Raw genomic sequence first — 121,233 nt, 5'->3', positions numbered from 1 at the left:
ATTTTGATATTCAATTTTTATGGTGCTTCCTCCCATGTGTACATGTCAGTAAATCTGTGTTGATTATATAACCTAATACTCATACCTTAAAGTAGTTACATAATTGCAATTGAGGGTTAATGAAGGCATTTGGAGGAGATATAATTGGAAAGGAGGCAATTGATATGAAATGTTGAAGTTTCTTTATACATTTGCATGCATTTATGTGGAATCTGTCAGTGTCCATATGTGTGGCTACATGGAGAATATTACTCCTATAAGGATGTTTTCTATTTTGGTTTTGTATATAAGTGGGTATGTCTATGCAGGAAAGATGGAAAGAGTGAAAGAGGGAGAGAGAAACATGAATATGTGCTAGCTATGTCTTGCTGAATGTTAGTTGTGTCCTGATGTGTGTATATGTTACAACTGATGTCATTGACTGTACCTTTACCTTGTTCATGAGATGCATGTCAGTTCGTATGTTGATACACATCTATGTAAGACTGCTGTTTTGTGTATCTTTATGGTGGGAAGTATATTTATGGATGCCTGGTACCTGTAATCCTTTGCTCATATCTGTAGAATGTGACACACCCATCTATGGGTGTGTAGTACTGGAATGGCTGGCCCTTCAACATGTGTGCTTTTTGTCTTTTAGCATGTATCTATACTATGTCTATGTCTATAGTGCATTGTATTTTTGATATGAATGTGATTATTGACGTGTGTGTGTGTGTGTGTGTGTGTGTGTGTGTGTGTGTGTGTGTGTGTGTCTGTGCTTTGCTGTGATAATTCATTTTGGGGCATATTCCCATCACATATGCCTCAGACACATTTTCCTTTTGTATTGAGTATGGATTATGTGGCTCACGACTCAGTATAGACTTGATATTTCTGGATTGATAAGTGGTTTTAGTGTGGAGCGTTGGGTGGAGATAGAAGATTGATGAAATCTGGTTCCAAGCAGCAGGAATAATTTCTGGGATTGAGACACAAATCTCTAAAACATCTGGATCCTCAGTCAAACTCAGGCTTTGGTTATGACTCTGGGAACATAACTAATCATGCTGTTTTTCTCAAAGGCCTCTTTTTTTCCCCTCAAAGGCCAGGCCATACCTTTTCCATCTTACTCACAACCTCTTCTCATCTTCCTGCTTCTTCATCTGGGCATTGGCTTCCTTGAAGTCCCTCTCTGTCTTCCTTTCTCAGTGGCAGCTCATCGTTTTCTTATCTCCCCCTTTCATTTCCTGATGGTTTACCAAGCATGTTTAAAAGTCCTTGACTGTAGATCTGTTGATCTCACTGGGGAATCAAAGAGCAGAAGAAAGTACGAACATGTCTGTGAGTATGTCTTCTGATGTCGTGAAGGCCCCGATGTCTGTGAGGGTACGGTACATCTTATCAATGTCTGTGAGGGTATGGTACATCTTACTGAAGGCACACTCACGCTGCTTACAGATCTTGGCATCAGGTAAAAAAGATGAACATTGAAGAAGTACAGATAGAAACTAATGTAGATTATGACAGAGGAAAGAATATCAAAATACAATGTAAATGGTAAAAATTTGGAAATACCATTAGGTGGTATATTTTATAATCTCTCTTGATTTCATTTCCTCATGTGTACAATGACCAACTACGATGTCAGCAATGAAACAGATTTTTGACATCTTTTTAAAATGTTAATTAAGTGTTATCAGCATGCAGTAGATGATCATATGTATGCTGTTTCATTATATAAGTCTAAAAAGCACCATTCATGTTATGGGCTATATGAACAACCCTAGAATTTTTGAAAAATTGCAGAATTGTGGCCAATGATGCTATCCTGATATATTGTTATACCCAATTTAAAAAATCAATCAACCAATCAAACCTTTTTATCTCTTAATAAATAAATTATTTTACAAATTTTCAGAGAAGTTGAAATTTATTTCTCTGCCAAGAACCTTCTTCCTCTGTCATCATCAGAAAAGGAGGCATTGTGGGGTTGGAATCATATGGATTCAGATTAAGATTAATGACTTTTATTTGGAGACCAGTTAATTAACTCATTAAAACACAGCAATTTGTAAACTATTAACACTATGACATATTAATGCAACATGTGTCTTATCAAATGATTGTGGGATTAAATGAGATAATGAATATGAACATGGGAAAAATCAAAAGCAATCAATAAATGCCGACGATAATGGTTTTAAATAATAAAAATGACAGTCATGTATGTGACTCACACCTTGGAAGATAGGTTTCTAAGTACATCAGTTCCCAGTTTTCATAACCAAGTTCCATGCTAGGTCTGAAGGCTGCTCCCTTGTCTAGATTAAATTATTACTACTTGGTTTTCTTCTTAGGAGAGCTTCAGAATCTCTGAATTCTCTAAATCTCCTTGATTGTATGACTGATGGTGATGAGAGTCATTGTGGCTCTGCTGGGAGATTTGCCTAGACAAAGTACTTCCGTTAAATTCCCATGGTCTCTGTGTTTCCTCCATAGTGAAGTACCAACTGCTATAATCCATCTGGATGCTTATTCCTCTGGTACAGATCTCATGGAGTTATATAGCAACTTTCTGCTTATTCTCTACCATAAATATTTAAATGCTCCTATGAGACTCTCCTGTTCCCTCTAATGGCAGGACTCAGGCCTTGTCTAGCTCCATACTTCTAGACCTGGCAACAATGAGCTCTCTGACTATGTGGCTCAGCTGCTTAGTGATATGAAGAGGGAGAGTGCATTTTGTTGTTTCATTTTAAATAAAAATTTACTCTTGTTCCCTTATCCAATCTCACCTCGTACTTCTTTCTCTAACTGTATTCCTTGACTGTTCTTGCATTATCCTATGAAGTCCCCAAAGTGCTTTCTCTAACTAGTAATGGTCAAGTTATGAGCTATAATATAGCAGCATTATATTTTAGGTATTGCTTTTTTTCCTTTTCACAAATGAGGAAATCAAGGCTCTGACAGGCTTATGACTCTTCTTATCACACATTTGTGGCTCAACTCTACACACCTTCTTCCAATGTTACACACTTGCACTGCAGACCTGACTGTTAGATTAATACACAGTAAAGGGTCCAAAGGAGGAGTAATGGTAGAGGAATGATCTGCAGTGTGTGCTCCATGCTGGAAGAATCATTGGATAGTTATCCCATGTCAAAGTTCTCTTGTTTAGAAGACAAGTGATATGTTCCTTGAGAACCCCTTTATCTACTGAACTGTCTCAGCAGCCAAGCTAAGAGTTTCAAATATGCTTTGCATACAATTTTTTGTCAGTTATGCATTTTGCATCCTCCCCCACTGTGTGACTTACTTTGTGCTTGCTTTCACATATTTCAAAAGTTAGAAGTTTTTATTTTGATGAAGTTTGATTTGTAGAGTTCTATTCCTTTTGTGGTTGCATCTAAAAACTCATTTGCAAACTGGAAGTCACATAAATGGCTTTTCTGTAGAAGCTTTACACTCTTAAGTTTTACATTTAGTTCTAGATCCATTTTGAGTTGTTTGAATGTACAGTGTGAAGTTCAAATTAAAGTTAACTTATTCCCACATTGACACCTGATCTAATCAACACTGGCTTATCTATGAATAACTATATATAACTATCCTACCATTGTGTTACTATGTCCAATTATGCTGCCTTTGCAAAAAATTGATTATCTGCACATATATATGTTCAACTCTAGACTATTCTGCTTCATGACATATTTGTCTATGTTTATACCAAGATCACCTTGTTTTGATTAGTGTAGCATTGTAAGAAATCTACAGAAAATTAAATATTTTGAATACTCCAACTTTGCTTCAGATTTTCAAAGTTGATCAGTTTTTATTTCCATGTAAATTTTATCAGCAATTTAAAATTTATAGCAGCATAATTATAAAGTAGAACAAAATTCTTTTGAAATTTTGTTTTGGGCTTCATTGAAACTATTGATCCAGTTTGAGAGAATTAGTGTGATTGAGTCTTCCAACTTACCAACAGGATGTTTTCCTCTTTTTAAAACTTCTTTTAACTTCTTTCAGAAAAGATCATAGATTCCATTCAGTACTTAAAGTGTTTTACCAGAGTTATCTCTAAATATTTTATAGTTTTGATCCTAATATAAGTGGTATTCTCTATTTAATTAAAATGAAAACTTACACATTGTTAGTACAGAGAACTATGATTTATCTTTATTAATCTTGAATATTAAAAGTTACTATTCCCAAATTATATATAATTTTATTTATACATAAACTTTCTTGACAAATTTTACCAAAATTTCTTCATGGATGATCATGATCTGTGAATGAAGATAGTTTTATTTTTTGCTTTCCAAATGATTTCCAAAATGGTGTCATTTGAGTAGGTACAAACGAACAGTATGAACTTCCTATACCGTCTTAAAGGGAAAATACTCACTCTTTTATTATTAAGTATGTCTTAATCAGGATTATGTTAATCAGTTCTTGAGTGGATTATTGAAACATTTGACCACACTTCTAGATTTCTTTCTTTCTGTATTTTTATCACTGTTCTGAGTTTGTGGAAGTTTGTTTTGCTATGAAATATGTGTTGTCTATTGGGAGTAAAGCCACTTTGGCCTTCTTATGACTACTCTAGTCATGACACATCTTTTTCTGCTTGTTAATTTTCCCTTTTGTCAATTTTGTGCAGTGTACAACATATTGTGATGATCTTCATCCCCATCACCCTCTCTTATCTCCTTCCACTCCCACAGGCTCCTTCTTCCCAACTACTTCTCCTCCTACTTTCACGGTTTTTAATATTTTGTTAATTTACTTTTATTTGTGCAAAGCTTTTGTGAATAGCCGTAGCTGCCGCATATTCTCTACTGTAACAGCTGGAAGACAGCTGTTCACAGCCCTCCTTATCCTCCGGCTCTTCCAATCTTTCTGCCTCTTCTTCCATGATGTCTCCTTACCAGAGACACTCTTAAGCTTTGTTCCCAGGAGGCCTCTTGATAACGTGGAACTAGTTTGATCATTTATTGCGTTATGCTTTGAAGGTTTGCCAATCAGAACTTGCCCATATTGTGGGCTTCTGTACCCCCAATAAAGAGGTGAACTGTGAAACCCTCCAGTCTGATGGTCAGGGAGCCACCAGTCTTTGTCCGGCGTGATCACTGTACAGTGTTATTTCTAACTTTTTAAATGGTTCTCCCCGTAGTTTTAGTTAACTTGCTCATATAATTAGTACTCTGCTGAATTCTTGAGGAAGACTCTCTGCCCTCAAGGGTTGTCTTTGGGGCAGATTTGTCCGTCTCTAATACTTTGCCTTTGCATTTTGATTGACTTGGGCATCCTGAACCCCCAGTCCAACTTCACAACTGAGGGAAACCTCTAGACTCTGCCTGGATTCCCTTTCCCACGCTGCAGCATGGAAAGGAGGCAATGAACTAGAAGCTGCAGACATTATCTCAGCTGTTTATTTTGTCTCATGTTGTGCTGCCCCCATGGCCTGAGTCCAGCGTGGCACATACCACTGCTCACTTTCTCACTGTTTCATGTGGTTATTACTTCATGCTGCCCCATCTTAGATGGAAATAAATTGCGTGCGCGCGCGTGTGTGCGTGTGCGTGTGCGTGTGCGTGTGCGTGTGTGTGTGTGTGTGTGTGTGTGTGATGCCTATGGGCTAAAGGAAGCAGCCACAGTGGCTCTAGGGTAGTGGCAGAGCACCAGGTTGAGAGTTCTGCAGGTACCAAAAGCTCTTATATTTAGTAGTTTTGATGTGAGTTATAATGATTAGGCTTGGCATTGTCTATTTTTGTATGGCATGGGTTAATGTGCCTTGTGCTTTGATGTAAAACTTCTAATTGTAGACTGAATAGTGAAATAAAGTGAAAAACCAATTAAAATCACATTTGTTCAAGTACAAATGTAGTTTCAAGTTATTTCAAAAGTTAGGTCACTTAGTTTCACACAGAAATTATTCTCTAACTTTGTAAATGTTCTCTTACTCTTTTTACCCTTAACAGAAACCCATGATCTTATGTGGCTGGTCAGGAGTAGAGAGAGGGTTAAAGAAACTGCATTACCTTCTCTTTCCTTGGCCTGGATTTCATTCAGTACACCATGGAGGAGAAGGCAGGGCGTTATCCCCGGGGACCATGTTTTGTGTTAGCTAGCCATAGAAGCCAGAGCTGAGAGAGAATGAGGTCTTTAGAGGATGGAACCACTGGGTCCCAGGCTCAACAAGGACTTATCAACATCCGCAAAAGGAAAGTTGGGGGATAAAGTATGTACTTTAGGGAGGAGACAGGCTCTCTCAGTTGTGGAGTCTCTGAAAATGAACTTTGTCTTTCCCCTGGCTGTTTGATGGCTTTGTGAAGAAACTGTGAAAGAACCTCTCACACAGCACAGGTGCAAAATGAAGTTTCTTCTGGCCTTTTCTTACTCTCAGCTGTACATTTGGGATTGGTCTAAATATCCCAGCTGGCAAAAGTCTATTTTCAAAGGACTCTAGAGACCATCTATCTAATGCCTCTCCTCCCTTCCCCACTGCTTGGGCTTATCCTTTTAGGGCATGGAAGCTTAGAAGTGAACCAGAACCGTAGTAGGCTGATGGGGCATATCTGCTGATGGACTCCATGGACACAGCCTGCACTCCCAACAATGAGGAGCAGAAAGAGGGAGGCGGGAAATCCAAGAATAAAGAGCCCTGAGCGGACCGCAGAAGGAGGTGGAGACTGAAGGGGCTGGGCTTCTTTGCAGCCTGCCAGATCTCCCTCAGAAGGAGTGCTGGGGGAAGGGGACACAGGATCTCTCAGGACAGCTGAGGTGAGTATAGCAGGCATGCATTGGGTTAGGGTTACTTGTAACTGAGGACCTTCCATGACATCTTATGAAAGGATGAGAAGCCTGGCTGTAAAGAACCAGATGTCACACTGGGTGGTGTTGGTGGTGTGGAGGAAGCCTCTCACCCGAAGGACAGGCAATCTTAGTATAATGTGGGGAAAGGAGTGAGGATGTTAAATGTTTTAAAAGTAGTTTTCAAGTGCCTGTTTTCCAGTGACTGGTTTACTGGGGACTAAGAAGAGGCTGCCAGAGAACATGAGCTGATGTGAATGGAGACAGGAATACATTAGGTTTGAGTTGGACTGGGGTAGATTGGGATTGGATTGAGTTTCAGTGTATGGACAGAGATGGCCTAGGTTATTACTGTGGTTGAAGCCTGTCTCTGATGGGAGGTCAGACTACAGCTATGGTTTTGTTGGGGTGCTCTGGGTGGAGTCAGGGCTCAATCAACATTCTATCAAGAGTATGATTGGTCCTCTTGCCAAGGCTGCCATTCTGAGCTTGACTCAGATCTCGACTCAATCCTAGGACTGAGGTCAAGTCTTTAGCTCATTTAAAAAGTAGCTTAATGTCTATAGAGCCAACTCCCTTGCCTTGTGTTCTGTGCCTTTAGATGCACCCAAATCATTGTAACTTTCTAAATGAGGTTTATTCTCTCTCACTTTGGGCCTTTGCCTTTGCCAGAATGCACTTAAAACACACACACACACACACACACACACACACACACACACACACACACACACACACACACAAATCTGTTGTTTATGGCAAAGTTCTTGGGCATAGTCAATATAGTGCTACATGACCTGGCCCTTAGCCCCATCTTTGAGCTTTCTGCTCACAAACTCATAGGCTCATTCTTGCCTTAAGATCTTTTCCTCTTGTGGTCTCCCAAACCTAAAACGTTCTTCCCTTAGGTCTTAGAATGGCTGGCCGATTCTTACCACAGGCTGCTTAGCTTGTTTGTCATCTCTTAAGATGTCATCTCCTCTGACCCCTGTGTGGACCACATCTATATTTTACCACTCCAACTCATCTTTAGTGCACTTACCTTTGCTTGCAATTTTCTTATCTGTGTCATTACTTTTTGCCATTCCCAGCTCAGTGTACGGGCTTGCAAGAAAGCTGTGATATTGTCTGTTAACCCACTGACTGATAGCCAGTGTGACACTACCTGTCTAACTGAATCTTTCTGTCTACTCACCTCACTGAATCCCCTGATGAACAGCAACTGGTCCTGCAAACTTCACTTGGCAACAGCATGGTAGGGAACCCTCTGAGCCCAAAGACCTTGTGGCGAGCTGCTGTTATCTTTGCTTCTGAGAGGCTTCAGCTCAGCCTTGCCCTCACAGGCATCACAATACACTGTGAGGACAACATGCTTGTCTGGTGCTTAATTCAGAGCTTGGCAGGCAGGAGCCAGCCAGGCAGTAACTTGGATAAAAATGAGTGCATTGAGCAAAGTCCTCCATCGGGCATTTATGGCACTCCACACCTGCCGGCAGCAATCACATGCCAGACCAGCTGCACAGGCTACCAATAACCACCCCCAGCATTGCCAGTTTGTAGAGCACTAACCTGGCCTGCGCAGGAAGTGGAGGAGTAAGGACCTGAGCCCTGGGTGCTCTTTCTAGGGTGACTCTAGGGGACCAGACTGATTTAAGTGAGTGGGATAGGATGAAAACTTCACTCTAATTCTTGAAAATTCCATCTTTCAAGAATTATCTTGGGAATTAAAGTCAAGAATGACCAACATCCTTCAAGGTTCACTTGCTTTGCCAAATGTAAGCAGGTTTTAGGGCACAATGGGTATTGATAATCTGGTTAAATTTGGTCCTGGGGAAACTATTCATACAAAGTGCTGAGAAAAGCTCAGCCTCCTCAAGCGTCAAGGCTCCTCCAGGCTGCAGCCCCAGGTTATTGTCCATGAGGCCACCCTACCTCTCTTGGCCTGGAAGTAGAAGCCAGAGGCTCCCACCTCCATTTGGGCTCCACTTTAAGAACATTCTCTTCCAAACATTCTAACAAAGGCTGGAAGCAGAGGGCCTCACATCATTGCTCTGGGTAACAGACACTCCATTTTTACCCCAGATAAGGACAAAGACCACAAATCCCATCCTCATTCCCTCTTGCCCCACCTCCTTTCCCAATTTCCCTAAGTATGGAAACCTGCTTAGGTGTCCTGATCCCTAAAGAGGCTCCTGGACTCAGGCCCTTCATTTTGCCTCCCTTAGGTAGAATATGGAAATTGTTCCTACAAAGCATCTATTATTAAGAAGACTGTGAGCACAGGATAGGTTTGGCATATTGAAAGCGTATAGGTTGGTCACTTAGAGCTTTATTCTTTACACTGCCACCTGTCAAGTGGTTATCACTACCTGTCTGACAAGCTGGTGAAAGGCTCTGGTTAGACTAGGAAATAGTCAGTAGAGAACAGAAGCCTTCCTCTTCACTTCTCTACTGTGGGGCCTGACCATGGTGCAGTCAGGAGACTAGGCCTGGAAGAGAAGAGTGACCCATAGCCTCATCCAGGAGAGTTCTCTTTATTATTCTCTTACTTTCTTGTCTAAGATTATACCTGGGAAAGTGTTCCATTTGTCAGACCCTCATCTTGCCTTACCTTTGGTCAGATTTTAACAGCTTCTAAAAGGTGTAGTGCAACCAAGGATAGCCCAAGATAAGAGAATAGGAGGTAGCCTCAGCCGTTTCTACTGTACTCATTGATTGTTAGGCCCCAGAAATGTCATTTAACCTCTTGGAGCCCTAGTTTTCTCATCTGTCATAAGTAAAGGATTCAGAGAACTCCATCTATCCTGAAGAACTATTCTCAGTCGAGGATAATATTTATATGCCTGGTATTTTGTAGGCATTCAGTAAGCTCTATTAATATCACAAAACAGCAAGTCAGGGCTGGGAGAGCGCTTCATTGTTCTCGGGTCAGAAGAGAGGGCACAGAGCCCTTGTTTTCCTTCTTCCAACTTTCCCATGGGTCTAGAAGAGTGGCAGCGGCTCTGGTGAAGAACGCGGGGTGGGCTGGTGAGAAGCGCTGAGCTGGTATTGGAGGGAGTGCTTTGAAGGCCAGGAGAAAGACTGAGACCCCAAAGTGCATTTAAACTCTGTACATGTGGGTTCTGCTGCTCTCTTCCTGAGAAAAGGCTAAGATGCCCAAATAGTTCCCGGAGAAACACTCCTAGGACTCACTAAGCTAATTTGACATTCTAGGGAAAAATTAAGAACAGGGTTACTCCTTTGGGATTAGGATGGTGTGTGAGAGTGAGTGAGTGAGAGAGGGAGGGAGGGAGAGAGAGAAGGAGTGAGTGCAAATTTCTTTGTTTATTTTTCCTTGGTTTTCTTTCATTTTCAAAACAGAATGATTTTGTTCCAACTTGCTTGGAAGCTCCCAACCATCTCTTGAGAGAGTGTGAGTGCTTGTAATTGTGAACTGGTGCTGGGTCCACAGGGCCTCCTGAAGTTGTCCATTCTGTTATCCTTTGGAGAGCTGTAGGAGACTGGCAGGGCTGTGCCATCTGAAGGGTGATACCTGGGCTGTCTGGGCCCCTTTCCATCCCTTCATTTCTCATCTCCACAGATTCTGAGATCCAGATCTTGTTTTGTGCTGCCAAGGTACCTTCCTTCCAGGATGGCTGACTCTTCCCTTTTCATTTCGGACACCTCTATACCAGGGTCCATTCTTGCACCTTGAGAAACTGAGTATATTTATACATATGTATATGGGTGTATGCATAGAATGAATACATTCTTCATTGAGTGAAGATGAAAGCAAACTGGAAAAAAGAAAATTTCATTTTATATATTTTCACTTGATCTTAGCCAAAAGGCCGAGAAGCGATTCATTTTATATATTTTCAATGTTATGTGCTCTTTGATAGTTTTATAATGCATTTTGACACAGCTGATAAATTCACAGTAGCCCTATGAAGTTGTTATTATCTGAGATAATAATAATAATAATAATAATAATAATAATAATAATAAATTTACTACCCCAAGAGTTGAGGCCAAGACTCATGTTTCTACCCCAAAGGATCCTACTCACAGCCCCAGTCTGCTCACAGAGGCCATAAAATTTCACACATGGACCCATGGCTTTTCCCAGTTTGCTTCCTAGTGCAGTATATTTTAATCTTAGCAATGTGCCAAGTTTCCCATGTCTGTTCATACAAACTGCTGGATGGCATGGATAGCTAGCTGGCCCTCTGGAGTGCTGGAGTCTCTTCTGGTTAATGCCTCCAGGTGAAGAATCCTAGGTGATGTCTGTCTTCAGATGAAGATGGTGCTGCATGTCCTCTTTGTACTTATTAAAGCCAAGACATTGCTTTGTGCTTCTTTCCTTCTCTTTTTGTCTCCCCCTCTCTTTCTCTGTCTCTCTTTCTTCCTCCCTCCCTCCCTCCCTCCCTCCCTCCCTCCCTCCCTCCTTCCTTCCTTCCTCCTCCTCCTGCTCCTCCTTCTTTTTGCATTTTCTCACATGCCCTTTGGATCCCTGCCTGTTTTGTTGTCCCTAATGATTTCTGTCTTTCCCTTTAGGACTACACTGTACTGACTTTGTGTATGTTCTTTCCTGCAGTTCTTTCCTGCCTCTGCAGTTTCTAAAGTTCAGGTATCTGACAGTTCTACCTACCCCCTGCCTGTGTGATCTTCATCAGATGCTCACCAAGGGATTCTGCTATTAGTAAAACTCATTTCATTTTTGAATGAGCATAATTTGATGCTGATTAATAAATGAAGTAGTGTTATTGTGTTAAGGAATTTATGATTAGGGGAAAAATAAGTAGTTCTTATAATCAGGAGAGTCAATGCATAAAAGGAGACCCAAACACAATTACTTGGGAATGCAGAACAGGAAATGGTCAATTATCCAGGAAAGGATCTTAGGAAAAGTAACACAAGAGAGAAAAAAATAAGTGAAGGCATGAGGATCACACATGGGATCAAATCCAGGGTTTCCTACATGCTAGACAAGCATGCCTCCAGCCCTTCCCTGGGTAGCACAGGCAATGGCCTGATACCATCTGGTCAGTACTGTGGTGTACAGGTGGAGATGCTTACACCAGACATGGCAGCTAGCTCCATGGCATCTAGCTTGTATAACTAGCAATCAACATCAAGGCAAAAAGAAACATTACAATTTTGTGCACACTGTATGTGAGGTATAGTTTAAATACTTAGCAGTCATCATCTCATTCCATCCTCACAGCGGTTTCGTTAGGCAGGAGCTGGTATTAATATCATTTTGGAGATGAGGCGATGGAGACACAGAAGTGATAAATAGCCGGTTGTGGTGGCACGCACTGGTAGGATTTGCTGAAGGAGGCAGAGGCAGGCGGATCTCTGTGAGTTAGAGGCCAGCCTGGGCTACCAAGTGAGTTCCAGGAAAGGCTCAAAGCTACACAGAGAAACCCTGTCTTGAAAAACAAAACAAAACAAAAAAAAGTGATAAATAATTTGCCCTAGTTAACACTGCTCCCAACTGGGATTTATGCAGGACAGATTCTGAGACTCAGTGTATTGATAATTACATGGTACTAACTCTGAGATTTTAGTCTATGGACAAGAAGAACTTATGTGCTTGAGAGACAACCAGGTAGTCTCTTTTAGAATTATATGATTGATTGGGTTCCAGAAAGAGTATCAATATATTTGGGGGTCAAGAGTTTATAGATAGAAAAGTAGATTTACTATTAAAGAGATTGGATAGTCTGAGAAGAGAATATAGACAAAGAACACCAAAGAAAATTTTGCATAGTGTTGCCATTTAAAGGTATTGCTAAGAATGAAGCCGAGGAGGGTGAAGATGGAGACGGGATAACAGGAACTGGTGAATGGAGAGAGATGAGGAGCATCAGGCAGGAGAAGGAGCAGTTTTAAGAAGCAGGGAGCTATGCCACTACAAATGCAATTCAGAAGAGTGAGCGGTATTGGTGACTTCGCCTGTTTGCCTGAAGTAGATTAACTACAGTTCTTTGCTTTAACTTTTTTCCTTCTAACAGATTGAATCAAACTCTATTATAAAAGCCCCCATCCCAGTTCTCATAGGCCAAATATATGTTTACATGTATATATATGAATTCAGTGCCCACACACTTATGTATGCACATATATTGAATCAGACCCCAGCAGATTCTGCATCTGCAGATTCAACCAACCATGGATTGAAATTAATTGAAAAAATATTGTGCTTTGGGGGTACTACTAAATAAAATAAGCATATCTTGAAAATAAGCACTGTAATAGATCGACAGTAGATCTACTAACTAAAGAGGCTACTGGGTGGCTATCAGGGGCTATCAGTGTGGTTAGACTAAGTAAGTAAAAGGATAATTTACATCTCAGGTAGGGCAGAGTTAGAAGCTACATTTTACCCACCCACCCAGTGTGACATACAGTTTAAAGTGTGTGAACTGTTTGTTTTTTGAATTTCTATTTAATGGTTTCAGACTTCAGGTGAATACAGTTGATTGGAATAAAATAAACCGGCAGTGAAAGTATGGCTAAGGGGAGATGTCTGCACTGAAAGGATGCTCCCATGAGAAGCACGAGGCAGCAGTGCAGGACAGGGCAGACAGAGGAGGCCGAGCATGGATCCGTCTCCACTGGAGATCAGCATCAGCATCCTTGAGAGATTCTCAAGTTACGTCACAGTGCTGGCGTGGTGGCTGTAAGGCTACGTTGTTTAAAAACTCTTTCGGTGCTTGGCATTGTAAATGGGATCTAGATGGGACAGCGATGGATCCACTAAAGCTGTCACTCTTTTCCTGATATGAGCTGTGTAGGGGAGTGTAAACTCTTGATTAGATAGCTGGGAAAAATGGAAATTCAGACTTCTAGTTCAGGATAAAATCAGTCATGCTTTTATTGGAATAGGTTTTATCACAATAAAATAGATGCTATTAAATTAATATTGAAATGTCTTCTCTGTATTGGGCTAATGTTAAAGTTAGGATTACGACTAAAATTAGACCATTAGATTAGTGATCAAGTTAGGTTTCAATGTCAGCTTATCTTACTACTCCCACTGATGCATTTGCATGAGAATCACCTTCGAATGGACTGATGAAATTGGCCATAATTACAGTAAATATTAAAAATTTTAATTTAGTATTTCTCCATCCATAGTTTCATTTTCTAGGATCTGAAAATGGCTTAGATGATTAATACGATCAATATTAAGCATAGGGAGTATAAGATACCACAGAGGATGTAATTTGTTTTTAGTTTGAGAACTAAGTGATTAATAATATCAGAATGTTGTCTTATTATTTCACTTAATATATACATAAGATTAGCAAGAAGAATTAAGTGAATTTTCATCTTGCACTTGAGTTATGGTTAGAAGAAATTTAGTGTAGGTTTAGAGTTTGGATAAGCAATGGAATTAGAGTTTTGTTAGAGAATATGACAGTAAGATCAAGGGCTGTATGGCATTGAGATTCTAGAGGACCTGACAATGACTTGTCTTTGTATTTCAGCTTCAACCTGCCTGGTACTGGCCACATCTTAGTTTCTTCACTATGGTGGGCATCAACAGCAATGAATCCAGTGCCACGTACTTCATCTTAATAGGCCTCCCAGGGTTAGAAGAGGCTCAGTTCTGGTTGGCTTTCCCATTGTGCTCCCTCTACCTTATTGCTGTGCTAGGAAACTTGACAATCATCTACATTGTGAGGACGGAGCACAGCCTACACGAGCCCATGTATATCTTTCTTTGCATGCTTTCTGGCCTAGACATCCTCATTTCCACCTCATCCATGCCAAAAATGATGGCCATTTTCTGGTTCAATTCCACTACCATCCAGTTTGATGCTTGTCTGGTACAGATGTTTGCCATCCACTCCTTATCTGGCATGGAGTCCACAGTGCTGCTGGCCATGGCCTTTGATCGGTATGTGGCCATCTGCCATCCTCTACGCCATGCCACTGTACTTACATTGCCTCGTGTTGCCAAGATTGGCATGGCTGCTGTGATCAGGGGTGCTGCACTAATGGCACCCTTACCTGTCTTCATCAAAAGGCTACCCTTCTGTCAATCCAATATTCTTTCTCATTCCTATTGCCTACACCAAGATGTCATGAAGCTGGCCTGTGCTGACATCCGTGTTAATGTCATCTATGGCCTCATTGTCATCATCTCTGCCATTGGTTTGGATTCACTTCTCATCTCCTTCTCATATTTGCTCATCCTTAAGACTGTGTTGGGCTTGACACGAGAAGCCCAGGCAAAAGCATTTGGCACGTGTGTCTCTCATGTGTGCGCTGTTTTCATATTCTATGTGCCTTTCATTGGATTATCAATGGTTCACCGTTTTAGCAAGAGGCGTGACTCTCTCCTTCCTGTCATTATGGCTAACACCTATCTGCTCATTCCTCCTGTACTCAACCCCATTGTCTATGGAGTCAAGACAAAGGAGATCCGGCAGCGCATTCTACGGCTTTTTCTCACAACCCCACATACTTCAGATCACTAGGAATCTGTGATGAAACCTCCCTCCATTTAAAGTTCTCTAATTCATAATTTACTATTAGCATCCTGGAAGACATTATTAAGAAAACAAATCTTTCTTAATCAAAGCACAGCTCGAATCTTTCAAAGATGAAACTGGCTGTGGAATTTCCATGGGAATAGAATAAAACCTGCAATCTCCATTTTCCAACACCAGATTCCATTTTGTTTTTTCTCTATATGATTGTTAAGACCAACACTTGTGTTTTGAAGGTTATTATCTCCCATTTTATCACCACTTACAAATGTCAATTCATTTTACTGATGATGGTTCATAGCATTCAGAGATGGAGCAACACATCAAAAATGTTCATCAAAGGAAGGACAAAAGGAAGATAAACACAAGACTATAATAAAATTATATAAGATAGATTAAAACTCCAATTTCCTCATCAGAATTCACAATGACTTTGGATTTCTAAGAAGTTATAACTGGATTTATTTTTCAAAACAATTTCCAAAGAAATCATTGTTTTTCTTTTGGGTCCCAGGCCAGAAAAAACTACATTTGCCTACAATATGATGAAGTGACACACTTTGTTATGACAGTTGTCACAGCTATGAAGACATTTTTTTACCTATTTAAGTTTATCAGCTTTTTATTTGTACCCTGATTGCACCAATGTGGAAACAGATATTTCCCGGGAACCAGTGAATTACATACAATCATGGAAGCTCAAAAACAGAAGAAACTAATGAAACTTTCATGTCATGTATAAGAATTGCTAGATAGACTTGTGGGATGTTGAGTTGGGAATCTCCAGAGTCTTATGTTGTTTTTGGAGGAGGCATTTTCACTTACCTAGGGCTGCTTTGGGGAACTTCCTATTAATAGAAGGCTTTAATCATGTCACTAGACATTGCTCTGTGTTCTAGCCCAATCACCACTGTACCTGTCCAATGGAGTGTTCCCAGATGGATTTATTTGAGAAACAGTGTGAATAGTTGCAGATTCCCTGGGTGTCTGAGGGATGCTTTAAGAGAAGCAGTTGAGAATATCCATCAGCTTGTGGTATAAAGAGAGGAGGATAGTCACCACAGAATAGAGAGTCAAGAACAAGAGACATGAGACTGAGTAGGGCCATTAGCTCACGTGACTGAGCAGGAAGTAAGACTAGGGGAAAGGAAGGTCTGTAGAAAATGGGGATCACATATATAAGCAAACACCACAGACACCCAGGGCTTTAAGCTGTGTTGCAATGAGGGAAATAAGGACTGCATTTCTGCCAATTGCACATACCATGGATATAGCCTTGAGGTCTACCTAGGAATCCTACACACTCGCTAGAGTATTTCCAGGAGTGGGATGGCCATTGTGGGAATTGTAGGAGTGGAGATGGAGTATACTGGTCAAGGATTAGGATCATCACCCACAGAAAAGCCATAGTCAGATCCAGTGTGTAGTTGGTGAACATGAGAGACAGGCAGCAAAGTAGGGGCAGGGGAGAATTTCCTGGCCATGGCTAGCAGCACAGAGACCCACTTGTACATTCAACTTCTTCGACTATACTCCCGAATATAAGAATTGTGGATATGATAGAATTGACTAGGCCAAGGTGAGGGGTGGCTAAAGGAAATAGCATGAAATGTACTCAGTGCAAGATTTGGTCACTTTGAACTGAGCAGGAGTGGGAGAGGATGGGAGGATGGGTACTTGTCCATTTCCACTGCCCAGAAGGGCTCTGACACTGCAGTTGAGAGAAAGACAATGAAAAGGATTAGAAAGATATGCTTTCCTTACTTGCAAGGTGAAATGTGATCACTGAAAACAAAAATCACAGGCATTCTGAAAATATAAAGAAATTAAAATATAATAAAAAATCTTCAGTTTGTTACTCAAAAGAATCTAAAAACCATTCATGTTTATTCTTCCAAGGTTTTGGTGTGTACTGGCATGCATGCTTTGCTTGGACATATGATAAGTTTGTGTGTGTGTTGTGTGTGTGTGTGTGTGTGTGTGTGTGTATGTGTGTGTGTGTGTGTGTATGTGTGTGTGTGTGTGTGTGTGTGTGTGTGTGTGTATTGTTGGAGGACATTTGTGTATGTGTATTCATTTTGGTGATTTTTTTTTGAGAGAATCTCATATAGTTCAGGGTGGCCTCATACTGTGTAGCTAAGAATGACCTTGAACTGATGATTCTCTTGCAGTCACATCTTAAGTACTGGAATCACAGGTGTATGCCTCTATTCAACCCCATTGTATATCTGCTTTATACTTGTAGTCCCTTTGGAGTCATTCATATAATGCTTGATGAATGGATTAATTACATTGACCAATTAATTTTTTTCTTTTAGGGACAGAGTTAGTACTTTAGATTGCAGAAATGTTTCTGGTTCACTCCAGTCTGAAGCATGTACCCAACATACCTTCTATCTGTAATTCATACTAGTAGCTACTATAATGACATCATGAAATTTGTAGGCAAGTTGATGAAACTAGAAAAACTCATCCAGAGTGAGCTAACCCAGACCCACAAAGACAAACATAGTATGTACTCACTTATAAGTGGATATTAGCTATAAACTAATGTGACAGTACACAGACCCATAGAGGCTACATAACAAGGAGGACTTGGGGGGTGGTGGTGCAAGGATCTCCATGGGAAGGGGCAATAAAATACAAAATGTTTCATGTATTTATCACGCTTTAATCCTCAAAGTAAACGATAAGCAGATTTGTAACAGGAATAAGGCAGGTGGTCTTTTCACAATCTCAGTATAACTAGAGATTTCCAGTGCTTCCTATGGCTTTCTTTTATTTTGCCCAAATTGTGATATATTTTAAGTTTATTAGCCTTGGCTTTTCCTACTTAACACTCTGAACATGGCCCCCCTGATGGGCTTGGACTTGACACTGTAGATGATGGGGTTGAGCACAGGAGGCACCACAAGGTACACATATGCTACAAGGGCATGAACAATGTGGGGCAGGTGCTTACCAAAACGATGGATCATGGACACACCTATGACTGGAATGTAAAAGACCAAGACTGCCAAGATATGGGAAACACATGTGTTGAGGGTCCGAACGCGCTCCCTGGGAGAGGCTAGCCCCATTACTGTGTGAAGAATCAGTGCATAGGACATAACAATAAGCAAAGAGTCTACACCCACTGTGGATAGAACCACATAGAGTCCATATAAGATGTTGACAGTAATGTCAGCACAGGCCAGCTTCATGACATCAGCATGGAAGCAGAATGAGTGAGACAGGAGGATCTTGCCAGGGCAGTAGTTTAGTCGCTTCAACAAGAAAGGAAGAGGTAAGAGGGACAAAGTAGCTCGGGTCGTAATGGCCGCACCAATCCTTATGATGACATTATTAGTGAGGACAGATGCATAGCGCAGTGGGTTGGAGATAGCCACAAAGCGGTCAAATGACATGGCCAAGAGTACTGAAGACTCCACTACAGAGAAGAAATGCAGAAAGAACATCTGGATCAGACAGGCATGGAAGCCAATGAATCGATAGTCAAACCAGAGCACACCCAGAGTGGAAGGCAGTGTGGACAAGCTGAGGCCCACATCGCTTAGGGCCAGCATGGACAGGAAGTAGTACATGGGCTGGTGTAAGCTATGGGTCCTCTTCACAGCCAGAAGGATGAGGCAGTTTCCAGTGAGTGCCACAGTGTACATGGAGGAGAAGGGGATGGAGATCCAGCCATGGATGGCCTCTAGCCCTGGGATGCCAGTCATGAGGAAAGACTGTGGCTGGAAGAAGGAGATGTTGATGAAGGACTGTGAAGAGAACATAGTTCCCAGGAGATGTGATATCCTCAATCTGGACAGACAATGACCATATCTAGAATGAGAGGAAATAGTAAGGAAGTATTGCGTCAAAAGTCTTAGACTCAAATTTCATTAGTTCACCATTTACTTCTAGGTATAAAGGAATGATATTGATAACAACATCAATGTAGACTCTATATGTTGTATTCTACTTAGTATCATAATGTCTTGCCTATACTTTTCTCATATCTTTAAGAAAACCATAGGTACTTTTGAGGATCTGGCTTCTTTCAAACACAGAGTTGATCAGGTTGGGGTTATGAATTCTACACAAACTTATTGAAAAGCTTCTTATCCCTAATGCTGACACCCAGTCTGAGCTGGTGGACTGAGACTCCAAAGACTGTGAAACAGTATACTGGTCTTACCAGTATCTATTTTTTGTACAAATTGAGGACATGTTATATCTCTATGCCTAGAAGAGTGTGAAAATTCCTGTTTGGTAAGAGATAAAGAAAATTAAACCAGGCATATGGAACAAAGGGAGTTTATTTTTATAGCATTCAAGGAAACCTGCAAAGAGTCTGATTGCATGAGAAATTACTGTTTTTCTTACAATTTTGTCATTTTTAAATTGAGTTATTAGAAAGCTTCTGTTTATGTTGCCCTTGGCTTTTCTATGACACACTTTTGACATATGCAAAAAAATTCTGTCATTCATACTTAACATTTTGGGTTCAATTTATTTATACAAAGAACCAAGAAACTTTGGAAAAGGCCACATTTCCTCACCCATTGTATAGATGAGAAACCCAAGGGTGGAGAGCTGTAAGTGGCCTACCTCTAATGGATGGCCTATGTATTGTTGTCTTGGAGTTTGAATCCTTGTACATCTGATTCCAAAACCAATACTGTCTCCTGTGGCCTGCCATGGTGACACAAAGTGTTTGAACATTGGTCTGCAATAGATAATACTATTGTGATTATTGTGTTACTAACACATTGCAATCCTCATTAGTTGTGACTCATTTGATTCCCACAGATACTGTGAAATATAGACTTCAGGGGGCTGTTTTTCCTACATTGTGGATGGTAACTGATGTTCAGGGATGTGACTTGCTCATGTTACTCCTCCTTTAAAAATCTTTCAGTGGTTCCCTGTGCAGTCTTGTAGAATATGGCTTGGGTAGTCCTGTGATGAAGCACATTCCCAAACTCTCCATTCATTGCATGGTAGACTTTGTACTGTTCAGGATTCTTCAGCCAAGGACATTGTATTTCAATTTCTAAAAAAGTCTGTGCTATTTATTTTGGGGATTTTGTGTTCTGCCTGTATTTTTCCTTTGATTTTTCACATGGCTCAGATCCTCATTCCTTTAGATAGTAAACACCATTTTCTCAACGAGCCATTTGGATGACTCTTGCCTCAATGATGCCTTGACCTATAATCCCCTCCTTCATTATCCTCACATGACATGCTCTTTTTTCCTGTATGCCACTGAATTGACTTTTACATGTCATGATTACTTCTTTCCTTGATGATCTTCTGTCTCTTTTACTAGATTACAAATTCTATGGATGTGTCAACCATAAGGTTTTGTCTGTTTACAGGTAAATCTTACCTAATGTGTGCAGTTCCTGGTATGGAGTAAAGTCACAGTAAACATTTATTTGAATGAATGAATAATGAAATGATAACCAAGTCTTGTACACATGAAAGAAAAACAAGTAAAATATAAGTTGTGTTCCCCCAGGCATCAGATAGTAGAACTGATGGTAGGTTTTGAAGAAGAGGGGATTGGAACCCTATCTCAAGAAATCAGTCCGGGCGGTGGTGGTGCATGCCTTTAATCCCGGCACTTGGGAGGTAGAGCCAGGTGGATCTTTGTGAGTTTGAGGCCAGCCTGGTCTACAGAGTGAGATCCAGGAAAGGCGCAAAGCTACAGAGAAATCCTATCTCGAAAAACAAAAAAAAACACCAACCAACCAAACAAACAAACAAAAAGAAATCATGCATTGCACCCATGGGATGGACATAACATGTTTGATTTATTGTTGATTGTACAGAGAAGAAATCTCCAAGAAAAGTTTGGCTAATTTTCTGAACTCTGGATGGTTTTCATATCAACTAGATTCTCAAATATTTTATCTGTGTCCTATTTTAAGAAGCCCAATGAGGTTACCAACAATATATGTATATATACATATATGTACATATATTTGTAAGTGACATTATAGTATACCTTCAGACAATCTCCCCAGAGTTAGGTTTATTAGACATCTTCTCATTTTCTTAGCTCACTGCATCTTCCGTCTGTGCTCTCCTTCCCATCAATCAACCCAAAGGAAATTGCTCATATTTTTTTTTTAAGTTACAATCTTGATTCCTTATTTATTTTGTAGGAAGTTATCTTCCTCCCTATGATGTATAGACAAATATGAATTGACAAAATGCAACATTATGTTGTTTACTACAAAAAATACATGGCTAAATCTAATAATTCAAACAAAGAAATATGTAGATTTCAATGACACATACCCATGCATTATTTTCAGATGTTTCTTTTGAAGGGAAATTGCTCATAACCTTATTTGCTTTTCTTACGGTTGTTTTAGGGAAACTGCTGGTCCTGTTATTGGCACATTCTACCACCTCTCTTTCTCTCTAACTTTCCTTATAGATTTCTCAAGTTGTCTCAACCAACCAATTCTCCTAAGTCATCATGTTTAAATTGGTGATGAACTTTTAATCCTGATAAACTGAGTTTCATTATCAATTTCTCTATCTGTCCATCAGTGCTTTAGCTGGAGTACAATATTGACATTTATGTACAAGCCTCTGGAACTGGAATATGTGAGATAACTTCAGCTACATATGTCTTCCACTTGTTGAAGTAACAGCAATTCATAGGTTTGAGTATGTGAAAGTAATTTTAACAATTTTTCAAATGGAGAGAATTAGAGAACAGTTTTTGGGTTTCACCCATTCTGCTGTATTATTTATTATACTGGGTGTGTTAGAAGTTTAGTTAGCTTTGAATGAAAAATGAATTCAACAGTGCTACCCTTATTTACAAAGTCAAATGTCTATTGAGTTGAAAGAAATACTCAATCACAGTGTTGTTTAGCATGAAACACCCTCCTTTTTTTCCCAAGTAAGCTGTCCTACTTCACAGGTTGTGTTAGATCCCAGCCTCATTTTCTCCCCCTTCTCCCTAATCATCTTCTTTATAAAACACAGAGGTATAAGCCATATTGTCTGCTGTTTGAACTCAGGCATTTGGTGGTTGTAAACCTACTATTCTTAAAATTAATTCAGTCAATGAATGAATGAATGAATCAGTCAATCAATCAATCAATCATCAATCAATCTTTTTTCTTTCCCATCTTTTTACATTGCTCTTATTTTATTCCTCTGAATTTCCTTTTTACATTGCTCTTATTTTATTCCTCTGAATTTCCTTCCTTAAGATTTCCTTATTTCAATTTTTTTCTGTACTAACTCCTAAGCATTTCTTCTTCCAATTACTAATTCATGCCTATAAAATTGCCACACACCCACTTACATAGCAGTTTCTGATCTCAACCAGTTTGACTGGTTACCAAAACTGGAGGTCTTTTAATAAACTTCATTTCACAGTGTGTGGTACACATGATGATTAATTCCCTGTGCTAACTTGGCTAAATTATAGTGACAGTTTTTGGTCAAGCAGTGTTCTAGATATTTTTATGAATAAGTGTTTTTTTTTATAAACAATTAACTTTTGGATTTTCAGACTTTGAAAAAGATCATCACTCTATTCTGTGTGTGGCTTCATTTAATCAGAAGAGAGGGTAAACTGAAGTCTCCCTAGGAAATGGGGATTCTGTTCCAGATGGCGTTGAGATACAAAGTGTATATCAACTCTTCCTTGGGTTTCCATCCTGTCCTGAATAATTCACATATAAGTGCTCACAACTGCAAGAGCCAATTTCTTGCCTCTGCACCACTTCTGTTTCTCTTTGAAACATTGACTAAAACATATATTAGAAATTCAGTCACTCTGATGAATGAATGAAAAATTCACTAGAGGAGTGTAGGGACCATGTTGGTGTGTTCCCAAGCACAAATATTAACATTTAAAAATATTTAATTATAGACAGAACTTGAGTGGTTTCTTTAAGCATCACTATTGTGGACCAATTGCATAGAGATTTGTTTTGGAACTCAGCAGGAATTTCTCTTTTTAAACCCAATACCCAGGTCTCTTTCTGACCTCTACCTTTTGGTATTTATTTTCCTTGAGCCTTTGCTTGGGAAGACAGTAAAAGGACCCTCTTTGTACTCTAAAAATAGAGGAAAGCCCAATTGTGAGCCTTGATTACTCACTTTGTTTGTGGTGATGGTTGAATCTGCTGTACCACATCTCGTAGAACACAGAAGCTTCTTCAGTTAAGATATTCTTCTTTTATTTTGATTCAGGAAAACGCAGCCAGGCTCAAGGGAAAATGGGATTTGAGTCACAGAGAAACTTCTCTGTGTTCAGCTCCACCCCTGGGATGGGAATGTTTGTTGAGAGGTTCAGTTGGTTGGTTGGGGGAATCTCAGAGAGATTATAGATATGACCAATTGGATCATACCTCTAGCCCAGCTGTCTTTAAGGCATGCTTTCCTTAAGTTCTAATGCATCAGTGACCCAGACACCCTGGTTCCCTCAGTTTTAGAAAGTGCTTTTCCTGTTTCCCAGAAGGGGGACTCAGCCAACACTGAGGTCGGAGTCTTTAAATATTTTTTTATTGTTTTCATACAATTCCTTCAGAGCACAGTTTCCCCTCCCTCCACTCCTCCCAGTACCCTTCTTCCCTAGATCCTCTCCTACTCCAATTCCTTTCAGAAAAGAGGAGACCTCCAGGGAATATCAACTGAACATGGCATAACAAGATACAATAAGACTAGGTACAAACCCTTATATATCAAGGATGGGCAAGGCAACCCAGTAGGAGGAAAAGGGTCCCAAGAGCAATTTAAAGAGTCAGAGACACCCTCACTCTCACTATTAGGAGTTCCACAAAACACCAAGCTAATAATCATAACATATTTGCAGAGGATTTAGCACAGACACATTCAGGCTCTGATTGCTGCCTCAGTCTCTGTGAATTCCTATGAGCCCTGCTTAGTTGATTCTGTGGGCTGTGCTCTCCTGGTGTCCTTGACCCCTCTGACTCCTAGAATTTTTCCTCCATCTCTTCTGCAGGACTCCTCAAGCTCCAAAGGAACTTGGACTAACAGGACAATAATTCTGTAGGGCATGAGTAAAGGAAAGTAGATATATTTTAGAAAGATAGGTTCAAAAACTGAAGAAACATGAAATTTAAAGATGAACACTGTGATTGCTCATCCACGTGTTGGAAATCAGAAAAATGCCATGTTCTGAATTCCCTATTGTAACACATTTTGAGGAACTCACAAATTCAGCAACCTGCCACTTAAGTGATGTTCTCACCTATTCAATGCTTTTTGTCCTGTCTCCATTTTCTCAAAAGTAAAGACAGTTTATTGGATCCTGCCCTTCTTACCACCAATAAATTGCTATAGTACTTGTTAGTCTTCCTTGAACTTCAGATATGACACATAATATATGTAAGAAAAGTTACTTAATCCATTCACCATGTAACGTGGCAGAGCACCAGTTATGCCAGGGGCCCCGACCAGGAGGAAGACTTGCCTCTGAATCAGTGTGCACTATAGCATTTTTGCATGTGTACCATGTAACATGTAAAACTTTTGATGCCAATTGTAACAGGGATGTGTGGAGTCCCTATCAAGCCCTAACGTAATACCTGCTTGGTACATAGACACAAATCAAAAAATCAACCTCACTGACTTGGAATTGGTTAAAGAGTGGTCACTATTATAATATAAAGCAGATGATATGAAATTCTGTATGAATGGGCCAAGATATTTTTAGAATCCTGTTTTAATTTCAGAATGGAGCTTGACCTGGGGGCAGACCATAGTTTATGCTTAAAAACTGGTACACATGCTTGAGACAGACTGAGAGTTCTACTTATATGAGCCCTGCTTCTAGTTCTACCTTCCGCCCCTTGACTCTTCTCTAGTCATATTTAACCACTTGCTCTACTGTGTAGACAGAGGACTTTCCCTTTAAGTCTCCTCCCACTTCCATTTCTCTACTTATCCAAGCGAGTTCAAATTCATCATCTACCAAATATACCTTTTTCTTTTTTCAGGAGCCCAGTTAGAGCTCAGAAAATTCCAAAAGTTCAAAAATATACTATTTCCATCCTTCCCAACCAGAGCTACTATCACTAGCCCTTTGCTTGCTCCCCATTTCCTGGCTTATTCTCCCCATCTATTCCAATGGACTGTGAGATTCTCAAAGGCAAAAATGAGTTCTTTTTCACATCTGAGACCTTAGAAACTTAAAAATAGGCATAAATAAAACTTTTGCTTTAAGCCTAACTTTTTAATATGTGGGTCAGGACCCCATATGGGTTGATATAACCAAGTGTTGGGATGTGGAAAATTCAGTGACAGTAGTTAAGTTTCTGAATTATCAGTGAACAAAAAAAAATTCACAATGAAACAAATAACAAATTTGAGGAGTTCCTGAAAGCAGCAGCCCATGCTGCAGCACATGACTTCATGGCTGGCTTGGTTCTGAACACACACATGTGCACCTTTTATTGCACATGCTGTCATACAACACATCCTAATGAAATGGTTTGGCTTAGTTTCGAGTCTACCTTTTTTTTTTTTGCTGTACACACAAAATTTTTTCTCTTACAGAAACACAATGCTTCTATTACAGAAAAGAAAGCTCTTAAATATTTTTCTACCATCATTATTCATCGTGACAATATAATATTAGCACATCTTTGGATTGTATAATGATAGAATTATTTATAATACTTCTGAGTTACTGACTTCAGTTTAGTGAAAACTGTACAATGCTGTCTTGGAGTGAGGACCAAATTTTCAACAACTTCTAAACGACTGTAAGTATACTTACTGCCATTTTATTCTATGTATTTATAAAGCAATGTTCTCAGCAGTGGTCTTACAAAATAGAGATGTCACTCAACTCTGAAATTTTTTTTTTCCAGACAGGGTTTCTCTGCGTAGCTTTGGCGCCTTTCCTGGAATTCATTCTGTAACCTAGGCTGGCCTTGAACTCACAGAGATCTGCCTGCCTCTGCCTCCTAAGTGCTGGGATTAAAGGTGTGCTCCACCACTCCTGATTTCAATTCTGAAAAAATTTGAAGATACTTTACAGCCTGCAGTATGAAATACTCAGTTTAAACTTAATTATATGAAAATATCATTAATATGCAAATTTGCTGTCATGTTTAATTATTGAAAAATTAAACATAAAAATTTTATGCTTAACATAGAATGTTTTAAAATAAAAATTTTCACAATTTATTTCCAATAAACATTTAGTTTCAATACTTACTTTGTATACATGCATGCCCAAGATTGTGTAAAGATTTCTCAAGTGAAAAAGGGTCAGTATAGAAAAAATTCAGAGAAGATTGTTGTAATAAATAAATCAATGATTATTTGCAGTTATTAGAATGGAAAATCTTTATTGTCATTTACAACATATTGTGATGCATATTATTTAGTGTATAATAATCCTAGTAATATTGTATAATATAATTATTTACGTTTAACCACAGAAAGGACACAGCAATAAACAGATAAAAAACTTATTCTTCTGCTTACCCAGGACTCTGTACATACTTTAAATAATGTACCCATTATATCACATTTAATAGACTGTTTTTCTATTTAGACATTTTGGATATGTACTGATATTTAAGGTCTACAAAGCAAAGGCAACATGTCTTTTTTTTTCTGTTCCTGGAATCTAAAGTAGGGCTAGAAAACATTGACTTTAAGAAAATATGTGTGACATAAATGAGGTAACAAATGGACAAAACATTTTTTTCAGATCAGAGAATGTAACTCAGTGGTAGAGGGCCTGCATAACATGTTAGAGGCATTAGAAATGATCCCTAGCACCATAGAAAACAATTATAGAAATAATTTTACCACAGTCTTACACTTTTTATTCTTGATGTTCATAACAAAGCCATTGGTATGACTTGATCCACCAAGTATGCTGTTTTTGTTTCCCAACCACTTTGCAGGCTCCAAGTCCCATAAACATCCAGTGCCATCATGTCTGATCTTTTCTTCTTAGTACACTGAACATGGCCCCCCTGATGGGCTTGGACTTGACACTGTAGATGATGGGGTTGAGCACAGGAGGCACCACAAGGTACACATATGCTACAAGGGCATGAACAATGTGGGGCAGGTGCTTTCCAAAACGATGGATCATGGACACACCTATGACTGGAATGTAAAAGACCAAGACTGCCAAGATATGAGAAATACATGTATTGAGGGCTCGGGCACGCTCCCTGGGAGAGGCTAGCCCCATTACTGTGTGAAGAATCAGTGCATAGGACATAACAATAAGCAAAGAGTCTACACCCACTGTGGATAGAACCACATAGAGTCCATATAGGATATTGACAGTAATGTCAGCACAGGCCAGCTTCATGACATCAGCATGGAAGCAGAATGAGTGAGACAGGAGCATCTTGCCAGGACAATAGTTCAGTCGCTTCAGCAAGAAGGGCACTGGGAATAATGACAGAGTGGCTCGAGCTACAATGATAGCCCCAATCCTGATGATGACATTATTAGTGAGGACAGATGCATAGCGCAGTGGGTTGGAGATAGCCACAAAGCAGTCAAATGACATGGCCAAGAGTACTGAGGATTCCACCACGGAGAAGGAGTGTAGGAAGAACATTTGTATAAGACAGGTGTGGAAACTGATCAAACGATAGTCAAACCAGAGCACAGCCAGGGTGGAAGGCATAGTGGACAAGGTAAGGCCCACATCACTTAGGGCTAGCATGGACAGGAAGTAGTACATGGGCTGGTGTAAGCTATGGGTCCTCTTCACAGCCAGGAGGATGAGGCAGTTTCCAGTGAGTGCCACAGTGTACATGGAGGAGAAGGGGATGGAGATCCAGCCATGGATGGCTTCTAGCCCTTGGATGCCAGTCATGAGGAAATACTGTGGCTGGAAGAAGGAGATGTTGATGAAGGACTGGGAAGAGAGCATCCCTGGAGACAGTTAAGGGCTCTAGGAAGATGTCATCTGTTCAATCTCTGAAGAAACCTAAGTAGAATGATGAAGTTAATGCAAACACTTCTGGTGTAATATCTATTGATATGGGTTCAAGCATGAACACGACAGATAGGAAGCAGATTAAGAAATGTAGTGCATCTAAAAGAAAAAAAAATTCCAAAGAAGGAAAATAGGACTGGTAAGATGGCTCAGTGAGTAAAGATGCTTGTTGCCAAGCCTGATGACCTTGTCCCCAGATCCAATCTGGTGGAAGTAGAGACTAACACTGTCAATCTGACCTCTGATCTCACATCTACTCTATGGTCTACCTTTCTCACACTAAGTAAATTAATAATGTCAAATTTAAGGAAAGTATAAATTCAACCCAGTGAGTACCAGAGTAATAGTTAAATGTGAGAAGCAATATTCTCTTCACAATTGAACCTGGCAATGAAAATTGTAAGGGCCAGAATATCAGGCAGTCTGCTGTTAAAGTCTCTCTTAGAAATAGCTGCATAAATAGGACAGGAACAATGGTGACAACAATGGACATGTACATGAGGAAGGGGGAAATTTCATGGGGCCCCACCTCCAGGCCAAGAACTCCAGGCAACTAGTGATTACTAGGAGAGGAAGAATGATCACCTCCATGGATGAGCCCCCTTACTGGTTGTTCAATATGAAGTGGTCAACTCTGAAACCACATGCACACAAATAATAAAAACAGACTCAGCCATTTGTATTTAAATACTTTTGCATACTTATACACACATGAATACACGTATGTGAGCATTGCGGGGGATGGGTAGGATTCAAGGGAAGGTACTTGGGAGGGGCTGGAGGGAGGAAAGTGAGGGATGGAAGTCATGCAATTCTATTGTAATTAAAATCTATCAAAATTAAAAAGAAAAAGCCATTATTCATAGGAAGTGCAAAAAATATGAAAGAGAATTCTGTATCACATTTTACTAAATAGTTTGAAAGCAAAAGAGTGGATCACATCTGACAGAGGGCTGATCTCCAAAATATATAAAAAACTCAAGAAACTAGACATCAATATAACGAACAATCCAATTAAAAAATGGGATATAGAGCTAAACAGAGAATTCTCAAAGGGAGAATTTCAAATGGCTGAGAAATATTTAAGGAATTGCTCAGCATCCTTAGTCATCAGGGAGATGCAAATCAAAATGTCTCTGAGATATCATCTTACACCTGTCAGAATGGCTAAGATCAAAAGCACTGCAGACAGCTTATGTTGGAGAGGATGTGGAGCAAGGGGAGCACTCCTCCACTGTTGGTACCCAGTCACTTTGGAAATCAGTGTGCCGGTTTCTCAGAAAATTGGGAATCAATCTTCCTCAAGACCCAGCTATACCACTCTTAGGCACATATCCAAGGAATGCTCAATCATACCACAAAGGCACATGCTCAACTATGTTCATATCAGTATTATTCATAATATCCAGAACCTGGAAACAACTTAGATGCCCTTCAACTAAAGAATGGATTAAGAAAATGTCTATATACACAATGGAGTACTACTCAGCAGAGTAAAACAATGACATCATGAAATTTGCAGGCAAATGGATGGAACTAGAAAGTATCATCCTGAGTGAGGTAACCCGGACTCAGAAGGACAAACATGGTATGTACCCAGTCATAAGTGGATACTAGATGTAAAGCAAAGGATAACCAGACAACATCCCACAACTTCAGAGAAGCTAGCTAACAAGGAAGACCCAAAGAGAGACACACGAACTGCCCTGGGAATGGGAAATAGATGAGATCTCCATGAGTAAAATTGGGAGGATGGGTGGGCAATGGAGGATAGGGGATAGAGAATGAGAACATAAGGGAATGGTATTGTTGAGCTGGAACAGGGATGGAGTGGGAGAATAATGAAAGAAATACCATTATAGAGGGAGATGTCATGGGGATAGAGAGAAACCCAGTGCTAGGGAAGTTCTCAGGAATCCCTAAGGATGACCCCAGCTTGGACTACTAGAAATAGTGGAGAAGGAGCCTGAACTGAACTGGTTTACCCCAGTGACCAGATCGGCGAATACCCTAACTGTTATTACAGAGCTTTTCTCTAGTGACTGATGGAAGCAGATGCAGAGATCCACAGTCAAACACCAGGCAGAGCTCCAGGAAGCCAGTTAAAGAAGAGGGATTCTATGAGCAAGTGCATCAAGATCGTGATGGGGAAACCTGCAGAGATGACCAACCAAACTAGTGGGAACTCATAAAAGTTGGATCAGTGGTTGTGGAGCCTGCTTAGGACTGGACTAGGCCCTCTGCATGGCGAGACAAGTGTGTAGCTTGATCTGGTGGGGGGCCGCCTGGCGGTAGGATCAGAATCCATCCCTGGTGCATGAGCAGGCTTTTTGGAGCCCACTACCTATGATGGGACACCTCATGCAGCTTTGAGGCAGGGGGAGGGCTTGGACTTGCCTCTATTGGATGTGCCTCCCAATGAGAGGCCTTGTCTTCTTGTTGGGGGGACAGGGGGGTGGGTTGTGAGGGGAAGGCTGGGGGGGTGGGCAGGAGGAGGGAAAAGGGGAATCTTTGATTTGTGTGTGATGAATGAAAAAATTTTCTTAATAAAGAAAAGATTAAGACAATTGTCAAAACAAAAAGAGAATGGATCAGTCTGAGCTAGTAGAGTGTAAAAATAATTTGATGTTAAAGAAATTTTAAAATCGAAATGGCAGATCAAAGAAAAGAGTGATATAAATAGCAAAGTTGTATGAGGCCAAAAACACTTTCTGTTAAAAAAAAGCATACAGTTAAAAGAATTAATTAAAAAAGAATAATTAAAGTTAAATTGAAATAATTAACCTGGAGAATATACGATGCATTAAACAATGGAATTGTAAATACAATCTTTTGTACAGAATTAAGTAAAAATGGAAAAAGGAAGTGTATTTCAATGCATAATAAAATATTTTATGAAAAACTAAAAAGGATATATGAAAGTACTTATCATGTGCCAGGAAATAAATACCAATGGAAAGGCCGATGTAGATTATACTAGGTGTGATAGATTATGTTAGAAGAATAAGAAAAAATTCTAGAGGTACCTTCTTAGTACCGGCAATCCTCCAAATAGGAAAATGTCAGACCTGAATGAGAACCCTCTCACGTCTCCTAGACCACATGCACCAAAGACCACTGTGCACAGAGATCTGTGAAAGTGAATGCATGCTACACATTTTAATGCATGTATAATGTTGCTCAGGTAGGAAAGGGAGGAAAACATGTTGAAATAAGACAGTGTTTGTTATTTCTAACATGAGCTAAAATTATAGGATACACATTTTTGGATTTGTCCAAGCCTTTGAGAGCCAAGATTTTGGAGGTAAGAAAAAATGATAACTGAAATGAAACAATTTATTCCAAGTATTATCTTAACCAGGAATGATAGAATAAATTAATGAATAGAAAACAAAGGCAGGCAAACAAGACTGACCCAGTAGTGAGGAACATCCTGATGGCTGGATGCATGCTTTGAAAACTGGTTGGCTTTGGAGCTTATGATGAAAATATGACAAGTGAATCTGGACATTGTTCAGTACTAGACAACATAGAACTAGAGAAAAAAGCAACGGGGGTCATTTAATAAGGACAAAAGCAAACCAGTCGTTTGCCACATAGTATGAACTGGGTATCAGTGAGACTGGGAGCTGTAATGTGTTAAATCACATTCTATGTGTGTTTTCTAGGTTTCCTCACTATGGTACTGTTGCTTATTCTGTGTCTTGTGTCCTAAAACAAAAACAATGCTTCCTCTTTATGAATGTTTCAAAACAATAGAGCTAAAGAGATTTTCTTTTTTTTATAAACATAGTAAAATGATGGGAAACCACCAAGGGCTAACAAAATAAAAGAAAGTGATATTTTGTAAAAATATTAATTCTGATTCATAATTAATTTTGAAGAGAAAATAAAGGAAAGAGCAGGAAATCAGGTTTGCTGAGACAACATTAGACACAGAAAATTTCAATTATGGCTGAACAATGACAGGACTAAATTTCACTCACAAATTAATGATAAGAAAACAGAGAAAGAATAGATAACATCTCTTCCTTTTAATTCTATTTGTAAAGCCTGTAGAATGAAAGCAGCACGTTTTGTATAGTCAGCTAAGTGGAATGTGTGGACTGCCCTAAGATTTTGTTTTGAGGAAACCAAACACAACAAATGAACAAACACATATACTTTTAAAGCAAACTTGAATCTACCAGGCTGAGCCGAATCCCCAGGGGAGTCCTTGCCCTGGAGGAGATGGGAATGGGGGGTGGATTCGTGGGAGGGCGGGGGTGGGTGGGAAGAGGGAGGACAGGGGAATCTGTGGCTGATATGTAAAATTAAATTAATTATTAAAAAAATTAAAAAAAGCAAACTTGGGGTGGTGTAAATCAATCCTAGTTACATTTTTATGGGGATGCTCTATTTTGGCATGATTATAATAGTGCAGCTATGCTTTAATATAAGTAGATATTTTAAAATATAAATTGATTCCAAAATAATTGGAGGGTGAAGAGTAGCCTGAGCTTATAAATATGGTAACTGGATGCAGGTTTGAAGATACCCGGGGTCTCTTTCCTTAATTTAGAGTTATTTATGAACTTCCATTATACACATTACAAAACTAAATACAGTTCTGTAATTTTAAATAAAAAATGAAATGTGGAAATTTATATAAAATATTCATCTCACTTTCTCCAAAATTTCAATTAAGTAGCAATAAACTATGAGGTTATCACAGTGACAGAAGAGCAGGATGGTCTATATGGACCATGAAAATTGTTGTTTATGTTAAAAATAGGAAGAGACTTAGAAAATGGCAGAGACAGTTTGATTTTTTTTTTGAAAAAATTCACCAGGTTGAAGAGAACTAAGAAGTTAGCATAGATAAAAAGAAAAGTGAGGAGATTGGCAATAGAGCGACTATATAGGAATATTTGCAGTCTGTGTCTTAGGTACGCCACCTTCCCTTGCAGGTAGTTCTGCAAAGAAGGTTCAGAAGACCCAGAGGGGACGGAGAAACGAGAGGACAACACTGAAAACTGACAAGTTGAGAAGAGCTGAGATTGTCTAGCTCCTTTCCCTCCTTGATCAGAGAGTCCTAGCAGCTAGTTTGATTCTGCACCAACCGCTAGGCATGCTGGAGGCCTTCCCAGCTGGAAGAGTATAAGCAGGAATGTCTATGGAAAAAAGCCAATGCTGACAAGGACAGTGGAGAGGATGGATGGTAAGTGCTCAGATGGGAAGAGAATCAGACACACTTGTCATCCACTCCTCTCTTCAGATAATCCTGGAACTATAGTGTGAGTTTCCAATTCACATCTGAATTATAAACTCCAAGACTTTGGCTAATCAGTCTACCAGTTTCTACTGTTTCTAGTTCCAGAAGATTTCTCTTTCCTTGTTAACAACCCCATTTGCACTCATACCATCATCTGAGGTTGAGATACAGCAGCCATCAATGTGGGAAGTGAAGAAAAAGCCACCCTGGGGCCCAGGTACTCACCCTGGCTGTTGTTCCAGGCTGTTCTGTGTACAGCGGAGAGACTGAGATTTATCTTCATGCAGAGGCAGTTGTGGCAGCAGCCTCTGTCTCCAGGGAAGATGAGAGCCACAGAGGAGTCCTTCCACTCAGGTCCTCGGGGAGTGGGAAAGCTGGAGTTTGCATTGACATCCAGAGAAAGGGAGGGAGTTCAAGGTCATAGACTTCACAACAACCCATGAATCTGAGTTGATTTCAGAGACTAGTAGTATCCATGACCCATTTGAATTTGAAATCCTTCCAGGATAAAATTCTTGAAGCATCCTTTGGGCCAGTGCACAGGGTGAGTCCTGTAGGATTTCCCTGACTTTGCATAGAGTAGGGATAAGGAACAATGGGATTGGAGCCCAGTGGTGGCCAAACCAAGGGTAAGGGCATCTGGGAAAGTTTAGAGGAAGTAGACATGGACCGATTTCTAAACAGCCCAGACTGTCTGAGCTCTCAGCTCTTATTCTAAAAGGACTAGGAGTGAGATTTTGAATCTCCTAAGTGATTCTGCTGACATTCTTGTCTGAGGACTGACCTAATTGATAAGGGAAGTACAACAATGGCAAAATTTGGGCAATGCAAAAAGCATGACTTGAAAGCCAGTCAGGCTTGGATTTAAATGCTTCCATTTCTCACCACATATGGGCTCTCTCCCCAGTCTGTCTCAGTTGTTAGAGAACTCTATGCCAGCATTACTCTAAGGTATTTTGTAAAGCACATGGGGCTGTGAACTACTTCATATAGGAATATTGGGTATGTTCAGTCTTTAAAAATTTAATCCTCACAAACCATAACAAGCCAAGTTAAAAAAAAAAAAACAATGGATAAGAGTCTTGACTAGACATTCCCAGAACCCTGCAAATGGGCAATGAGTACATGAGAGGGTGCTCAGTATCACTGATCATCAGGGAAATTTAAACAACAATGAGATGATACCTCCTACCTGTAATTATAAAAATAATAAAATGATAAATTAAAGAGATGGCAAGTGTCAGTGAGGATTCAGAAAGAAAGGGATTGTTGTATCTATTGGTGCAAATGTAAAATGATGCATTCATTATCGAAAAAAGCATGGTGTTTCCTCCACAAATTAAAAAAAAATCCAGCTAGTGTATGAACCACCAATCCCACTACTTGACACATATCCAAAGGGAATAAAGTCAGTTCCAGAAGGGTTATCTGCATGGCCATGTTCTTTACAGGGTCACTCACAATAGACATGACACTGTATGTGTCCATCAGCAGATGAATGGATTACAAAAATGTAATGTTCTTTCTCTCTCTGGAATATTATTCAGCTTTAAAGTGAGAAAATGTAGCCATTGGAATAGCATGGGTGATCACAGAGTGTGACATAAACAAGACATAGAAAAAACAGACACTAAAAGATCTCATTTATATGTACAATATAAAAACATTAAACTCATAGAAGTGTATGAAACTGACAACAAAATAGCAAATTCACACCTCCAGGACACTGAGGGTGGGAGGTGAGAGTTCAAAGGGTAATGTTTAGACTATGTAGGATCCATAAACTCTGTAAATGTCATGTACAATATGGTGACCATAGTTAACTATTATGTTTCATCCTCTTGAAATTGCTGGAGAGTAGACATAAATGTCCTTTTCACAAAAATGGCAACTATGTGAGAAGACTGATGTGTCGATTGGCTCCTGCCAACCATTTCCCAATAGATCCATATATCAGAACATGGATTTTTCACCATACATACATATAGTTTTTGTCAGTTATTTCCCAATAAAGCTGGAAAGTACTGTTTTGTAAGCCTTATCACCTGATTTATTTTTAAACCACTTAAAATCTTGGCAATTTTCTTTCTTATTCCAGTCATTTCTGTGGGGACCAATTCTGAGCAGGCTCTGGTCACCTTAATTCACTCTTACAAGGCACCATCCCCTGTACCTCATGATTTCCACCTGTCTTCTCCTTTACTAATACAGCATGAGTGGCCCATGGAGAGTCACTGGATATGCAGGCATAGACTACTTACCAGGGCTTGGAGCTAATGTTTAGTAGGACCCAAAAGGGAAAACTATCCTCTTCCATCCACAAAGCATCATATTCTGAACCAAACTTTAGGGAGTTCTGCAAGACCTAACAATTCTTGTCTATGGAGTGAAGAACTCCAGATCGCATTTTATTTAGTTCTTTCTTTTCTCTGATTTAGTCTTGCTGTGGCTCATCCTTGGTCACTGGAATGGACTGATGCCTGTAGTGTGTCAGCTTTGGCTTTGGAGAAACAGCTTGTGCTCTGGCAATGAAGCCTCTCTCAGTGGCAGAATTATGTATTGTTTTATGGCTCTCTGGTCTCCCTCTGGTTTCTCTATTTGCTTTCTCTAACCTTAATCTGGCCTCAGCTTAAATATCACTGTCTCTCCACCCTCCAAACTGTTTTCCCTTTCCCTGGCATGGCCACTGACCTTTTAAAAGCTCATTTTAGACTCTTATATTATGGGCTTAGTGTTCATAACTTTCATTTATACCTGATATTTACATGGTTCATTTTCACATTTCATGTTTTGGGCCATGGGATGCTATATAAACGATTTCTGAATATTTATCTTTAATGTCATTCAAGATGCATGTAAAAATATATCATATGTGCTTGAAAATGTTTTAATGAAACACATTATTATGTATACTGAGCATATGCTATTTTTAAAAAAGAAAAAATGAGAAATGAGTTCTGGGTATGAACTATGCACAAGCTGTAAGAATTGGTGATATTGTCAGAAATAATTCCAGATATGTGATAGGAAGCTTGAATGTTATGTGTAAAACCTCTCCTCCCACAACACTAAAAATAACCCAGGGAATTCTATTCCCAGTAAGAAACACATTATTTTCACTCATTTCTAGTCAAGCCTGTCTAGGATAAATGATACAACTCAGAGATGGGGATTACATAAAATCACAGAAGGATGCGAGCTTCTCTGTCCTAAGGCAAACTTGTGTTATGGCTCTCAAGGGGACTGGCTACCTAAATGAGTGCCCTCCACTGTCAGGCCAACATAAACATGGCTGGGAACAGGGCAGTGCTTTTATGGTTATCTGTCCCTGGAGACCCTGCTTGCTGGGAAAGACACTCTCACTATAGTGACTGTTTGCTTGAGAGTCCTGGCTTCAGTGGCCTCTCACAGGAGGAGCAGCCTGGGGCCACATGCCAGCAGACCAGGCTCCTCAAATGCAGAAGCCTTTCCAGGTAATGGGAACAGAAAGACAAACACTCTCCCAGGATCCTGATTGTGCGGCTGAGCTATAGCAGTGGCCATTGTCCCTGCCTTTAATTTGCCATCTTTTGAACTGCAACCACAATTTCCTGGGACAGCTTTGGAAGCCGGCCTGCTAGCCCATCTCCAGTGAGCATGTCGGGCCCTTCGACTCCTTCTCTAGCCCGTTGAAATCCCATCCCCCTCACTCAGTGTGCTCTCTTCCATTTCCCATCCTCCACCTAGTGTTTGTATGGCGGGGGAGGGGATTGGAAAAAAAAGTGGGGAACGGAGAGAGGAGGAGTGAGAACCAGAACCAGAAGAGAGATGGAGAACTTGCAAGTCTGTTTTTTTTTAAACTTTTATAATTTGTGTGTATGAGGGTTTTGCTTATGTACCTCGGTACTTGTTGCCTGCAGAGGGCAGCAAAGAGCATTAGATTCTTTGGCACTGAAATTACACCCTTTTGAGGGGCTGTGGAGGTGCCAGGAATTGAACCTGAGTCCCTGGAAGAGCAGCCAGTGCTCTTAACTGCTCAGCCACCTCTCTCCCTCAACAAGTCCTGTTTTTAAATCTGAAGCTTTCAGGCTAATATCAGCAAGTGAGTGGCACTTTGGGGGCTGAGACAGGAGGTTGGTTACGTACATAGAACTTTGCTTGCTGTGGCTCCAATGTGCGTTCTTATTCCTTTACTTCATTGTTATGCAATGAAATTTTTTTACCTGTTCTCTTCCTATTATAATATGACAAGTACTGAATACCGTGTTGTGTTGGCCAAGGATTATTGTATTTAATTCTCACGAAAGCACTACAAGGTGAGTATGATCATCAACTCTGGACAAAAGAAAGGAGCCAGTGCAAAGACTGATTGACCTGACAAATCACACAGCAGTTGCTCTTTCTATTGGGATCAACGTCCACTTAGAGAGCCTTTCAATGTTTCCTGTGGTGGAAAAATTCTGTTGCTGGGAGCAGTTTTGAATTTTTAGAAAGAGCCATAATTGGTAGGAACAGAATGCAGGAGATTAAGTTGAGAAATGCCATGTTTGGGCAAAGAACAGGTGCAGGGAAGGGGTTGGCCTCTCATGTAGGCCAGAATGCAACTTCTACAAGTGTCCTGCATTGGTGCTGGGCCCTCAGGAATTCTCTAAGGCTTGTTAATGATACTAATAGAATAGCATGTTTGAAATGTGGCAGGAATTTAGAGATTATCCTATTCAGTCTCAGTCCTTCACTGAAGAGATACATGAATTAGGGAAGATCATCCATTTAGTGTCAGAATGCAAAGTACAGCTCAGAGCCCCCAAATTCCTACCCATGGTTCTCTAGTACCTTTGGGGTTCAGTAAGGCTATCTTTCTGCCTTTTACCAAATTCTTCTTGTTCATCCTCTGAGGGAACAAAATAAGAGAAAGAAAAGCAGGAAGTTCTTTTTTCTGCTCTCTGTCTCTGTCTCTGTCTCTCTCTCTTTTTCATACTGTGTCCCATATAATTTGTAGATTCATACTCAGTGTGTAATGGAGGATGACATTGGTCTCTGGGTGCTTCATCTTCCATCTCCAAAGTACTGGGATTACAGTGGGCACCACCATGTCCACCTGAGTATAATTCTTCAAAACACCCCAAAGTCTTTGATTGACAATACTGTAATGCATATTTACAAGTGTCCCAGTGGTAGCTCTTATGTCAAATGCTCTTACCACAACAGGAAAACAACAGCAACAGGGAGAGCTGGGAGAAAAGTCTTGGAGGTAATGGATACATTAGTTGCATTTGTGATGACAATGTCTAGAATGTGGACTGACATAAAGTTGTGTACATTATTGTTCCTCTTTATGTTTTAATCATACATAAATGAATTAGGTAAAAGAAGGCATCTTATGTCACCATCCCTGGAAAATAGATGAAACAAAGGAGCCCTGAAGAGAGTGGGTTGACCGAGTAACCTCAGGTTAGACTGACATCACCTTCTTAACCCCTTCCTTCCAGAAGAGACACAGAATCTTTAAAAACCAATGAGCTTGCACTTGTGTCTGAATCCTCATTGAGGTCTGTAAGGCAGGTGTTATCCTGTCATGTTTCCAATGGAAAAGCAGGGGTCTGGAAGGGAAATGGCTTAACTAAAACATTTCTAGAAGAAGTCATCTCTCAGGACCCTTTATCACACACATAGGTCAGTCTATGCCTGCCTGGTCAGGCTACGGTCCTCCAGTGCAGGGCCGGGAAGTGTAGAAGGGGAAGCAGGGACTTCAGAAGGATCTTGCTTCAAGCCTGGACTCCACCTTTTATTACAGTGTGACTTGAGGAAGTTTGAGTCACTAGCCCCTTATTTTCTATTGGAAAAATGGTCCTCTTAATTACTCTTGGATTTATTATAGTAGAGGATCATAGTAAGTCCCCAGAAAGTGCTACTTTTAAATATAATATAAAAAACCCAACTCACAGGCTTCTCAAACCTTTACCTTCTTTCCTTGACTCAGTCCTATGTGTCCCATATCACACCTTGGTCCACCTCTTACTTCATCTGTACTTTCATTCATTCAATTTCTAATCTCAACTAGGCATCTTTTGGTGCTTTTCTACTTTAAGGATTCCCTCAAAGTACACACTGAAAATACCAGGGTCAGCCTTCAATAAAATAGGCATTTCCTCAAGGCATATTCTAAAAGAGAGTCAAACGCCCGTTACCCATAACAGTGATCTTGGTAATAACTATATGGAATATTCTGCCTCCACTGTCACTCTTTGCTCTCTCTTCTTGTTTTCTAGGACCACATCTGACTCTACTTCACTTGAGTCTATGTTTCAGATTGTTCTTTGCATACCCAGCTCAAGATACCAGGTATTTCTTACGTAAGACACTGCCTCATGTTTATGTGATTCTCATATGCTTGTAGATTTTGCTGAAGACCCCAGCTAAAGACTACCAGAGTATACCCATCACACAAAGCTGGAGTCACTCACTTGTGGTAGCTAAGGAGAACACATCAATGTTTTAAAAGGAGAGAGGTGATAGCATTTATAGTGTGTGGGTTCCTATCTGTTATTCATATGGTGCTTTTAAAGGCAGAGCTTGTTCAGGAGTCACATCCTTAGAATATGTGAGTCCATGCAGCTAGAGATCAGTCTGGTAACACATGCATGGAAGGAACTAGTTTTTACAAAACTTTGAGCTTAGATAGATTGAATGCCTTTTAAAAAATTAAGCTGCTACAGTTAATTTCCTTTTATATTTCACATGCTAACATGTTTACAGTTTTGCTTTCAGTTTTTGGCTTTCCCTTCAGTTTAACTGCCCACAGGAATACTTTGCTTTGTACCAGCTTTTCAGGTCTCCATTAGGTAAGATTCTCTAGATGGGGGCTGGAGAGAGGGCTCAGCAGTAAAGAGCATTGACTACTCTTCCAGAGAACTGGGGTTCAATAACTGATACCCACATGTATCTTATCTGCAACTCCTGTTCCAGGGGATCAGACGTCCTCTTCTGGTCTCCGAAGGCATTGAATATATGTGGTGCATAGACATATATGAAGGCAAAATATCCATACACATAAAATAAAGAAATGAAAAAATCTTCAGAGATGATAATGGATGAATAGATAAAGAAAGACTGATAGACATAGACATGGAATAATGGAAAGACATAATGGAAAGAGAAAAATGGGATTTATATTAGGGAATTGGCTTGTGTGATTATGGGGGCTTGTCAATCCAAAATCTACAGGGTGGGCTTCTAGACTGGAAGTTCAAGAACGAGTCAACATCACAGTTCAGGGCTGTGTATGCTACAGAGTTCCTTCTTGCCCAGGGGAGTTTAGTCTTTTTTTATTATTTCAAAGTTCATTGATTTAAATGTTAATATCACTTGAAAACACACCATCATGGAGATATCCAGAAAAATGTATGTTCAAATATCTGGAGGTCATATCTCAGCCAAGCTGGCATAAAATGTCAGTCATAACAATGTCAAATGATTGCCCCTCATCCACATAATTGCCATTTTATTACTGTAATCAGAAAGATCTTGTCAAACTATTACATGATATTCACAGAAAGAACAACCAAGTTCTCTTAGAATTTTTTGTTTCTGCCTTTTGGCCTTGGAAATGAAGTCTATTGCAAAGTTATAGGTAGAAAAAATGCAAAGAAAGTACATAACTTACCCAAGGGTGTGCAATGACAGAAAAATTTTGCTGTCCCTGCTGTTGGCTTCTCTTTAGGTTATCTGACCAGTTACAAGCTCAGCTACCAGCCTTCCTGAGAGCTCTGAAAGGCTGTAACATGGGCCTGTTATCACCACAGCAAACTACTGGAGTTTTGGTCTTTTGGTACTTCAAACCCAATATCATCCCTTTAGAGCTATTTTTTTTTTAAAAAACCTTAATAATATATTTTCTTTAACCTAACATAGCCAAACTTTTTTAAAATTACATTAATGGTATATAATTGACAACAAAATACTTTACAGCAATTTAAATGATTGTTTATTGTGGTAGATACATATTACATAAATTTCACCATTTTAAGCATTAAGTGTACACTGAATATATTACCATTATTCTGTAGGTATCATTACTTTTTCTAGAACCTTTTCATCATCCCACTCAATACAAAGGGAACATTCTACGTGAGATAAGTTCATTCAACATCTTTTCAGTTGTGCAAGCCATACCTGGCAGGTCCTTTGCACCGAAGGTAAAGAAGACTGGGGGAGCTCTCATATCTCTCAACATTACTTTATAGGATTCTACAAACATAAAAACAGTAGGAATAACACTGAACACTTTAAGATAAATTATTATGTTGTTTGACACCTAAGTCAAGACTCAGACACCATCATATGTTACACATTCAAAAGAGTTGACAGATACAGGACACAATACAGAGAAGACAAAATCAATGGATATGTAAGAAACTAAAAGATTAAAACTCCTCCTTTCATCTGAGAAGAAGCAGGCTACTCTGCCACAGAGAACAGTTTGCTGTCCTCAACTAGGACAGGGCTAATCACTTAGTTCAAACACAAAGACATCCATGTTAGCACACAGCAGAGAGAAAACAGGATTTGTAACAAGCAGAGGAAATAGATGGCAGATGTTAAACAGGAAGCAATATAACATAGTAGTAAAGCAAATGTATTCAATTATCAAATTTAATTTAAAATCTTGGCACAGCACATACAAGAAACTTTCTTTGCTCACTAAAGCCTCTATCACATATTGTGATGGGCAAAAGTGGTACCTACTCTGGAAAAAGGATGAGATCACAGAAAGGCTGAAAAACACTTATCATGGGGCCTGGAACATGTTAAGCATACATGATACATTCATAAGCATTACTGTTTAGGGCTTGGATATGTTTCTAGGTAGTGAATAATAAACTTGAAGTGGATGAGGCAAGCCTTGGTTACTATACTGTCAGCTTCATGTTCTGCATTTTAGAAGTTACACATAACAACTGAACAATAGCTTCACGACAAAGAGAGTAGGAATAAGACACAGTCATATTTGAACATATTTCATCCAAGTCACAAACCTGATCAGTTAGTTTAAATCACAAATCCTAGTTGCTTTATTTAATATTATCAACGTGTCTCATTTTATAGAAAAGACTTTAAACCACACAATATTCATTGATATAGATTATTTCACATCATATCCATGATGAAGATAAATCATACTTTAGTTCACCATCCCATTCAGGGAAAAGCACTAATGTGCTGTGGGTGACTGGAATTAAGCAGGTATGATGAAATTACTATATTAAGCTATCTAGGACAAGGGTGATGGAATGGTAAGGGTCACGTGTTTCCTTCATCTTCAATGTCCTTGTCACAGCTGATCTTGAGCATAGCCAGCACCCGTGTTCTGATCTGCTTGGTCTTAGCACCATAGATGATGGGATTGATCACAGGAGGCAACAACAGGTAGACATCTCCCATGAGAACATGTACAATGGGGTCTAGGCTGTTTCCAAAACGGTGTACCACTGACAGGCCAATGAGTGGTACATAGAAAGCTAGAACCACACCAATGTGTGACACACAGGTCCCAAATGCCTTAGCTCGTTCTGACTTGGAAGGCAGTTGCAAAACTGTTCGTATAATCAGAAAATAGGACAAGGAGATGAACATGACATCTACACCCATGACTAGCAGAATGGCAGTTAGACCATAGACTACATTGGGCAATGTGTCTGTATAGGCCAACTTCATCACATCCTGATGGACACAATAGGAATGGGAGAGCACATTGGAGCTACAGAAGGCCAGCCGCTTGATCAGCAGTGGGAGTGGGAAAAAGAATAGGGATCCCCGGACCAGAGCCACCATGCCGATTTGGACTGTCACTGTATTGTTGAGCACAGCAGCATGACGCAGTGGGTGGCAGATGGCCACATAACGGTCAAAGGCCATGGCCAGCAGGATGGTAGATTCAACTGCCGATAGAGCATGAATGAAGAACATCTGGGCAAGACAGGCATCAAAAGTAATCTCCCGGGAATCAAACCAAAAGAGGGCAAGTATCTTGGGCATGGTAGATGTGGACAAAGCCAGATCAATAGCTGCTAGCATGCAGAGAAAAAGGTACATGGGTGCATGCAGGCTCCGCTCTGTCCTCACGATGAACACCACGATGCAGTTTCCAAACAGCGCCACAGCATACATGGAAAGCAGGGGGAAGCCAAACCAAAAGTGAGCTCCCTCCAGTCCTGGGATACCAATAAGCACGAAGGTGGCATGTGTGAAGTTGCAGGAGCTCATCGCTGATACCAAGTGGGGAGAACTGGAGAGGGTGAGGTCACACTGGCAGCCTGAAAGGGCATGGAGCAGAATCAGAGAGTCCCCTGGAACTTTGTGTGTATTAGCACACCCTCCCTTCTCAGTCTACCTCCAACCACACCCCAGCTCTTTCATGAGCTACATGGCTCTCTTTTCCAAAGAAAGAAATGTGAATGCTCCAAATTCATTTATTATTCGCCATTACTAATTAAAATTTCAAAATAAAGCTTTGCTAGAAAAATACTTATCCCTAAAGTGTGACTTCCTCCAGATTTCCTCAGACTCTCCTTTTGTCTCTACCTGGATACTAGGCACTCCCCATTTCATAAAATGACCGTATCTTTTCAGATAGAGATATCATCCTTCCCTCTTTCTCCCCATCTCTTCCCTGTGGCCCTCCCTCCTTCCTTTCATCCATCTTTATTTGTACTTTTCTTCCTTCACTATTATTCTTTCTTTCTCCCCCTCTCTCTTTATGTTTGTTAATTCAATTTTCAGAAATATTTACTTGAATGACCTGTTAAGCACAATGCTATTTGTGAGATGAAGACCTGAGACTCATTCCTTTTGACCTCCACAAGGCTTTTTTAGGGTAGGAGATGGATAAATAACAAATACATTACAGCATTGCAATAAGGTTAGCATAAGAAATTCACTGACTGCAGAGAATGACAAAGACAGAGGAGCCGTCCTAGAAAAGATGGTCTTTACATTTCAGTCTTGAAGCATGAGCAGAATTAGGTAGAGAAGGAAGAGACAACAAAGGATCTTCCAAGGTAGGGGGAATAGAAAATATTTTTCAAACAAAACAAAACAAAAACAAAAAAGAAAAAAAGAAACTTATCTGGACTCATAAAACCAAAGGCACCAGCTCCCTGTAACCATCTCTTTGCAGATGGAGGTGCTGGCAACATCCATCACCTCCAGTGGACCCTAGCTACTCGACATGTTCCCTCTGACAGCTTTTTCCATTGTTCTGGCCAGCGGCCCACTCTATGCCTAGGAGTCACCACCAATGGTATCTTCTTTTGTCCCAAAGAGAACTTGAGGAGTAAGCCTTGATTTGGGGAGCAGTATCACTGATTTTTTTTTTACCATAATATTCTGAGGATTTCCCTTGGGATCTGTGACAATAAGTCATTCATGTCCAGGGAGGAATTTCTTCTTGCTTTCTGGAGCCCCATGTTGCTGTGTTTCAGTCTCATACCCCACCCAGTCACCTGAGCACTCACGTCAAACTCTTTCTCTGTCAAGCTCCCTCCTGTCCTGTTTTTAGAGCTGGATAACTTCAGGAGTTACAGGCGTGGCTGTGAGAATCAGGGGCTTTGATGTTTACAAGTAAATGATGCAGGTGTCTTTGTTGACACTATCCAGGATATCCTGATTAATTTGTTTATCTCTCCCAGGATTCTTTGCCCCTTCTAACCAAGGCCTTTAATACAGCTTGGCAATGCCCTCAACTTCTCTTTAATGGGGAGAGTTTGGAGAACTGATGCTTTAAATCACAAAAAAATAAGAACTAAGAAATTTAAAGCTGGAATTTCCTGATCTTGGATGAGCAAAGGCAAACAGAGTAAAGATTCAAAGGTTATAAAACCCATATCACTGATCTCGGTTTTCTCCACTCTTAGGTCTTGTGCAGGTAAAAGAACAGCTTTTCCTCACTAACAGATATCGAATTCCAAACCTTGCTACCTGATACTGTCAGAGACAATTACATTCTTCAGTGAGATGCAACATAGCTTCAAGAGAGTGGGATGAGTGTCCCAACAAGAGCTGTGAGCCCAGCCTGAGTTCAACACACATCACTCATCCCTCACAGGCTTCCTGTAGTCCAGATGCCACTCTTCCTGAGGAGCTGCACCCCAAGCTGGGCTCTCTAGTTTATTAAGGTCTCAGTTTGTGACCTCTGATGATGTCCTTGTCCTGATTTGTCTAGATCTCTGTCAAAACACCCACTCCCCATTGTCACATCTCCCTCCCAGTGTGCACACACACCTCTCTCCCAGTATGCACACACAGGGAAGTCCTGTGTGTTTTTATTGCCATCTTAAATCCAACCATCCATCACTGTATCTATTATAAACAGCTTGTGGGAGAGAATGCAAATGTCCCAACAAATGACTCTGTGTGGTATAGGGCAAAGCAAAATAACCTTCCCTGGAGAAAGACCATCTTACTTGACCACAGTACCCAAGAGAAATGGGGACAAATATGAAAAGAAGGCAGGTTGGAGGTGTTCCAAGGGGCAAAAAGTCACGTTTCACATTCTCAAGGGCTTCTGTGGCTCTGACATATTTAAAGGCCCCTCTCACCCACAATCAGGTGACTTCTAATCCACCTCTCTGCATAGCACCTGTCCAGCCTTGCTGTTGCTTAAAGCACAGAACCAGTTTTGGTTCGATTTTGTGTTATTTTAAAGGAGGTAAAACTATTTTTTTCTAGGCTACATGACTGTAAAACGTCTACAAAAACACTAATACAAACAGTAAAATAGCAAGATTTTAGCATTGGTAGCAGTCTAAAAAGCTCAATATTTCCATACAATAATAATGAAGTATCAGAAAATGCTCTTCCAAAAACCTTTTATTCACAATAGCATTAATGATTATGAATTTAATCAAAACTGGTAGAAAATTTATACATTGTGATCTACAAACTATTACTGAGAGAAATTAAACATAATATCTAACAAATGGAATGATGCAGTGTTTGTGGATTAGAACACAAGACTGTATTGAATACAGCTTTTCTCTAAGATGAGATGCAGACTTATATAACTGCTATTGAAGTTTCTTTAGGCTGTTTAAACATCAGTTTTTAAAGTTAGCTTACAAAGTAAAAGGGTTCACCATGACATTTTCATGGAACTATACTATTGTACATTGTTCTTATTCAGCTCCTCACCACCCTCTTGCTGGTCCTCTTTACACCCTCAAATATTTCCTCCTTCTGCTTTATGTCATATGGATGACATAACCCCCTTCCCTCTTTCTTATTTTAAAATCTCCTTCCTCTTCTCTGATAGTCCCCTTTCTATTTTCTAGACACACACACACACACACACACACACACACACACACACACGATTCTGCATATGACAGCAAAAGTAATATTTGTTATTTTGAGTCTAGTTTACTTTCCTTGACACAGCGATCTCCAGTTCTATCCATTTTCCCGTAAATGGTCTTATTTCATTCTTTTAGTTGAACATTATTACAGAATGTAATAATGTATCACCTGCTTTCCCGGAGATCATCAGCTAAGGCACTGGGGCTTGTCTTATAATGAAGTGTGTGGGGTCTTCAAGGTCCCTCAAGGTGGCAGGATTCTTGGGCTGCCAGACGCCTGGTAAGAGCTCACTTACCTGAGAACGATGCAGCTCAAGGAGGGCAGCTGGATCTGGCTTTCGCTTTCAGGACCAGGTCTCTTTATAACGCTATTCAGTAGGCTCAGGGAACAGGGTGTGGGAATAACAGCTGATGCTCTAGGGATCTGGCAGACAGAGGAACAAAACGCTCATGTCCACTCGTGTGCTGCTCTCACAGGCTTCCTGCTTTTCCTGTCTAGGGAAACGATCTCAAAGGGCCAAGGTCACTGCCACCATTCCCGCAAAGACACATGTGAGTTTCTTGACAACAAACATGTGTTTCCACTCCTCTGAGCTGATCTAATTTCCACAGTCAGCCACAAGGTTAGTGTTTCCTCATTATCTGATCTGCTAGACACAGCAGGCAAAACGTAGGAATAGTCACGATCCTTGAACTGTTGGTGTTCACATTGACCTGAAATCCTAAGTAGGTACACTAAAGTGTAGTTCCATAACTCAAAATAGGTTCATTCATGTCTCCATAGCTCTCTCCTACTTCTCTTGCAGTTTAAACATAGCCCCTAATATAATGAAGTCACTTATTTTTATACCTGTGCCATGGGCAAAGATGAATCTTTGGTCTATATTATCATATACTGATAAAGTTAGATGCAGAATCTCATGTATTATTTATTCATTCACATTCAACAAGTGTTTGTCAAGAGCCTGTAATTTCATAAGCAAAATAGAGACCATTCCCAGGGTTATGAAGTATACTTTTTGATTAGAGTGGCTGAAATGAAATTAAACTAATGTACAAACTAGATAGAATGCTAGGTATTCATAAGGAGAAAATAATGAAGAGAATAAAGAACATGTTAATATCAGGAGAGGGACTTGAAGACTCAGGTGAAACTGCCTGGAGGAGATATTGGAGAGATAAGTGAGGGATACACCCATGGAATTATCTGGGGAAGAGTGTTTTGGGAAGAAGCATCAGAGATGGCAAATAAATTTCCTAAGGAACAAGTATGTCAACCTAAGAACAAGGCAGGCAGTGTATTCCAGTGCAGAGAAGAGGGGGAGAGGGGGCGGAATGAAGGAAGACTCTGTGAACTGCCTATATAGGAACTTGTAGCACTTGACAATCAATTTGCGTTCTTCCCTTAGATCTCAGTGAGCTGAAGATCCTTATAGAGCTACATATAATCCTACAGACTAGTCTTCTCTAATTGTCTCCACTGCATGGACTTGTTTTTATTGATCCATCATTGCCCATTCTGGTCTTTCATTGTTTCTTTTTAGTGACTTCATACTTCAAGCCTCTAAAAATCTAGCTAAAGCATCATCATATTCTTCAAGAAGTGGTTTCTCTAAGGCCTCTGATATTTCTTCTCCAGTGCCAATGTGCCCTCCTTCATACCCATACAGGTATGTCTATCTTTGATTGACATTTATCTTGCCTTGTCTCCTATACTTTCTAGGTTTGCCTCACAGATCACTCTTACCTTGTTATTGTTACTCTAAAAACAGAAACATAATTATTGTCTTGTTAATTAAGTAGCAAGACGTATTACACACCTATAGTCAGGAATGTGCTCATTCACTTACTGTGTAAAAGCATGTTCTCTCAATACTGGTTTTTTACTGAACTTATGTGATACAGAGATGAATATGGTCAAGTCACTACCCTAAGATACTAAAATAACATCTACACACTCTTGACATAATATTGAATAATAGCAAATACCAGTGATTTTTAATGAGGACTTGAATAGGGACATTCATTAATCAATTGGGGGCCCCTCAGCCTTTGCTTCATAGTTCATGTGTTTCCATTCGTTTGACTATTTGTCCCTGTGCTTTATCCAACATTGGTTTCAACAATTCTCGCTCATATAAACCCTCCTCTTTCTCGCTAAGGGTGGGTACAAGAAAGAGTTTTTTAAAATTCAGTTTAATGTGTATGGGTATTTGTCTGCTTGTATGTCTTTGTGCCATGTGTCTGTAGACCCCAGAAGAGGACATCAAGTCTTCCTGGAACTAGAGTTACAGATGATTGCAAGCTGCAGTATGGGTGCTGGTAATTAAACATTAGTCCTTTGAAGAACATCCAGTATTCTTGCCTGTTGAGCCATCTCTCCAGACCTCAAGAAGAGTTTTTTTTAAAGCAAAGATAAATCATAGAAGGAAGCAGAATTCTTTAAGTAGAGTGGTGTTTCTGGAGTGATATAAGAAGAAAAGAGAAATTGAGAAGGCAAATACATATGAGTTAATGATAAGCTGTGGACTCCAGGCTTCATTCTGTTGGAGTTAGGAGAAGAATGCATAGTTCATATCAAGGACATAACTATGTATGTGTATTAAATTACATTTGTAGAAATTGTTTGAAGGATGCATTTCAGGATTAGATGTGTTTTGAATTTAAACTTTAGATGTATACTTTTTCCTCATTTCCCATAGTTAATTCTTCAACTCATCTTGTCTAATTTTCCTTCTAAATATAATACCCTTGTCACTGTAATTACTCTGGTTTCTAGGAAAGTCTCTAACTCATAGTGGAGAACCAACATGGTCAGAGCATAACATTTGCTCTGCAAATTACCCATTCTCAGTGTCAAGTTGCCCATTTATAGTTATGGAAGTTTACAAGTTTCCAGGTGGTTGGGCAATAGGATTGTTCACAAGTTAGTGTGTAGATGTAAGTAGAAGTGTTATGAAAATCTGAGTGTCTGGCTTTTAAGATTGAGATTCATTCTTATCCCCCTAAAATTTATTTCTCATTAGGAGATTGAAATGAAATAGATAGGGATGGAGTTGGGGGGCACTGAAATGGAGGATCAAATGGAGAGGGGTTGTGGAAAGGAATAAAGGGAGAGATACCTAAAATTAAGTGGCATTTGAAGGGTAGTATGGAAATCTAATATAGTAGAAACTTCCTAAAATAGATGCATATATGAAGGTGATGCAGATGAAATTGCCAAACACTGGGGGAGACAGAGTCCCATTTGGTCACAATTAATAAAATAATAAAGAAAAAATATTTATTTATTTTTTTGAGATTATAATATAATTACATCATTTCTCTCTTCTTTCTCTGTTCAAACTCTCCCATACACTACTCCTTGCTCTCTTTCAAATTCATGGCCCTCTTTCATTAACTGTTGCATATTTATATGTATATCTATATTCGTAAATGCATAAATCCAACCAGCTCAATCTGTACTCTGTTACTTACTATGCATATTTTCAGGATTGATTACTCAGCATTGGCTAACCAATTGGTGTGTTATTCTCCAATTCTGTTTTTTTTCAAGATGGGGTTTTTCTGTGTAGCCCTGGATGTTTTGGAACTAGCTCTGTAGATCAGGCTGGTCTTGAACTCAAAGGTCCACCTGCCTCTGCCTCCTGAGCGCTGGGATTAAATGCGTGTGCCACTACTGCCAGCTTCTTCAATTTTAAGACTGAATACTGTCATCTTTTGTTCCCAGCTCAAGTAATTCCTACCCTGTCTCTCATTGCTCTCCAAGTATCACACCTTATGCAGTGAAGTAGGCAAAAATCTAACATTTAAACCCACATTTTTTTTTTTTTTTTTTTTTTTTTTTTTTTAGACAGTTTCTTGTTAGCTTTGCCTTTCCTGAGCTCATTGTAGCCAGCTGCCTCAACTCACAGAATCGCCTCTCCTCCTGAATTAAACCCACATTTTTAAAATCTCTCCATCTTCCCTTCTTGGATTTTTCTGCAGTTATTTTGGACTTTTATCTTTGTTTCATTATAGGTTCAGACTGTATGAGGAGCATAATCCATGAGGTTCAGAGAACAAAAAGAGATGGAAAACAAACAGAAATGGATAGTTTATTTCAAATATAAATCATCCATGTAAATGGCTCTCTAATTTTCTTTTTTCACTATTAAGGAATATACAAGGGAAGTTTTATGTTGGAAAGAGAGAGAGAGAGAGAGAGAGAGAGAGAGAGAGAGAGAGAGAGAGGGGGGGGGGGGGGAGGAGAGAGAGAGAGAGAGAGAGAGAGGAGAGAGAGAGAGAGAGCACTGCAGGAAATTAGAATAAGGTGGTGTTAAGCCAAATGATCAAAGGAGGACATCCTGCATAGCATCCTTCAAAATGAGAAGCTTCATGAATAAATATCTTATGATCTTGTGTGGCATCCAAATTCTTATACATTTTTCAAGATCTTATTTATTTATTCATCAGTTCAACTGAGGTTAAAAGAGAGTATGGAACTAGGTATGCTGGAACACACCTATAATTCCAGCTACTTATGAGGTTGAGGTAGTGCAGTATCACCATGGGGAATTTTGTGAAACTATTTTAAAACCAAACCAAAACCATCAACAAGAAAAGAAATCTAAAGACACAAGCAGCCAGATACTATTAATAGAAGTGTAAAAACAGAACAGCAGTGAATAAGATGCAGTTCCTGGTCTTGAGAAGAGAACTCAAACCCTGTTGTGGAAAGATCGCGTCTAATCGATCTAAAGAGGATCACCATGAGAAATAAGCATATGGTGATGGTGGTGTATCTGGGTGGAGTACAAGGCAGATTATGGGGGTCAGGGTTCTTCAAATAAGTCATCTCTCTTCTAAGTGGGAGGGTGATGACTGTAGTGGTATTTGCTCTGCCCATGACCTTGGGCTATAGTGCTCAAAGGAGGTGGTACTTCTTGCTGTTGACTGTGACCTCTTAAAAGGAAAGGGTGGGGGGCATCCTTTTTTTTTTTTTTAAATCAGACACCAGGCCTGGGAATTGAACCTGGGTCCTGTGGAACATCAGTTAATGCTCTTAACCACTGAGCCACCTCTCCTCCCCTTCTTTGTCTTGTCTTTAGTTGGAATGTACTGCCTAACCTTATCCTGACCTGCCATAGGCCAATGCAGCTTTATTTATTAACCAGTTAGAGCAACACATATTCACAGTGTACAGAAAGACATTCTACAGCACTTTGCCTTTACTGTTTAATCTCAGTCAGTAGAGCATAAGACTCTTAATCTCAGGGTCATGGGTTCATGCCCCACATTGGGTGCCACTTATTAAGAACAATCCACTTGAGTCTATTTAATGGGTAATAGGGATTTATTAAGATATAAATTGAGGAAATACACTCATGAATACAAACTGAGTAAACAGCTGAAGTCATCTTTTCTGACTGGGAGCAAATCCACCTGGCGGTTTGATCAGACCAGGAAGCAGGCAGTAGGCAGCAGGGGCTTGTGACCCTTCTCCCTTTCCTTTTAAGAGGTCACAGTCAACAGCAAGAAGCACCGCCTCCTTCAGGCCCTATGGCCCAAGGTCATGTGTGGAGCAAATACCACTACAGATGATAGTGAATACTACTATAGGTGGAGGTAACAGCTTGTGCAAAGGCTTGAAGTAACAGAGGATAATCAGAATAGAAGACATGGAAGTTTCTCATCAGTCTTGGAGTACTGTATAGAAGACAAAGGATTCTTAAGACGTAAATGGAGACAGTACACTCAGCGAGAAACAAATTCCTTATCCTCAAAAACCTTTTCTCATGATGGGGAAACAAGCAAAACAAAACAAAACAAAACACCTCCCCTCCCCAGTATATAATAGATTGGGTGTTGAAAGTGCTATGGATTAAAGAAAAGGCAGGTAAGGATGAGGATAAATACTGTCAGGAACTGATGGAGAAGTATTGTTGTTATGATTATTATCCCTATAATTTTTAGGGGTCCTACAGTAAGGTACACTGGGTAGGATCCTGCATGAAGAGAGGATGTAAGTCAGCAGTTGATCTCTGAGAGAAAAACATCACAGGCAAAAAAAAAAAAATGGTGAGTATGAAGTATAATGCTGGAGTGTTCTTGATGATATAAGAAAATATCTAGAGGCTAATGTAAATTTACTAGGGTGAATCAAAGTACAGTAGGAACTGGAACTGGAATAGTGGTGGATACTCAGAACATGTAGAAGCCCTTGCACACTACTACAATCACTGAATTTCCCCCATTAGTCAGAGAAGAGCCCATGAGAGTGTGCTAAGGAGGGAGTGATAAGACCTGCCATGTGTACTAGAATAAGCATTCTTAACTGTGAAATGCATGAGGGAAGATTCTCCACAAAGCTATTAATAGATAACTTCAGGTTCAAGGTGATGGCTGGCATCCTGATGATAGTAGTGGAAGCAATGTAAGTGGCTGGATTCTGGGTTTGTTCATAAACAGTTAGGTGTGGAACAGGATTAACCTCAAGGTATGAGAATTCACTGCAAGTATTTCATCTTAGATATTTGGAAAACAGAGTTTCTGGTTATGGAAGCCTATAGAGAGCATACATTTTTATTGATGGGACTATTAAGACATCTAAGATGATTGTGAGATATCTGGATGTAAACATTAATACATGTTAGATGAGGGTGGACTACTTGTGGTTGTTCAGCATAGGGCATTTAATATCATAATATGATATGAAATGACCAGAAAAAGAAGCATAATAGGAAGAAGAGGCCTGAGAACAAAGTTCTGGCATATTTGAACACATGTAAGTCAAGGTTAGTAATAATTAAGACAAAGGATGATGTTCCTTCCAGAAGCCATAGGTTGTAAAAATCCCAGTGCTAGGTGTAGGATTCTTCCCCTCTGGTTGTTGGTAAGGAACCTCTCAGAAAACTCAAAATAGTGCAGGCTACTTTCATTGCTCTTAGTTGCCCACCAGAACTTGATGGTAAGACACTATTTCTGAAGATGCCATATGCTTTAGTAAAAGGACCTGGAGAAATAAAGCAAGTACTGACCTGGAAGCCTCCCCCATGCTGACTGCCTCCCATAGCAGCAGAAGGTGCTATCTAGGCTGCTGGGGAACAAAAGTTATTGATTGTCTTACCCAGCTATGAACATCACAAGTTCCAATAATGATAGAACTGGCAAGATTTACTCATGGGTGAAATTGTGATAAAATGTTTTGGGGTGACCAACTGCTTTGTGATCTGGTTTAAAGAAGGCACCACAGAATTTATTTATATCTGATATAAACCTGGCCAAGAACTCATAGGTGGAGAGATCATAGGTTATAGGATCAACTTACTATTATTAGTTTGCTAAATGGATATAGTATCAAACTACCTTCTAAATACACATCTCTATTTACATAGAAGCTCTCAGTATTCACCAGCAAAGTTCCTTTGAACAGTGGATGGCAGATAATTAGAAAATGCTACCTATTTTTCTACAAAGGGATGATTTAATATGAAATTTTTAACTGCTACAATGAGGTAAGAATAAAAGGGCTGTTGACAAGGATAGAAATACTAGCTTAGAACAAAAAATAGTAAGGAAAAATTCTAGACATAAAGTCATCTACTGTTATCAGTTCCTAATTATATATGAGTGTCTCCTCATCTGTGAAATAAGGGGTTAAAGTAGCTGACATTTGATGTATTCTAACATTAACTAGCTATATGGCCTGAAACAAGCCATGTAGCTCTACGCTTTTGTGAGTCTATATTTTTTTAGAATGGAGAACTTTTATCACAGCTTTACGTATCTGCTTGGTCTTCACACTGTAGATGATGGGGTTCATGACAGGAGGGATCAGCAGGTAGGTGTTAGCAATCATGGTATGGACATAGGGTGGAGCTCGTTTCCCAAATCTGTGAACAAAGGACAAACTGATCAATGGAATATAGAATATAGCTACAGCTCCTATATGGGAGATACATGTGCTGAAGGCTTTCTTCCTCTCTTCTGGGGAAGCAATGCTGAGGACGGTCCTAATAATCAGGACATAAGAAAGGAGGATGAGGACCGAGTCCACTCCAACAGTAGAAATCATGGCAGTCAGTCCAACTACATTGTTGATCCTGGTGTCTGTGCATGAGAGCTTCATGACATCGGGGTGGAAGCAGTAAGAGTGGTGGAGCACATGGCTGTTGCAGAAGGTTAGTCTCTTAAGAAGGGCAACCATTGGTGTCAGCATTACAGTCCCTCTGATGACAATTGCTACTCCAATTTGAGCTATTCTGGAATCAGTTAAAATAGTGGCGTACCTAAGGGGATTAGAGATGGCCACATAACGATCAAAAGCCATGGCCAACAGCACTGAGGATTCCATGACAGTGAAGAGTTTAATGAAGAACATCTGGGACAAGCAGGCATTGAAGCTGATCTCTCTGGCATTGAACCAGAATATCCCCAACATGGTGGCCAGAGTGGATATGGACAGCCCGAGGTCAGTGGTGGAAAGCATGGAGAGGAAATAATACATGGGCTCGTGGAGGCTGGGCTGAGTGATAATGGCAAAGAGAATCAGGCTGTTCCCTGAGAGGGCAGTTGCATAGAGAAAGCAGAAGGGGATGGAGATCCAGGAGTGGAAGGCTTCCAGCCCGGGCACACCAGTGAGCAGGAAAATGATGGAAGAAGTTGTGGTGTTCTGGAAGGCTGACATGCTAGATTAAAAGTACAGAACAGGTCTGAAACAAAAAGACTATATTTCTTTGTGTATTCTATTTATATATTTTATCCAACATTTACTTGACCAAAGGTGAGCATTGATACATTATCTGAAAATAGGAATGACACCTTTAAGTTAATAAAATTTTATGATTTCAACTACTGCAGCAACAGTTTTTTTTTTTTAATTTTTGAAACAATTTTCTCAGCCAACAACTTTTCTCCTCTGAGGTTCTTTGCTGCTAGACGCATTTGTACTGTGTGATCTATCTTTCACTCTTTCAGCTGCAGATGACACAGGACACTACTACCCACTTGGTATAACACATTACCATAGCCAACTCTTTGTGTTCTAAATTTCTGAATGGCCAGTTCCCCACAATATATTCTCTGCATCTTGTGGAAACATACTTCCTGGGAGATATAATGAAATGATTCTGCCTTGTTTTGCAGAGGAAGATGAATCTTTATTGAAAATATCATGTTTTCTTCTTCCTCTGAGTAGAAAATTTAGACCAGGCAGATAGGGTATGCATGAATTGTAAATGGGGGTTTGGGGAAAAGCATTAAGGCTATGGTTGGAGTTGGCTCAATGGGAAGTAGCCAGTTTGGGGCAGTTTCTTTGATGAGAAAGAAAGCCACTGAGTAATGGACCGCAAGTATAGGATACGAAAGGGCACAGAGGGACACCTAAATGCTTCCAGAACACACACATGCACTCAAATAAGTTCTACTTTTGAGGTCATCCTAGGGAACCTTACTAAAAATAAATTGGGAACATAATTGAAATTACTGGATTATCGTGGGGGGGGAAGGCAAAAGTAATTTGAATTTAGTATATCTTGAGACTCTGACATTTTTAGTCATGAGTGTCCTCAGGGGAGCGATGAGGTTAATGTCAGAAATGTATGATCATTATAATGAAAAGAATTAAGTGTTGACATTGATGTACTATATACTTCCAAAGGCTTCAAGAAGATACTTTAACTGTTACAACCACCCCCAAATGATAACAAATTGAGGTGGTAGATATACAAATTAACTTGATTTGATCATTCCTGAATGTATACATTTAGGGAAACACCACATTGTGTTTCATAAATATACACAATCATAGAAGAGGATTATCAGAATGTGGTCAGGCATCAGGTTTGGAGACCAGGAGAAAGGCTTATAGAAAAAGCAGTGAAAATTTTCTGTGTACTGTCTACATTGAAATGAAGAATGCTGAGATTTTCACAAAGCCATAGGAATATTTTTCAAGTAAAAGCTTTTTGCAGAGTTCAGCATTAAAAGCTAAAGAATAACACAAAATCTTCCCTTTAAGAGTTTGTAACCAAGTGAGGGAGAAACATCCTTGAGGCTTTTCAGTAACTCCAATATAACAATAATAATGGCTGTGGAAGGCAGAGGGTCGTCATGTGTATCTGTCAGTTCTGGCAACCATGCCTTTTATTTGACATGTAGTAACTTATTTGTTATTTCTGCCATTGAGTTCCAGTAAATTTTACAAAGGATGACTTTAAATTACTACTTGAAAAATTTCCTGATTTCTTAATTATCAATAATTTACTTTATTCATGGCCAATTTTCATTCTTCTTGTTAATTTCTTCCTTCTCTTTGTTGATGAAAGATGATAAAACAAAACAAACTGTACAGTACAGTTTGACTTGATCCATATTTGCTCTGGCAGCAGAGAACTCAAATTGCCTGCTTTTAGCTGGGGCATTCGTCACTCTCAAACCAGAATTTCTTATCATTTCTCTTCAACCATACTAGACCCAGAGAGGATTGCACATTCTGTTTTACAACCAGGAATTCTTTATAAGCTATCATAAACCTTTAGGTCAGCTCAACAGTAGACAGATATAGGATACTCACAGAGTCCTGTTAGCTACTAAGATGTAAAGAGAATCTGAGATGATTTTGTGACTGAGGAATAAAAAGAAGTCATCATAGACAATATACCTCACACTTAAAGTCTCAAAACATCCTCTTTAATATGACTCCAGTGACTCTTACCAACAATAAAAATGACTGATTTTGAACATGAATGGCCTATCAGATACTGTATAGGTGTGGTGAGAACCATAGGGTCATAGACAAAGAGATGTACTACTAATCATAGAGTGCACTAACGTAGGAGATGTCTAAGAGATAAAACTGAGAAAACACAGGGCAGCAGCCTTCCAGTGTCTGGGTTCTGTATATGTGAATGGGTCTGTGTTAGGTGTTTAGGAATGAATTCTACAAAATATCAAGAAAGTGGATGAAGTGTAACTAATCTTTTGATGAGTAGATGTGAGTTTACAAGAGTGAAAACGGGAAGTGTGCTCTTGACATAGATAACATGAGAAGTGAGAAGAGAAATAGGTAACAATAAGAAAGATGACACAAAAGTGTCTTAGCATGAGTCTGCGTGCTGAAGGAGAAATAAGTAGATGAGAGCATAAGAATCTTGGGTTTCTTGGAAAGGATGTTTTAGATTTTGCATTGCAAAGCATCAAGAGCCAGGCATTTCCAAATATTTTGTGAATAAGCAAACAGGCCATTCTCTATCTCTTTTAGTTTATCTCCAACAAGATTCCTTTTATTCTTTAGCATTTTGCTGGACATCATTGGTTCCTTTTCACAAGTTCCACCCCAACTCTATAATGAAAGCTTTACACACTTTACTGCTTTTTTTTGAGATGAGTTTCCAAAATACTCATCTCAACTAGGACTCATTACTATCTGTCATTATCAACCACAGTGCTTAGATAGTAGAGGGATCAGTCATAAATACCATCCTTTCTTCAGTTTTCTGTTGCATAGTTTATAACGAGCAAAAAAAAAAAAAAAAAGAGTCTGAAGAACAATCTGCTTTTGTTTATTTTTCCTTCACCCTTGGTAACAAGCAGGATATTTCCCCCGGCTGAGAACTCCCAGAAAATCCTTCAACTCAGTGACTAGTGAATTTTTAAATAGTCTCTATAAATTCCAGATATGCTTTCTCTCCATTACTTCAAAATTTGATTCTCTCTTCCTTGTTACTTTCCCTTTCAACTGCTTCAATGATAGTTCCTCTGATAGATTATCCCTGTCCATTGTTTTTCAGAAAATACTGTTCTCTGCCTTGTTAATTGTGTTGTAGAAAGTTTGGCTTTCCCTATCCCTGCTTGCAGTCCATATTCTCTCCTTGAGATGACCTAGTTATGGCCATGGCTTTAAACAACACACATCCATCTGACTCATGTATCTACTCTTTAATGATAGCATCTTATAATTCTATATTTCAAAAGTTAACAGAATCATGGAAGGATTAAACATGAAGGCAACACTGAAATGTGGAACAGAGTAATGTGGTAAAATCTGTGTTTTAAAGACACTCAAGACACAGTTTGGAGAACAAATAAGAGCTCCTTGCTTCCAGTGTTAATAAAAGTGAATACAAACCTGTTTCTGAGAGATATCATCTCATTCCTCAGAGACTGCAACAGAACTCATTTCCTCCCCATTCCTGACCTGGCTCTTTCCCGTTTCTTTCTCTTATCTGCAAGTGGTTTCTAGTATTTGTCTAATTAAAATTTATCACCCCTTCTCACCCTTGTCTTATATCTCTCTTGTTCCATTAAAATATTCATTTATTGTTTTTTCATTACTGACTCTAGTTCTCCAATGTGTTGGATGCTAGTTGGTACTAGAGGTTATATTTTACCACATATTTTGATACATTAAAAATTCACCTGCTAATATTAGAGAATAACAGGACAGTAGATTTTCCTGACATTATTCTACAACTTTATTTTTTCTCTCACTGAGGCAAGATTTTACTATGTATCCCATAGCTAGCCTGGAATTCAAGATGCTATTGCCTTGGCCTCCTAAGTGTCGAGATTACAAGTCATCTTCATCATTTCTGCTTCCTCCAAACAACTCTTCAGTGTGCCATCATTCTCAGATCTGTGAGACTCACCTTCTCCAACAACTTCATTCTTCCTTGTGTGAACTTTGCTATTTAGACAATGTTTATTTTCAGTGCAATATTGAGAGCTGTAGATGTGCCTTTAGGTGCTGATTTAGACCATGTGGCATCATCAGTATTTTCCAAGCTGTTGCTCATGGTCTATAGCGTGTGGTGGGTCAGGGCTTGATCTGTGCTTAGAAACACTAGTTTCGAAGCCTTGTACAGCAATGCAAATTACTCATACTGATATATCACATGTATCAAATCAGCAAGTGTTATTGTGCTCTAGCCTAAGGGTCATACTGTATCAACATGTAATAGTTATTAATGGATTTCCTTTAAAGTTACTTTTACAATGAAAACTAATAAAAACAGGTGTGAGAGAGGTTAGGGAAGCATATTCAGGGTCACACAGAGCTGGTGAGTAGAATAGGCAGTATTCTGAACCCAGTTATCTTTAATTCCAATGTTCATATTTTCAAAAAAGGCTTATTTCACTGACACTTAAAAGCTATGTAAACTTCCTTTAATCCAGTTTACTCGTCTATAGGCCTGGATAAGAAACTACTTAATAGAACTTTGCCATTCAAAATCTCTTCAAAACAGGTATTTCACTTTAATTTCAAGCTAAATTTGATTTATTCACTCATATTTTTTGATACAGAGTCTCCTTTATCAACAGGCTGACTTTGAGCTTAGTATGCAGCCATTGGGCACCCTGAGCCTCCGATCCTCTTACCTCCACACCCCAAGTGCTGGTATTGCAGACATGTATCATTATGATCAACCACAAACTTTTGTTTTTTGCATGAGTCATTGAACTTAGGAATGAGTTTAACTGATCATGATAAATGCATCAAAACACTAATTAAAGCATTTGACTAAAGACAAGTTATCCAGGCCCCTATCGGGCAGAACAAAGTGCTCATTCTCTGCAGATTTCCTGGGAACCCATAATTCAAAATTTCCAGTCTTCTACAGCCCTCTACTCATGATCTTATCTAATTCTGAACATCACAATGTAATTCTTCCCCACTGCTAAGACAGCACAGCTCACCCAGTTTTACTCACAGAGCCCATCCAGCAGCAATGAGTCTCTCTCAGGCTAACTCAGAAGGTGGAGGGAGCTTCTGATTCCAGAGGAGGGCTGAGCTTATGCTGAGTCTCATCCAGCTTCTTTGAGGATAAGCACACAGTGGAGCGACCAGTTCCCTGTGGCAGAGCTAATTTACTGTGCCTCCAGGGTGTGGACACTCCCAGAGGATTTCACTTGCCTGATACAAGCTTTTTATATCTCTTCCAGAATGTGATTATGGCTACATGCTTTATGGGCTGATGTAAAATTTCGCTCTTGTGAGAGTTCGTTGGAGAGTATTTTTAAAAACAGCTTTATTGAGATATAGTACATATACTATAAAACTGATCCATTTATAGTATATAATTCAATAAGTTTTAGAACAATCACAGAATTATTCAGTAATCATCATCACAATCCAATTTAGGGAAATTTCACCACCTTAAAAATGCCATAACCATTAGCAGGCCATTTGAGGTGGATTAAAAAAATGAAATATCGTATGTTTAAAAAAATCTGCTATAAAGTATACTTCACTCTGTAACATTTTAACCCCTTAGAATCTGGCCTTACTCACAGCAGCCCTGGATCATTAGTTTACTGGGAATGCACTGGTACACTAGCAACCTCTTAAGAACTCACTTATACATCCATCCATATATTTGATAAATATTTCCTAATGACACTGTATATTCTAACTATATTATAAGTCCTAGAGGTTAATAAAAAGAAGAAGACAGCATAGGCCTCACTGCCCAGACTTTTAGTTTAGAAGAGAGACAGGCTAACTGATATTCACATGCTAATCAATGACAAAGTCATCTTAGAAGCATAAGGCATGTGCTTGGTAAATACAGTGGTAAAATGTCTCAGTCCATAATTTAGCTATACAGGAAATAAGTACTGTTTTGTTTATTGTTGTCTAATTTTACTTACTTCCTAGTGTGATATCGAAACTGACAATGTGGTGAAAAACTGGAATAATTTTTGGGCATCTGTACTGTGTTCAAGATATGAGACTATTTTGTTGAGGAATCAGGGCAGGTAGGTGATGTCTTTAGGCAGTGATGTCATCTAAGGTGGGCTGACTACTGCCCTCCTCAGTCTTTGGTAAGCATTTTCTACACATTGGTTATATGCATGGCTTCTTTAGTTGCTCCTGCAGTCCCACCATTTCTGGACCACTTTTCTGTTTATAGATCTTTCAGTTATTCTTTTTAAAATATATTTTTCTCTTTTTTTATTAAGAATTGTTGAATTCATTTTACATACTAATCATAGATCCCCCTCTCTTTCATTCTCTGGCTCCCCCACCACCCAGCTTTACCTCATCATCCCACTACCCCATTCCCTCCTTTGATAAAGTAAGGCCTCCCATGGGGAGTCAGCAAAGCCTGGTATATTCAGTTGATGCAGGTCCAAGCCCCTACCCCCTCCATCAAGGCTGTTCAAGGTGTCCCACCATAAGTAATGGGCTCCAAAAAGCCAGCTCATGCACCAGGGACAGATCCTGATTCTTCTCCAGGGGGCCCCATAGGCAGATCAAGCTATACAACTGTCTTGCTCAAGCAGAGTACGTGAATACCCTGCATCATAGAGCCTTCATCTAGTAACTGATGGAGGCACATACGGAGATCCACAGGCAAGCACCAGGCCAAGCTCCAGGAGTCCAGTAAAAGAGAGGGAACAGGGATTCTATGAGCAAGGAGGGGGGGGTCAAGATCATGATAGGGGAACCTACAGAGTTATTCTTGATTTCTCTCTCTTATATCCTGTATCCATTACATTGACAGAATCTATCTATATTTGAAAATATCTATGTAATTTGTTTCTTACTATTTTCTTGGGTCTTATGTCAAAGATACTGTGAGAAGGGTTTGTGGGTGGAGTATTATTCTCCAAAGACTCCCATACCTTAATGTCTAGAATCTGAATGTGGTAGTTTACATGTCAAAGGGAGTTTGAACTTTGTAGATATGATGAAAATTAAAAGCTTTGATGTCAATGGTAATTTTATTAAGATTTCTGAAAAATGGATCTCAAGGTTCATCAATAAAATGACCAGAAAACATTTTATTAATATATTGCCATCAATGCTGTTGAACCTGGGAAGCATGTCAGTCTGCACCAATTTGGATTTCATAATGTGTTTCTTAAGTTTGGTAACTCAAACTGGAAAGTTAGAATTCAACATGAAAAAAATGTTCCGTCTGGACCTGAGAAAAATCCCATTTACTTATTGTCAACATTTTACTGCAGTAAATAGTAAGATATTCTTGCTTATCATATCAGTGAATTTTTTTAAACTTACAATGCATAATATTTTGTTGCTGTGCTACAGTGGGCTAAGCATTGTTTTACAGTGTTTGCATAAACTTTAAGAGAATGGGTTTTCCAGCTGTTATTACGGTTTTAAATTTCCCATCTTTTCCATTTCTAAAAATTTATTGAAAGGAAAACACAAAAAATATGGAGGCTACATTTTATACACAGGAACATTGAATAAAGTATTATTAATTATAGTAGTCAAAGTATAAGTAAAATATCCAGCAATAGAATATATAAACCATTTCTAGTCAGTCCTCTTCCACCTTTAAACTTCATGCGTGACTGATCATATAGATGCTGTGACAGATCAGGAAATAAGGATCATATCCCAAAGCTCCAAAGGCAAGTTGGACAATACAGATTTAATGTATCTAAATTGTAGAAATAAAATGACGGCAGCAATGAAAACTGGTTACTGCAACAAAAGCTTCTCACTTAGTCCACTATTTACAAAAATATAAGCTCAATGTCACTTCCTGGCTCCTTGTCTGAAAGCATCACAGTCCATCTCCTTTCCTCTATCTGGCCATGTTGGATGATTAGAGGATTTCCTATGCTATTGTTCTAGCCAGCAGTGACCATGTAATCCTAGTGCATATTAAAACACAGCCCACACTTCCCTCTTCCTATGAGCCTCTAGTGGCTATTCTGAATATTTCCATCTATCTCCTCTCTGTTCTCACTAAGTTTTGTGTATTCAAGGAACAAAGCTTATTTCTCATTACAGAATTGGGTTAGCCTCCAGTAGGCCCCCAATTCTATCCCTACTGATGTACAAAATAACCTGGCCCCACCTCATATTTAAATCAAAAAGATGTTAAGGGTATAAAGTGAACAAAGCAGATACCACTCCACTCTTTCTAAGGAGATATTGAGAGGTTACAAGGCCAGAATTACAAGGAGTGTAGGATGACAAAGTGTTAAAAACAGTCATGTACAGACCAGATTTTCTTTTCATGTGATGGTGGCTTTCTCTCTTCCTGAGAGTACATATTATTTCACCTCAAAAATTAGGGAATGCTGTATGTGGCACAGAATATGCAATGATAATTTCTTACTAAATTGGTATATTGATAACTATAGGCACAAAATAATATCAATCAATAATACAGTCATTAGTAACATGTTTTGAGTGAATTGAGTAGACTATGTGTTAAACCTTCTCATGCATATATATTAGAACTTCTTATTTATTTTTAGAAAATAAATTTATAAAACAGATATAATTATTTCCCTATATAAGAATGTAAAAATAGAGGCACAGACATCCTGTTAGCCCACAGTCACATGATAGATGACAGAGCTAAATTTTAGGTAAAAGTTGTCTGGTCCCAAATATTTTTAATAGCTTAACACACAAAATTCCCAGTAACTTAATACAGTATTATTAACTTAACACAGTGTTAATGACTTACAATTTTTATCATGTATGTTCCTTGACATTTTTTTTGATTCAAGAATATCATATACTTTGACCATATTAGCTCATTGTCCTCTCCTGCTGTCTGTCTCTCTACGACTAGTCCATCTTCATTTTTCAAATAGTTTCCCTTCTACCTTTCTATTTTCATGCTATCTATCTATCTATCTATCTATCTATCTATCTATCTATCTATCTATCTATCTCTATCTATCTATCTATCTATCTATCTATCTTATCTATCTATCTATCTATCTATCTATCTATCTATCTATCTTCTATCTATTTATTACCTGTCATCTATCTTGATAATTTGTATCTATGCATATCACTCTTGACCCAGATTACTTTTGTGAACATGATGAAGTTCCATCCATTTTCCAGCAAATGATATAATTTCATTTTTATTTGGACAGAATTAAGCCTCTTTGTGCATACATATGAGCCACGTTTTCCGTTTCCATTTTTTTCTGTTAATGGACACCCAAGTTGATTCCATAATTTGGCTTTTGTGTTTAGTGTTATGGTAATCATGAATGAGCAGCTTTTTCTGCAGTGTGTGTCCTTAGGTTCCTTTGAGTGTGCCCAGAAATGATGTAGCTGGGTCATGTGCTAGCTGTATTTTTAGGTTGTTTTTTGAACTTCCATACTGATTTCCATAGCTGATTAAACCTTAAATTTTATTTTCCTCTGCATCCTTGCCACACTTACTGTTGTTTGATTTTAAGTGACAGCCATTCTGACAGTGGAGGTGGAATCTCAGTGTAGTTCTGATTTACTCTTTCCCATGGGTAAGAGTGTTGGGGAATTTGTTATGTACTGGCCATATTAAAAATACTCAAATCCTGGGACAGGCTGTTTAAATAGAGGCTTATCTTGTCAAAATGAACACTAATCACCATGTCCTTTGTCTGGGTGCCTACTCATGTTACTTCTTCAGCTACTGAATATTTTCAATCTTTGTGGTTTGTACTGAAATAAATCATTGTATTTTGGTAACTATATCCCATTTCCTACAACTGTGCTCTCAGGATTAGTGTATTTAGGAGGGCAGTAAGATTTTTCACATTTATGTCCTGTAACAGTCTAGGCATCTCTTTTTATTTCAGTATCTAGTAAGCAACTGTTTGAACTGTACATTTTTCCCATGGAGTGTCATACATTTCTTGGCACATTTAAAAAAAGCTGGGAAAATGCCTTACCATCTGTTGAAATGCTGTCTAGGGAAGGAGTGTTTCTGTTAGTCAAGATGATGCCCAAAAAGGAGAGCATATTTTCTTAGGTTCACGATGAACTAGATAAATAAAGAACATGTTTTCCCAGTCTTTCTCAGGGATCTAGACAAAAAGGGGACTTTAAGCAGGTCATTTAAGAATCTGTTTTACAGCTGCTTTAATAGAGATATTCTTCTGAATAGTAGGTGTATTTGTAAAATAATATCTTTTGTTTATAAAGTTACTGGATTCCCAAGCTGTTATTAAACATCAAAGGCTTTAATATTAACACATAAAAGCAAAAGCCACTTTTAAACAAGAGGTATCTGTTTTCATATATGACATTCTCCATAATGGTAAATATGCTAATAAAAGATTAGGGCAAGTTATCAGATCATTTTTATAAACTAGCCAGTGAGCACAAGGGATTCAGAGAATTTTGCTGTCTTTCTTTAGTTATTTCCATTTAAGTTGTTAGTTTCTGTGCCTCTGGGCACATTGTCTACAATTCCCAAGGGATGCGGAATACACAGGGAAAGATTTGAACTCCTAATCAAGTAACTATACTTGCCTTCAGCAACCATAGTTATTCAGCAAATTCTCTTCCATATGCATTCTGTGATTCAAACAGGTGAATGACAGCTGGACAGATGCATGGTCAGGCCATTAAACCATTTCTCCTAGGCTTTGGCCATATGCAGAGCTTTGTACTACAGCTCCTTGGGCTGACATTGCTCTTGAATGAGCTTGGAAATTGTAACTCATCTACAGGGGCTTTGAAGAAGTACAAGTAAAGTTAGCCCAAAAGCAAATATAATTATCAATTTGTCATCTGGAGCACAAAGGGTTAGCAGAACACAGCTCTGCAGAGTTTTCTCCTAGGAATTCATTTTTTCCTGCTGGGTAAAGGGCTCTCATCAGACAGGTTCTGGAGTCCTCATAAAACCTCCCCGTTTCAAGCCTTAGAGTGATCCTGTTGCAAGATTTTTCTCTTTTGGGTTCTTCTAGAAAAACAGAACCATTTGGAACCAGTGTCAGAAGGCAGGGCTGGGATTGATCCTCTACCCTTAATACAGAAGAACATCTTGGCCTGTAAGTTTTGAGGTTAATCTCTTCTCTCCTCTCCTCTCCTCTCCTCTCCTCTCCTCTCCTCTCCTCTCCTCTCCTCTCCTCTCCTCTCCTCTCCTCTCCTCTCCTCTCCTCTCCTCTCCTCTCCTCTCCTCTCCTCTCCTGTTCTTTCCTCTCCTCTCCTCTCCTCTCCTCTCCTCTCCTCTCCTCTCCTCTCCTCTCCTCTCCTCTCCTCTCTCTCTCCTCTCCTCTCCTCTCCTCTCCTCTCCTCCTCTCCTCTCCTCTCTCCTGTCCTCTTCTTTTCTCTCCTGTTCTTTCCTCTCCTCTCCTGTTCTTTCCTCTCCTCTCCTGTTCTTTCCTCTCCTCTCCTCTTCTTTTCTTTCCTGTTCTCTCCTCTCCTCTCCTCTTCTTTTCTTTCCTGTTCTCTCCTCTCCTCTCCTCTTCTTTTCTTTCCTGTTCTCTCCTCTCCTCTCCTCTCTTCTCCTCTCCTCTCTCTTCTTTCCTTTCCTCTTCTCTTCTCCTCTCTCCTCTTCAATGAGCCTTTAAAGACCAGGCAGCATGGTCACTGCTTCCCTTCTAGACCCATTCTGAAATTCTGTATATGATGTCACAGTTTGAGAGCAGTCAAGAGATTAAAAATCCATCAGGCATTGTATATCCTTCAGATTTTTTATGACAACTTATGAAGTTTAGAGGAACTAGTTAATATAAACAGCAGTACTTAGCAACATACAACATATAGCTACTTAGTGTGTTATGTCAACTTAAAATGCAACATTCAAAATAGTACAAATATAGACTAATTGTAAATACTTATTAATTCAGCCTATAATTAGAACTTAAAAGAAAAAACGAAAGCATGAATTTTCAAGAAAATGTTCTACCAAGTGAAGTAACCTCAACTCAGAAAGACAAACAACATATGTTCTCCCTCATATGTGTGTCTAGCCGCTACATTTAAGCATGTGATCCAGGTGAAGGTAAATTTGGGTAAATGAGAAGAAACTTGAAAGGATCCCATGTGACTTGACCAAAAAGAGACTTTAAGGGATGGAGTGGAGAAGACAATAAAGCAAAATAGAAAGGGGCACACTCTGAACAAAAGGGTGCAGTGAGGAGAGGGGACAGGACAGTGAGGGGAGATGGAATTGACCCAATGAAAACCCCAAACAGAACCTATTACTTTGTAAGGTTTCAAAAGCATAATTAAAATAAAATAATGAAAATTAAATAAACCATTTTTAAATAGCTAGTTGCAAGACCAAGGAGTTTGGTGCCATCAAGATCAGAGTTTGTTTTCTGGGTCTATCTGCCATCAGGTTGTTGAGTGAGTGTGAATAAGTATCTGACTCCTCTCAACCACCAGAGAGAGACAGAGAGATTTGTGTTTGGACCTGAACTATTCTGCAGGGTCTCAGCTTGACACTCATAGGAGATGGTAGGAGCTTTAAGGGGTGGGCTGTGGCAAGAGGGATTTGTTTCTTAGTGACATGTCCTTAAGACTGATCATAGAGTATTCCTCCCCTCATTTTCTTTTGATTCTCACTTATTTTTCATGAAATGCTCCTACCATGTTGAGCTGCCATGGGACTAAAACAACACAGGTGCTTAGCCCTGGACTGAAACCTCTAAAACTGCCTAAGTAAATCTCATCTCTTCATAAACCTCATGGAAAGACAGTTATTACAATACTCAAAAGTATTTGATCATTTCCTATTGTCCTCTACTCCAGTATCACAGAAACGTCACACCTCTAGCTGATTCTTCTGCTAAAGTCTGCACTCACACCTTTCCAACATTTTCTTTCTCAGGGTCATTTGCAGGCTTTATTGCTGGGACACATCTGATTTTAACACATATCCATCACATATGTGGACACTGTAACATATGCATCAATGAATGAATTGGCAGTCATTTACACTAAAATCAAGCATGTTGAAAAAAAAATGTGACCTTAGAAAGCTTCAGAAGCAATGTAAAGCAGTTCCTTCAATCCTTCAGATTTACACCTCTACAGAGAAAGGAGACTCCTCCTCACTCTAACATTAATACTCCTTTGAAAAGTAGAAAACCATGGCATTTGCTAAGATGATTCTGCTTCAGTGATTTTCCACAAGCTTCCAATGTGTTGTTAGTTCTTAGTGAGGTCATCTTTAAATCATCTTTCTGCAGGCAGAATTTTCCTTAAACATAATTAGGTTTCCAATTGCTACCTGTGTAAACAAATCTTTTCCTTCTATCACCCAGGGTGGTTTATTTGTGTAGACTTATTGGTTCTTTTCTTACATTTAGATTTTTTACATTGACAGTTGTGTTATCTTTATTTAGTCATGATTAGAAAAATCTTTGATACTGTCTTATTCTCCAAATTTTCACTGGGAATTAATGAACTGACAAAGTGTAATGGCCCCTAGGATTTTGGATCAGAAATAGAGAAGTTGTGAAAAGTGGAGAAGATTAACTTTTATTGTGCAGAGATACTCTATCAGCAATGTCAACCACCATAGAACTGGAAGATACTTCTGTTACTTAGTTAAAAGTTTGTTATGTTTTTGTCCTTTGTATGTATGGGTGTACATGTATGTCTGCAGGTATGCACCTGCATGTGTATACTTGAACATGTGCCATAGATGTAGAAGAAGGTCAAGTGACAACTTGCTGAAGTGGGTTATCTCCTTCTACCCTGTGGGTTCTTGGGATTGAATTTAGGTCATCAGGCTTGACTCCACTTGCCTTTACCAACAGAGCCATCTTGCCAGTCTATTTTTTTTTCCCCAGAGAGAGTTTCTCTGTGTGTAACTTTGGCACCTTTTTAGAGCTCACTCTTTAGCTCAGACTGGCTTTGAACTCTCAGTGATCCACCTGCCCCTGCCTCCCAAGTGCTGGGAATAAAGGTGTGTGCCACCATTGCCTGGCTTTAGTCTCCTTTTTAATGTCAGTACACAGACAGCCATACATAATACAATGCAGATCTTCTAAAAACCTGGGTCTCTTCCCAGATGTTAGTACTGTTTCTTCCCCCACTTCACCTGTGTTCATCTTCACATCTAATACAGTAGTAAATGGCTTTCCCTTTCCACCAAAGATGAGGGACAGGAACTGGTTTTTTAGTGTTCCTAAACTGCATGGCATGTAGTAGAGACAGGCAGCCTTTCTGTTCTTGTCATTGCAGGATGTGTGCCTTCCTCCCGAGAGCATCTGCTTCCTTAAGTCACTATGCCACCCTTCAACCAGAGCACTGCCCACCCGATTGTCTTCTTCCTCACTGGCATTCCTGGGCTTGAGACCTCTCAAACTTGGATCTCCATCCCTTTCTGCTGTCTATATGCCATCGCCATCTCTGGGAACAGCATGATCCTCTTTGTTATCATCACTGAGTCAAGCCTCCATGAACCCATGTACTATTTCCTGTCCATGCTGTCCTTCACAGACCTGGGTCTGTGCCTTTCCACATTGGTAACTGTGTTGGGCATTTTCTGGTTCAATGTTCGAGAAATTAGCTTTGATGCCTGCATTGGCCAGATGTTCTTTATCCATAGCTTTACATTCATGGAGTCCTCAGTCCTCCTGGTGATGGCCTTTGACCGCTTCATTGCCATCTGGAACCCCCTGAGGTATGCTGTGATCTTAACCAATTCACGGATCATTGCAGTGGGTTTTGCGATTGTAATTAGGGGAACCACAGCTCTTGTTCCTTTACTCCTGCTCCTCAAGCGTCTGTCTTTTTGTCGTAGTCATGTGCTCCATCATTCCTATTGCTTCTATACTGACGTGATGAAGCTTTCATGCTCAGACACCAAGGTCAACAGTGCCTTTGGTCTGACCCTTGTCATCTGCTATGCAGGCTTGGACTCTGTCTTGATCCTTCTCTCTTATGTTCTGATCATCCACTCTGTGCTCTGTATCGCATCCAAGGAGGAGCGGAAAAAGGCATTTGGCACCTGTGTCTCCCATCTCAGTGCTGTTGCCATCTTCTACATCCCTATGATCAGCGTGTCATTGGTGCATAGGTTTGCGAGGAATGCTCCTCCGTTTGTGCATGCTCTAATTGCCAATGTTTATCTGCTCATCCCTCCTGTAATGAATCCCATAATCTATAGTGTGAAGACCAAACAAATTCGTAAGGCCATGCTTAAAGTATTCTTCATCAAGTCATCTTAGGAAAGTTTTAGAGTTCTTTCTTTAAAGAGACTTTTCCATGAATTTCTGTGTTTGATTATTCACTTGTGTGATTTAACACTGTAGCTTGAAAGAGCCTGTTAATAATAACACGTTTCTTAATTCTGATGATCTTGTAATTTCCTCATACAAAGTTTTAGACTGTGAATTCCCTAATGAGAGAGATATCATGTTATATAGTTATTATCCTATTATTACTGCTGTACCTGGTACAATATTGTAAAAATGTGTTTATGTTCGTTGGTAAATTGATTTTAGTCCTCTAGATTATGTAACTATTAGTGGTTTATATAGCACAGATCCTAAGAAATATATGTTTGAATAATTTTATAATTTACATAATACTTTTAAAATGATTATTATTGCCAGTCAAACATATATAGTTGAATAAATTGAAATGGTCGAGTCACTAAAGAATCAGTGAGAAACAAAAACTGATTGAAGTGAGTATTTTTCTAGTTCTTTAAAAAAGCCTTGAGATCTCTTTGTTAAATGAACTATTTCAGTCTTACAAGATATGGTCATGTATTGTCTAAAATGTATCTATAGGGCAGCTTCCACTGATTTGACCATCACACAATGGGATATACAAAGAAACTAAAGTTGTATCACATAATTATGCAACTTTCAGCTTAATATGAAATTTAAAAATAATATTCAGGAGTTGAAAATGCTAACCTAATTGTATCACTATGCAATGAATACATATACTAAATTATGATTCTGTACCCCCATAATATCTTAATTAAAATGATTGATGAAAACTAAGTACTGTGATAAAGCTCTTATTTTGATATCTGTTTCCTCACTGGGCTGTCTATTCTGTGGGAGAAAGACTGTTCTGTTCTCTGTATCACTCTAGTGAAAACTTTGGAATATATCTTTATAGTGCTTTTTGAAAGAATTTGGTTGTCTATGGGGCAGTAATGACGACATCTTTCCAAAGTTTACAGAATCATGAACTCACAGCAGCTATCTTTCCCTGCACAAGACCTACACAAGATCAGGACACTCAACATTCCAGCATAGATGGGGGAAGTTTTACAAATATGCTTTTATGGTTCTCAGATAAGCGGAGAAAGAATTACAACACCAGTTTCTTCACAGAAACTAAAGGAGCATGCAGTGAAGCCGGGGGAAGCCTCATCCTCTGGGGTCCACATCATCTCTATCTGGGGTTTCTAACAAAGAGATTTCAGAAAGCCCGAGACAGTCTCTTCACATATGCTCTGTATCCTTGAGCAGAAGCCCTCTCCTCCTGAGATACCAAAGAACAACCTGTGTGTTTTAAGTAAAGCTGCTGCACTCAGGAAAACAATATACTTTCCTCTGTGGTTTCTTATAAGAATTAAAAGATTCTATTAACTTCATGGAGGTCTTCTTGATTCCTAAGGAAGTCCAGGAAAATCAGAAATTTGTAACTTGGGGCCATCTATTCTAAGTGAGTTTAGTTGTGTTACATCACAATTGTCTTGCTGCATACAGATAAATGCTCTCTTACAATTTGGAGTTTTCTGGGTGGTTTTGGAACATTCAAAACAGAATCTGATGTCAGCAGCCACTCCTGCCTATACACAGTGCTCCCATCACTGCCATCTTCCTGTGCCGTTATCATACACCTCCCATATTCTGTTGCTTGCTATCACATTGATTCTTTACAAATGCTGCCATTTTAATAACCCCCATGTACCATTGCTGACCTACCAAACTTCATAAAAGTGGAATGTCGTGTACTCGTTTGGAAAACTCAGTCTAGTTGATGGCAAAAGTTTCGTGGGACCTGGGATTGCCCAGAATTCTAACAGTTTTGGTGAATCATTAGCCAGGGAGGAGACGACTCAAGATAGCTCAGCATAGAACCTTTAATACTGTGCGTTATAGTTTAGATGGGATACCATCATCTTAATGTCAGTGTCAACAAATGATTGAGCGGAGAGGAGATTGTTATGTAGTAACAAACCAGGATCATTCGTAAACAATTATTCCAAATCTCCCCCCCCCCTCTCTCTCTCTCTCTCTCTCTCACACACACACACACACACACACACACACACACACACACACCCCACACGGGGGGGGGGGGCACGAGGGTGAGAGGCAGAGAGGGAGAGGTGATAGTGTTTTGGAGACCATGAATGAGCTCCATAAATCATAGTTAAAATTTCTGGTCCAAGGCATGGGGATATACCATCTCAGTTGTTAGAATGCACAAAGCCCTGGTTTTGACCCACAACACTGAGTAAATGAGATGTGGTGGCAAAATTGGATGAAATGGCATATCCTTGCAATCCCAATACTCTAGAATTAGAGGCAGGAAATCAGAAATTCAGGGTTATTCTTGGTTACACGGAGTATTTGAGACCTGCCTGAAATATATGACACTTTGTTCCATTTTATGGGAGGCACTTGGGGAGAAACCTCAGTGTGTAAGTGATGTTGCTATGCAAGCGTGTTAATTGAAGTTTGGACCTCCAGTACCCATGTAAAAAGCCAACACTATGGAGGACGGATAGGGGATTTGTTGAGGCTTGCTAGCTACCAGCCTTGCCCCAGGATCAGTAATAGACCTTGTTTGAAGAGAATGAAATAAAGGGAGAATAGAAAATACCCTTGAAGTCCTCCTCTGTCACATGTATGTGTATGCACAGGTGTACCTCTTCAAGCATGTGACTATATTAACACACACAGACACAGAAACACACACACACACACACACACACACACACACACAGCCCACACAGAGAGACATACACACAGACACCTGCAGAGAGACTCACACAGCAAACACACAGAGACACACATGTACACAGACACACACAGACACACACACACAGAGACACAGACACAGACACACACACACACACACACACACACACACACACACACACACTCTTTTATTTTTCCAAGCAATGTAACCTGACTAAGAATTTTTGAAGTACAGGAGAGGGGAAGTGCTGAAGGCCATATCGTGAGGTCTTGAGGTAAGTTCAGAATCATTGGTCAGTTGCTTTCATTTCCTATAGTATAATGGAAGGTATTAATGTATAATGATCAGAGCCTGGAGTGAGGCCTCAGTGGTTAAGAGGACATAGTACTATTATTGAGAGCCCAAGTTTAGTTTATAGTATCCATGGTGAGGAGTCCACAGTAGGCTGTAACTCCAAATCCAGGAGGACCCCATGACTGCAGCCTCTGTGGACACCTGCACTTGCATGCACAACCTGACCTCCTATACACTTACACATGCCACATAATTATAAGTAAGATGTATGCTTTGAAAAGCACATAATGATCAATAAGCAAATGTCCTTATGTTACTTACAGAGGCATATTTTCAGATGACATGATCTAGTAATAGGATAACCATTAGTCTGTGTGTATGAATCTAAAAAAACACACATAACAGATGAAGAAGTGTTTTCTTATGATTTGTCCTAGTGAATCATAGAGTGTTTCCATAAATAGAAATTTATGTTGAATTTATCAATAACTCTATGGATAGAGAGTATAAAGAGCTTAGTCTCACTCGGAAAAAGAGAGCTGTATGATTTAAATAAATTATACCAGTGGGAAGGACCTTGCTATACTGTGTGGTTAATAAAGTAAGGAAAACCTCAGGTTGAGTCTGTTGGAAGGTTTTTTTTTTGTGCCAGTTTGGGAAAACTGCTTATTTTTAGTGATGAGATACTGAGTTTGACTTCATGCTGGAGGCAGTGAAGAGTGCTAGACAAGCAGAAGTATGCAGGTGTGTTTTTCAGAGCTCCAACTGCCATCAATGGAGGGAAAGTCTGGAAACTGGGAACACAAGGCAAAGAAACCACTTACAGTAATATTTCTGTGCTTCTTGCAAAACTGACAAGTGTTATGTAAAGTGGTGATCAAGAACTAGAGTAAAAGGATACTCAATCAACGGTCGCTATATAAATATACATACACATATGTGCAGATAACAACAATTAATGAAAAAAAGACGCCCTGAATTTGAAAGTGAGCCAGATGGTGTATATGGGAGAGTTTGGATGGAATTAATGGAAAGGTGGAATGATGTAATTTTGTTATAATCTCAAAAATAAAAGAAATAAAACAAAGGTTTGGACAGTTGGTGGCTCAGTTAATTGTAGTATTTAGAATTCTCAGAGGGCCCTAAGCTTACTATTCACCCCAGATTATTTGTTCTGTATGAGAACAACCCCTTGGTCCTCTGTGTGTGAGCAAGGCATGCTAATGTAATTGTTAACCACTCTAGTGATCAGGTACATTAGACTACAGTTGAGTTTTAATGCAGCAAGGTTTTTGGTTGCTTCAGATCAAGTTAATCTAAGCAATGATTGTCCCAGCCCTGTGTCCTAATCACAGGAGCTTTTGGAGGCAAGATGAAGCTACACAGGGGTTCTTATGTTGGATTTGAAGAGGTACAACATCATGGTGTGAGGACCACATGCATGAGATTGAAGGTGGGGTTGAGGATGCAGGAGTCTCTTCATCAGCTAGCGTGAAACTGGAGACCTCAAATACGTATCACGAAGATTTGATTTCTCCTGGTAACCTGAATAATCTAAGAGGACTCTGAGCTCCAGGTGAAGGTTGTCTGGGCTGAGATCTCAGACTCTGCTTAGGGAGACCTTGAGTTGAGAATTTTGTTTTGTTATGGTCTAACACAGAATTGTAAGGAATGTGCCTTGTTTCAAACAATGCAAGTCTTCGTATTTTCAGATATAGCCAGACAGACCTCATGAAACAGAATGTTACATGTCAGTCAATGCTAAATGCCAGATTTCCACAGTATGTACGAACCATTGCTGTAGAGAATGAAGACAGGCAACATCTTGTGAGTGGTAAAGGAGAGGACTTAGAAGAAGCAGGGGAAGAGGGTAAAGAGACAGTATTTTAAAATTGATTTTAGGTTGCAAAGGAAATTGGCATTATTGTGTAGGTTTTTGTTATGACATGGTTCTCTGTCTCTCTCTCCTTTTCCCGCCCTCTCTACCTCCCTTCCTCTCTCTATCTTTGATGCTGGGACAGAACCCAGAGCTTCACACCTAGGAGGTATGTGCTCTACTGATGAGTACAGGCCTTCCTTACCCTTTGGCTGTGGTTAGGTAATCACAAACTTCATCTCTTATATACTGCCCTTGAGGCACATTGTATCTCTTACACCCTAAGGGTATTTAAAACCATCTAAATGGTCACTGTCTCTGAAATTTAATCTATCAGCTTCTGTACAAATATTTTCTTTTACTCAGTGAAGCCTTTTGATGTTTCTTCAGAAACTTTCTCTCGCCTACAACTACTGAGTTCATAACGCATTCCCATCACCCTAAGCATCCTTGCATTTTATTTGTTTGCATATACATTTGTTTATAACCTAACCCAATTTTTCCTGTCTTAGAGGGCAGGATCAGCATGTGATTAACTCTTTTATTCCTATATGAATTACAGATTACATTCTTTCATATTCACCGTCAAACCAAACCCACATTCGAAGCTGATTGGGAAGATAGACAGCAGTGCTCTCTGCAAAGAGGCAACAGGTTTTGTTTTGTTTTTAAAGATTTATTATGTATACAGTATTCTGCCTGCATGTATCCCTGCAGGCCAGAAGAGGGCATCAGATCTCATTACAGATGGTTGTGAGCCTCCATGTGGTTGCTGGGAATTGAACTCAGGACCTTTGGAAGAGCAAGCAGTGCTCTTAACCTCTGAGCCATCTTTCCAGCCTGAGGCAACAGGTTTTGATTGATTTTAAAGATATGCTTGCAGAACAGTGGGTATCATTGTGATGTTTTCATATGTGATTATCATTGTACTTTATTCACATTCACTGGTTCCCTTTTTGTATCTCAGACAGCTTCTTTCTAATATATATATATATATGTATATATATAAAGAAATGTATATACATATAAACACACACATATATACATATGCCAGGCAGTGGTGATACTTGTCTTTAATCCTGGCACTTGGGAGGCAGGTAGGTCTCTGAGTTTGAGGCCAGCCTAGTCTACATAGTGAGTTTCAGGACAACTACACAGAAAACTCTATGTGTAACACACACACACACACACACACACACACAAACACAAACACACAAATCCAACAAAAGTAAACAAGAAAAAAATCATATATGTGTATATATTTTGCATATATTTCAAGTATAAGAGAAAATATGATTTTTGTCTTTCTGAACATGTCTTATTTTCTAACATGATAATTTCCAATTACAACCATTTCCCTAAAAAATAACATAATTATGTTCTTTGTGGCTGAAGAAAACTCTTTTGTGGTGCTGGAGAGATGGCTCAGCAGTTACAGGCATACACTGCTTTGCAGAGAATCTGATTTAGTTCTCAGCTCCAATGTTGTGTGGCTCACTGGCCTGTTACTCCAGCTCTTAGGGAATCTGTCACCACAGACTTCAGTGGCTATCTGTACTCATGTACCCAAACCCACCCTCTGACACATGCATGTGCATTCACACACACACACACACACACACACACACACACACACACACACACACATCTAAACAACACACTAGCTATCAAAAACTCAATAATGCATATATGCTGTGGTAGCAGGGGCTTGTCCTATGTGTCTGGAAATTCACAGAAAGAATTTGAAAAGCATAATTGTGGATTAAAAAGAGCTTAAATGGGGAAGAAACTCATGGGTAAACATCGCCTAGTCATACTTAGATAATATTCCCATCTGTTGCTCATTTGTCTTCTAGGAAGGGAAGTAGGTAGGTATGTAGACACACATAAGGAATGACACAGGAAAAAGAATTGCACAGTTTTAAACTTTGTTATTTAATTGCAAACAACCCCTATCAGCAGAACGCTGCTGAGATTTCTATAGGCATTTGCTAGCCTATTACAGAATCCCCATGGATTAGGTGTAACAGTGTCCTGTTTGAGATGATGAAATTGAGGTACAGTGCAGGGCAGTCATTTGTTACATGGCAAATGTCAGAGCATTTGAACCCACTCAAAGTTTACTATATGCAATTAGAAGAACTTGGTATGCAATGCAGCGTAAATATTCAAAATATAAAATTTCCTAATAATTATATTGAGCATGCTCCATATTCCATTCTGGTTGTGTGTCTTAATTCTTCATACATACATTATATTTGAAACTGCTCAGTTTCAGATGAACTTTTAACATTGTAAACAAACCATCTCAAATCACTTGATATACTGTTTACTATTCATATGAAATTCCATAACCATTTGCACTTATTTCAAATTTCAATATTGATTGTTACTTTTATTCAGGAAGAAGTAAGCAAACATCTCAGTTATTACTTATCAAATTTGTGAATATAAATGATATGTAATCCTCTTATTGTTTTTATAAGATTATTTACATTATTTCTATAAAACTGAGGCTTTCAGCATGGCATTGTCATACAGGAATACAGTATACGTTGATTATATTCTTTATCTGTTCTTATCCCTTTTGCTGGTGTACTAGTCACACTTTCCTAAAATACACAGTCTTATGCTCCTTCTTATATTTTCATATGCTTCTAAAAATGATTCCACAAGGGAAAGAAAACATGTGGTTTACATTTTTCTGAGTTTGGCTTAATTCACTTAGTATATTGTTTTTTTTATAAAGTATCATCCCAATGTAATTCTTCCTTTCATGACTTTGGTCCCTTAAGGGAATATTCTTAGTTGATCCCTCAGTTTACTTACTCCATTTTTTTTACAAGCTAATTAAACAGCTATTGCCTTTCAGAAATGTTTACTGGGGAAGTGACCCACTTTGGGCTGAGTGCATCACACACACACACACACACACACACACACACACACACACACACACACACACATAATTGCAGAACACTCAGCTGAAAATACTGAAGTTTTAATTTAATGTGTCAACTTTCCAGAACACCACAACTTCTTCCATCATTATAGTGGTATTTGCTCTGCCCATGACCCTGGGCTATACAGCCCAAAGGAAGCGGTGCTTCTTGCTGTTGTATGTGACCTCTGATTAGGAGCTGGCGAAGGGTCACAGGCCCCTTCTGGCTCCTGGCTGCAAAGTGGATTTGTTCCTGGTCAGGTCAGAGGACAACTTCTGTTGTCTACTCTGTTCTGTAATTGTGAGTGTATTTCTTCATTTTATATCTTAATAAATTCTGTTACCCATTTAATAGCCTCACATGGATTGATCTTAATACATAATTTTCCTGCTCACTGGTGTGCCCAGGCTGGAAGCCTTCCACACCTGGATCTCCATCTCCTTCTGCTTTCTCTACACAACTGCCCTCTCAGGGAACAGCCTGATTCTCTTCGCCATTATCACTCAGCCCAGCCTCCACGAGCCCATGTATTATTTCCTCTCCATGCTGTCCACCACTGACCTCGGGCTGTCCATATCCACTCTGGCCACCATGTTGGGGATATTCTGGTTCAATGCCAGAGAGATCAGCTTCAATGCCTGCTTGTCCCAGATGTTCTTCATTCAACTCTTCACTGTCATGGAATCCTCAGTGCTGTTGGCCATGGCTTTTGATCGTTATGTGGCCATCTCTAATCCCCTTAGATATGCTTCTGTCTTAACTGATGTTAAAATAGTAGTGACTGGAGTAGCAATCATTATTCGGGGAACCCTGATCCAGACTCCCCTGGCAGTGCTCCTGAAAAGATTGTCCTACTGTAGCAGCCATGTGCTCCACCACTCTTACTGCTTCCACCCCGATGTCATGAAGCTCTCATGCACAGACACCAGGATCAACAGTGCAGTTGGACTCACTGCCCTGATCTCCACTGCTGGAGTGGACTCTGTATGGTGATATTTTATTTGTGCTCTAACAAATAAAGCTTGCCTGGGGATCAGAGGAAAAAGCCAGCTACTACATTAACCATAGAGGTCAGTCAGTGGTAGCACATGCCTTTAATCTTAGCATTCGGGAGGCAGAGATTATCTGGATCTCTGTGAGTTCAAGGCCACAGTTGGAACAGAGCCAGGTGTGGTGGCACACGCCTTTAATCCCAGCACTAGTTAGCCATAGAGGTCTGGAGGTCTGTATAGACAGATAGTAAGTGATAGAGCTGGGTGGAAAGAGGAAGTGATGTACCTGGGCGGAGAGAGTAAGTAAGATGGCAGGGGACAGAAAGGTATATAAAGCATGATTATACAGGAAGTAACACTTTTGGGCTGAGGATTTCCTAGCAGTAAGAATTTGTGGCTGCCTTGTTCTATCCCTTTGATCTTTCTGTTTTCACCCCAATATCTGGCTCTGGGTTGTTTATTAATAAGGCCATTTAGCAATTTGTGTTACAACTCTATCTTCATCATCCTTTCCTATGTCTTGATCATTAGAGCTGTTCTCAGCATTGCTACCCCAGAAGGGAGGAAGAAAACCTTCAGCATGTGTATCTCCCATATTGGGGCAATGGCTGTGTTCTATATTATGTTCTTAATGATGGCACTTTGAACTTTTCTCATGTGCTGCTCATAGACACTGAAGTATACACATGCATGGCAACCAATGGGGCAGGCAACTCCAATGCCTCAGCCTACCTCAATGTGAGCCTGGCTGAGCAACACCTCCAACTTCAATTTCCTCACCACAGCAACAGTGAAGACCACAGAGATCTCACTGGAGCACAACATGAAAGTACAAGCCTGTTCCCATTACATCCACTGGTTACCAGCCGGCATATTTTACCTCTACCACAGTGCTCATTCATACCACCCATGCATCGAAGCAGGTGCCAATACCCTCAAAAGACACCACTGGCAGGATGCAGACTGGCCTTGAAGAAGTCATGAAGACCATCAAGACTATCACTGGCTGCTTTCACGGCTCAGTCTGTCTTTTGTCCACCGATTTGGGAAACGAGCTTCCTCATATGTCCAGTGCCTACCTGATGATCCCTCCTGTCATGAATCCCATCATCTACAGTGTGAAGACCAAGCAAATCACAAGGCCTTGTTGAAAATTCTTTATTCCAGCATGGCAAAGAACTAGATAGTCATTTTACACATGCTTTCTACTCTTGGTCACTCTGTGGATGAGGAAAGTGACCTTTAAGAAGGTTATAATGTTCAGAGCCATGCTTGGGTTGAGAGTTACCAAAGTGATAGGTTTTATTAACAGGAAAGATTGTATGGTCCAAGAGAGATAAAAGTAAACTGCGGATTTTCAAATATTTCAGTGTTCCCTGAAACGTCATGATAGTAGTGCCATTTCCTGATTTAGAATAAAAGACTTCAATAATGTTGATAACTAAGTCTTGATAAAGATTTCCAATGTGGGTTTATCCTTTTTTTAAATTACAGTGTCTGTTACATGGATAGTATATGACTAGGTATTTTAGAAGTTTTACAAATCAAGACAATTTTTATCTATGTAATTTATATCCTCATGAGAACTTGAGTTATTAGTATACATACATACAAATGCTCATATTCATATAAAGATGAACAGATAAAAGCAAAACACTAGGAAAGGCAGATGCTGAGAAGGCAGTGTTGAATTTCACTGGAGGAGATTATGTAAATTTAATGAAGATATTTAAAGATGAGTCATAAAACTATAGAACTTTAATGTGGAAAGTGGTGAAAGATTGAAGTGGAGTGGACAGTAAAGTTTACCACCAGGAAAGGTACAATAATCTAAAGGAATAATTAGACTAATTTTGTTATACTCTTGAGACTGTGAGGCATGCATTAGAATTAAGAGGAAGTTGAAACAGATTATAGAAGTCATTAATATATTCAGTCTGTATATAGGAAATAAACCCAAGAGATATGTTTATTTCTCTTTTTAAATTTCTTTCCTGTTGAGTACTTGGAAAATTAATTAAAGACATCTTCAATTGATACTTGCTGGGAAAGAGAAAATCAGTTTTGCCAATGGAGTGTCACTGGGTATATAACTATACTCTCTTGCATAGATCTCTGAATCCTGATCAGTGGGTTTTGATGAAGACATCCCATTTAGGACTGACTAGTCCAAAGTCTTGAGACCTACCCTATGCTACTATCCATTTGTGGATCTCTGTGTTATTACCATTTACAGCATTAGGAATCCTCTCTGACATTGGCTGAGTGAGACATTGATCTATGAATATAGCAGAATATCATTGAGTCATTTTATTGTCATGTTTCTTTAGCACAGTGGACCTCAACCATCCTGATGCTACAACCCTTTAATATAGCTCCTCATGCTGTGGTGACTCCCAATAAAAAAATTATTTTGTTGCTACTTCATGACTGTAATTTTGCTAATGTTATGAATCATAATGTAAATGTATGCTATGCCAGATATCTGATGTGCAACCCCCATGAAAGGGTCATTTAACTACAAAAGGGTTATGATCCATTGGTTGAGAATTACTGCTTTAGCAGAATAGTAGTATTTGGTTTTCACCTAGGTCCACGGCCTATCTTATGGCTGCATTTAGGAGAACATGCTCCAAAACCACACACAAGGTATTAAAAAAAATTCATGACTGTAGGTGAGGGCTAAACTTTTCTATCTGAGGGGCATTAGGGAAGGAAGACATGCATTCTTATGGTAACTTTCTCTTTTACTTCATCTTGAAAAACCTCTTCTGACAACCTCTCTGTCTCTTCAGTTCATTTTTCTCCAACAGAAAACCTCTGGATCATATATGAGTTACATTTTGAGGGTCAGAGCCATTCTGATAACACATGAGAAATCACACAGCTTCTCTTGGACTTGGAATGTTTATGCTGACCAGTGAGTGAATAACCATGGCAATTCTTGGCTGTCAGCCAGACTCCCTGTAAAGCTAGGGCAGGAGGCATGTAGCACCCAGTGCTCAGCATTTCCTAATGGGGAGTGACATTGAAATTCAGGACCTAAACAATAAACAGCTGGTTGACTGAACCTTGAGTGGTTAAGAGTTTGTGCAGAGAGTCATTTGCTGAGAGAATTTGTGCAGGGAGTTTTGTCTTTAATGTTATCAGCCAGACTTTTGCAAGCAAAGAACTGGCACTAAAGTTGCTTTATGCCTGACCTTGGTTCAACAACCAGACACCTGGGATTCTGTCCCTGTGCAATTCATTTGCAGGAGCAGCTAGTCTATTTTGAATTTGCTCTGAGGTCTTTAAATCAACTAACTGTGTAAAAAGCTATCTTTGTAGTTGAGAATACTGTTATTTTCTTATGTCAGCCTGAGCTATGAAAAAATATCCTAGTCTAGGATCAAAATTATACAGCTTAAGAACAAATCATCTTCCTGACCATCCACAGATATGTGTGTGTCCAGTAGATGGAATATATTCATGAGATAAACACACAGGCAGTGGGGAAAATATCCATAGCTGTTTTTAGGGAAGAAATGTAGTGGTGCCTGAGAAAAATTACATAGAGAAGCAAACAGTCATTCATAGGCAGTGGTCCTATAAGCCTTGCTTGATGAGGTTCCTTCATGAGAGAGTTATTCATCTGGTGGATGGACCTTATGAATATCAGTTGACACCTGCTGTAATATGCCATGGACTGTGGCACTATCTAGTCTCAGGTTCCTGGGCATTCTTGTATTTTGAAAAATAAATTTAGTTTAAAAATAAACTTAGAGTTAGAAAAGAAGTTTAGGACAATGAAAGTTCCTACTACTCAATACCCATCTCCTTGACCATTAGTGTTTTTGTATCAGTGAAGGACACTTTACACATTAAGAAGGCAAGATGAACTCATTAGTGCTTATCACTCAGATTTCCTGTGTGGTCTATGTGTGTGTGTGTGTGTGTGTGTGTGTGTGTGTGTGTGTTTAATGTAGTACCCCCTTTTTTATTTGAGAATTATATCCAGGCAATGGTAGTACATTTAATTGCCATGTTGTGTTTAGATTCTTTTGGTTAAGACTTTTCCATGCTCTCTTGCTTTGTTAATGAACTTACAGTTTTCTTTGTTGTTTACCTTTTGTTTTTAAAATTATTTGTTTTGTTTTTTTGAGATTATAAAATAATCACACAATTCCCTCTTCTCTCACCTCCTCCAAACCATCTGATATATCTACTCTGGCTTTCTTTCAAAATCATAAGCACTATTTTTCATTAATTATTGTTTACATACATTTTATATTCATAAATATGTAAGTATAACCTTCTCAGCCTGTATAATATTACTTGTATGTATGTTTTTCAAGTTTGAGCATTCTGTATTGGTTTTTAAAACAGGGACTTATGCAGTCCAGCCTAGCCTCAGATTTGCTATGTAGCTAAGGATGGCATTGAGCTCTGATCCTTCTGCCTCTACCTCCCAAGTGCTGGGATCCCAGGGATATACCATCATAGCCAGTCATTTTAAGGAGTACCATATAAACCTTTTGTACAATATTACTCTTTTGCAATTTGAAAAACACCTTTCTGTTTGACCATTTATCATATTGAAATCTAACCTAGTGCTCCTTCATTTTCAGATTACCATCAATGAAGATTACAAGTGAACTTTAACTCACATGCAACTTTCTTGGTATTATAAATGGACCATTCTGTAGTACCACTTCTTGTCTTTTACAAGCACTGACAGTGCTGATAATTAAATATTTATTGAATAAATAGAAGTAGCAATGATTCCACTGGAAATGGACATATAATTAAAAACAAGCATTCTTTTTGTAGATAAAAATTAAGTCAACAAATTCGAGACAAAACCAACATCAAGAAATTTCTTCAATAGTGAGTTTTTTTTTAAAACTTGGGTGTGTGCATCTACAAAAACAAGAGGGAGATCCATATGTTGTCAATTAAATAACAACCAACCTTTCCAAAATGGAAAATCAAGAAAGCTGTGTAGATAATTCTGCTCCAGTGATTCCCCCCTCCCCCCACCAACTTCAATAAGTTATTTTGTTCTTATTGAGGTGGTTTTTCAAGTCATCTTTCTGAAGGTAGAATTTCCCTTCAACAGAATCAGGTTCTTAACTACTACCTGCTATAAACAAAACTTTTCCTTTTATTAATTCGTGTGGTCTATTTTCAGAGACTTAGTGTTGTATGATATTTTGTTTGCATTCTGACAAATAAAGCTTGCCTGGAGATGAGAAAGCAGAGCTAGCCACTAGTTAGCCAGAGATACCAGCAATGGTGGCACATACCTTTAATCCCAGCATTTGGGATAAGGAAGCAGGAAGATCAGGAGTTCAAGGACACCCTTGGCTACACTAGATTGAACCAGTCTAAAAAGAAACAGAGCTGGGTGGTAGTGGTGCACACCTTTAATCTCAATACTTGGGATCTTATGCCTTTGATCTCAGCACTTAGGAGGCTCGTGCCTTTAATCCCAGCACTATGTTGGTGGAGGCAGGATCTGCTCCCTATTCAGTCTGAGGATTTGTAGAGAGAGGATCCCCCCATTCAATCTGAGACAGGATTGCCCATTCAGTCAAGAGTTTTTGTAGAGGTAAGATGTCTCTAAGTGGTTGCTGCTTTGCTTCTCTGATCTTTCAGCTTTCACCCTGATATCTGACTCCAGGTTTTTTTTTGTTTTTAATAAGACTAATTAGGGTCACAATTCAACTTAGTTTCTTTTTCATATTTAGGTTTTTTTCTACTCATCAGTTCCTATGTATTTGTTCAACAAGCACTTACTTTATGTTATTTTATTCACTTATTTTCATTTACACAATAACTTATAAATAATAATGACTAAGAATTTTTGGTCTCAGAAGTTTAGAAGTAGTAAAAAGCAGGGCAAATTATCTTATGTGCTCGCTTATTGTTGCCCAGAGATATCCCGTCTGCTGTGCCAATGATCATAGAACTGGATGATATTTTTCTTTGCCTATTTAATCTCTTCTTTTAAGCGTGTTCATATAAATACACAGAGGCCTAGATAGAGTACACTGTGGATCTTCTGAAAGCATGTGACACTTCACAGCCGTCACTTTTGTTTCTTTCCCTAGTTTATCTGTCATGACACAGCAGAAAAACCATGCAAAGTCCATGCATTTTCATTGAAGAACAGGGCAGCATGTAGTTCATTAATGATCCTAAATTGTGAGGTATGTAGCAGAGATTGGAAGCATTTTTGTTCTCTGTTGTTGCAGGATGTGTACCTTTCCCCTAAGGCATCTGTTTCCTTCCATTACTATGCCATCCTTTAACGAGAGCACTGTCTGCTCACCACCCTACATTCTTCTCCCTCACTGGCATTCCTGGTCTCGAGACTTCTCACACCTGAATATCTATACTTTTTTTCTATCTATATGCCATCACCATCTCTTTGTTATCCTCACCGAGTCAAGCCTCCATGAACCCATGTACTATTTCCTGCCCATGCTGTCCTTCACAAACCTGGATCTGTGCCGTGTTAATCATTATGCTGGCTGTCATCTGATTTGAGGCTTGAGAAATTATCCTTTCAAAAACAATTTTTATTTCTTTGGAAAATTTGTATATATATACAATGTACTTTGATCATATCCATCTAGTACCACCTCCTTCCAAGTGCCCCACTTCCTCTTAGCTTTGAAAAGAATGAAAGAGCTGGCTAATGAGGATGAATACTATGAGTGATGAGTTCTGGACAGGACATGGCTATCATGCCCACAACTCATAGGAACTATGGTTACTTGCACAAAACTTACATAATATCAAGCAAGTCAAACTTTTAACATGAATGGGAAAGGAGCCCAAGGAAGAGGAGTCAGCTTTGATGCCTGCATTGTCCAAACTTTCTAATCCATGTCTTCATATTCATGGAATCTTCTGTTCTCTTAGTGATAGTCTTTGACTACTTCACTGTCATCAGCAATTCATTGAGGTATGCCATGATCTTAACCAGCTCAGATCATCACAGTGGGCTTTGCACATGTCGCCATGACAACCACAGCTCTTGTTACTTTCCTCCTGCTCTTCCAGCATCTGTCTTCTTGCCAGAGTCACGTACTTCATCATTCTTATGTTCTGATCGTCCACTCTATGCTCTGCATTGCATCCAGAGAGAGGTGGGAAAAAAGGCACTTGGTACTTACATCTCTCATCTCAGGGCTGCTGCCATCTTCTACATCTGCATCATCTCTTTGTCTCTGGTGCAGAGATTTGGGGAACATGATGCTTCTTTTTTTGTACATTTTCATTGTTGATGTCTGTCTCTTATCTATCTTTCATGTAATGAAACTTCTGATTTACACCATGATAGACTTTAAAATCAAAGGCTATGCTAAAAATTCCCTTCACAAGATATTTTAGAAAGTTTTAGGTCATCCATCTTTAGGTGTTCCCTGGCTCAAGTTTGATTATTCACTAGTGTGAATAGTATATTATAGTTTTTTATACTTTGCTAATATGTGTTTTTTCTCTCTTTTGATGATTTAGTAATTTACTATCTTTATAGTCTTAGGTTGGATTCCTTTTTAAATTAATTAAAATATATTTTATTAGTTCTTTGAGAATTTTGTACAACGTGTTTTGTTCACATTCATATCCCTCCACCAACCTCTTCCAGATAAGATAAAATCCTTACTTGGCACAATAATGAGGCCAAGAATAAATGGATAGAGTGGTCATAGGCCATAGGGGAGGACCCACTATTTTATTCTGTTAAAGGTATATAGTAGTAAACTGACTCTAAGTCACTCATTGTTATGTCCAAGATTACTGATGCATCTTTCAACACAAATCAGAGAATCTTCTGTTTGCAGTAGCTGATGATTAACACAGAGACTCCTCAAGGGGCCCAGGTGCAGAGAATGAGAGACTATAGAATGCTTATCCCTAGACAGAAACATCTTGTGCAGTTTGTTCCCTCTGATGAATCTGTGCCTGGTATGATATAGACCTATGTCCCTTCAGCATGGGAAAATTAAATCACTCTTTGCAGTCATGGGCATCTTATTAACTCTAGAACATAATATAATATCCCTCTGATGTTTAATATAGTTACATCCCTGGGTAAAGTCTAAGTTTTATTAATTCATAGTTTTTGATGGAATTATTTATTATTACAAATATAAATTGTTTATAGTTGAATTGGAAATAAACTTAATAAATAAATTATGTTGCGAATAAAAGAATACATTTTTAATTGTTAAAGGTCACTGAGGTCAGTATTTGTATGAATATGTGTCTAAAGGGGAAAATTACCCTAAATGGATCTAAGTATAACAGGGACATTTATTGAAATTGACCCTGTAACATAAAAAAATATAATTATTATAAGATATTAGAATAAAATGCACTACATCAATATACTGAATTATAACATGGGGTACCTGCACGGACAATAAGTAGTAAAAGTATGTCTGTCTGTTGTAATGCCTGTGCTTAATAATCTGCTTGCCCTCTGGGTTTTTAACCTGATGGGAAGGAGACGGTTTGTTTTCTATATTATCAAACATGTTTTGTTCTTGTATTATCAGAGCTCTGTATTACCAGGACTCTTATTAACAATTAAAATTGACTAATTTTGAATATGAATGGCATATCAGATACTGTGTAGGTGTGGTGAGAATGAAAGGGTCATAGACAAAGAGATGTGCTACTAATTGTAGAATACACTAAGGTAGGAGATGTCTAAGAGATAAAACTGAGAAAGCACAGGGCAGCAGCCTCCCAGTGTCTGTGTTCTGTATATGTGAATGGGTCTGTGTCAAGTGTTTAGGAATTAATTCTAAGGAATACAAAGAAAGTAGATGAATTATAACTAAACTTTTGATGAGTAGATGTGAGTTTACAACAGTGAAAACAGGGGAAGTGTGCTCTTGACATAGATAACATGAGAAGTGAGAAGAGAAATAGATAACAATAAGAAAGATCACACAAATGGTTTTATCACGAGTCTGGGTGCTGAAGGAGAAATAAGTAGATGAGAGCATAAGAATCTTGGGTTTCTTGGAAAAGATAATGTGTTAGATTTTGCATTACAAAGCATCAAGAGCCAGGCATTTCCAAATATTTTGTGAATAAGCAAACAAGCCATTCTCTATTTCTTTTAATTTATCTCCAGTAAGATTCCTTTCCTTCTTTAGCATTTTGCTGGACATCATTGGTTCCTTTTCACAAGTTTCACCCCAACTCAATAATGAAATCTTTACACACTTTACTGAGGATGTTTCCAAAATACTCATCTCAACTAGGACTCATTACTATCTGTCATTATCAACCACAGTGCTTAGATAGTAGAGGGATCAGTCATAAATACCATTCTTCCTTCAGTTTTCTGTTGCATAGTTTATAATGAACCAAGAAAAAGAATCTGAAAAGCAATCTGCTTTGGTTTATTTTTCCTTCACCCCTGGTAACAAGCAGAATATTTCCCCCCTGAGAACTCCCAGAAAATCCTTCAACTCAGTGACTAGTGAATTTCTAAATATTCTTTATAAATTCCAGATATGCTTTCTCTTCATTACCTCAAAATTTGATTATCTCTTCTTTGTTACTTTCCCTTTCAGTTGCTTCAATGATAGTTCCTCTGATATCTCTGTCCACCGTTTTTCAGAAAATATTCTCTGCCTTATTAATTGTGGTGTTGTAGAAAGTTTGGCTTTCCCTATCCCTGCTTGCAGTCCATATTCTCTCCTTGAGATGACCTAGTTATGGCCATGGCTTTAAACAACACACATCCATCTGACTCATATATCTACTCTTTAGTGATAGCATCTCCTAATTCTATATTTCAAAAGTTAACAGAATCATGGAAGGATTAAACATGAAGGCAATACTGAAATGTGGAACAGAGTAATGTGGTAAAATCTGTGTTTTAGAGACACTCAAGACACAGTTTGGAGAACAAATAAGAGCTCCTTGCTTCCAGTGTTAATAAACTGAATACAAACCTGTTTCTGAGAGATATCATCTCATTCCTCAGAGACTGCAACAGAACTCATTTCCTCCCCATTCCAGACCTGGCTCTTTCCCGTTTCTTTTTCTTATCTGCAAGTGGTTTCTAGTAATTATCTAATTAAAATTTATCGCCCTCTCTCATCCTTGTCTTATATCTCTCTTGTTCTATTAAAATATTCCTTTATGGACTCTTCAAGAGGTGATATTCGGGGCTTGAAGGTGGAGGTCAGCAGGAGTCACAGTTTATACTTGGGGAGGTGGATAGTGTTGAGCCCAGCAATGGGAGGTCATGCATGTACATGCTTTTGTCTTTGCTCAGATGGCCAGCACTGGGCAGGAGCTGAACATTCTTTTGAGCTTTGCCTAATCCGGGGCAAGTCTAAGTTTGGTTCCATGCTGACATGTTCCAGCTCCGTATCTAGAAAACCCAAGTAAGGGGATTGGTGGTGGGAGACTAATGTAGATTTTTATTCTTCCTTGTTATTTCAGATTCAGTCTCCAGGTCCCAGTTAATTCTTCGTTTCATGAAGTAAGTATCTTCTCTCTCCTTCCAGACTGCCCTGTGGATCCTAGGCTTTATCCACAGTAACATATGTTGTGCCAGCACACTAAAATTTCATGAGTTCAAATCTCTAAGATCTAAAAAACACTTCTAATTCTCTGATAAAATACTGGTTGACACAGGACTTTAACAAAAACATGTTTTATAGAGTAGCTACGTTTTTTATTTTGATAGATTAAAATTTTATGAACTTTTGGGAAAATTTTCTCTGTGGGCATCTATAAATTGTGAATCATTTTTATTTATTTGTCTATTTGTTTTGTTACTTCTTAGTGATACTTAGGATCCTGTTTGGATTTACTGACTGCTCCTGGGAAGTGCCTATGGAGGGGGTGGGGGGAACAAAAGGAGCCACAGAACAATGTCTAGTTTTCTAGGCACAGCTGGCCTCAGTTAGTTGGACCACTGGGAATAAATTTGCATTTGAAATACTTCTTTTGTAATGCTAGGAATCGATTACATAATTTCAACAAAATAGAAGGTTTTTTTCCTTCAAAAAATTCATTTATTGTTTATTCATTACTGACTCTAGTTCTCCAGTGTCTCAGATGCTAGTACTCACTGAGGCAAGATTTTACTATGTATCCCATAGCTAGCCTGGAATTCAAGTATCCCATAGCTAGCCTGGAATTCAAGATGCTATTGCCTTAGTCTCCTAAGTGTCGAGATTACAAGTCTTCTTCATCATTTCTGCTTCCTCCAAACGACTCTTCAGTGTGTCATCACTCTCAGATCTCTGAGACTCACCTTCTCCAACAACTTCATTCGTCCTTGTGTGAACTTTCCTATTTAGACAATGTTCTTTTACACTGCAATAATGAGAGCTGTAGCCCATCTGCCTTTAGGTGCTGATTTAGACCATGTGGCATCATCAGTATTCTCCAAGCTGCTGCTCAGGGTCTACAGTGTGTGGTGGGCCAGGACAAGATCTGTGCTCAGAAACACTAGTTTGGAAGCCTTGTACAACAATGCAAATTATTCATATCGATATATCACATGTATCAGATCAGCAAGAGTTATTGTGTTCTTGCCTGAGGTTCTTACTGTATCAACAAGTAACGGGTATTAACAGATTTACTTTAAAGTTATTTTTTAATGAAAACAATAAAAACAGGTGTGAGAGAGGTTATGAAGTATATTCAGGGTCACGTATAGCTGATTTGAGTACCATAGCCAATATTTTGAACCCAGTTATCTTTAATTCCACTGTTCATATTCTCAAAAAAGGCTTATTTCACGGAAAACCATAAGGGATGTAAACCTTTAATCCAGTTTACTCAACTATAGGGCTGGATAAGAAACTACTTAATAGAGCTCTGCCATTCAAAATCTCTTCACAACAAGTATTTCACTTTTACTTTAAATTAAATTTGATTTATTCACTCACATTTTTTGATACAGAGTCTCCTGTATCACAGGCTGACTTTGAGCTTAGTATCCAGTCATTGGTCACCCTGAGCCTCTGATCCTCTTACCTCCACATCCCAAGTGCAACAAGCTTTTATTTTTTGTATGAGTCATTGGACTTAGAAATGAGTTTAACTGATCATGATAAATGCATCAAAACACTAATTAAAGCATTTGACTAAAGACAGGTTAGGTTATCCAGGCCCCTCGCAGGCAGAACAAAACGCTCATTCTCTGCAGGCTTCCTGGGAACCCATAATTCAAAATTTCCAGTCTTCTACAGCCCTCTACTCATGATCTTATCTAATTCTGAACATCACAATGTAATTCTTCCCCACTGCTAAGACAGCACAGCTCACCCAGTTTTACTCACAGAGCCCATCCAGCAGCAATGAGTCTTTCTCAGGCTAACTCAGAAGGTGGAGGGAGCTTCTGATTCCAGAGGAGGGCTGAGCTTATGCTGAGTCTCATCCAGCTTCTTTGAGGATAAGCACACAGTGGAGGGACCAGTTCCCTGTGGCAGAGCTAATTTACTGTGCCTCTAGGGTGTGGACACTCCCAGAGGATTTCACTTGCCTGATACAAGCTTTTTATATCTCTTCCAGAATGTGATTATGGCTACATGCTTTATGGGCTGATGTAAAATTTTGCCCCTGTGATAGTTCATTGGAGAGTTTTTTTTAAATAGCTTTATTGAGATATAGTACACATACTATAAAATTGACCCATTTATAGTGTATAATTCAATAAGTTTTTAGAACAATCACAGAATTATGCAGTAACCATCATCACAATCCAATTTAGGGAAATTTCATCACCTCAAAAATGCCATAACCATTAGCAGATCATTTGAGGTGGATTGAAAAAATGAAATATAGTATGTTTAAAAACATCTTCCGCTATAAAGTATACTTCACTCTGTAACATTTTAACCCCTTAGAATCTGGCCTTACTCACAGCAGTCCTGTATCATTAGTTTACTGGGAATGCACTGGTGCACTAGCAACCTCTTGAGAACTCACTTACACATCCATCCATATATTTGGTAAATATTTCCTAATGACACCGTATATTCTAACTATATTATAAGTCCTAGAGGTTAATAAAAAGAAGAAGACAGCATAGGCCTCACTGCCCAGACTTTTAGTTTAGAAGAGAGACAGGCTAACTGATATTCACATGCTAATCAATGACAAAGTCATCTTAGAAGCATAAGGCATGTGCTTGGTAAACACAGTGGTAAAATGTCTCAGTCCATAATTTAGCTATACAGGAAATAAGTACTGCTTTGTTTATTGTTGTCTAATTTTACTTACTTCCTAGTGTGATATCGAAACTGACAATGTGGTGAAAAACTGGAATAATTTTAGGGCATCTGTACTGTGTTCAAGATATGAGACTATTTTGTTGAGGAATCAGGGCAGGTAGGTGATGTCTTTAGGCAGTGATGTCAACTAAGGTGGGCTGACTACTGCCCTCCTCAGTCTTTGGTAAGCATTTCCTACACGTTGATTATATACATGGCTTCTTTAGCTGCTCCTGCAGTCCCACCATTTCTGGACCACTTTTTGGTTTATAGATATTTCAATTATTCTTGGCTTCTGTCTCATATCCTGTATCCATTAATTTTACAGAATCTATCTATATTTGAAAATGTCTGTAGAACTTGTTTCTTACTTATCATCTCCACAAGTGCCACCTTTATCAAGTCTCATTTTGTACTCACTAGCCTAATATCAGCAGCTTTTTCACCCTTTTCTATTCTTGCCTTCCACCAAATATTTTCACTACCAAAATATCTTATCCTGGGATACTGTATTTTATTAAACAATATTAAAACAATATTAACTACTCTATTTCACTGGGTCTTATTTTTCAAAGATACTGTGGCTAGCGTTTGTGGATGGATTAATGTTCCCTGAAGATGCCCATATCTTAATGCCTAGAATCTGAAGGTGATAGCCAAAGGGAGTTTGAGCTTTGTAGCTTGTGATGAAAGTTCAAAGTTTGGAGTGAAGTCGTTTGGGTTGACCTAATCTGTTTGTATAACCATTGAAAATAGAGGCCTAAAGAGATGATTGTGTACAAAGGTCTTTTCACCCTCTTCCCTGCTATTGGAGATCACAAAAGGAGTCAATTAGCCAAGAATTGTAGACAGACTTGAGGAGTAGACAACGTGTCCTATACTTGTTTTAAAATTCCCGTACAAAAATCTCTCTCTCTCTCTCTCTCTCTCTCTCTCTCTCTCTCTCTCTCTCTCTCTCTCTGTCTCTCTCTCTCTTCCCTCCTTTCCCCTATCTCTGTCTTTCTGTCTCTGTCTCGAGACAGGATCTCACTGTGCAGTAGCCCAGCCCTGATGTTGTGAGCATGGGAGAGTGACCCCAATTTCTCATCTGTCTTGTGGCATAATGGGCAGGGGAAAGATGCCCTCCTCCCTGCCCATCAACTCCGGGGGCATGTGGGAGAGCTGACCCTGTGGTCAAAAGAGTGGGAGAACTATCCTTGACCCCCACCAGCTGCAACATTCTGGAGAGCAGGTCCTGCACCTTGCCAGGGCAGCAGAATTGAGCCAACCCTGTTAGTGGAGGGGTGGGGAGCCAGCCCTGAAGTTGTGAGCATGGGAGAGCCACCCTCATTTCTTATCTGTCTTGTGGTGGCATGAGACAGGGAGCAAAGCCTCCCCCCATCAATGCTTGGGGCAAGTGACAGAGCTGGCCTTGGGGTCATAAGAGCAGAAGAGCTGATCCTGACCCTCACCAGCTACAACACTCAGGAGAGCATGTCCTGTACCAGCCAGGGCTGCACAGCAGATTCAACCCTGTTAGTGGAGGTGTGGGTGAGCCATCCCCAAAATCATGAGCATGGGAAAGTTATCTCCATTTCTCATCTGGTGGACCAACCCTACAGCTGCCCCACTTCAGGCCCCGGGGTTATGACTTGGCCTGCCCCAACATCCACCTCATCCGTGATCTGCTAGAGCACGTGAAGGGACCTGAGCCACAGACCCAAAGCTGCAGGATCGCCACAACACAGGGCGCCAGAGAGATGCCCTGGAAGAGTCCTAATAGGGGCCCAACATTGAAAGTGTAGTGGAGACCAGGGTCCTCAAAGCAGACCAATGACCCTTTATAATGAACACTTGCAAGTAGAGCTGTATGGACCAAGGATTATATGGCGTTACTTGTTGGGTCGCACTGCAGCTTCCATGAGGAGATTTTTAATTCCTTCCCATTTTTGTTTTTAATTTTTTCTCATTTTATTTTCTTCTCTTGAATTTTGCTTTATTCTTGGGGGGGGGGATTGCAGGGGTGGCGGGTGAATGGGAAGGGACGGGGAATGAATGGGATCAAGATACATGATGTGAAAAACACATAGAATAAATAAATAAATAAATAAATAAATAAATAAATAAATAAATAAATAAATAAGGAGTGTTTTTTTCCAGCTTTTACTACTGTTTTAAATTTCCCATCTATTCCATTTCTAAAAATTTATTGAAAAGAAAACAAAAAATATGCTGGCTATATTTTATGCACAGGAACATTGAATACAGTATTATTAATTATAGTAGTCAAAGTATAAGTAAAATATCCAGCAATAGAATATATAAACCATTTCTAGTCAGTTCTCTTTCACCTTTAAACTTCATGCGTGACTGATCATATAGATGCTGTGACACAGGAAATAAGGATCATATCCCAAAGCTCCAAAGGCAAGTTGGACAATACAGATTTAATGTATCTAAATTGTAGAAATAAAATGACGACAGCAATGAAAACTGGTTACTGCAACAAAAGCTTCTCCACTTAGCCCACTATTTACAAAAATATAAGCTCAATGTCACTTCCTGGCTCCTTGTCTGAAAGCATCACAGTCCATCTCCTTTCCTCTATCTGGCCATGTTGGATGATTAGAGGATTTCCTATGCTATTGTTCTAGACAGCAGTGACCACGCAGTTCTAGTGCATATAGAAACATAGCCCACACTTCCCTCTTCCTATGAGCCTCTAGTGGCTATTCTGAATATTTCCATCTATCTCCTCTCTGTTCTCAACAAGTTTTGTGTATTCAAGGAAAAAGTTTATTTCTCATCACAGAATTGGGTTACCCCCTAGTAGGCCCTCAATTCTATCCCTACTGATGTACAAAATAACCTGGCCCCACCTCATATTTAAATCAAAAAGATGTTAAGGGTATAAAAGCGATCAAAGCAGATACCTCTCCACTGTTTCTAAGGAGATATTGAGAGGTTACAAGGCCAGAATTTCAAGGAATGTAGGATGACAAAGCATTGAAAACAGTCACATACAGACCAGATTTGTCTTTCATGTGATGGTGGCTTTATCTCTTGGAATTATGCACTTCTTGAGAGTACATGCTATATCTTTCACCTCAAAAGTCAGGAACACAGAATTTGGCACATAATAGGCAATGGATTATAATTTTCCTAATTGGTATATTGAGAACTATAGGCATGAAATAATAATAAGTAATAACACAGTCATTAATAACATGTTTTGAGTGACTTGAGTAGACTATGTGTTCTCATAGTCTACTTCTCATGGATATATATAAGAACATGTTATTTATTTTACAAAATAAACTTATAAAACATATAATTATTTCACTATATTAGAATATAAAAATAGAGGTTCAGAAACCCTGTTAGCCCACAGTCACATGATAGATGACAGAACTAAGTTTTGGATAAAGGCTGTCTGCTCCCAAATATTTTTATTAACTTAAAAAATACTTATTACTTAATACAGTATTATTAACCTAATATAGTTAAGTTTGTGACTTAATGAAGTGTTCATAAGTTACAATTTTTTTCACAAGTTACAATTTTTATCATGTACATTCCTTGACTTTTTTTTTGTTCAAGAGTATCATATACTTTGACCATAATAAGTCATTGTCTTCTCCTGCTCTCTGTCTCCCTTTTACTGGTCCATCCTCATTTTTCAAATAGTTTTCCCTTTACCTTTCTATTTTTATGTTCATCTATCTATCTATCTATCTATCTATCTATCTATCTATCTATCAATCATCAATCTATTAGTATATCATCTGTCTGTCTATCATCTATATCTACTTATCACTTATCATCTACAATCTATCTATATAAGTTGTAACTATGCATATATGCATATTGTTCTTGACCCAGATTACTTTTGTTGTCAAGATGAAACTTCAGTTCATTTCCAGCAAATGATATAATTTCATTTTCTTTAGGACAGAATTAAGCCTCTTTATGCATACATATGAGCCACATTTTCCGTTTTCATTTTTTCTGTTAATAGACACCCAAGTCGATTCCATAATTTGGCTTTGTGTTAGAGTAACCATGAATGAGCAGCTTTCTCTGCAGTGTGTGTCCTTAGGTTTCTTTGAGTGTGCCCAGAAATGATGTAGCTGGGTCATGTGCTAGCTGTATTTTTACGTTCTTTTTGAACTTCCCTACTGATTTCCATAGCTAATTGAACCTTATATCACCACTGTCAGTGTAAAAATTTTATTTTCCTCTGAATCCTTGCCACACTTACTATTGTTTGATTTTAAGTGACAGCCATTCTAACAGTGGAGGTGGAATCTCAGTGTAGTTCTGATTTACTCTTTTCCATGGGTAAGAGTGTTGGGAAATTTGTTATGTACTGGCCATATTCAAAATACTCAAATCCTGGGACAGGCTGTTTAGAGGCTTATCTTGTCAAAAGGAACACTAATCACCATGTCCTTTGTTTGGGTACCTACTCATGTTATTTCTTCAGCTACTGAATATTTTCAATCTTTGTGGTTTGTACTGAAATAAATCTTGGTATTTTGATAATTGTATCCTATATCCTACAACTGTGCTCTCAGGATTAGTGTATTCAGGAGGGCAGTAAGATTTTTCACATTTATGTCCTGTAACAGTCTAGGCATCTCTTTTTAGTTAAGTATCTTCTATGCAACTGTTTGAACTGTACATTTTTCCCATGGAGTGTCATGCATTTCTTGGCATATTTATCAAATCTGGGAAATTGCTTTACTATCTGTTGAAGTACGGTCTAGGGAAGGAGTGTTTCTGTTAGCCAAGATGATGCCCAAAACATTGTCAACAAGGCAAAATGACAGCCTACAGAATAGAAATGATCTTCAGCAACCCCACATCTGACAGAGAGCTGATTGGCAAACTATCTAAAGAATTCAAGAAACTAGACATCAATAAGAAACCAAATAATCCAATTTAAATGGGGTACAGATCTAAACAGACAATTCTCAACAGAATAATCTCAAGTGGCCAAGATACATTTAAAGAATTATTCAAAGTCCTTAGCCATTAGGAATATGCAAATGAAAATGACTCAGATTCCATCTTACACCAGTCAGAATGGTTAAGATAAAAAACACTAATGATAGCTTATGCTGGAAGGATGTGGTGCAAGGGGAACACTCTTCCAGTGCTGGTGGGAGTGCGAACTTGTACAGCCACTTTGGAAATCAACATGGCAGTTTATCGGAAAACTGGGACTCAAGCTACCTTAAGAGTCAGCGATACTACTCTTCGACATGTACCCAAAGGATGCTAAGTCATACCAAAAGGACACTTGCTCAACTATGTTCATAGCAGCTTTATTCCAATTTTTCTGTCTCTGTTAATGCTTACTTTATGTCTGAGTATGTGGTCAATTTTGGAGATGGTTCCATGAGGTACTTGAAAGAGGGTACATTCTTTGGTGTTTGGGTGAAATGTTTTGTGAATATTTGCTAGGTTCATTTGAGTCACAACATCTATTAGTTGTATTATTTCTCTGTTTAGCTTCTATTTGGATGACATGTCCATTGGTGAGAATGGGGTGTTGAAGTCTCCCACTATTAATGTGTAAAGGCTTGATATGTGATTTAAACTTTAATAATGTTTCTTTTACAAATGTGGTTTGGGGACATAGACGTTCAGAACTGAAATATCATTTTGGTAGATTTGTCCTCTGATGAATACGAAATGTCCTTCTCCATCTCTTTTGATTAATTTTGGTTTGAAGTCTATTTTGTTAGATATTAAGATGGCTACACCAGCTTGCCTCTTAAGTTCATTTGATTGTAAAATCTTTTTTCAACCCTTTACCCTAAGATAATATCTGTATTGGATGTTGAGGCATGTTTCTTGTATACAGCACAAGGATGGATCCTGTTTTTATATCCATTCTGTTAGCCTGTGTCTTTTTATTGGCAAATTGAGTCCATTGATATTGAGAGATATTAATGACTGGTGATTGTTAATTCCTGCTATTTGTTGTTGTGTTTGTGTTTCTCTTCTTTGGGCTTTGCTAGTGTGGGATTATCTATTGCCTGCATTTTCATGGGTGTAGTTAACTATCTTGGGTTGGAGTTTTCCTTCTAGTATTTTCTGTAGAGCTGAATTTGTGGATAGATATTGATTAAATTCGGCTTTGTCATAAAATGTATTGTTTTCTCCATTTATTGTGATTGAAAGTTTTTCAGGATATAGTAGTCTGGGCTCACATCCATGATCTCTTAGAGTCTGCAAGACTTCTGTCCAGGCTTTTCTGGCTTTTAGAGTCTCCATAGAGAAGTCAGGTGTAATTCTAATACACCTGCTTTTCTTTGTTATTTGGCCTTTTTCTTTTGCAGCTTTCAATAGTCCTTCTTTATTCTGTTTAGTGTTTTGATTATTATGCAGCGAGGCAACTTTTTTCTTGGTCCAGTATATTTGGTGTTCTGTAAGCTTCTCATACCTTTAGAGGTATATCCTTCTTCAGGTTGGGGAAATTTCCTTCTATGATTTTGTTGAATATATTTTCTGGGCTTTTGTGCAGGGATTCTTCTCCTTTTTCTATTCCTATTATTCTTAGGGTTGGTCTTTTCATAGCATCCCAGATTTCCTGGATGCTTTGTGTTAGGAAGTTATGAGATTTAACATTTTCTTTGACTGTTAAATCTATTTCCTCTATCACATCTTCATTGCCTGAGATTCTCTTTTCCATCTCTTTTATTCTGTTGGTGATGCTTGCATCTGTAATTCTTGTTCATGTACTCAGGTTTTTCATTTCCACAATTCCTTCAGCTTGTGTTTTTTTCATTGCTTCTATTTCCATTTTCAGATCTCAAACAGTTTTGTTTCTGTCAACTGTTTGCTTGTTTTTCTTGGTTTCTTGACATTCCTTAAGAGATTTATTGATTTCCTCTAAATTTTTGTTGTCTTTTCCTCCATTTATTTAAGTTTTTTTCCCCATTACTTCTTTAAGATCCTCTATCATCTTTAGAAAGTTATTTTTAAGGTATTTTCCTTGTGTGTTAGCTGTGTTGGGATATTCTGGTCTTGCTGCCATAGGATAGTTGAGCTCTAGTGGTGACATATTGTCCTTTCTGTTATGATTGTGTTCTTATACTGGTATTTACACATCTGGATTTGTGATGGATAAGTCTGGGTGTTGATTCCTGTTTGTTCTTGTTGGCTGGGTGTTTTGTTCCTTGGTTTCTGTTTCCTCTCTGGTCTTCTGGCCTAAGTGGCAAAGGGTTCTGGTGATTGGTGAGTCTTCAGGTGCAGTAGGGTGTCTCCACTGGGGTTTGTGGAGTCTTGGGTCCATTGATCTGGTCTGGCTTCTGGTAAAGTCTTTTTGGATCTCTAGATTTGGCCTCTAGATCTAGATCCTCCAGTAAAGCCTGAGTCTTCTGTGCTATCTAGGACCAGCCTGGCCTCTGGTGGAGGTGCTGGGACTGTTCTTTTTTTTTTTTGGTTTTTCAAGACAGGGTTTCTCTATGTAGCTTTGTGCCTTTCCTGGAACTCACTTGGTAGCCCAGGCTGGCCTGGAATTCACAGATATTCACCTGGCTCTGCCTCTCAAGTGCTGGGATTAAAGGCGTGTGCCACCACCGCCCGGCTCTAGGGCTGTTCTTAAGACTTGTGTGGACTCTACATGGGGCTATCATTTATGTTCTTTCAACTGGTATGGACTGTATCTGGGCCTGTAGAGTATGCTGGAGTTCTGTGGAAGGGCTGCTTGTCAACTGGTGAGGACAGTTGTGGCTAGTATGGTCTGTGCCTCAGGTAGGGCCCAATAGCAGTAGGGCTAGGGATGAGCTGGGATGGCACTGGCTTGGGGAAGGGTTTTGGGAGACAGAATCCAGGGAGGGGTATAGCTCCACGGCCAGGCAGGTCACTCACCATTTATGACCTGTGTGACCTGGGCCTGCTTAGTGGAAGTCTTCTGGGGTTGGAGGGAAGGCCCAACAGGGGGACAGGGACTAGCAAGGAAGGTGTGGGCTTGGACCAAGAATCACTTTTAAATAAGAGGCATCTGTCTTCATATCGGACACTCTCCATAATGGTAAATAAATTAATAAAAGATTAGGGCAAGTTATCAGATCATTTTTATAAAACTTACAAGTGATACACAGAGGGGTCACAGAATTGTGCTGTCTTCCTTTAGTTATTTCCATTTAAATTGTTAGTTTCTGTGGTACTGTGTACATGGTTCATAATTTCCAAGTGATATGGAATACACAGGGAAAGACTTGAACTCCTAATCAAGTAACTATACTTGCCTTCAGTAACCATAGTTATTCAGCAGATCCTCTTCCATATGGGTTCTGTGTCTTAAACAGGTGAATGACAGCTGGACAGACTCATGGTCAGGCCATTAAATTATTTCTCCTAGGCTTTGCTTTGCCCCTATGCAGAGCTTTGTATTATAGCTCCTTGGGACTGACATTGTTCTTGAATGAGCTTGGAAATTGTAACTCATTTACAGGGGCTTTGAAGAAGTAAGAATAAAGTTAGCCTAAAAGCAAATATAATTATCAATTTGTCATCTGGAGCACAAAGGGTTAGCAGAACACAGCTCTGCAGAGTTTTCTCCTAGGAATTCATTTTTTTCCTGTTGGGTAAAGGGCTCTCATCAGACAGGTTCTGGAGTCCTCATAAAACCTCCCTGTCTCAAGCATTAGAGTGTTCCTGTTACAAGATTTTTCTCTTTTGGGTTCTTCTAGAAAAACAGAACAATTTTGGAACCAGTGTCATAAGGCAGGGCTGGGATTGATCCTCTACCCTTAATACAGAAGAACATCTTGGCCTGTAAGTTTTGAGGTTAATCTCCTCTCCTTTTGTCTCTTCTCATCTTGTCTTGCCTCATCTCCTCTCCTCTTATCTCTTCTCCTCTCTTCTCTGATGATCCTTTAAAGACCTGGTAGCATGGCCAATGCTTTTGTTCTAGACCCACTCTGAAGACTGTGTACAGGATGTCACAGTTTGAGAGCAATGAAGACTTTAGGAATCCATCAGGCAATGTATATTCTTCAGATTATTTATAAAAACTTATTTAGCTTAGAGGAATTGGTTAATAAAAACCCAGAAGTTTTCTGCAACATATAGCATATAACAACTTAATGTGTTATGTCAACTTAAAATGCAACACTCAAAATAGTTACTGCAAATATAGACTGTAATTATAAATATGTAACTCATTCCATAATTAAAATCTTAAAGAAAAATGAAATTATGAATTTTCAGGAAATTGATATAACTTCAACTCAGAAAGACAAATATCTTATGCTCTGTCTCATATGTGCGTCTAGCCTCTAACATTTAAGCATGTGATCCAGGTGGAGGTAAATTTGGGTAAAGGAGAACAAACTTGAAAGGATCCCATGTGACTGGACCAAAAAGAGACTTTAAGGGATGGAACAGAGAAGACAATAGAGCAAAATAGAAAGGGGCACACTCTGGACAAAATGGTGCAGTGAGGAGAGGGGACGGAACCGTGAGGGGAGATGGAATTGACCCAATGAAAACCCCATACAGAACGTATTACTTTGTAAGGTTTAAAAAGCATAATTAAAATAAAATAATGAAAATTAAATAAACCATTTTTAAATAGCTAGTTGCAAGACCAAGGAGTTTGGTGCCATCAAGATCAGAGTTTGTTTTCTGGGTCTATCTACCATCAGGTTGTTGGGTGAATGTGGAAAAGTACCTGGCTCCTCTCAGCCTTGATTTCCTTGTCTTAATCTTCTCCTGTCTGTAAGATGGACACTGACACTGTTGTGACAGTGATGTGTGTAAGGCTTTGTGGTGAGGGCTGTCCACTTGATGGTCCTGGTAATCTTGTTAGAGGGAGATTTAACTCAGAGTCCTTGTCATGGGGGATTCTTGGTGTAGGGGAGATGTTTTATTATGTTCTAAAATAGTTATTCTGGGATTAAGAGAAGGCTTAGTGGTTAAAAGCACTTACTGCTCTTGCCAAGTACCAGCTCACAACCATCTGTAACTCCAGTTTTAGGGGGTTCTACAGCCTCTGTGTTCCATGGGCACTGTATATATGTGATGAACAGAAATGCACACAGGCTAGCTGTTTGATGTTTGCTCATTTGTTCCAGGAGTGAATTAGGAATCATAACTTTTTTTCTCAAAAGTTATTTATTCTTCCTTCCATGATTGCTAATAGATTCCTTTGTGCTTATCTTTGATTATAGCACTCCAAGGAGTTCACACTAGAATAAAAAGACTTCAAATTAAGTGAAGTAAGTTGCTCAGAATTTAGGAATTATTTATAATATTATTTATAATAGTATATAATATTATAGTACTGCCTATGAACGGGGCAGTAGGAAAGCAGTGGTAGAGCATCTTGAGGTGGCATTGTCTAGGCCTGCTTAATAAAACCTTGCCACAAACAAACATCAAGAACAAACCCCTTCAGAAATATGATTATCATTGTTGTTAGGGAGAAATGTGTCTTGACTGCTTATATAACCCATTGGAGTCTTTCACTCTTTAATTTTATTTATGTGTTTTTAGTGTCCACAGCATAGTCATCCTATTTATTTTTATTTTAGCTATGGCACTACATAGGAAATCTACACATGTAGAATATTTTAGGTATTATTAATTGTAGTTAGAATCCTTAAAATCAACAGTATTTAAAAAGTATTCAACTTGAATAACTGCATGTTTATAACCTCTGAACAAAACCTTCCCATTTTTCATGTCCCCAGACCCTCTAACCACTATTCCATACTCTATTTCTATGAATATAACTAAGACACCTCACTTGTAGGTAGAATCATGCAGTATTTATCCCCCTGTGGCTGGCTCATTTCACCAAAATTAATATTCTACAGGCCCCTCTACATTGCAACATGTTTCAGAATTTCATTACCTTTTAAAGTCCATGGTGTGTGTGCTGTATTTTCTTTATTCTTTTATCTGTCAATGGGCATTTGGATGTCTCCATATTTTGCCATTTACTAATGATGTTGAAAGGAACATTGGAATGCAGATGTCTCCTCAACGTCTACTTTCTCTGCTTGTTCACTGACATGTGGGATTACTCACTCTCAAGGAGTTATCATTTTAGATTTATAATAAAGTTCTATAATATTTCTCTTAAGAGTGCACAGTTTTCATATTTTCTCCAATTATGAGCAGTGGTTACAAATTCTTTCCCTGTTTTTCACTTTTGTTTTATAAATGGAGTCTCTAGTCCATGTTGAATCATTGAGAATAATCTTGAACTTCTGATCCTGCTGTCCCTACTTCCTAAATTCTGGGATGACAGGTATGGGCTTCCTGTGCTTTTGAGTAGTAGCATCTCCACAGTGTGTAGTCTTATGAACGCCAATTGTAAGTGAGGTCTCAATCATTTACTGTAGGGAGAGGAGGTTATGAAATTGGGAGGGAACATGGAGGATTTAGAAGGGTGCAAATGTGAGGTGGGAATGATGTAAACACAGTACTCATGTATGAAGTTCTCGGAATAATAATCAAGTATTGTCAAAAAGTAAGCAAGTGAAAAAGCCACAGAATCAAAAAAAAAAAAAAAAAAAAAGAAAGAAAGAAAGAAAAAGAACCGAGATTTTAATTCTTCATCTTTAAAATAAAGTAGACATAATTTTAAGGTCCTTAAAATCTCTCCACTTTTTCTAAGAAAATAATAGTTCTTCTCCCCATGTCTGAGTTCAAGTGAAGTCTTAATCTTAATTTGAAAGTAGTCAGAAAACTTACTTTACTCCTGCCTACAAATCATTAAGTTTCCATAAATATTTACAAATGAAGATCTCCCTGTCTCTTTCTGTCTCTCTGTCTCTGTCTCTGTCTTTCTCTCTCTCTCACACACACACACATACACACACAGAGAGGCAGACAGTCAGACAAAAAGACAGAGAGAGAGAGAGAGAGAGAGAGAGAGAGAGAGAGAGAGAGAGAGAGAGAGAGAGAGAATGCTGAATTGAGAGGTAATGCCAATCAAAACAAATATCTGTGGATTTCAGGGTCTTCGACCTCAGATGAAAGATAATATTTTTATTGATTATTTGGGAATTTCACACATCAGGTACCTCCATCACAATCACTTCCCAGTCCTCCCAGGTCAGGTCCACTCCCACCCTTGCAACCTCCTCCTCAAAAGAATAAGAAGTAGAAGAAGAAACAAGGCCAATTTGTGTTGATTGTACACTTATGGGGACATTGTCAAACTCCCAGTGGCCAGCCCCTTATAGGAAACTGAGTCTTTCTCCCCTGGCACCCTACGGTAAGCTATCAGTTGTGGAGGGCTACACTTCAGTATCTTTATCGCAATTATTTTATTTAATTTTTTTTTCATTTTACCTACCAATCACAGTTCCCTCTCCCTCCCTTCCTCTCGCTCACTCACTACCTTCCTCTCGCTCACTCACTACCTTTCCCCCACTCGACCCCTATCCACCCCTTAGGGTAAGGTCTCCCACGGGGAGTCAACCAATCCTGGCATATCAAGCAATAGTGGAGAGGGTGCCTGAACTGGCTTTCCCCTGTCATCAGACTGATGACTACCCTGTCATCATAGAACCTTCATCCAGTAACTGATGGAAGCAGGAGCAGAGATCCAGCTAAGCACTGGTGGAGCTCCTAGAGTCCAGTCGAAGAAAGGGAGGAGGGATCATATGAGCAAAGAGGTCAAGATTATGATGAGGAAACCCACAGAGACCGCTGACCTGAGCTATTTGGAGCTCACTAATTCTGGACTGACAGCTGGAGAACCTGCATGGAACTGAACTAGGACCTCTGAATGTGGGTGACAGTTGTGTGGCTTGGGCAGTTTGTAAAGCCACTGGAAGTGGGACCAGATTTATCCCTAGTGCATTAACTGGCTTTTTGGAGCCCATTCCCTATGGAGGGAAACCTTGTCAGCCTTGATGGGGGGGGGGGAAGGGGCTTGTCCTAACTCAACTTGATATGCCTTATCACAATTTTAAGAGTTCTCTTGGTGTGTGTGTGTGTGTGTGTGTGTGTGTGTGTGAGAGAGAGAGAGAGAGAGAGAGAGAGAGAGAGAGAGAGAGAGAGAGAGAGAGAGAGAGAGAGAGAGAGAGATTTTTATTTTCAACTTTTCCTGGAAGAATTGATAGACAAGAGCCTATCCTTGAATACCAGGGGAAGTATTTCTGCCCTGCTCTCAGTATTTGACATGTGCCAAAGTGACTGATGTGGCCTGAGTCACAGGACTGGTAGGGGAAATGGTCATATAACCACTGGGAGCAGAGCACCAGGAAGGTTTAGGATTTAAGGAAAAAGCAAAAGAAACACTTTCTAATGCAAGTACAGAGTCACAAGATGAAAATGACTGAGGGGCACACAGTTACCTATTTCCTCAGGCCTAAACCTAAAGCCATTGAAGATGCCTGACAAGATATATAAAAGAACGTATCAAATACATAAATGAATTGCTTCTGAAAAATGACAGTAGAGCCCAAATACTTAATTTGCCTGTATGTTATGATTCCTCAGAGACAGACAGAGAGAGATGGGGAGATTTGTGTTTAGACCTGAACTATCCTGAAGGGTGTCAGTTTGACGCTCATAGGAGATGGTAGGAGCTTTAAGGGGTGGGCTGTGGCAAGAGGGATTTGTTTCTTAGTGACATGTCCTTAAGACTGGTCATAGAGTATTCCTCCCCTCATTTTCTTTTGATTCTCACCTATTTTTCATGAAACGCTCCTACCGTGTTGAGCTGCCATGGGACTAAAACAACACAAGTGCTTAGCCCTGGACTGAAACCTCTAAAATGGCCTAGGTAAACCTCATCTCTTCACAAGCCTCATGGAAAGGCAGTTATTACAATACTCAAAAGGCTTTCAGTTTTGAACAGTTTCTCTACTCCAATATCATAGAGATGTCACACTTCTAGCTAATTCTTCTACTTAAGTCTACACTCACACCTTTCCAATGTTTTCTTTCTCAGAGCCATTATCAGGCTTTATTGCTGAGACACATCTGATTTTAACTCATATCCATCACATGTGTGAACACTGTAACATATGTATCAATGAATGGGATTGGCAGACATTTACATTAAAATCAAGCATGCTGAAGAAAAAAAATGTGACCTTAGAAAGCTTCAGAAGCAATGTAAAGCAGTTCCTTCAACCCTTCAGATTTACATCTCTACAGAGAAAGGAAACTCCTCCTCACTCTAACATTAATACTCCTTTGAAGAGTAGAAAACCATGGCATTTGCTAAGGTGATTCTGCTTCAGTGATTTTCCACAGTCTTCCAATGTGTTGTTAGTTCTTAGTGAGGTCATCTTTAAATCATCTTTCTGCAGGCAGAATTTTCCTTAAACATAATTAGGTTTCCAATTGTTACCTGTGTAAACAAACCTTTTCCTTCTATCACCCAGGGTGGTTTGTTTGTGTAGACTTATTGGTTCTTTTCTAACATTTAGATTTTTTTACATTGACAGTTGTTATATATTTATTCAATCATGACTATAAAAAAGCTTTAATATTGTCTTACTCTCCTAATTTCCCTGGGCATTAATGAGCTGGCAAAATGTAATGGCCCCTAGGATTTTGGATCAGAAACTGAGAAGTGGTGAAAAGGAAGTCAAACTAGCTTGTTTCCCAGAAATATCCTGTCAGCTATGTCTAATGCCATAGAACTTGAAGATACTTTTACTACCTATTAAAACTTTATTACGTGTTTGTACTTTGTGTATGCACATGCATGTGTATACTTGAACATGTACCATACATGTGGAAGAAGGTCAAATGACAACTTGCTGAAGTAGGTTATCTCCTTCTACCCTGTGGGTTCTTATATTGAATTTAGGTCATCAGGCTTGACTCCACTTGCCTTTACCAACAGAGCCATCTTGCCAGCCTAATTTAGTCTCCTTTTTAATGTCAGTACACAGACAGCCATACATAATACAATGCAGATCTTCTGAAAACCTGGGTCTCTTCCCAGATGTTAGTGCTGTTTCTTCCCCCACTTCACCTGTGTTCAACTTCACATCTAATACAGTAGTAAATGGCTTTCCCTTTCCACTGAAGATGAGGGACAGGAACTGGTTTTTTAGTGTTCCTAAACTGCATGGCATGTAGTAGAGATGGGAAGCCTTTCTGTTCTTGTCATTGCAGGATGTGTGCCTTCCTCCTGAGAGCATCTGCTCCCTTAAGTCACTATGCCACCCTTCAACCAGAGCACTGCCCACCCGACTGTCTTCTTCCTCACTGGCATTCCTGGGCTTGAGACCTCTCAAGCTTGGATCTCTATCCCTTTCTGCTGTCTATATGCCATCGCCATCTCTGGGAACAGCATGATCCTCTTTGTCATCATCACTGAGTCAAGCCTCCATGAGCCCATGTACTATTTCCTGTCCATGCTGTCCTTCACAGACCTGGGTCTGTGCCTTTCCACGTTGGTAACTGTGTTGGGCATTTTCTGGTTCAATGTTCGAGAAATTAGCTTTGATGCCTGCATTGGCCAGATGTTCTTTATCCATGGCTTTACATTCATGGAGTCCTCAGTCCTCCTGGTGATGGCCTTTGACCGCTTCATTGCCATCTGGAACCCCCTGAGGTATGCTGTGATCTTAACCAATTCACGGATCATTGCAGTGGGTTTTGCGATTGTAATTAGGGGAACCACGGCTCTTGTTCCTTTACTCCTGCTCCTCAAGCGTCTGTCTTTTTGTCGTAGTCATGTGCTCCATCATTCCTATTGCTTCCATCCTGATGTGATGAAGCTTTCATGCTCAGACACCAGGGTCAACAGTGCCTTTGGCCTGGCCACTGTCATCTCTACTGCAGGCTTGGACTCTGTCTTGATCCTTCTCTCTTATGTTCTGATCATCCACTCTGTGCTCTGTATTGCATCCAAGGAGGAGCGGAAAAAGGCATTTGGCACCTGTGTCTCCCATCTCAGTGCTGTTGCCATCTTCTACATCCCTATGATCAGCTTGTCATTGGTGCATAGATTTGGGAAGCATGCTCCTCCGTTTGTGCACACTCTAATTGCCAATGTTTATCTGCTCATCCCTCCTGTAATGAATCCCATAATCTACAGCATGAAGACCAAACAAATTCGCAAGACTATGCTTAAAATATTCGTCATTAAGCCATCTTAGGAAAGTTTTAGAGTTCTGGGTCTTATGGCAGCTTGATATGCCATGCTTTTTGATGCCCATCAGAGGCTTTCTCTTTTCCGAGGGAATATGGAGGAAATGTGGATTAAGGGGGGACAGAAGGAAATTAGTGGTTGCATTGGGAGGAGAGGATGGAGGGAATGCCATGGTCAGAATGAAAAATAAGTAAAATTAAAAAGTCTTACTTGAATTTCTCTGTTTGATTGTTCACTTGTGTGATTTACTCTGTAGCTTGAAAGAGCCTGTTAATTAATTCATTTTTTTCTTTATTCTGATGATCTTGTAATTTCCTGTCTACAAAATTTGAGACCATGGATTCCCTAATGACAGAGATATCATGTTGTATAGTTGTTATCTTATTATTACTTCTGTACCTGGTATAATATGGTTAAATTAATCTTATGGTTATTGTTAAATTGATTTTAGGCCTCTAGATAATGTAACTATTAATGGTTTATATAATACAAATACTAAGAAACATGTATTTCAGTAATTGTATCATTAACATAATACTGCTAAAATGATTATTATTGCCAATCAAATATTCATGGTTGAATAAGATGTATTAGTAGAATCACTAATTAATCAGTGAGGAAAAAAAGCAATTGAAATGAGTATATTTCTAGTTCTTTAAATAAGCCTTGGGTGGATCTCCATTGCTCTGGAGCAGTCCTCAGCATCTGACCAATAGGTGAGAGACCTGCAGACAGGCTGCACCACCACCCTGACACCCACCGGGTTCTGTAACCTCTATGACCCTCTCCACTGCCTATACCACTGACCGCATCATCCTTCCATTGGCCAACCATCTACCACGGTATCAACAGCTTCCATAGATGCAAGCACCACCTACACCCATTGGAAGAACAGCCGCCCCTATAGGTACCAAAACCACCCACACCAGCTGGAAGAGCAGCAGCCCCCATAAGCACCAGCACCACCTACACCAGCTGGAAGAACAGTCTCCATTGGCACAGGCACAACCCACACCAGTAGGAAGAACAGACTCCATAAGCACAATAAAGCCCACACAAGCAAGAAGAACTGGGGGATACACTGCACCCAAACCTCCACCAACTTCAGCTGAGACGACCCTACTGGACCTGAGGTCCAGCCAACCACCAGAACCTTTGGCCATTCAGACCAAAAGACAATAAAGGAAACAGACAATAAAGCAACAAAGGACCCATCCCACAAAGACATCACAAGAATCAACACCTGTACCTATAACTATCCCAAACATAGATGGGTAAATGGCCATGTAAGAATACATTCAATAACATAAAGGGCAATAAGGCACCACCAGAACCCAGTGATCCTACAACAGCAAGACTAAACATGCCAACACAGATGAAGCAGAAGAAAATGACCTTAAAAATAACTTTGTGAAGATGATTAGAGGCCCTTAAAGAGGAAATGAAAAGTTCCTTTAAAGAAATCAAGGATTTCAAACAGCTAACTCATGCAATGAGCCCAGGACCTGGTACCACTGCCTAGATGCCTCCCAAACAGATCAAGCCAATTGACTATCTCACCTATTCAGAGGGCCTGATCCAGTTGGGGGCCCCTCAGCCTTTGGTTCATAGTTCATGTGTTTCCATTCATTTGACTATTTGTCCCTGTGCTTTATCCAACCTTGGTTTCAACAATTCTCGCTCATATAAACCCTCCTCTTTCTCGCTAACTAGACTCCGGGCGCTCTACCCGGGGCCTAGCCGTGGATGTCTGCATCCAGATTCCTCAGTCCTTGGATGGGGTTTCTGGCACAACTATTAGGGAGTTTGGCCATCCCATCACCAGAGTAGGTCAGTTCTGGCTGTCTCTCGACCATTGCCAACTCAAGGAAGTTAGCTGCACCCATAAAAACAGAGGCAATATGTAATCTCACATCAGCAAAAAACAAAGAATAGAAGCACACACACACTACCACCACCACCACCAAAACCAAAAAATAATAGGAATTAACAATCACTGGTCATTAATATCCCTTAATATCAATGGAATCAATTCGCCTATAAAAAGACACAGTCTAACAGAAAGGATATGAAAACAGGATCCATCCTTCTGCTGCATACAAGAAACATACCTCAATATCCAAGACAGGCATTACCTCAGAGTAAAGGGTTAGGAAAAGCTTTTCCAAACAAAGGACCTAGGAATCAAGCTGGTGTAGCTATCCTAATCTCTAACAATGTAGACTTCAAACTGAAATTAATCAAAAGAGATGAAGAAAGACATTTCATATTCATCAAAGGAAAAATTCATCAAATGAACATTTATTCCCCCAATCCAAGGGCACCCACATTTGTAAAAGAAACATTACTAAAGCTTATATCAAAAATCAAACCACACACATTCAACACCCTGCTCTTATCAATGGACAGGTCTGCCAGACAGAAACTTAACAGAGAAATAAGGGAACTAACAGATGTTATGACTCAAGTGAACTTAACACATATCTACAGAACATTTCAACCAAACACCAAAGAATATACCTTCTTCTCAGCACTTCATGGAACCTTCTGTAAAACTGACCACATACTCTATCACAAAGCAAATCTCAACAGATACAAATAAATTGGAATACCCCCATGTATCTTATAGGATCACCATGGGTTAAAATTAGAATTCAACAACAACACAAATTACAGAAAGCCTACAACTTATGGAAATTGAACAACTCTCAACTGAATCACCACTGGGTCAAGGAAGAAAAAGTGAAAGAATTTAAAGCCTTTCTAGAATTCAATGGAAATGAATGTACAACATATTCAAACTTATGGAACACCATGAAAGCAGTGCTAAGAGGAAAGTTCATAGTGCTAAATGTCTACATAAAGAAGATGGAGGAATCTCACACTAGCCACTTAACAGCACACCTGAAAGCTCTAAAACAAAAAAAAAAGCAAACTCATTCAGGAGGAGTGGATGGCAGAATAATCACATTGAGGGCTGAAATCAATAAAATAGAAACAAAGAGAACAATACAAAGAGTCAATGAAACAGTTGGTTCTTTGAGAAAATCAACAAGATCAACAAAACCTTATCCAAACTAATCAAACTAATCAAAGGCAGAGAGAATACCCAAATTAACAAAATCAGAAATGAAAAGTGGGATATAACAACAGACACTAAGGAAATTCAGAGAATCATCAGGTCATATACTTCAAAAACTAGTATTCCACAAAATTGGAAAATCCAAAAGAAACGGACAATTTTCTTGATTATTACCACATATCAAAATTAAATCAAGATAAGATAAACAATTTAAATAGACCTGTTTACACCTGTGGAAAAGAAGCAGTCATTAAAAATATTCCAACCAAAAAAAGCTCAGGGTCAGAAGGTTTCAGAGCAGAATTCTACCAGAATTACAAAGAAGAGTTAATACCAATACTCCTCAAATTGTTGCACACAATAGAAACAAAAGAAACATTGCCAAATTCTTTTAATGATTCTACAGTTACACTGATACACAAACCACACAAAGATGCAACAAAGAAATAGAATTATAGACCAATCTCCCTCATGAACATTGATCCAAAAATACTCAATAAAATACTGGCAAACTGAATCCAAGAGCACATAAAAAAATCCACCATGACTAAATAGACTTCATCTCAGAGATGCAGGGATGGTTCAACATACAAAAATCTTTTCAATGTAATCTGCCATATAAACAAACTGAAAGAAAAAAAACCCACATGATCATCTCATTAGATGCTGAAAAAGCCTTTGACAAAAGCCAATACCCCTTCATGATAAAGATCTTGGAGAGATCAGGAATACAAGGAACATATCTAAACATAATAAAAACAATATACTGCAAGCCACCAGCCAACATCAAATTAAATAGAAACTCAAATTGATTCCACTAAAATCAGAAAAAAGAGAAAGCTGTTCCCTCTCTATATATCTAGTTAATATAATACTCGAAGTCCTAGCTAGAGCAATAAGACAACAAAAGGAGATCAAGTGGATATAACTTGGAAAGAAAGAGAAGTCAAATTTTCACTATTTGCAGATGATATGATAGTATACATAAGTGACCCCAAAAGTTCTACCAGGAAACTCCTATAGCTGATAAATACCTTCAATAGTGTGGTGTGATACAAGATTAACTAAAAAAAAAAATCAGTAGCCCTCCTATATACAAATGATAAATGTGCTGAGAAAGAAATCAGTGAAACAACACCCTTTTCAGTGCCACAAATAATATAAACTTTCTTGGCGTAACTCTAACTAAAAAAGTTAAAGATCTATATGACAATAACTTTAAGTCTTTAAAGAAAGAAATTGAAGAATCTATCAGAAAATGGAAATAGCTCCCACGCTCATGGATAGGTAGGATTAACATAGTAAAAATGGCAATCTTACCAAAAACAATCTACAGATTCAATGCAATCCCCATCAAAATCCCAACACAATTCTTCACAGTCCTCAAAAGAACAATACTCAACTTCATATGAAAAAAAAAAACCCAAGATAACTAAAACAATTCTGTACAATAAAGGAACTTCCAGAGGTATCACCATCCCTGACCTCAACTTCTACTATAGAGCTATAGTAATAAAAACAGATTAGTTTTGGCATAAAAACAGACATGTGGACCAATGAAATTGAATTGACTACCCTGATGTAAATCCACACACCTATGAACACCTGATTTTTGACAAAGAAGCCAAAATTATACAATGAGAAAAAAAAGCATCTTCAACAAATGGTGCTGGCATAACTGGATGTTGATGTGTAGAAGAATGCAAGGAGATCCATATCTACCACCCTGCACAAAACTCAAGTCCAAGTGGATCAAAGACCTCCACATAAATCCAGTTACACTGAACCTGACAGAAATGAAAGTGGGAAGTATTCTTGAACACATTGGAAAAGGAGACTACTTCAAAATATAACACCAGTAGCACAGATACTGAGGTTGACAGTTAATAAATTGGACCTCCTGAAACTGAAAACCTTCTATAAGGCAAAAGACATAGTTAATAAGACAAAACTGCAGCATACAGAATGGGAAAAGAGCTTAACCAACTCCACATCTGACAGAGGGATTATCTCCAAAATATATAAAGAAGTCAAGAAAGTAGATGTCAAAATACCAAATAATCCAATTGAAAAGTGGACTACAGGTCTCAACAGAGAATTTTCAACAGAAGAATCTCAAATGGCCAAAAGACATTTAAGGAATTGCTCACCATCCTTAGCCATTAGAGAAATGCAAATCAAAACAACTCTGAGATACCATCTTACACCTGTCAGAATGGCTAAGATGAGAAACACTGATCACAGCTTATATTGGAGAGAATGTGGAGTAAGGGGAACTCCTCCACTGCTGGTGGGAGTTTCAAACTTGTACAGCCACTTTGGAAATCAAAACAGTGGTTTCTAAGAAATTTGGGAATCAATCTACCTCAAGACCCAGCTATACTAATCTTGGTATATACCCAAGGAATGTTCAATCATACCACAAGGACACATGCTCAACTATGTCCACAGCAGCATTATTCATAATAGCCAGAATTTGGAAACAAATTAGATGTCCCTCAATGGAAGAATGGATAAGGAAACTTTTACACAATGGAATATTACTCACCTGTAAGAAAGAATGACCTCATGAAATTTACAGGCAAATGGATGGAACTAGAAAAATAATCATTCTTAGTGAGGCAATCCAGGCCCAGAAAGACAAACATGTTGTATACTCACTCCTTAAGTGGATATTAGGAGTAAAGTATAGGATAATAACCTACAATCCACAGCCCCACAGGCTAGATAATGAGGGCTCAAAGAAGGAGGCATGGATTTCCCAGGGAAGGGGAAATAGAAGAGCTCTCCTGGTAAACTGGGGGCAAAGAAGGAGAGATGGAGGGATGGAAACTTGAGGGTGCAGATTGTGTAGGCTGGGTGTGGGAGTGGTTAGAGGCATGATGGAGGGGGAGAGTAACAAAAGAGATGTCTTGATAAGGGGGACCATTTTTTGGGATGGGGGAACCTGGTGCCAGGGAAACCCCTAGGATTTCACAAAGATGATCCCAGCTAAGACTCCTAGCAACAGTGGAGAGGGTGCCTGACCTAGTCATTTACTGTAATCAGACTGGTGACTTCCCTAATTGTCATCAGAGATACTCTATCTAGTAACTGATGGAAGCAGATGCAGAGATCCACAGCCAAGCACTAGGCTGAATGCCTGGAGTCTTGCTGAAGAAAGGAAGGAGGGATTGTATGAGCCAGGGAGTTGTGTGTGTGTGTGTGGGTCAGGACCATGACAGGGGAACTCACAGATACAGCTTATCTGAGCTTGTGGGAGCTTATGGACTCTGGACCAACAGTTAGGGAGCCTTGGGACCTATCTAGGCCCTTTGCATGTGTGTGACAGTAGCATAGTTTGCTTTCATTGTAAGGCTCCTAGCAGTGAGACCAGGACCTGTCCCTAGCATTTCGCTGGCTTTTGGGAATCTGTTCCCCATGCTGGATTTCTTATCCAGCCTTGAGGCATGGGGAGGAGCTAGGTCCTGCCTGACTTGATCTGCCATACTTAGTTCAAGCCCATGCGAGGCCTTCCTTTCTCTGAATAGAGATGAAAGAGGAGTGGAAGGGGAGGGGGTAGATGTGAAAAAGGGGGACCTGGGAGGAGAGTAGGGAGGGGAAACTGGGGTCAGTATTACAATAAATGAAAAAATATTATTTAAATAAAATAAAAAAATAAATAAGCCTTGAGTTCTCTTTGTTAAATTAATATTTCAATCTTACAAGATATGGTGATGTATTGTCTAAAGTGGATCTATAAGGAAACTTCTACTGAATTGACCATCACACAATGGAGTTATACAAAGAAACAGACTTTGAATCACATAATTACACAACTATTTTAGCTTAATATGAAATTTAAAAATAATATTTATGAGATTAAAATGCTAACCTAATTTTATCATTATGCTTTGAGTAAATATACTGAATTATCATCCTGTACCCTATAATATATTAATTAAAATGACTAATGAAAACTAAGTATTGTGATAAAGGTCTGATTTTGATATCTATTTCCTCACTGGGCTGTGGATTCTGTGGGAGAAAGACTGCTCTGTTCTCTGTATCACTCTACTGAAAATTTAGGAATATATTAAATCCTTACAGTACTTTTTGAAAGAATTAGTATAGCTATTTGGTTGTCTATGGGCAGTAATGACGACATCTTTCTGAAGTTTACAGAATCATGAACTCATAGCAGCTATGTTTCCATGCACAAGACCTACACAAGATCAGGACACTCAGCATTCCAGCATAGATGGGGGAACTTTTACAAATGTGCTTTTATAGGATGGTTCTCAGACATGTGGAGAAAGAATTGCAACACCAGTTTCTTCATGAAACTAAAGAAGTATGCAGTGAATCCAAGAGAAAGGAAACCATGAAGTAGAATGAGCCCATGGGGCACCTCATCCTCTGGGGTCCACAACATCTCCATCTGGGGTTTCTAATGAAGAGATTTGAGAAGGCCTGAGACAGGTCTCTCCACATATGCTCTGTATCCTTGAGAAGAAGCCCTCCGTTCCTTAGCCCTCTCCTCCAGAAAGACACCAAAGAACAACCTGTGTGCTTGTAAGTAAAGCTGTTGCATTCAGGAAAACAATATACTTTACCTCTGTCACTTCTTGTAATAATTAAAAGATTCTATTAACTTCATGGAGGTCTTCTTGATCCTAAGGAAATCCAGGAAAATCAGAAATTTGTAACTATGGCCCATCTATTCTAAGTGAGTTTAGTTGTGCTACGTCACAATTGTCTTGCTGCATACAGGTAAATACTCTCTTACAATTCAGAGTTTTCTGGGTGGTTATGGAACATTCAAAACAGAATCTGATGTCAGCAGCCACTCCTGCCTATACACAGTGCTCCCATCACTGCCGTCTTCCTGTGCCGTTATCATACACCTCCCATATTTTGTTTGCTTGCTATCACATTGATTCTTTACAAATGCTGTCATTTTTAACCCCCACGTACCATTGCTGACCTACCAAACTTCATAAAAGTGGAATGTCATGTACTCGTTTGAAAAACTCAGTCTAGTTGATGGCAAAAGTTTCATGGGACCTGGGATTGCCCAGAATTCTAACAGTTTTGGTGAATCATTAGCCAGGGAGGAGCAGACTCAAGATAGCTCAGCATAGAACCTTTAATACTGCGCGTTATAGTTTAGATGGGATACCATCATCTTAATGTAGATAGATCAGTGTCAACAAATGATTGAGCAGAGAGGAGATTATTATGTAGTAACAAACCAGGGTCATTCACAAACAATCCCAAATGAGACAGAGAGAGAGAGAGAGAGAGAGAAGAGAGAGAGAGAGAGAGAGAGAGAGAGAGAGAGAGAGAGAGAGAGAGAGAGAGAGAGAGAGACAGAGAATGAATTGAATTTTGGAGACCATGAATGAGCTCTATGAATCATAAAATTTCTGGTCCAAGGCATGGGGATATACCATCTCAGTTGGTAGCATGCACAAAGCCCTGGTTTTGACCCACAACACTGAGTAAATGAGATGTGTTGGCAAAATTGGATGAAATGGCATATCCTTGCAATTCCAATACTCTAGAACTAGAGGCAGGAAATCAGAAATTCAGGGTTGTTCTTGGTTACATGGAGTATTTGAGGCCTGCCTGAAATATATGATACTTTGTTCCATTTTATGGGAGGCACTTGGGGAGAAACCTCAGTGTGTAAGTGATGTTGCTATGCAAGCGTGTTAACTGAAGTTTGGACCTCCAGTACCCATGTAAAAAGCCAACACTATGGAGGACGGATAGGGGGTTTGTTGAGCCTTGCCACCTTCCAGCCTTGCCCCAGTATCAGTAAGAGACCTCGTTTGAAGAGAATGAAATGAAGGGAGATAGAGAATACCCTTGAAGTCCTCCTCTGTCACATGTATGTGTATGCACAGGCATACCTCTTCAAGCATGTGACTATATTAACACACACATACACAGAAACACACACACACACACACACACACACACACACACACACACACACCCTCAAACTTTATTTTTCCAAGCTATGCAACCTGAATAAGAGTTTTTGAAGTACAAGAAAGGGGAAGTGCTGAAGGCCATATAGTGAGGTAAGTTCAGAATATTGATCAGTTGTTTTCATTTGTTATAGAGAATCTGGAGAGATGGCTCAGTGGTTCAGAGGACATAACTGTGACTGAGAGCCCAAGTTTAGTTTACAGTATCCATGGTGAGGGGCTCACAGTAGACTGTAACTCCAAATCCAGGTGGACCCCATGGCTGGGGCATCTGTGGACACCTGCACTTGCATGGACAACCTGACCTCCTACACACTTACACATGCCACATAATTAAAAATAAGATCCATCTTTTGAAATGAACCTAATGATTAATAAGCAAGTGTTCTCCTATCAATACCTTGTTATTTACAGAGGCATATTTTCAGATGACATGATCGAGCAATAGGATAACCATTAGTCTGTGTATATGAATCTAAAAAAATACACATAACTCCAGAGGAAGAAGTGTTTTCTTATGATTCATCCTAGTGAAGGTGATATCACTGAATGTTTACATAAATAAAAAGTTATGTTGGATTTATTAACAACTCTATGGATAAAATAGAGAACCTAAAGAGCTTAGTTTCATTCAGAAAAGAGAGCTGTATGATTTAAGTAAATTACACCAGTGGGAGGACCTTGCTATACTGTGTAAGTCAAGTAAGGAAAACCTCAGGTTGAGTCTGTCAGGAGTTTTTTTTGTGCCACTTTGGGAAAACTGCTTATTTTTAGTGATGAGATACTGAGTTTGACTTCATGCTGGAGGAAGTGAAAAGTGCTAGACAAGCAAGAATATGCAGGTGTGTTTTTCAGAGCTCCAACTGCCATCAATGGAGAGAAAGTCTGGAAACTGGGAACACAAGGCAAAGAAACCACGTACAGTAATATTTCTGTGCTTCTTGCAAAACTGATACAAGTGTTATGTAAAGTGGTGATCAAGAACTAGAGGAAAAGGATACTCAATCAATGGTCACTATATAAATATACATACACATATGTGCAGATAACAACAATTAATGAAAAAAAGACTCCCTGAATTTGAAAGTGAGCCAGATGGTATATATGGGAGATTTTGGATGGAATAAAGGGAAAGGTGGGATGATGTAATTTTGTTATAATCTCAAAAATAAGAGAAATAATAAAGAACAAGTTTTGGACCGTTGGTGGCTCAGTTAATTGTGATATATAGAATTATTAGAGGGCCCTAAAGTTTACTATTCACCCCAGATTATTTGTTCTGTATGAGAACAACCCCTTGGTCCTCTGTGTATGAGCAAGGCATGCTAATGTAATGGTTAACCACTCTAGTGATCAGGTACATTAGACTACAGTTGAGTTTTAATGCAGACAAGGTCTTTGATTGCTTCACATCAAGTTAATCTAAGCAATGATTGTCCCAGTCTTGTGTCCTAATCACAGGATCTTTTGGAGGCAAGGTGAAGCTACAGAGAGGTTCTTGTTTTGGATTTGGAGAGGTACAACATCATGGTGTGAGGACCACATGCATGAGACTGAAGGTGGGGTTGAGGATGCAGGAGTCTCTTCCTCCCCTCACCAGCCAGCAAGAAACTGGAGACCTCAAATAAGTACCACAAAGATTTGATTTCTGCTGGTAACCTGAATACTCTGAGAGAGGACTCCAAGTTCCAGGTGAAGGTTGTCTGGGCTGAGATCTCAGACTGCTTAGTGAGACCTTGAGTTGAGTACCTTGTTTTGTTATGGTCTAATACAGAATTGTAAGGAATGTGCCTTGTTTCAAACCGCTGAAGTCTTAGTATGTTCAGATGTAGCCAGACAGGCTCATGTAGCAGAACATTACATGCCAGTCAATGCCAGATGCCGGATTTCCATAGTATGTACGAACCATTGCTGTAGAGAATGAAGACAGGCAACATGCTGTGAGTGGTAAAGGAGAAGACTTAGAAGGAGCAGGGGAACAGAGGGAAGAAACAAGTATTTAAGTGGCCAAGGAAACTGGCATAATTGTGTAGGTTTTTGTTACAACATGGTTTTCTTTCCTCCCCTCCCCTCTTCTCCCTTCCCCTCCCCTCCCCTCCCCCTTCTCCTCTTCCCCCTCCTCTCCCCTTCCCTTTCCTCCTCCTGCTCCTCCTCCTCCTCCTTCTTTCTTTCTCTCTCTCTCTCTCTCTCTCTCTCTCTCTCTCTCTCTCTCTCTCTCTCTCTCTCTCTCTCTTCTCTCTCTCTCTATGTCTCTCCTCTCATCTCAGGCCCTCCTTACCCTTTGACTGTGGTGAGGTAATCACAAACTTCATCTCTCATATACTGCCTTTGATGCACATTGTATCTCTTACACCCTAAGGATATTTAAAACCATCTAAATGGCCACTGTCTCTGAATTTTAATCTATCAGCTTCTGTACAAATATTTTCTTTTACTCAGTGAAGCCTCTTGACACTTCTTCAGAAACTTTCTCTCGTCTACAACTACTGAATTCATAACACATTCCAGTCACCCTATGCATCCTTGCATTTTATTTATTTGCATATACAGTTGCTTATAACCTAACCCAATTTTTCCTGTCTTTGAGGGCAGGATCAGCATGTGATTAGCTTATTTATTTTTTTAACTTATTTATTTTATATTGAATTTTAGAGTACATTCTTTCATATTTGCTATTAAACTAAGCCCACCTCTGAAGCTGACTGGGAAGATAGACAGTAGAGCTCTCTGCAAAGAAGCAACAGTTTTTTTTTAAAAGTATGCTTACTGAAGTGTAGTTTCATTGTGATGTTCTCATATGTGATTATCATTGTACTTTGTTCGTATTCACTGGTTCCCTTTTTATATCCAAGACAGTTTCTTTCTAGTATTTTGATACACACCCCCCCACACCCTAAATAACTCACTAGCTATCAAAAAGTCAATTATGTATATATGCTGTAGTAGCAGGGGCTTGTCCTACATGTCTGAAATCTTGCAGAAGAATTAGAAAAGTGGGTTAAAAAGAGATTAAATAGGAAAGAGACTCATAGCTAAATATTGCCTGTTCATACTTACATAATAGTCCTGTCCTTTACCCAGTTTTCTGATAGAAAGTGAAATAGGTAAGTAGAGACACATAGGAAATGACATAAGAAAAAGAAGAGAGAAATAATTGCTTAATTTTAAACTTTGATTTGTCATTTAATTGCAAATGATTCCTAACAGCAGAACTCTGCTGAGATTTCCACAGACATTGGCTAGCCTAACTGTCACAGAATCCCCATGGGATTAGGTGTAGCATTGTCCTGTTAAAGATGA

At 39.2% G+C, this 121,233-nt stretch overlaps 7 protein-coding genes and 1 pseudogene across 7 annotated transcripts; 4 read left to right on the top strand and 4 right to left on the bottom strand.

The window, feature by feature from the left end:
* The first annotated feature begins 14,280 nt into the window (after positions 1-14,280).
* On the top strand, positions 14,281-17,089 carry LOC114706688 (olfactory receptor 51E1). Its single transcript, XM_028889179.2, has one exon. It carries the CDS (start codon positions 14,319-14,321, stop codon positions 15,270-15,272), a length of 954 nt encoding a protein of 317 aa, XP_028745012.1. The 5' UTR covers positions 14,281-14,318; the 3' UTR covers positions 15,273-17,089.
* A 948-nt stretch (positions 17,090-18,037) lies between these two features.
* LOC114706687 (olfactory receptor 51I2-like) lies at positions 18,038-19,062 on the bottom strand. The gene has a single exon (XM_028889178.2). It carries the CDS (start codon positions 19,058-19,060, stop codon positions 18,098-18,100), a length of 963 nt encoding a protein of 320 aa, XP_028745011.1. The 5' UTR covers positions 19,061-19,062; the 3' UTR covers positions 18,038-18,097.
* Positions 19,063-27,172: 8,110 nt separating this feature from the next.
* On the bottom strand, positions 27,173-28,185 carry LOC114706692 (olfactory receptor 51G2-like). Its single transcript, XM_028889182.2, has one exon. It carries the CDS (start codon positions 28,183-28,185, stop codon positions 27,223-27,225), a length of 963 nt encoding a protein of 320 aa, XP_028745015.1. The 3' UTR covers positions 27,173-27,222.
* A 13,296-nt stretch (positions 28,186-41,481) lies between these two features.
* Positions 41,482-60,633, bottom strand: LOC114706671 (olfactory receptor 51E2). The gene is made up of 2 exons (XM_028889160.2): positions 60,528-60,633; positions 41,482-43,797 (listed from the first exon to the last, which is right to left on the bottom strand). Exon 2 carries the CDS (start codon positions 43,745-43,747, stop codon positions 42,785-42,787), a length of 963 nt encoding a protein of 320 aa, XP_028744993.1. The 5' UTR covers positions 43,748-43,797; positions 60,528-60,633; the 3' UTR covers positions 41,482-42,784.
* Positions 52,411-55,504, bottom strand: LOC114706672 (olfactory receptor 51F2-like). Its single transcript, XM_028889162.2, has one exon. The coding sequence runs from the start codon at positions 55,502-55,504 to the stop codon at positions 54,560-54,562; it is 945 nt and encodes a 314-aa protein (XP_028744995.1). The 3' UTR covers positions 52,411-54,559.
* Positions 60,634-69,777: 9,144 nt separating the features above from the next.
* LOC114706678 (olfactory receptor 51F2-like) lies at positions 69,778-70,722 on the top strand. Its single transcript, XM_028889169.1, has one exon. The coding sequence runs from the start codon at positions 69,778-69,780 to the stop codon at positions 70,720-70,722; it is 945 nt and encodes a 314-aa protein (XP_028745002.1).
* A 7,903-nt stretch (positions 70,723-78,625) lies between these two features.
* On the top strand, positions 78,626-80,734 carry LOC114706655 (annotated as a pseudogene).
* Positions 80,735-107,861: 27,127 nt separating this feature from the next.
* LOC114706664 (olfactory receptor 51F2-like) lies at positions 107,862-108,880 on the top strand. The gene has a single exon (XM_028889154.1). The coding sequence runs from the start codon at positions 107,936-107,938 to the stop codon at positions 108,878-108,880; it is 945 nt and encodes a 314-aa protein (XP_028744987.1). The 5' UTR covers positions 107,862-107,935.
* Positions 108,881-121,233: the final 12,353 nt, after the last annotated feature.

Source organism: Peromyscus leucopus, chromosome 1, assembly GCF_004664715.2.
Source record: "Peromyscus leucopus breed LL Stock chromosome 1, UCI_PerLeu_2.1, whole genome shotgun sequence".
NCBI lineage: Eukaryota > Metazoa > Chordata > Mammalia > Rodentia > Cricetidae > Peromyscus > Peromyscus leucopus.
Note: the sequence above shows the minus strand (reverse complement) of the source record. Positions and strands in the feature narration are given on the sequence as shown.

Excerpts from the sequence above, each read along its gene's own strand:
- LOC114706688 (XM_028889179.2), top strand. The coding sequence starts at position 14,319 with ATGGTGGGCATCAACAGCAATGAATCCAGTGCCACGTACTTCATCTTA.
- LOC114706687 (XM_028889178.2), bottom strand. The coding sequence starts at position 19,060 with ATGTTCTCTTCACAGTCCTTCATCAACATCTCCTTCTTCCAGCCACAG.
- LOC114706692 (XM_028889182.2), bottom strand. The coding sequence starts at position 28,185 with ATGCTCTCTTCCCAGTCCTTCATCAACATCTCCTTCTTCCAGCCACAG.
- LOC114706671 (XM_028889160.2), bottom strand. The coding sequence starts at position 43,747 with ATGAGCTCCTGCAACTTCACACATGCCACCTTCGTGCTTATTGGTATC.
- LOC114706672 (XM_028889162.2), bottom strand. The coding sequence starts at position 55,504 with ATGTCAGCCTTCCAGAACACCACAACTTCTTCCATCATTTTCCTGCTC.
- LOC114706678 (XM_028889169.1), top strand. The coding sequence starts at position 69,778 with ATGCCACCCTTCAACCAGAGCACTGCCCACCCGATTGTCTTCTTCCTC.
- LOC114706664 (XM_028889154.1), top strand. The coding sequence starts at position 107,936 with ATGCCACCCTTCAACCAGAGCACTGCCCACCCGACTGTCTTCTTCCTC.